This window comes from Thamnophis elegans, chromosome 6 (assembly GCF_009769535.1).
Source record: "Thamnophis elegans isolate rThaEle1 chromosome 6, rThaEle1.pri, whole genome shotgun sequence".
Classification (NCBI taxonomy): Eukaryota; Metazoa; Chordata; class Lepidosauria; order Squamata; family Colubridae; genus Thamnophis; species Thamnophis elegans.
The window spans coordinates 11,599,837-11,744,015 of record NC_045546.1 but is presented as its reverse complement, the minus strand read 5'-3'; the positions used below and the strand labels follow the sequence as shown (position 1 = coordinate 11,744,015).

The window sequence follows — 144,179 nt, the reverse complement described above, 5'->3', positions numbered from 1 at the left end:
CAAGAAGGTAACGCTCCCAAAATCTCTACACAGTGCATGACAACAAAGGACCCCTTCATTTTAGATACCATGGCTCTGATATTTCAACATTTCCAGGCAGTTAATGAGAAACTAGTTACCGTATTTTTTGGAGTATAAGACACACTGGAGTATAAGCTGCACCAAGGTTTCGAAGAGGTAAATTAAAAAACCAAAGTTTTTGCACTCTGCAGACCTCCCAAAAATGGTGTTTTTCGCAAAAACGAACTTGTTTCCCCACCCCCAAAAAAGGGCATGAATAGCTTTTAGGAGGCTTGTAGAGTGCTCCTGTGGGGTGCCCCCCCCAAACGAGCAAAAAATGGTCTGTTTTTCATGAAAATGGGCCCATTTCTAATCAAAAAAAGAGCATGCATAGCCTTTAGGAGGCTTATAGAGTGCTCCTGGCCTGTTTTTCACTCGTTTCTGCCCTCCCCAGCCCCCAGGAACACTCTGAAAGCCTCCTAAAGGCTCTGCACCAAAGCCTTTGGTGAAGGGGGCGAGGTTTCGGGAGGCAAAAAAATGCTGTATTCAGTATATAAGACGCACCCAGATTTTCAGCCTCTTTTTTGAGGGAAAAAGGTGCGCCTTATACTCCGAAAAATACAGTAAGTCACAACTGAAGAGAATGGAAGTCACAATTGTTGTACATAAATTCTGGGTGCCATTAAGGTCTGATAGATTGTTCTAAGTCAGAAGTTTTGGTTTTTCTCTTTTAATGTTTTAGTTTGTCACAAGCTCACTGTCTGGTGTCCTATGCCGAATTTTGGACTGCAACCATAATTAAAATTTCCTACATTTTCTTAAAAGTTAAAGTGAATTTTATCTTTATCCTATGGTATCTTTGATGTCTTTTTCTTTTCTTTTTCTTACTTTATATTAGTTTGTTTTTAATCTTTAAAAAAATCTTTAATAAAAATTTAGCGCGCACACACACACACACACACACACACACACACACAAAAAGAACGCAGCTGGATTCCTGCAAAATTCCATCAATTTTGGCTTACTGCGGAAATGGTCTGGAAACCAAAGCACAGCAATCTTTCTCCCTTTCCTTTTAAGTGACTTTCCTGTAATTTCTTGCTGCCTGCTGAGGTTTGGTTTGAATAGGTTTTTGTTGGAGAGGGCGAGGGGAAACCGGTTTGTCAATTCCTGGCAGGTTTTTCACATGCAGCAACGAAGCCAGAGGTATTTGGGGATCACACTTGAAATACTCGGCTAGACAAGAACCAGTGATTTCATGTCCATAGATTTTAGAACAGGGAGAGATTGGCAGATGTCAAGTCGGTCACAGAACATGCCTGCTGACTGAGTAGAGAAATTTTGGGTAAGGAAACTTCTTTTAACTCAGAGCAGTTGGAAATACCCTATGCGAGATAACAAAATCACAGAGTTGGAAGGGATCTTGGAGGTCTTCTAGTCCAACCCCTGTTCAGGCAGGAAACCCCATACCATTTCAAACAAATGGATGTCCAATCTCTTCTTAAAAACTTCCAGTGTTGGAGCATTTACAACTTATATAGAGGCAAGTCATTCCACTGATAATTGTTCTCACTGTGAAAAGTTAGTTCTAGATTGCTTCTCTCCTTGATTAGTTTCCATCCATTGATTCAGGTGCTTTAGAGAATAGGTTGATCCCTCTCAAATATTGGAACACTGGTATCATGTCACCCCAGTCCTTCTTTTAATTAAACCAGACCCATGATGGCGAACCTATGGCACGCGTGCCATAGGGGCACATGGAGCCTTCTCTGCGGGCATGCGAGCCGTCACCCAGCTTAGCTCCACTGTGCATGCGCGCAGGCCTCCCACCGGTCACCTGATTTTTGGGTCTCTGCTGCATATGTGGGAGACATGTGCGCATGTGTGGAGGCAGGGGGTCATGGGCTTCCCCCGTGCTCCATTTTTTGTTTCAGGGGGCTTCAGGGAGGCCTGCTACACCCAAAATAGGTGCAGGGGGGTGCAGTGCCCCCCCAAAGCCCGTTTTTGCTCCCAGGAGGCTTCAGAGAGGCCCGCTAGGCCCAAAATGAAGCATGGGGGTGTTGAACAAATGCACAGGGGGAGCACAGCAGGGTCGCATACATGAACAGCAGAGGTGGGTTCTGGCTTGTTACTGCCCGTTCATTCAGGGACACCCTGTGCACTTGATGCGTGGTATGCACTATGCACATATGCACAGTAGTAAAAATTGCTTCTGCGCATGCCGTCGATATAACCAGTTCGGGTGTGTGGCTGGCTGAGTTACTACCTACCGAACCAGCGAGGGCAGGGGAGTGCAGGGTGGTCAAACACAAATACAAGGGGGGGGGGCGTGGTGCATTGAATTATGGATGTGGGCATGTGTGCGCATGCTGTCGGGCATGCACACGATTTCAGCAAACGAGGATATAAAGGTTAGCCATCACTGTTCTAGAGCCTCAACATTTTTTTAAATATAATGGCAACCGAAGCAAGATCTAGATAGGAATCCTAGCTCTGAGCTTCTTCATCAAAAACATTTTGGTCAGTAAAGCTTTCTTAAACTGTGGGAATTTCCAAAAAGAGTATATTTAGAAAGCAGCATTCACTTTGCAGAAACATGCAAAAAAAAAATGTTCCATGCCTTTAGAATATTCTCATGTTATAAGATATACTACATAATTCTTTGGCCTCTTGTTCAATCCCACACTCTTTCTTAGGCCTTGTTTTCAATAGTTTGAACCTCCTTTTCATCCCACTCTTTCCAATCCCCTAAACATTGCCCATTGTCAGGCGTAAGGGATCAGGAACATACATTATTGCGGTTCAAAGATATATTGCTCAAAGCAATGAGAATCTAGTCAACTAAAGTTCAATACTTAATTGGCACTAGATAAGGACCAATGGAATTGAAGAGGGGTTGGACTGGGACTGTTTGTGGCAACGTAACAACTCTGAGCTGATAACATGCTTAACTCCACCCCTCAGCTCTGCCAGTTGTTTTCCTACTCTCATGGAGAATAAGAAACCTGACTGATTTGCCAAGGAAACCCTCACCCAAAGGACTCCCGACCTACTTCCCAGTCTATCTTACAGTCTTGGGATTTAAAGGCCATCTCTTAACTCAAGAATCAGAATGCAAAATGCAGAAAAACAGAGTTGAAAGGGCTCTTGGAGGTCTTCTAGTCCAACCCCACCCTTCTCAGCCTTTGCGTGAACCACTATGGTTGTTTAGGTGCTTCCAGTTAATTTACTCCACGAAGGAGAGAGATATTTTTAAAAATATGATGTATAAATAAAAATAAATAATTGCAGGTAAGGTAAATGTACCTGTGAACATCAACTTGGAAGGGGCTGTCTAACATGGGTTGAAACCAAGGTCCATTCTTTCTTTTTAAAATAATGTTATTAAGCTTATCATAACCTATACATATATATGAATGACTCTGTATGTGTGTATTTATGTTCTAACATAGCTCTGGAACACCTCGACCAATTTCAACCAAACTTGATACACAGATGACTTACTCTCTGGAGAAAAATACTGTGGGGGTAAAACACCCCTAAGACCCCTTGGGATGGGGTGTTCTGTTAAGATACAGCCTGTTGTGCTGTACTGCCGTACTGGCTTCTACTGTACCACACTGTGGAGTTGCCATGGTAATGGCTTCTCAGTACTCCACTAGGGGACTCCTTCTGGTAAGAGGGAAAAATCCAACATTAGAAATTACGTTTGATCCGGACATTTTCCCCTTATAAATAAATACCCAAGCAATGCCAGGTTATCGGCTAGTATGAAATACAAATGAAAATGAAATGAGAAAAAGAAGCAGGGAAAAAGAGGGGGGGAGAGAGAGAAATGTAAGGAAAAGTGGAAAACAGAAAAAAGCATTGCCTTCTAACTCTTTTTAGCGCAATAGAATAAGATAATAACATTACAGCCTTAAGTTTTTAATTTTGCATTCTTAGTCTATACTAGCCATTACTACAACAAACTTATCTAATCAGCAAAACCCAAAGCCAAAGATGAAAAGTTTTATCTTTTTTCCTCTCAAGCACAAAATCCAGAAATGCTTTCCAAGTAGAATCAAAGATGGGTGTGTGGTTTTTTTCCCCCTTTCCTTCTTTGATCAGGACAGTTAATTTAGCCATCTGTGCTATTTCCATCAGTTTTTCCAGGCTTTCATCCATTGTGAGAATAAAAGTATCTTTCCGTTCCTGTGCATAAAAGCATCCTTGCTGCTTTCAACATATACGTATATAACAGCAAAGATCCAGGTTTTTCTTTCTCCAAAATATGGGTCCTTTTTTAAAGGCTGCTATGCAGTATTCATGGTCTTGGAACTATGTGAATTAAGACTAAATGGGTCATCATTTTAAAGGGATGAAATAAATGTGGGTTAATTAGAGAAATTAATGACTTGAAATGCCAGATTTTCCTTCTTTCTTTTTTCCTTCCCCAACCTATGATTATTTCCTTCCCTTCACTTTCTCTTTTGTTCTCCTCCCCTTCGCTTTCTTTCCAGTCTACAAAATTGACTGCAGTGTATGAATCACTATCTAGTATTTCCCCACCACCACCACCACTAAAACCTCTCATCTTTAAGAAATGAGGCCAACTGAGCTTTTCACTTAGAACATTTCCAGTTTAAAACAATCTGTTTTAAACAGCTGCTGAATAATAAGAATAATAATAAGAATAATAATAATAATAATAATAATAATAATAATAATAATAATTATTATTATTATTATTATTATTATTATTGCAACAACAGAATTGTATCAGTTGTTTTGCTGGATTTGGCATTGATTACTAGTCGGACCCCACCCAGGGGCCTAGGACGTCGTAACGTATTTTTGTAATATGCATGCAGAGCCAAGCAGTGCGGCTTTTTGCATTTGACTGATGGTGATTTTGACAATTTTTAACTGTTTTAAATGTAATTCCAGTGCTTTTGGAATAGCACCCAGTGCGCCGATTACCACTGGAATTACCACTGCTGGTTTGTGCCATAATCGTTGAATTTCGATTTTTAAGTCCTGGTATTTCGTTATTTTTTCATATTCCTTCTCGTCAAATTATTATTATTATTATCATCATCATCATCATCATCATCATCATCATCATCATCATCATCGTCATTTTTGGCCTTTGGGAACACATCTTTTCCTCATCTCATCACATCTTTTCCTCAGCGTACCGGTAGTGGTAACTGAGCCTGGGTCCCCGAACCGATAGTGACGGCTGGCTGGCCACGCCCATGAACTGGCCCACTCCAACCCTCACCACATGCGTCCACAGAACTGCCTCTTCCTGCCTACACCCAGGTAAGCATTTGCGCTAGCCTTGCCTCCCCTCCCCACTGGCCAGCATCTCCCAAAGCTGCCGCCATTGCAGCCACAGCGGGGTGGAAGCAGCATGCTGGAGAGGGCAGCGGCGGCAGGAGGAGAGGGGGGGGCGTTGGGAGGAGATGGAAGAAAATAAATAAACAAACAAACAAACAAACAAACAAACAAATGCAAAGTAAGGCAGAAATGTGCAAATGTAATCTATTGCTAAATCTCATCAGATCAAAATAGGGAATCAAAGCACAACTATTTCAAGGAAAGCTCAATCTGATTATCCTTTCCTTTTTCATAAATTGCTATATTAATACAAAAAGACTCACAGGTTTGTACTTGATTTAAGGATACCAAGCCAATCACAGGAAATACATATTTTCTTGTTCTAACCTGCATGCAGTTCCATTTCCAGTTATTAATGTCCAAAAATAGATGTATCTTCAAGTTGGAGATTCAAAACCCCTAATTGAAATGTCTGTACTTTTAGTGGTGCATATTGGTGAATACCAGCTAAATAACGCAAAAGAACAAAATCAATTCCGTATAAGATGCATAACTAGTTATCTGAAAGTTAATTACTGTGATTTTGTAAACAAGTTTATGACCTAAGGTCATTTGTAAACATGCTATTGTTCAGCAAACCATCATTATAAGAAATCATTATTATTAATTTAAATGTATTGGTTACCCAACTCCAGCAGACACCGGAGTTGGGCAGCCAATAAACTGGCTTAACATGATAAATGAATGTAGAACTGTAAATTATTAAAGTAGAATTCCCAGCTTAGAACTGTGTTCAAATATGAGCATTCAGTTAAATTTCCTTTAGTGGAAATCAAAGGAATTCCCTGGAAGTTGGCAGGTAGAAATATTAAAAACCAATTTCATGGCAGAAAAAAAAAGACAATAATATTCTGGTCTTTAATTCAAAGTTAGTCTTTCAGGGGTCAAAAAAGTCAAAATACACTTTGAAGCCCCGCCCCATTTTTTTTACTTGCAAGATACATTAAAAGGGGGCAGGGCTTCAACTGTGTGGTCATGGCCACCATCTTGTTTTTGTAAAAAAAACCCTTTCAGATCAGAGGTGGTATTCAACAGGTTCTGACCATTTCTGGAGAACCAGTAGCAGAAATTTTGAGTCGTTTGAAGAACCGGTAAATACCATCTCTCTCACTGCCCCTGCCCCCATCTATTTTCTGCTTCCCGAGTCCCAGCTGATTGGAAGGGAATGGGGATTTTGCAATAACCTTCCCCTGGAGTGGGGAGGGAATGGAAATTTTGCAGTATCCTTCCCCTGCCACGCCCACCAAGCCACACCCACCAATTAATGCCATGCCCACCAAGCTACACCCACAGGACCGATAGTAAAAAAAATTGAATCCCACCACTGTTTCAGATGTTCCTGATTATCACAAAAATGACAAGGCCTCCTTTTATGCTCCTTTTTACACTATTAAGCATCAACTCACAAAGCCATTTCAAGTTTCTGTTGGGCAGCACCCAATCTGGAATGTCTGTCAAAAGAAGATCCTGATATCACTCAGACGTATCTTTATGCAGCATGTCCAAATGGTCACAAAAATCTTGAAGATCATCATCTTGTATCCCACCTTTCTCTTCTAGCTCAGACAAGCTCGGAAATTGGTATAGTTCGCAACGGCCTATATTGCGCTTGAATAGTTCACTTTGAAATAAACGTAGAGCTGACAGATTTGGCCTTAATAAGAATTGACCTCATTTCCTTGCAACTGCAAATTCACTTCATTGAACTTTGCAAATAGTTCTGATAAATAAGCAATGTCATGCCTGATCTCTTTGAGTTCACCACTGAGCAAAGCATTCTTGTCTTCAAAAAACTTCACAACAGTTTTAAAAAGATTGTAAAAGCGTCTCACACAGTTGCCTTTTGATAGCCAACGAACTTCTAGCAGCAAACGATCAAAATCTTCATCATTCTCAACACAGAGCTCTCTGAATAGTCGATCATTGAGAGCATGTACTTTAATTTTGTTAACTGCAGTAATGACAGTGTGTAATGACTTGTGCAAGCAATCACTGAGGTTTTTTGCAATCAGATGTTGGCGATGAATGACACAGTGAATGGTAAAGACATTTCGCACTGCTTTTTTCAAGTAAGCAACGCACCCACGGTAGCGACCAGTCATAGATGGTGCTCCATCAGTTGCACAAGCTAGTATGTTGGTAAGTGGAATTTCCTTGTCTTTGAAAAACTGCTCAACAAGATGAAATACTGACTCCCCTTTAGTATCTGTTTTTAGTTGCCTCGCAAATAACAACTCTTGAGTCAAACTTTCGTCTTTAATAAAGTGCACATAAGCAAGAAGCAAAGATTCATTGCCTGGCAAAATTGATTCATCCAGCTGTAATGCAAAGTCTGTTGTCTGTAGTATGCTGCACAATACATCTTCCACATTCTCAGCCATTTCATCTATGCGTCTTTGCACTGAATTGTTGCTGAGAGGAATTGTCTTAATTATATCATGTGGTGACTTATGCAAAACAGTATTCAGAACCTCACTAATGGCTGGTAGGATGAGTTCTTCACCAATAGTATGTGGCTTTCCAGACTGAGCAACCAGCAATGAAATGTTGTATGATGCACGTACGTGGCACGACAAAACCGCGAAGCCCTTATCCGCGGAGACATAAGCGTGTCGCTAAAGCTGCGACGTCATCATCGCGCACCATCACCGCCGCGACAACAGCGCGGCAACAGAAGGGCGCTTTAAAATGGCGGCGCGGCAGAAAGCCGATTTCCATTAAGGTAAGGGTTAGGATTAGGTTTAGGGGTTTGTTTTAGGGTTAGGTTTAGGGGTTTGTTTTAGGGTTTGTTTTAGGGTTAGGTTTAGGGTTAGGTTTAGGGTTAGGGTTAGGTTTAGGGTTAGGTTTAGGTTTAGGGTTAGGGTTAGGTTTAGGGTTAGGTTTAGGGTTAGGTTTAGGGTACTGAGTGCTTGGGAATGCGCGGATTTGCCCTCCACGATTATGTCATCGCGGTAGGGTCGCGTTTTTCCTTAGCGCTTTGAACGGCGCGAATTAGTCTTCACGCTTATGTCTCTGCGGATAAGGGCTTCACGGATTTGTAGTGGAACCATGCACGTAAACCATCAGTGTTTTGTTGGGAAGCAATTGTAGAACATGCGTGACAGTGTTGGGCGCTTTTGCAAGTTGTCACAAAGTGATTGAAAAAAAGTTAGGTTCTTGTCTGCCTTGTCAAGATGTGCCTTCTTCAAATGTTCATTCAGTCTGGAAGCCTTCATTGCCTCATTAGAAAATAACTTTTTCACATAGTAGGCACCGTGGCAGCTGCTGGTTTGATGGTGCTAGTATAAATCCATACTTCAGATATTCCACACTATATTGTGTGGATTTCTTCTTTGATTTTTCTGCTTCTGCCATTTCTGCTCTGAAAACCAGAATACTTACAATATGTGAGTGTTCACATCTGGTTTAAGGCTTTGCCAAGTGAATAAATAAACCCTACCAACTCCCTGCCTGCCTTCTCTGTGCAAATAAACCAGGATGTTGCTCTTTACTCTACAGCAAAGCAAGGATTCTGGATTGGGATTCTGAAGCATGATGAGATGAGCAATTAAACAAAATTTCGTTTTGCAAAGTCATTGTGGGCACATTGTTTGCATTGGTGTAATTAAGAAAGCACCAACATTTGCTTGAATTATTTGATGAGATTGTTGCATGGTACCTAGGGATTCCCAATATGGAAAGTGAGAATGGGAACATGTTAACAGATCTATATGTTCTTGAGTTATAATTTTCACTAAAGAACCATGGGGATGGGAAGGGAAATATAGACAATAGAGTCCAATCCCCTTCCTCAACAGATTGGAAGCAAAGAATAACTCTAGCAAAATGTAGCCTTTTACCTCTTTGGGGAATCATTTTCTTTTTTTAATTATTATTATTATTTTAATTTTTCCCAATACAACTCTTGCAAAGGGACATCCACACGTACATTACATTTTCCACAGCTCTGCAAGGGAGAGCCCAGATGGAGGGAAATAGTTTCAAAAAAAAAGAAAAACTTTTTTCCCTCCTCCTGGCTGCTCTCTTGCCCCCCCCTCCCCTGCCCTGGATTTTAAACTGAATGCTAGGCTCAGCTCTGCAAGGGAGAGCCCAGACGGAGGGAAATAGCTTGGGAAAAGAATAGATACCTTGGCTGGGGCGTGGGGGAGGTAGCTAGAATAGAAGCAAGAGATCTGCTGGGCTGTGTGGTTGAGATAAGCGAGGGAACCAGGGAGCAGCAGCAGCAGCACCTGTGCCTCTAGGCTAAGGTGACCAGATTTTCAGATTGGAAAAGAGGGACGCCCTTGACCGGGGGGGGGGGGGGGGGGGGGCTTGATTTAAAAAAAAATTTTTGGTCAAAAGGTCACCCCAGGACACTGAAACCAGCATAAATACGAATCTGTTGCCAAACAAAATTTTGATCACGTGACCATGAGGCTGCAACGGTCGCTAAGTGTGAAAAATGGTGGCAACGGTCGCTAAGTGTGAAAAATGGTCATCAGTCACTTTTTTCAATGCCATTGTAACTTTGGTCACTAAAGGCTAACACATACAACTGTAATGTTTTGAACATATTTTTCTCTCTACACTATACAGCCTTCTGATGCATGAAACGAAACTCTTACTCTTAACTCAGACTATAGGCACACAATCTTTCCAGTAGTTCACATACTAGTTGGTAACATCTTAATTTGAGGCTTGATTGGAACATTATACAGAAGTTATTGAAAGACAGTAAAATGGACATCAACAATCTCACACCCTGCTCAAAGTTGTGACAGCAAGTTTAAATTTTTGACCTTAACTATCAAGAAAAAAAAACAATTTTAAAACTGGCATGTCAGTGACTTCTTAAAAGTCAGGATGCCTGGTCAAGATTAAATTGCAGGTAGATTTCTTATCACTTTCTAAAAAGAGAAAAATTCAGAACATAACAAATAAAAGGTTGTGAATTTCACAGATGAGACAGAAAACCACAAATGGGCAAATATGATCTAGAAAGGCATGACTCTCCCATATTATGGGAATCCCATAAGCCCTGCAGATGTTCATAATGAAATTATATTTAACTATTTGGGACAGAAAGACAACACAGACTATTTTTTAAAAAAAATTCACCAATATCACACCATAAGATTCTTTATCTTTTCTTTGCAACAATTCCTAATGGCACAAGAAATCTCCATCAATATCTATCCCCAAGAAGAAAACTCTTCTTTCACAGCAAAATAATGTAGAAAAATTACAAACAATAACTCTTTTCAGCTTTATGCACCACCCCAGTAAACACAAATGTTTGATCAGAAAAAATATGTCCAAGATAGGAGCAATAAGCTATACACCATGATTTAGGAGTTTGATTTTTTTCAAAAATAAATACTAAAATACTAAACTGTATATATGCACATTTAGGTAAATAGTGTTCTGTATACCCTCTCGGAGGCGGCGATCGATCCCAATCAGGAATGGACGCTGCCCGCAGATAACCTCCACGCGGTTCAGGGGCTTCTGCCGGGCGGCGGGACCCCCGGAAGCGAGAGGAAGCCCCGGAAGCAAGAGGCTGCCCCGGCGATCGATCCCAATCATGAACGGACGCCGCCCGCAGATAACCTCCACGTGGTTCAGGGGCTTCTGCCGGGCGGCGGGACCCCCGGAAGCGAGAGGAAGCCCCGGAAGCGAGAGGCTGCCCCGGCGATCGATCCCAATCACGAACGGACGCCGCCCGCAGATAACCTCCACGCGGTTCAGGGGCTTCTGCCGGGCGGCGGGAGCCCCGGAAGCGAGAGGACGTTCTGTGCGGGCGGCAGCCGCTGCGCCCACGCTCTCGGAGGCGGCGATCCCATTCACGAAGAGGCAGCTCCTCGTGGGCTGCCGCCCGCACAGAGTGAATTCAATTGGGATCGCCTGCGGCCGCGAGTACTCCTGCATGAATGGTATCCTCGCGGCCGCAGGCGATCCCAATTCACTCAGCCGGGGCGGGCAATTTCTGCACGAACGGACTACTCCTCGCGGCCGCAGGAGGAGAGGGAGGAGGAGGGGGCAGCCAAGCCGCCCGCACAGAGTGAATTCAATTGGGATCGCCTGCGGCCGCGAGTACTCCTGCATGAATGGTATCCTCGCAGCCGCAGGCGATCCCAATTCACTCAGCCGGGGCGGGCAATTTCTGCACGAACGGACTACTCCTCGCGGCCGCAGGAGGAGAGGGAGGAGGAGGGGGCAGCCAAGCCGCCCGCACAGAGTGAATTCAATTGGGATCGCCTGCGGCCGCGAGGACTCCTGCACAAACAGACTCCTCCTCGTGGCCGCAGGCGATCCCAATTCACTCAGCCGGGGCGGGCAATTTCTGCACGAACGGACTACTCCTCGCGGCCGCAGGAGAGGGAGGAGGAGGGGCAGCCGCCCGCAGACAACTTCCACGCGGTTCAGGGGCTTCTGCCGGGCGGCGGGAGCCCCTGAACCGCGTGGAACTTCTCTGCCGCGGGCGGCTGCAGCTGCCCCCACCCTCTCCTCCTGCCGTGGCGAGCGGAAAATTCGATTAGAATTAGATTACTCACCAGTCAGCGCAGCTGCAACCTCTTTCGTCTTTTGTCGAAAGGAAATGGAGACTCGTGCAGGCGTGCTGAAAATTTCCCATCCCAGCCAGCTCACTGATTGGCTGGAGTCCAGGCCAATCCAATCAGTGAGCGGCAGGCTGGGCTGGCTTAAATTTGTAGGTAGTAGGTAAAAGGCTAAAAGCACGCTTTTTTTGGCGCTCGCAGCTCCCGCCCATCAGCTGCTAGCTTGCTGGGCTGGCTCATCTGGTAGGATAGAGAACAGAACGATGAGCCAGCCCAGCAAGCTAGCAGCTGATGGGCGGGAGCTGCGAGCGCCAAAAAAAGCGTGCTTTTTAAAAAAGCGTGCGGGACGCGGGAAAATGCATTGGAAAGCGGGTGTGTCCCGCCAAAAGCGGGACGTCTGGTCACCTTACTCTAGGCAAGCGAGGTACGAAAATGAGTGAGTGGGAGGGGCAGGAGGTGAGGGCAGAGCCAATCCGTGGTGCATTTTACCGGTTCTCCGAACTACCCATAATTTGTCCTACCGTTCAGGAGAACCGGTCAGAACTGGCTGAATTTCACCCCTGCCGGAAGTGCTCAGCTGACTGGCAGCCAACAGAGCCCCAGGCAGAATTACACCCTGAGAAGGTGCCACCTCCAGCACTCCTCTGCCACCTCCCTTGCCTCTTAGCGCTCCCCTGCCACCCCCTTTGCCTCTTAGCGCCCCCCTAAGTCATCCCACCGCCTCCCAGGAAGTGGTACCACCCACTTTGGGAACCACTGGCTTACATCCTCCAACTATACTTTTAACAGCATCAAACAACATTTAACTATGTCAGGTTCCTAGGAAAAACTCAACAGATGGACAAAGATGCAAAATTCAGTCTGAACATCTGACTGAACATTTGTGTGACCAACCATCACCACCACCACCACAACACTATAACCAGAGGTGGGTGTCACATAATTTAACAACTGGTTCACTCAGAATTGAAAATGTGAGCATGCGCGTGCGTGCATGCTCGCTTCCCTCCTGTGTCTTGCACACCTGCACGCTGTGTCCAAAAAAATAATGATTGTATAGGATGGGATAGCTTCACGCGTGCCTTGTGCACATGCCAGTTGCGTCAAAACCATGGCGATTATATAGGATGGGTTAGCGCCGGGGCAGCTAGGCAGAGCCAGCCGCTGGCCGTAACTACTAATTCGCCTGAACCAGTCCGAACCGGCTGGATCTCACCCCTGACCATAAACCAATGCTCTCTCTTCCTGGCAGTCCACAATAAAATCAGATACAAAGAATATTGATCTTATTAAGAGAACTAGTTTACATTATCTGCTCAGACTGACTTTCCTATTATCTATCTGTCTGTCTGTCTGTCTGTCTGTCTGTCTGTCTATCTATCTATCTATCTATCTATCTGCCTGTCTACCTACCTACCATCTCTCTCTCTCTCTCCCTCTTTCTCTCTGTCGTCTGTCTATCTATCTATCTATCTATCTATCTATCTATCTATCTATCTATCTATCATCAGATTTATATAGCTGCCTATCGCAGAAATATGATTATGGGTGGCTTACAATAAAAAGAATCAAAAGATAAAGAAGGTGTATCATACATTATACATGCTGTCTTGAGCTCCTCAAATCTTTTGCTTAATAAAATATTTCAAAAAATGCATTGAATGATTAATCTAGCTAATTGCTATAATTATAATAATGGTAATCCTGACATTAAACAGAGATGAAATGGCAGGATCCTTGCAAGTACTTTGTGTCCATATAGGGCAGCTAATTCTCTACTTCTCCCTCGTTTCTGCACCCAACCAAAATCTGCACTGGGTTCCGAAGCAAATGAAAAAAATAAAAGTTCCTAACACTTTAAAGGCCCTTTCTCTCTGCTTAGCTGAATTTGCTCTCCACCCATCGTTGTGTGGGGAGGAAACTCTATCCGCACAAAATTGATTGTTCCCATTGCCAATCCCCGGTCTGCCTTTATTGACTCCCTTCTAGTCACTGCCATTCTCCCGACTTCCCTCCAAGGTCACGGTGACAAATATTTCGAAAGCTTTTGAGGCTGCTCGATGGAAGAAGGCAGGAAATGCAACATAAATAGCAAAATAGACGGTCTATCTCACTCACGGAAATGAAAGCAATGTCAGAATACAGAATAACAGGAGAGTTGGAAGGGACCTTGGAGATCTTCTAGTTCAACCCTCTCTGACTAAGCAGCAGATCTTAACACCGTTTTGGACAAATGATCGTCCAAATCTCTTCTTAAAAACCTCCAAGCATTGAAGTACCCACAACTTTTGAAGGCAGACCGTTCCACTGATTAATGGTTCTCACAGGGGACGTCCAGATGTTGCCAGGCATACTTAGATGCCAATTGAAGACCCCGGGCCTCGGAGGAACGCAAGTATTCAAAGTCATCAAGCCGTGGGGTTTTTTTTTCCCTCCGAGAGGAATTTTCGAAAATAATGTTTTCCCTGACTTTTTTTTTCTTCCAAAAGAAACCGTTTGGAAAGCAACGCTGATCTTTTCCCAGTTTTTTCTTTTCTTCAGGAGTAACTGTGAGTTATTCTAAATCAAAGCAAAATCTTTTGTGATAAAAAGCCACAGTAGAAAGGGGGGAAATGTCTTACCTGCACACTTCAGAGCCTCAGTTCCTGGATTGTTCAAGAAGCTCCAGGTTCATCCCTTTGCAAATTCTTTGTTTCTCATCCGGTGATGACTCTCGCGAAAAAATGCGGCCGTTGCCCAGACTTGTTTAAGCTTTGCAAAGAGAAAAAGCAGGAATTTGATGTTCCTGCACTTTTAAAGAAAGTCGGAAGGCTTTTGACAAGGTTTCCAACTGGCACTGTGAATACTGGGGCAATCTTATTGTATACATTCCCTATCCAGAACCATATAATTAACTTTAGAGAACTTAACCACTGTGGAAAGACAGAGGAGACAAATGCTCCAGTGGTTTAAATCCTTAGAAGATGAGGGAACGCTGAGAGTTCAAGCACATACAAAGTTTGGTATCCATTTCCTTTCGTCTTTTATTGCTACAGCTGTGTCCTCAATTCTAGGTGTGGCAGATGACAAATTCCTAACCTATCACCTATCTAAGGTCCAGTGGTGGGATAAAAATAATTTAACAACCGGTTCTCTGCCCTATTGACCGGCTGGGTGGCTGTGGCCATGGTGGGTGTGGCCAGGGGATGTGACAGGCAGCACTCGGCCTCCTGCACCCGCCTTGGAGCAAAAATGGGTTGGGGGTGCCCCCTGTGCCCCATTTTGGGCCTCGTAAGCCTCCCTGCAACTTCCTGGGAGCAAAAATGGTTCATGGAGGGGCGCTGCCGCCCCATGAACCATTTTGGGCCTTGCAGGCCTCCCTGCAGCCTCCTGGGAGCAAAAACGGACCACGGTGGGGCACCTTACCTCCCTACACTTACCTGAGAGCCAAAACAGGGTGCGTGGGGACTCCTGGAAGAGGTGGGGCAGGCAAAGGCGTGGGCAGCCAGCAATTTAACAACCGGTTCACTGAACTGGCCTGAACTAGCTGAATCCCTGCACTGCTAAGGTCCCATCATCCACTGCAAAGCTGCATTTTCTGAAATTGAACCTTTAATAGCTACTGTAGTACAGGTAATCCTCGGCTTACAACAATTCATTTAGTGACTGTTTGAAGTTTCAATGGCACTGAAAAAAAGGAACATGACTATTTTTCACATTTATGATCATTGCAGCATCCCCATGGTTACAGGATCAAAACTGACAACTGGTTCATATATACATGACAGTGGCCATGCCATACGATGTCACCTTTTGCGACCTTTTGACGAGCAAAGTCAATGGGGAAAACAGATTCCCTTAACTAACTTCATGACAGCAGTGATTCACTTAACAACTGAAGTTGAAGTTGAAGTTTGTTTTATTTATATGCCGCCCTATTCCGGGAGGGACTCAGGGCGGCGAACAACTCAAAGGGGGAAAGGGGACACAAAGTACAATACAAGTAATTAAAACAACCAAGAATCACACAGCCACACAAGTCGAGGGGGGAAGGGAACTCATCATCCCCAGGCCTGCCGGCACAGCCAGGTTTTGACGGCTTTTCAGAAGGCCTGGAGAGAGGTGAGGGTCCGAATCTCTGTGGGAAGCTCGTTCCAAAGGGCTGGAGCTGCCACAGAGAAGGCCCTCCCCCGGGTGATAGCCAGATGGCATTGGCTAGTAGACAGAACCCGGAGGAGGCCGACCCTGTGTGATCTAATGGGTCTTTGGGAGGTAATAGGCAGCAGGCGGTCTCTCAAGTACCCACAACTGTGGTGGGAAACGTCGTAAAATGGGGCAAAACTCACTTAACAACCATCTCGCTTAGGAACAGAAATTTGGGGGCTCAATTGTAGTCATAAGTCGAGAACCACCTATATAAATTTTGCAGCCACAGAAAGTATAACGGGAGAAGATGGAAGCTGAGATCTAATTGGGTCTTGGGTAAAGGGGAAAAAACTTTAATTGTGTCAGAGATAATTAGCTTTAATTAAGAATCAATTTAGTAACATTGACCAAACATCAGATGGAAAAATACCAAGGTAGTTATCAACAACCACTAATCAACAATCATCATTAATAGTTATTACCTAGATGGTCACATCATCGTTTTCTTCTCTTTACTTCCCAAATTATAGGTAGTCCCCATTTAATCACTGCCCTGTTGGGTTAATATTTGAAGGTACAATACTGCTGAAAAAGTAACATTACAAATGGTGCTCACACTTACGACCGTTTAAGTTATCTCTGAAGTCCGAAAGATTGGTGACCCCTGACCTAGATGACTGAGACTCTCCACAGACATGGCCTTACATTGACTTTCTAAGATTGAAAGTTTCATGACTTTCTAAGATCCTTGGATAATTGGACTTTCCTGGTAAATATCTAAGTGCTTTCAAAATAGAGATGGACACATTTTCTATTATTTTAATAACAGTGAGAGAGCAAAAGCCTTTCCAAGGTTCTTTCCATCCCATCTTATACTAAAGAAAATGAAACTAAGGTTATTTTGAGTTATTTTCTCAGGCTTCTATTTCACGACTGTGTAATTTATTCTCCATCTCCTTTTAATGTTTCTTTCATACGTTTTCCAAGTCTAAGCTCTAGAGTTTTGTTTTTTTTAAACATTGGCACAAGGAAGTATTACAGTTTGATCCCAAAGCCAGGAGCCACATAAAATCTTATTTTTTAAGCAGTTGATCACATCACTAGCATTCCCTGTGATCCATTCATGGATGATTTGGATGCTGTTCACTCTTTTGTTAATTTTGAAATTTTATCACAGCATGGTGGAGAATTGTTATGGCTTAAAATAGGTGGAAATCTACAAGGATAAATCCTCTGACGTGGACTGACATTGTAAAAAGAACTCATTGATGCTGAACGATAGAAGGTATATATCTCTAGATGTTGTCCATTCTTTCTCTTTCACTTGATTGCTAATATTGCTTATTTTTTATTCACATCACACCAAATCTGCAACATTATGCTTAGCACGTTGGATGAACATCATTCTTTAACTCTGGTGCATAAGAAAGTAAAGATGCTAGATATAAATCAGTTTCCACTTTACAGTTTTCATCCTTTTATTTCCTTTGGGAGGGGATAATCCTTTTATTAACTTATCGATCTAACTTACATAAAGGATTACCGAAATATCTTGTTTGGATATGTGCTTAGAGCTTTGCAGTGGTCCAGTAAGAATAGGATCAGAAAGCCAATATCGTCTGCTTTAATATGAAATGAAATATGATGAAATTTGAAAGAATTTTTCAGAAACTTGAAGAAACAAGAGATAAAGCTAACATATAAGCTGATTATTATATTGATTTGGCTCAAGATTGATGTTCTGAATTCCCTATTTAAAAGGGTTTTTTTTGTAATAAAGTCTTCCTTTCTTTTCTGTACCAATAATATTCCTGTACATTACCTAGGGCAGTGATGGTTAACCTTTTTGGTGCTGAGTGCCCAAAAAGAGCAATCCCGAAACACAATGTGAGCCCCACCATGAATGCACCCCGCCACCCACATGCATGCCCATTTATGGCTTCCAGGTTGGCACAGGAGGTTTCCAGGCCCAAAATGGGACGCGAGGGGGCCTGCACCAACCTGGAAGACAAAATGGGGCATGGGTGCATTGCACAAGACTCCAAAATGCAATGCGAGCGCCCCACACACATGCACCATCTCCCGTGCATGCGCGCACATCCCCCATATGCACGGTAGAGACCTGAAGACCAGCATGGCCAGTGGGAGGCACGCATGCATGCACAGTGGATCTGGGTTGGGGCGGCGGCTGGCGTGCCCTCAGGGAGGACTCTGATTGCCACCTGTGGCATGCGTGCCATAGGTTGACCATCACGGACTTAGGGAAAGAAAAAACTGTTCTGCTTTTCAACTCAAATGTCAAAAAAGAAAATGTGTTGAACCATACGAATGCCTCATGTTGGGCTTGACACTTATATATACACTAGTGCCTATGACTCCCACCTAGCAGAGGGAAACTCTAATTTTGTTTATTTATGTGTTATGTGTCATTTATATCAGTCTTCCCCAATCGGGGAAGGGCTACTTTAGATATAATGCAATCATTTAAGTACAGGTAGCCCTTGATTTATGACCATGACTGAGCCCTGCATTTCCAATGCTGGAGAAAGACAGTTGTTAAGTGAGCTTTGCCCCATCTGGTAACTTTTCTTGGGAGTCATTAAGTGAATCATTGCTGTTGTTACATTAGTAACGTTTGTTAAGTGAATCGCTTTCCTGGGTGCTTTGATTTTGCTTATCAGAAGGTTAGAATAGAATAGAATAGAATAGAATAGAATAACAGAGCTGGAAAGGACTTTGGAGGTCTTCTAGTCCAACCCTCTACTTAGACAGGAAAACCTATACCATTTTAGACAAGTGGCTGTCCAATCTCTTCTTAAAAACTTCCAGTGTTGGGGCATTCACAACTTCTGGAGGCAAGTTGTTCTACTGATTAATCGTTCTCACTGTCAGGAAATTTCTCCTTAGTTCTAAGTTGCTTCTCTCCTTGATTAGTTTCCCCCCATTGCTTCTTGTTCTGCCCTCAGGTGCCTTAGAGAATAGTTTGACTCCCACTTCTTTGTGGCAGCCCCTGAGCTATTGGAACACTGCTATCATGTCACCCCTAATCCTTCTTTTCCTTAAACTACCCAGACCCAACAGCCATTCTTTGTATGTTTCAGCCTCCAGTCCCCTTAAACGATCACATCACTTGGGGACACTGTAACCATCACAATTACAGGCCAGTTGCTGAGCAGGCAACTTTTGATCACGTGACCATGGGAATGCTGCAACAGTCTTAAGCAGAGGTGGGTTGTTCCCGGTTCGGTCCAGACCAGGCAAACCAGTAGTGACAACGGCGGGAGGCTCCGTCCACCCAGCCAGACACGTCTGCGCATGTGCAGAAGCGTCGCAGGCGTACACACATGAGCAAACCGGTAATTAAAAAAATGGAAACCCACCACTGGTCGTAAGTATGAAAAAAGTCACTTTTTTCAGTACTGTTGTAACTTGGAATGGTCACTAAACAAATGGTTGTAAGTCAAGGACTACCTGTATTTTATAAAATAAAACATTTTCTTATAAAAAAAAATAAAGTTAAAGTTACAGTCATATTGTTGTCATGGTTATGTATATTTTTTGTTTTAAAACTGCTGTACTAACCGAAGCCCAAGGCATCTGGAAAGTACCTACCTCCGGAAGATTGTTCTATATGCAATGTGAGAGACCAAATAAAATGTTAACATTAATAATAAATATATGTCCAAGCACCCTTCAGCCAATAACAATCATCTAGGATTTAAGGCATGCTTTATTACAAACATTTTAGTAACACAAATAAGTAAATTACAAAATATTTCTAAAATATTTCCGTCTATGAGAGTCTTAAACATTCAGTTACAAGAATAAACAACACTGTGAAATAAGGAGAGGTCTTCCCCACTAAGAATTCTCATTAAAACATACAACAAACCAGCATGTTTTGTTTTAAATCCAAGGTTACAGGTGTGAGTGAAGGCAAGGAAATGCTGCACCTCCTCTTCCTGGAACTGAAGCAGCCGCAGAAAGGGAAGACAGTGCTTTCCTTTAGAAACCAAACTCTTTCTCCCTGCTGCTCCTTCTTGGGCATCTTCACAAATAGAAAAGCTTGTTTGCCAGTTCCAGGCTTGGCTCTCGGTGGATGCTCTGGCTGACCAAAAACGTCAGCTTGTTGGCATATTGACAAGGTGCTGGTACTCTGATTAACCCCTAGGAAGCAAGGGAAGAAAAAAAAAAAAGAATGGGGATGCCACTAGCTTGTACTGCCACCTGTGGCCAAAAGCAGTAAGATATTTCTGGAATACCTTCTATATATCGTATTTTTCAGATTATAAGACGGACCTTATTCTCTCAAAAAAGGGTTAAAATCTGGGTGCGTATTATACACTGAATACTGCATTTTTGGCCTACTGAAACCCTGCCCCCTTTGCAAAAATGGGTGTTCCTCAAAGCGATGCCTTGTGGGACCAGCTGCTTAGCTGGCTGATGGATGAATGGTGGTGCTACCATATCTGAATGGCTGTCAAGGGAAATGGCAGAATCAGGAAGGGCACAGAGGTCGTCTCTGTCTCACTCCAGAAACTTTGGGCTACAACTTTTGGCATTCTCAGTGAGCAAACTTTGTTGGCTGGGTGACTAGGAGTTGAAATCTACCACATCTGGAAGATGTTATCTAGAAGAGATCATTTCCTTCCTAACTTCATCAGGAGACAGGAAGGACTGCTGACGGAAGTGCTACTTACAGGCCAATTGTAGTAGAGGTGACACATCTTGAAAGTGAGCCGCTGCATATGGTCCGGCTTTAACTTGTTGTCATCATAAACCACATTATAGTACGTGGGATTGACAGTCCCTTGGCGTGCAAGTTGGCTAATCAAGAAAAAATCATACCTGTTGAACAAAGGTACAATTAGTCCTGGGAAAAATGTCGTGAGGGCATGAACTGATTAACAGCGATAATATAGGCAACAATTCATGGACAGAAGGGTTTCTTATGATTTCTATCCTGCCTTCCTAATCATTAAATTAACTGATGTTAATTGGAGATCAACTGCAACTAAAGTAAAAACACAAGAAATGTTTTGAAAACTTAAAAATTCATTTGTTAAGTCGTTTGTATGTATAACTCAGTGTAAAGGAACTTGGTTCTATTTATATTACGTTAGGATACAAGCAGGGGTGGGCTTCAAAAATTTCAGCAATGGGTTCTCTGCCCGGTTGCCAGGTGGGCGTAGCCATGGTGGGCATGGCCTAGTCTGCCTCCTGCACCATGGCGGGGGGGGGGGGCTTTTTTGCCTTCCCCAGGCTCCGGAGGCTTTCCTTAAGTCTCTGGGAGGGCACGTTTCCAGCCTTCCAGAACTTTTGGGAGGCCCAGTTTTCCCCCTCCCCGAGCCTGCGTGCGGGCCCTGCACTTACCTCGCATCCAAAACGGGCTGCATAGAGACTCCTGGGAGGAGGATGGGCAGGGCGGGCGGGGCCAGTCAGGGGTTGGATTTGAGGTTCTCACGAACCCGGCCAAACCCATAGCAGCCCACCCTTGGATACAAGGTAAAGGCAAAGGTGTTCCTGTCCAGTCATGTCTGACTCTCGGGCGCGTTGCTCATCTCCATTACTTGGCCGAGGGAGTTGCCATTGTCCAAAGACAATTTCCATGGTCAGGTGACCAGCATGGCTATACAAAGGTGCACTGAATGTTGTTACCTTCCCACCAAAGTGACACCTATTAATCTACTTGTCTATGGAGATTCTCAGTCATCCAGGTCAGGTTCAAAACCCAGGAAGTCTTGAAAAAGCACCTTTGGGATTATTAATCTACTTGCATTTGCATGCTTTTGAACTGCTAGGGGGCAGGAGCTGGAACAAGCACTCACACCATTGCAAGACGCTCGGGTCTCAAACCCTGGCTGTCAGCCTGCCAGCTTTCCAGTTGAAGCATCTTTAACCAATGAGCCACTGCATCCCATTATATCAGGATAAGCAAATATTAACTTAGGAGGATTGATTGTATGTTCTTGATGTATACAAAGCAGTGCTTCACACACCTATGTTCTTTCTTTAAAACCTTCCAACATCTCAAAATAACCAACTATAGCATCATATCAGCAACCACGCTCCTATATGTATGTATGTATGTATGTATGTATGTATGTATGTATGTATGTATGTATGTATTTACATACGTACATACATACATACACACATATTTATATGTTGTGGCCCAGCAGGAGCCGTTGGAGCTGCCAATGGACTCCGATAGCGAGGGACCCTATGAGTCGGCTCTGGAAGATGTGGAGGACCCTGGACAGGGTTCAGACTCCGAGCAGGGACCAGAGAGGTTGGTTGGCCACCAGGAGGTACCTGAGGCATGGAGCAGTGGTGAAAGCCAAAGGGAGTTTGTCCCTGACATCAGGCCCTGGAGCAGTGGTAAAGACATCAGACCCTGGAGCAGTGGGGAGGAGCTAAGGGAGTTAGTCCCGGACGCCAGGCAAAGACGGGCAGATAAGCGCCGGCAGCAACTACGGAGATATAGAAGATAATTGGGGCCAGGTGGTTGTGATTAGGCTCCTCCCAAGAGAGTATATAAGAAGAGACTTTGGGAGGAGGCTTTTTGCAGGACACAACCATTATACTCAAGCTGGAGAAGCTCTTGTGTGTATTTCTTATCTGTGGAAGCCTGGGTTGCTGCCAAAGTCTTGTCCGTGTGTTAATTACTGTGAATAAATTGGCTAGCAGTAATCTTGTGTGGGTGTGACTCACAGAGGGGGGTCAGAATATATATATACACAAATACAACATACATATATATGTGTGTATGTGTATGTGTATGTGTATGTGTATGTATGTATGTATGTATGTGTATAGTTGGAGAAGATATATATATATATCTTCTCCAACTATAAAGGTTTCTTTATCATTGTGATATGTAGACCTAAGAAGGTATATATTATGACAACGTATACTTGCCAGGTTGGTTGGGTGGCTTCTGTATCAATAACTGTTCCAACAGGAGGATTCCTCAGGCCCCCATGAGACTCAACGAAGAAGCGAGAGAGGCATTTCTTTTTCACAATGATCAATGTCATCTTAGGTCTTCCAGTATTAAAAGTAAAAAAGAAAAGAAATACAATGAAAAAGCAATGCATTTCTTGATTAATCACTGATCAATTAAAGTTTTTTTTTGTCTTTTAACAACCCCATAATCCCTTGCAGGGTGCAGTCTAGGCAACTGAATGGAGCGGAGTGTTTACTGGCTGGATGCCCTTCCTGTCGCCAATGCAGCAGATGCATTCTCATTGTGCCCAAAGCGAGAAATATTTGCTGCTACCTAGGATCAAACTCACAGCCTCCTGGTTGTGAAGTGAGAGTTCCACCATTAGGCCACTGCACCGCTCTGTGAAATGGAAGATGCTGCAGATAAAATCTGGCTCCCAGCAATTGTTATTATTTCATAATATTTTATTCAGGAATGATGGTTTTCATATATAAAGTTTTCATATTCCCAGAGAAGAAACAAATGCGAACGTAAGGCCCAGTCCCCTGCCTATAAGTATTGAACAGAAATGCCAGTACCCAAATTTTCCTCCTCTCTCTGCATGAATCCCTCTATTTGCAAAAAGAAACTTGTAAAATCAAGATAGTACAAATACAGTACTGACCAGGTGTGATCTAACAAAGATGGAAGGCAGAATCCATTCGAAACACGGAAGGAGAATTTGCAGGTCCTCCTGAATCAAGTAGCACCCTGAAATTCCTCCAATTCTTTTATCTTTGGAGTTTGGAGAGTGGGCCATTTGCACAGGAATGGAACAGCATGGGGAAAATTGACTATCTGGCATATTCTATTGCTAACCTGGTGCAAGATAAGCAATATTTACCGGCACCCCACACTGCTTTCATCAAGGACACTCAGTAACTGTGGGACTTCATAATCCATCACCATCTTCAACTGCCCATCTCCTACACCATCCCGATATATGATTATGCGTGCTGGTGGATGTCCATTACATTTCTGCCAATTGTTTATAGCACCTGTAGAATTGCAAGGAGGAGAAATAAAAATAGACTGGATTCAGGTAAGTGATGGAGGGAAGGAAACCAGCTGCAAGGTAGACTTTATTATTACAGGGGCAGCTTCTAGATAAATGAACACAGTACAAAATGTTTTGCACCTGTCCACATTTTTTAAAAAAACTTGCCACTTGCTTGAAGAAGGCATATTACTATGCGGAGTATAGCTGGGGGCAATATTAAATTATTTCTCTTGCTACATTTAGAATAGAATAACAGAGTTGGAAGGCACTTTGTAGGTCTTCTAGTCCAACCCCCTGCTTAGGCAGGAAACTCTATACCACTTCAGACAAATGGTTATCCAACATCATCTTAAAAACTTTCAGTGTTGGAGCATTCACAACTTCTGGAGGCAAGTTGTTCTACTGATTAATTGTTCTAATTGTCAGGAAATTTCTCCTTAGTTCTAAGCTGCTTCTCTCCTTGATTAGTTTTCACCCATTGCTTCTTGTCCTGCCTTCAAGTGCTTTGGAGAATAGATTGATTCCCTCTTCTTTGTGACAACCCCTGAGATATTGGAACTCTGCTATAATGTCACCCCTGGTCCTTCTTTTCATTAAACTAGACATACCCAGTTCCTGCAACCGTTCTTCATATGTTTTAGCCTCCAGTCCCCTAATCTTCTTTGTTGCTCTTCTCTGCACTCTTTCTAGAGTCTCCACATCTTTTTTACATCGTGGCAACCAAAACTGGATGCAGTATGTCAAGTATGGCCTTAACCAAAACATTGTATCTTGTATCATCTTTACTGAAAAAGGATCTAGTATTGCCCCCCTCCCCCCACTAGCCAGTTGATATACAGACAGTCCTCACCTTAGAACTACAAATTGAGATCAGAATTTCGGGTGCTAAGCAAAGTGGTTGTTAAGTGAGCCATGCCCAATTTTACGGCCTTTTTGCCATCTTGGTTAAATGAACATGGTGCCGTTGTTAAGTGACTCACATATTAGGTGAATCTAGTTCCCTCTCCATTGACCTTGTTTGTTGGAAGCTGGCTGGAAAAGTCGCAAATGGCAATGAGATGAGCCAATACATGCCAGTTACCAAGCGTCCGAATTTTGATCGTGTGAAGTGTTTGCAATTGGGGCAAGTTGTATGTCCCTTTTTTCTCCCTTTTTTGAACAGTCACTTAACAAATAGTTGTAAGTTGGAGATGAACTCTATGTGCAAAGGATATTTCACACCCTTTATAAGCTACTCTTTTACCTTCCATGCAGGTCCTTAAACAATCTGCCATACTGGTTCCTGCACACTGCAAAATGCAACGCGAATACCACCTGCACACAAGAGAATGTCAATTAGTTACAAAGCTCTCGGCATAGTTAAAAGAATAACGCAGGCCCAGGAATGGGGAACTTCTCTTCCAGATGTTACTGAACTTAGCAACAGAAATTTTGGTTGTAAACTGTGGCCAGTAAGTTGAGGACTATCAATATTGTTAAAAAAAACAGTTACAAATGTGGGGGCTGGTGCAGGTAATGAGACATGTTAAATAGGCAGGAAATCCTCACTAAGAGTAACGGACGATGATGTGAAAAGGATGAGCTTGCATTACCTCAGCATGGAGCTGCCATTGCAACTCCTGAAACTTGCTGGAAATAAAAAATCTTACTTAGTTATTGAGGAATTCAGGCTAGCCACAAATCCAACGACTGAATTTCCTTTGGTTAGGGTGTCTTTGTTGACATCAATGCCGACGACCATGAGGGACTTCAACTGTCAAATAAATAAAACGACTGAATTAGAGGATAAAACAAAACCTGATGTTTCTTTAACATGATCGATGTCCCAAGCCCAGACATGAGGCAAGACCTCTGGATTACGGGTAGTCTTCCATTTCCAATGGGTTAACTTAGAGGCTGCTCAGAGTGTTCCGACCGAGGCTTCCCGACAGCAGGAAACAAATTCCTTGTCCCGGCAAAAAACCCTTTTATTAATTTACAGTAAATTCTGCTCATTCACAGCCAGCAAAGTCTCCCAAAGGAGGATTTACAGTCACGAACCTTATCTGGCTTGGAGAGCTGACAGGCTGATATCTGCAGAACTTGGCAAGAGTCTTGGAGAGTCACTAACCAATTAAGCGAACTAATTGCCTCCTGCAAACTCCACTCCCCTTTTGCTCCTCTTTTATTTCCTCTGGGAGAGGCTATTCATCGTCCACTTGTGGCCTTACTCCCAAGTCGACCCCTGTTCTTTAGCTGTTCCCTTTGTCTGGCAACACTGTGCAAGCACACACTGGGAACAGGCTCCAGCTGTTTGGCTGCCTCACTGATATCAGACTCCAAAGGCAGCTGATAACTGGCATACGGCCCTGGCCCCCTCTCTGCCTCTGACACAGATCCCTCATCAGAGCCTTCTACAGACTCCAGGACTGGCCCATGTTCCTCCCCAACCTCACTGTCTGAATCTGCTGCCAGCTTCACTGGCCACTGGCAGGCCACAGCACAGAGTTATGACCGATCTGAAAAAAGGGACTTACAACCTGGATTCACAGTTCTGATGTCTGGGCACCTCCTGTGGTCATGTGACTGAACTTTGGGCACTCAGCAGCAAGGCCACCTTTACCGGCATTTGCCATGTCCTGTGGTCATGTGACTGCATTTTATGATGGACCCATGGGTGGGAAACCATTGGTTTGCTTAATAGGCAGGCTCCATTACAGTTGTATATTGAGGACTAGCTGTACACAGTTTGAATAGGAAATTCAATGTGGAATCTTTATGTGGCATGGAAGAACTTGTAGGGAAGCTGCAAGCAACAGTAGCACCTTGCCTTAATTTTCCTCCTTCAGTAGTCTGATAAGGGAAATTATCCATAAACTTCTATAGATGAGAATTTACAAAATGAAATGAATTATAGGATGGATAGTAACGCTTAATAAAGTACACTGGATTAATATTTGGTCAAATTTGGTTCAAAGTGTAGAATATATTTCTGAAAATTTCTGAAATCTAGGGTATAGTTTTGGATGTAGGGTATAGTTTTGCTTTAAAAAGATCATGAGAAAATTGCATTTTAAAAGTCCCATCAAGGACACTTACTGTACATAAAAAAGAACAGTGGAGAAAAGTATATAAAAAACTAAAATATATTAAAATAGTAAGTGTTACTAAAAGTATTTACATTACAGATTAAAGCACTGGAAAGGCCATCCAGTGTATAAAACTATAGATTTTAAATTAGTGTGAAGTCATAAAAATACAAAATTTAAGCTGAGGCTTTAAAAAGAGTCTTTTAAAGACAGTAATCTCTTTAAAAACTTGCATGATAGAATTAGAAGATTCTCCTAATAAATGAGATAACGAAATATAAGCTGCAGATATAGGTATTCCTCGACTTATGACCACAATTGAGCCCAAAATTTCTGTTGCTATGCGAGATAGGTGTAAAGTGAATCACTGCAGCTGTTAAGTTAGTAACACGGTTAAGTGAAATACGGCTTTCTTTGTCAGAAGTTTGCAAAAGATGATCACATGACCCTGGGACACTGCAGCCATCATAAACATATATTTCAGTTGCCAAGTGTCTTAATTTCGATCATGTCCGAACTTCGATCATGTGACCATGGGGATGCTGCAGGGGTTGTAAATGTGAAAAAGGGTCATAAGTCACTTTTTTTTAGTGCCATTGTAACTTTGAACAGTCATTAAAGGAACTGTTGTAAGTCAAGGACTACCTGCATTGTCATTCCATTTCCTACCCTGTTTCCCTGAAAATAAGACCTCCCCAGATATTAAGCCCAATCGGGCTTTTGAGCGCATGCGCTGAAATAAGCCTTCCCCTGAAAATAAGCCCTCCCTGAAAAAATTGCAACACAGCAGCAGCCATGAGGTGACCACGCTCGCTGCTTCCTGCACCTCAAAAATAATAAAACCTCTCTGAAAATAAGGCCAAGTGCTTATTTCGGGAATCAAAAGAAAATGAGACCCTGTCTTATTTTCGGGGAAACACGGTAGATGTACAATCAATATCACACTTCCACTTCTTGGCATTTCCTGCTTGAAAGGAATAGTCAAGACATTTTCAAGAGAACAAATGCCTGACATGCGGTGTAGAATTCTTAGGACAGATTGGATGATTACAAAACAGTTTTACATGGGAAGAGATAGATGGACAGACACACTCTCTTATTTTCAGCAGCATGTGTTAGACTAGGAAGGATTTAGTTCCTGCTGTTAGATACACCAAAATCACAAACCATGGCTTGATTGTAAATCATTTCAGGACTAACCAAAAATGTTAATCTTACTTCTGTCCAGGCATGGGCTGGTACAGGCTCGCCTGGATTCAGGAGAACCTGTAGCTAACGTTATGGCTGGTTTGGATAACCTCCAAATCCCACCCTTGGCTCGCCCCGCCCACCCACCCCCCTCCCAGGAGTCTCCACATGGCCCATTTTGGATGTGTTGTAAGTGCAGGCCCTGTGCGGAGGCTTGGAGAGGGGGTTGAAATTGGCCTCCCAGAAGGCCTACAGAGCCTGGGGGAGGCAGTTTTCACCCTCCCAGAGGCTCAAGGAAAGCCTCCGGAGCCTGGGGAAGATGAAAACGCTCCCCCACAGTGCAGTGGTGGGATTCAAATAATTTAACAATGGGTTCTCTGCCCAGCTGGGTAGGCGGGGCTCAGCGGTCATGTGACTGGGTGGGCATGGCCAACTCAAGGTCACTCATGTCAATGGGCGCTTCGCCTTAGCTGTTACAATGTAATCAGGGTTAACCGGAGAGGCAGTTTCTGTAAGCAGGGCAATAAAGATTAGACTAGAAACAACACCAGAATGTTTCCCTCCTGCCTTCCTTACAGGATTAGCCCTGTAAAGTGGGGAAAAAACAAAATGAGATTCCTTCCAACAACTGGTTCTCCCAACTGCTTAGAAAGTTAACAACCGGTTCTTCTGAATAGGTGCACACTGGCTGAATCCCACCTCTACCACAGTGGTGCGGGAGGCCAACTAGGCCATGCCCACTCAGCAACTGGGCAGAGAACCCGTTGCTGAAATTTTTGAAGCCCACCCCTGCTTTTGTCCATGACATGGTCAATATCTAGCTTACAGTATATAGAAAGTATTACTTACTGGTATCTCAACTGCCCAGAGTTCCCCTCCAAGCTTACAGATGATCTGCATAGCAATTTTTGTAGCCACACTCATCATCATTCCTTGTTTAGACAATGTACGGACAAGCACACACTGGCTAGGGATAGGCTGGTGAAGACTCAGGAACTTCTTCACAGAATCGTAACAGTCCTTCTTGTTGGAAGACAGTACACATAATACCTAGAAACAGAAACAAGATAAGCAGAACCATTCAAGGAGGGAAGACTTATCCCTTATCCCTTTGTGTGGATACCTGTTCCCTACAATGCTGTCTTTTCATCCATCATGGCTTCGTAAGCTATGATTCAGATTCTCTTGTCACAGTTGAGCTTGTGGATTGTCAACCTCAGGAATCTTTCAAGACATGATTCATCTGAGGAAGCTCATCAACCACAAGCATCCCCTGATCCTTTGGAGCAGTCAGATGATGAGGCGTGACCCCACGTCCAAGTCCCAGGTCTCGACATATGGCGTGGCAAGCATAGCATCGTCATTCAATAAGGCTCCTCACCGTGCAAACGGTGAGACCTGATTCATTGCAACCAACTGCCTGTGAGAGATGTACGTAGCTGCTCTGGGTTCAGCCTTTGTTGGAAACAGCAGCTCAGTGTTCCAGCTTGTGGCTATTGTTCCTGCATCTTGTTTGTGACTGTTTCTAAGAGATCTGAGACAGATTGCTTTTAAAACTTTCAAATCACTCTACCATTCCAAATAGAAGTGATTCACTTATAAACTCTCCCAACTCTGATTCTATTCCTTTGGACTTATTTCCAGAATATTCTGGAAATAAAAGAAGCTTCCATATCGGGATACAGGAACAGCTGTTGACATACCAAATTTAATCATAACCATGCAAAAATCTATGTTTCTACTTTGGCCAATTGTATTGCTTCTTCTCTTTGAACTATGGTGCTGGAGAAGACTCTTGTCACTGTGGATCCCTTGGACTGCAAGACAATCAAACCGGTCAGTCCTAGAGATTCACCCTGACTGCTCCATAAAAGGCCAGATCCTGAAGAGGAAACTCAAATATTTTGGCCACCTAATGAGAAGGAAGGACTCACGGGAGAAGAGCCTAATGTTGGGAAAACTTGAGGGCAAAAGAAGGGGATGACAGAGAATAAGGTGGCTGGATGGTGTCACTGAAGCAGTCAGTGTGAGCTTAAATGGACTCCAGAGGATGGTAGAGAAAGGAAGGCCTGGAGGAACATTGTCCACAGGGTCGCGATGGGTCAGACACAACTTCGCAACTAAGAAAAAAATGGCTTCTCCTGGAAAAACCAACCTTCAGGAATTTCCTTCTAGTGATCTGCTTAATCAGCAGTTATCTTTTTCTCCACTGAATACACTTCAAAAGCAATTTTTATCAATTCAGCATGCATACCAGCTGTAGCTCAGGATTCACGTGCTGTTGTAGGACTTTCACAAATGACATAGGACCCTCTTTTATTGGCACACTGCAGACCAAAATGAGAACATATTAGAAAACATTACCCTTCTGACATCTTCTGACACAGGGCAAAGCATGCTTTTCAATACACTATCTGCTTCTCAAAGATATGATGCCAAATGTAGATTAAAGTTCATCACCATCCTATTCATATAGTCAACCTTTTTGCAGGTTATTAGTGACCTATATTTACTTTCTTGTGAGGGAAACCTGATCCATAGCAACGTTTCTCAATCTTGGCAACTCTAAGACATGTGCACTTTAACTCCCAGAATTCCTCAGTGAGCATACTGGCTAGAGAATTCTGGGAGTTGAGTCCACATCTTAAGAGTTGCCAAAGTTGAGAAACAGTGGTCTATAGTGACGTAATTTATAGAAACAGATAATATGCATGGGATCAACTAAACGGTCATAAATTAAAATACTTTCTTTGTCCAAGCTTAATTAGGATTTTCCATTAAGCCTGGTTTTTAAAGCAATGTGATCTTCAGATAAGGATAATTTCACATCAACGACTATTTCATGTCTTTTTATTTTCCCAGGCTTTTTAATTGGCTTGTAATTGTATCTGTTTCTAAAAGGCTGCTGCGCTGCTGCCTAGTTTATGTCATGCTTTTATTTATTGATCCAATTTATATGGCCGCCCATCTGAACAAGTAACTCTGAGCAGCAAACAGGATTAATATAATATAAAAACAATTCTAGAGCTTATAAAAATTAAAATACACAGCAGCCAAGAAACAATGTTGTATTTTATTCGATCTCATCTATATGTTTTTAGTCAGAATGTATTTTTGGTGTGTTCTTTTGTGGACCAAACAGAAAGCTTCAGCTGTGAGGCAAAAGGGGAGGGGTTAAAAGGAAAGCGATAGATTACAAGTGAGTAAAACTGGTTGCTCATTTCTTTTTAAAGCTTAATTTACTCTTGAAATAAGATGCTTAAGGCCCCGTTAAGTATACAAATGTCAGTCTAAAGCAGGGGTGTCAAACTCAATTTCATTAAGAGCCGCATCAGAGTTGTGTTTTGACCTTAGGAGGCTGGAGGTGGGCGTGGCCAGGTTGATGTCACTCGTCGAGGCTTCGTTTTTGGCCGCGACATCCTCCTGCAGACCTCTGCCAGCAAAAATGGAGGTTGGCCACCCCGACCTCCATTTTCGCTGGCAGAGAGCTGCGAGGATGTTGTGTGCAAAAAAGGAGCACAGGCAAACTGCGTGCGGCCTCACTGAGCTTCATTTTTGCTGGCAGAGTCATCACAGGCCAATCCTTCACTATTTCAAGGGTGGCCCCACGAGCCAGATCTAAGCTCCCCATGGGCCGGATCTGGCCCGCAGGCCTTGACTTTGACACCTCTGGTCTAAAGCATCTGCCTTTGGTGATCAGTCATGAATTTCACTGATAGACGCAAATTCTAACTGGAGCCAGGACAACTGATCTCCATGTTAACTTCCCTGCCCCAACAAAGAGGAAGCATCAGCAGGAACCTAAGCACAAATGGACTCCCTCAGTTGGTGAAGCTGGTCCAAGCTATGATAGTTATGCAATATGGCCGCTGCGATGCACCAAACAGTGGGGGTTTCAATCACGTAGCTGCAACTGCCATCTTGATTTTTATGAGGGTTCTTTCTGCAGACCCCCTCACTCATGTTGTGCCAATGTAGTATGAGGGCTCTTAAGTAATGTGGCTGTGTTGTGGCCTGCGAGCCACTAGTAGAGCTGGCAGCAGATTCGGGCAGTGAGGAGGTTGGGGAGGAACATGGGCCAGTCTTGGAGTCTGGGGAAGGCTCGGACGAGGGCTCTGCCTCAGAGGCAGAGTGGGGACCAAGGCCATCTGGTAGTTATTTGCTCCATCCAGAGCCTCCAGAGTCTGACATCAGTGAGGCAGAAGAACAGCAGGAGCCTGTTCCCAATGTGCGCACGTGCAGAGCTGCCAAAAGGCAAAAACAATTTAAAAAACAGGGTCGACTTGGGAGTAAGGCTTGGAGATGACTGGCCCCTCCCATAAGACATAAAAGAGGAGCAAACAGGATGTGAGCTTTTGCAGGAAGCAATTAGTTCATCTGGTCCATTCAAGCTTTGAAAAGTTCTGTTTGACTCTGCTAAATTTGGCCTTGCTCTGCATTTGGCAATTGGGTCTCTGGTAGCATTCCAAGGAAGATAAGGTGGGTGTTTATCAACATTCCCCTGAAAGGCTGTGGCAACTCGAGCAGACATCTGTCGGAACCTTCATGGACTGTTTGTGAAGCCTTGCAGACTGTTAATGACCATAATTTATAGCCATATAAATAAAAGAGACTAAGATTGTGATTTATGCTTTCTCGGGAAGCCTAGGTCAGAACCAGCTGATTAAATGTGCTGGATGGGTTCATCCCGCCATCATGGAACAAGAAAGCCAAGCCCCTTTATCCAGTGTACAGCCAAAAGCAAGCAGCCAGCCAGCCAGTCCTGCTCCTCCTAAAATTTACCTAAATGTCTATCTTATTTAGAAACCTAGGTTTAAAATGCCTGATAAGTACATATTAAAAAGGCCAATTAAAACGCCTTGAGGAATGAAGAATTCAACACAGCTCACATTCTGGGATATTCAATATGAAAATTCATGGGACTTCCTACTCTTCTCAAGCAGTTCAAAAAATTATGGGTCAGATCCCTGTGGTTGTAATTACACAGGATGAGCCATCTCTCCAGACGAGTCTCGCTGATTATCTTCATATTGCGCAAATCCCGGAACCAGTCCCCAGAGTTCACTGGAGAAAACTGCAGGGGGGAAAGGAAGGAACAAAAAAAAGCACAAGGACTTCAGTAACTGAAAAGTAGCTCTCCGAAAAAGGGGGAGGGAAACAAATGCCATTTCAAAGGCTTTGAAGGAAGGACGTTCTGCAAATCACATTGCATGATCTGGTGTCTCCCTTGGATGACTCCTCAGATTCCTCCTCGGAGGTCAGCTCAAGGGTGGACGACAGGGATAACAAGCCTGTGTTACTTACTGACTCATTCTGCATGAGGATTTTCTCTGAGGAGATCACACGTCCAGTCAAGGAAGCCTGGCATCCCATCTGCAACCCCCAATTTTCTAATTCTAAGCGAGCGTCTTTATTTCTGAAAGAAAATGACATTCCTCCAATCAATTGGATCAAGAAGCTTTTGTATATTTTTCAATTATTGCTTAGAATTTAGAATTGCTTAGAATTTATTGCTTTGCCGAGAAGCAAAACCTGACCATTTTCATTGTTAGTGGGACTTTTTTCAGAAGAATCCAGCAAGATTTTATTTTAAGACATTCAAGCACTCTATTGGGAATTTAACTCATGGACACTATCTTCCCACCAAAATGGTACTTATTTATCTACTTGCATTTGTATGCTATCAAACTGCTAGGTTGGCAGGAGCTGGGGTGAGGACGGGAGCTCACCCCGTCACATGGAACATTGTCTCAAACCTAGGCTACCGGCTTTTCAGCCAACAAGCCCAGTATCTTAACCTCTGAGCCACCCGCTGCCCTCCATAAGCCCATAGGACATCTAAATGGAGGCAGGTTTCTTTAAGTGATAAGTAACTGTGGCCCAATCCTAGTTTATCTTAGAGAAAATGGCAGCTAGAAGAAATCCCAGTATTTACAGAAATTTAGGAACTGTTCATCATAATGTCCAGCACAGGTCTGGCTTCATTGTCAACCATGGAAGTTCTCAGAGTAACTTTGAGGTAGTCTTTCTTTCAACCCAACCAGCCATTCTGGATGAGCTGTTTAGGTAAAAATAAATAGGAAGGACCAGTGGTGGGTCCCTGGGGATTCGGGCGATCCTCTAGCTAGGATTCATCCTAATTTGGTGAACCCCAAATGCCACCCCTGGCTGGTCACGCCCACCCCTCCCCTCCCAGGAGTCTCCACATGGCCTGTTCATCATGCCAGGTAAATGCAGGGCCCACGCAGAGGATCGGGGAGGGGGAAAACGGGCCTACTGGAGGTTCCAGAAGTTCGGAAACAGGTCTCCAGCATTCCAGCCTCGATGAAAGCCTCCAGAGCCTGATGAGGGCAAAAACCGTCCTCCTCCCCTGTGGTGCAGGAGGTCAACTAGGCCACGCCCACACCCGCCCAGCAACGAGGCAGCGAACTCGTTGCTGCAATTTTTGAAGCCCACCCCCGGGCTTCATAATGCATGCTGAGCTTTAAAATTAAAAGTTGGTATATATCTAATTAATAACATTAAACAAAGAAATAATAAGCATAAGACATTTCTGGAGAGTATTTTTCAGTACTGAAGGAATTCCTCTGAAACTATTCATTTGTGTTTCAGACTAGAGCCCTTGTTTCTGAAAACTGATGATACTTTAACTCCATCTAGTGGTTAACAATGACGAAGCAAATCTGTATATATTGAGTGAACTGAATCTTGAATTCAATGAGACTTAACTTTGCAGGAGACATGAATGATGTTGCTCCATCATAATTGCAATTATTGAGTCCTGATTTTTTAAATCACCAAATCAATTGTCACGTTATGTCAATTCAAGCAGGACAAAATCATAATTCTTTCCTGAAACAAGATATGTTACCTGTTCTTATACTTATTTAAAATAGTTTTAAACCATTTTCCCATCTGGATCCCTTCCAGGACCATAAATGGGAAATGAGAGGCTGCAGTAGGCCTTGGAAAGAGAGTCCTACTGTTCTGTAAATCAATAATGGGTCAAAAGTATCACTGCCAGGGATCATTCAGATAGATATGCACATTGCAATCAGAATGGAGACACCTTGTTTGATATCTTGATGCCTCCTCTTAAATATCCAATTACTTTAATGCAGGAATATCAAACTTGATTTCATTGAGGGTTGCATCAGGGTTGTGTTTGATCCTGGGGGGCAGATGGGTGTGGCCAGGGTGGGCACGGCCAGCTCGACATCACTTGAGTCAGGGGCGCCTGTGGTGGCCCAAGTGCTCTGCCAGTGGAAACGGAGCCGGGGAGTACCACATTTTCACTAGCAGAAGCACCATGGGCCAGTCCTTCGCTGTTTCCAGGATGGCTCAGCGGGCGAGATCTAAGCACCCCTCAGGCTGGATTTCAGCCCTTGAGCCTTGAGACTGACACCCCTGACTTAATATAATGAGCAAAAGACAAAATATGGAATATGGAATATATAAACTTGGGAATTCATGGAGCCTGCTCATAATGGTCAGACGTTGTGACACCAACCGATCTTGATAGAACAATACCTCTGAATGTTGTCAGCAAGTCTAGACAGCCGTTGATGTCTCTGCTGTGGGGGCAAGTGAGTGTGTTGAGCGAGATCTCTCATCAAGCGAAAGTCTGAAGTTGCCTGTTTGCTAAGCCCTAAAGTTAAAAACAAAAAGAGGGGCGGGTTATTTTACTAATCTCTAAACCAGTATGCGGCACACAGGATCATAAGAATGGTGAAAAGCAAGAACTAGAGATATCATGTCATTACAGCCCAAACCCAGAGGCCTTCCCAGTTCAAGCATAGCTTTCACAGACTTTCAATATCTACTTTTGTCACTTCCTAGCCAGAGTATCTATGGAGAATCTCAATCATCCAGGTCTTGGTTGTCCCAAAGGTGTGTTTTTTTTTTCAAGAGGCAACTGGATTTTCTGATTTTTCTTTGAAGACGTTTTGCTTCTCATCCAGGAAGCTTCTTCCGCTCTGACTCCACTCCCCACCATCCAGTCAGAGCGGAAGAAGCTTCTTGGATGAGAAGCGAAACGTCTTCAAAGAAAAACCAGAAAGTCCAGTTGCATTTTGAAAAAAATGCAACTTTGGGATTCCCAGCCAGAGGATGTAAGAGGATAAAGGTGAAGCCAAACTCCTGATGCCGATCCAAAAAAATGCTTTGCAACAACCTTCCTTCAGTCTGGCTTGGAATTTTATGGGGGGGTTTCCTATACAAGCATGCTGTAACATAATTGAGATCTTCTCCCTTCATCTAAGAGCTCAGACCCAGATGACTCCTCCACAGCATCTTCCCAGTCAAACATGAGTCAGGCTCTTAATTCTAAAGTCACAGCAAGCACTTGTCCCTCTAGCAAAATCCTGACTCTTCAAAGCCCATTTGAGATCTCGCACGGTCACAGAGAGATGCTAGAACAACAGCTCTCTTGATCAGAGGTCTAATACGGCTTGTAAGTCACCTGCACGGAACTCTCCAAGGTCCTGATCCTGCTGGGGATAAGAAGAATATTTGTTGTTCGGGGTTAAAGTTGATGTTACCTAATTTGGGTAATTAAATGTCTGCAAGAAAATAACCAAGCTTGAAGTGATGCTGTTCAATATAATATTCTGTTAAATTGTTTAAGATAAATATTCAGCTTATTGTGGAGTAACTGTATTTAAAAACTACTTGCTCCTCCAGTATTCTGATTTGTCATAGTCCAGTGCTTTGCTTAAACAGAAGACATTTGTTATATAATTTTGCCACTACATCCATCATATTAATAGGTCTTCAGCTGCTGGATTTAAGTCTTTTCTGAAGAGGTGAAATACTGGATTAGATAGGCCTTGACCTATGACTGTAATTGAACTTGGAATTATAATAATAGGTCATTGCAATCATTAAGCAGGTCAACACATGACCAGTTCTGGTTTTACAACTACTTTTGTTAAGCAAATTGATTTTACTTTATGGGGGCTTTTGGCCAGAAACCGGAATTTAAATGCCTGAAACTGGCAAAAAAAAAACATCAAAAATCAAGATCACAAGTAAAGTTCTACATTTAGGCAAGAAAAACGAAATGCACAGTTACAGTATATGTAGTACCTTGCTCATAGTAATAACTGTGAGAGGGATTTTGGAGTCCTACTAGACAACTATTTAAACAGGAGGCAGCAGTGTGCAGCAGCTGCCAAAAAAGCCAACACAGTTTTAGGCTGCATTAACAGAGGTATAGAATCAAGATCACGTGAAGTGTTAATACTACTTTATAATGCTTTGGTAAGGCCACACTTGGAATACTGTATTCAGTTTTGGTTGCTACGATGTAAAAAAAGATGTGGAGACTCTAGAAAGAGTGCAGAGAAGAGCAACAAAGAGGATTAGGGGGCTGGAGGCTAAAACATATGAAGAACGGTTGCAGGAACTGGGTATGTCTAGTTTAATGAAAAGAAGGACAAGGGGAAACATGATGGCAGTGTTCCAATATCTCAGGGTTTGCCACAAAGAAGAGGGAGTCAAACTCTTCTCCAAGGCACCTGAGGGTAGAAGAAGAAGCAATGGGTGGAAACTAACCAAGGAGAGAAGCAACTTACAACTAAGGAGACATTTCCTGACAGAACAATTAATTAGTAGAACAACTTGCCTCTAGAAGTTGTGAATGCTTCAACACTTGAAGTTTTAAAGAAGAGATTGGATAGCCATCTGTCTGAAATGGTGTAGGGTTTCTTGCCTAGGCAGGGGGTGGACTAGAAGATCTCCAAGATCCCTTCCAACTCTGTTATTCTAATTTCTAAAAAAATTACATTGTTAGGACTCTATAAACTGCTCAGAGAGTGCTGTAAAGCTCTGTGAAGTAAAGCTCTATGAGGTCAGAGGTGGTATTCAGGCAGTTCTGACAGGTTCTGGAGTAATGAGTGGAAACTAATCAAGGAGAGAAGCAACTTAGAACTAAGGAGAAATTTCCTGATAGTGAGAACAATTAATCAGTGGAACAACTTGCCTCCAGAAGTTGTGAATGCCCCAACACTGGAAGTTTTTAAGAAAAGAACATTTGTCTGAAGTGGCGTAGGGTTTCCTGCCTAAGCAGGGGCTTGGACTAGAAGACCTCCAAGGTTCCTTCCAACTCTGCTATTCTATTCTATTCTTTTCTATTCTATTCTATTCTATGATTGGATGACTGTGAGAATGGCAATCAGCCACAAAGGTGAGCCAGTTGCCAAGCAACCAAAATGTGATCTTGTGCTCTTTTATGATCTGTCTATATTCTTATGAATGAAGGCCAATATACATGTCCCAGGATAATGTTGCAAGATCAAATCTGGGTGTGTCACTGACACAGAATTGGATCTTGTCTATATTCAATTTTTCATTTGACCAGAAACTTCATCTCTTGAAGAGCCGAGGTGGTGCAGTGGTTAGAGTGCAGTACTGCAGGCCACTTCAGCTGACTGCTAGTTGCAGTTCGGCGGTTAAAATCTCACCGGCTCAAGGTTGACTCAGCCTTCCATCCTTCCGAGGTGGGTGAAATGAGGACCCAGACTGTGGGGGCGATATGCTGACTCTGTAAACTGCTTAGAGAGGGCTGAAAGCCCTATGAAGCGGTATATAAGTCTAACTGCTATTGCTATTGCTCTTAATTTTCGAATACTGCAGAATTGGCCAAATAGAATAAAATAGAATTCTTTATTAGCCAAGGGTGATTGGAGACACAAGGAATTTGTCTCCAGTGCAGAAGCACAAGCAGTAAGGGATAAATCATGATCATAGTCATTGTTAATAAAAACAAGGTCACAATGCTAACCACTATTTGGATGAGCCTAATTATATTGGTTTACCTGTCATGTAGCAAAGTTCTGGGATGAGATGCACCACACGGGGCTCATCAGAACGGCTGCCTCTACTCTTCAGTTGGCTAACAAGCATTGGTTGATTCAGATCAGACAAGACTACATCATATTGCTGTTCACGGAAATATGAGGTCAGAAGAAAGCAAGTCAGCTCCATTCAAAATCCCTGATGCTATAGTTCACTGTTCATCAAGCTTAGCGAATTTAAAATTTCTGGATTTCAATTTCCAGAATTCGCCAGCCAGGATGCTGACTGGGGAATTCTGGGAGTTGAAGTCCAGTCATTTTCCACTGTTAACAGAACATGTTGTTTTCCTAAACACTTAATATGTTTCCTAGGTATTTAATATATTGAATTAATTTGTTTTCTCCTATATTTTACAGCTATTTTTCTAGGTTTGTGCAGTACTCAAGATCTGAATGCACAAGGTTGCTTTAAATGTGTAAGAGAACTCACAAATTACCTGCCTACTAGCTTTAAAGAAACTGTCTTTAAATTATCTTTAAATTATCCTATGATAACCTGATTGGACCATAGCACTTAAATAATTCTAACAAAACAATAATGAATCATTAAAGATTTTTAAAAAGATGCTAGGAATTCTGAATACAATTCGTCCTTGACTTACAACAGTACAAAGTTACAACGGCCCTGAAAAATGTGACGTATGAACATTTTTCACAGTTATAACCTTTGCAGTGTCCCCATGATCATGTGATCAAAATTCAGACAAGCTTGGCAACTCATTCATATTTGTGATGGTTGCAGTGTCCTGAGAACATGTGATCACCTTTTATGACTTTCTGACAAGCAAAGTCTACGGGGAACCCAGATTCACTTAACAACTCTGTTACTGGCAATAGCAGTGACTCACTTAACAACTGTGGCAAGAAAAATCGTAAAATGGGGCAAAAATCCATTAACAAAGGTTAACACTTAACAACAGAATTTTTGGGGTGTCAAACTCGATTTTATTGAGGGCCACATTAGGGTTGTCTTTGACCTGGGGGGGGCGTTGGGGGGCGTAGCCAGCTCAACATCACTCATGTCGGGGGCCTGTGGGCTGAGAAACTCTCCCAGCAAAAACGAGCTCCCAAGCTTCGTTTCTGGCTGCGACAGCCTCCTGCAACCCTCTGCCAGTGAAAATGGAGCTTGGGAGCACCGCACGCGGCCCTCCCAAACTCCATTTTTGCTGGCAGAGGATCCGTTGACTGGTCCTTCGCTGTTTCCAGGGCAGCCCCGTGAGCCAGATCTAAGCACCCCACAGGCCTTGAGTTTGACACCCCTGCTGTAAACTGTTTCCACTTATGTACAAAGCAATGCATAACCCAGTATTTTTTGGATCTGGCATGTTTATCCACCTATCAAGTCCTTCCCAAGATCCTGAAACAAGCAGATGTTTGGTGATATTAAAGGTTCACTGTTATTATTTTATTTAGGCAAGGAGAGTTTTTGTCAATCTGCCATCCTTCAGATCTGTTGGACTGTAACTCTAATGTAATCAGTTTGGGAATGCTAGAAATTATAAGTCAATACAATTAAGGGTACCATATTTACAAACATTGAAGCAGAGTCTTCATGCAGTATCCAGATTCTCGATTACCTGTTTGTAATAATCCTCATAAGTGATATGAGTGCCATCACGCTTCTGGAATGTATCTGTTGGTTTTATAGACCACTCAATATCATTAATACGATATGTTTTGTTATTGTACCTGAAATGCCAAGTAAAAAATAAATAAATCTAAGTAATCTAGATATTCTATGTATTCTCTAATATACCCTGATATAATTCTACACATCCACAAAAATCAAAATGGTAGCTCATGAAATATAATATAATATAATTTGTTGTGGGGGAAAAAAAGCATGTTTCCACTTTTCAGGAGAGACAAAGTATAATTAGGCATGATAATTATTTTGTTTTATGTTTTGTTAATTTGATGGTCCCCATTTTTATTTTTATTTATTAGACTTGTCACATACTTATGAATAAGTTTGGTAAATAAAATTTACACAGTTTCTTACTATGAACTATACTTGCAGATACTAAAACAGCATCATAAAAGTATTGTTTACATTATAAGGGATACAACAGTATTACTTAAACAAAATAACACAGCCAAGATTTATTTTTTCCTCACTGCTGGAGAAATACAGTCCTAAATATAGCAAGAAGGAAAAAATAGCATCTGCATGTGAAATTGTAGAAAAACAATTTTTTTTTCTTCCTAACATTACTTCTTAGCTTAGAGTGGTCAGTAAAATTTCTGGATCATTTGCACGCAGGGTGAAATATTTTCCAAATCCAAATTAGGATTGATGTAAACATGAGATATAATAACAATAAGTGGGCTCATGCAAGGAAAGACAATGAGAAAAACTTGATTTCAGGTCTTAGAGTGTGCATTGAAGTACCTTCGTCTAGCTAAAAGAACTTAAGATTCTAGTAAAACAAATAAAATTAATGAGATTTGACCAGATTGATATATGACTGAAAGTTGATGTAATTGTTGCATATTATATTATTTATTTGTCAGATGTCTGGAATTATTACATTTTGATTGTTGTTAGATTGGAAAGAATGCTGCTTAAGAGATAATTTTATGACTGAACCAACACATAAGCTTAAGGAAGAAATTAATCAATTAATCTCACCATCCAATCAATTGGCTTTGGGCGGGAGACAAAAAAAATTAAAAACAAAGCATACAATGGAATATTATTAATGTTAAAAAACTTAAAAATTATTAAAAGTACAAAACAAGGAATAAAAATAAATTAGGCAAAGAGGACGTATTAATTAGCCCTCTTAGTATTTCCCCGGATTCCTATGTAAGTAAATTCTAAAATTCTAAAATCTATAATGCAAAACTGCAATGGTTGATGTTAGCAACCTAAGTGAATCTGAAGATACTGATGCTTAAAAAGACGTCATGGTTTCCATAAGGTTAAATTGTACCTTGTAAGAACAATAAGCCCCACCAATTCCTTCTCACAGTTTTCTGCAAAACGTGCCCTCTCTGAATTATTATACAGATTAGTCATGAACTCCAAAACACTTTCACTCCGAAGGACTTTGTGGCTCACGTCTGCACAGAGCATTACTTTGTTCTCAAAGTGCCCAACAGAAACCGCAAATCCTGGCCAGAGAGTCAGCCTAAAAAGGGAGGAAAAAGACATTTTGAATTAGTCTATTTACACAGGCTCCAAGCAGCCTGGCAAAGAACAGAAGATACATGCATACCATACACATACAAAGCAAAAAAAAGTTAAGGATGAAACATTCTAAAGTAGAAAAGAGGCCTCTCAAAAAAATTTGAAGCAACATTTGCCTTAAGAAGAATGTCGTGAAATCTAACATCGACATCATTCTCTCCTTTGAGCACGGCAAGAATCAAACCCAGTGGCAAAAGGGGTTACTTCCTTAATGGAGTGGAGCTATAATGTAACTCTGGCTGCAGAGTTGGGAAAGAAGCCAGGCTCCTCTTTTGCAGGGGGTTTGCAGGTAAGTATGATGGCATGATTCCCAGTTGCGATGTATGGCTGTGAAAGTTGGACCATAAGAAAGGCTGAGCGCCAAAGAATTGAGGCCTTTGAACGATGGTGCTAGAGAAGACTCATGTGAGTCCCTTGGACTGCAAGGTGATCAAACCAGTCAGTCCTAAATATCAACCCTGACTGCTCTTTAGAAGGCCAGATCCTGAAGGGGAAACTCAAATACTTTGGCCATCTAATGAGAAGGAAAGAGTCACTGGAGAAGAGCCACATGCTGGGAAAGACTGAGGGCAAAAGAAGAAGGGGATGACAGAGAACGAGGTGGCTGGATGGAGTCACTGAAACAGTAGGATGAGCTTAAATGGACTCTGGGGGATAGTGGAGAACAGGAAAGCCTGGAGGAATGTTGTCCATGGGGTCGTGATGGGTTGGACACAGCTTCGCAACTAACCACAACAAACGATGGCATGGGTAGCGGTGGCTATCTTATTTTGATCTCATTGGATTGTTTTGAGTTTATGATGACTGCCTGTTCTGTTCTGTAAGCAGGGTTTTACGATGATTATACAGTAGGTTTATTATGTGCTATGACTCCATTAGACAGAGGGATCCAGGGATCGAGTAAATAAATCAATAAATAAGCGAAGGGTGGAAGATTTGTAGACTATATTATTATTATTCCGGTTGGTCACACAGTCAGCCAGTTGTTTAGACTTTAGATTGAATGTGGGATTTTTGTCCACCTATTCTGGCCCAGGCGAGCCAAAAAGTTGGGACACCCTTGCCCTAAGTAGTGAAGCATATCGTATGAACCAACTCAGTGTGATTTATGGGCCGAGAAAACTATATTCATTAATTAAACGATGGATTAAGTAACCATAGCTAATGTTCTGCAAGTACAGATAGTCCTCGACTTACAACAGTCCATTTAGTGACTGTCTAAAGTTGCAACAGCACTGAAAAAAGTGACATGGCTGGTTCTCACACTTATGATTGTTGCAGCATCCCCATGATCACATGATTTACATTTAGATGCTCAACAACTGACCACATTTATGATAGTGCAGTATCCCCGAGTTGTGTGATCCTCTTTTGCGACCTTGTGACAAGGAGATTCACTTAACAACCCTGTTACTAATTTAAGAACTGCAGGGATTTCCTTAATAAAGGTGGCAAAAAAAGCCGTAAAATGGGGCAAAACTCAGTTAACAAATTTCTCACTTAGCAACATAAAGTTTGGACTCAATTGTGGTGCTAAGTTGAGGACTACCTGCATAGCTTCAGATTCATTTTGGATTACTTCTCATCCATCAACACAGCTTATCTTACAACGTTAGGCTACAAATAATATAGGGATAAAATGGTGTCAATCAGTTTAATGGATAACTGAAAAAAATTATCTCAACAGATAATGAGTTATTCATGGATGAAAATAACTTAATTAGCCACAGAAATATTTAGGCTGCAAAGGTTTCAAGATGAGCTACCCGACTCACTTGTGTTGAGGGACTTCCACTGGATCAGAGGGACTGTAGAAGTTTCGTCCAATCTGATACATTGTCAGTTTTTGTAAAACCCTAGTATGGAATGTAAGTATATAGAAATATATATTGTATTAGTACACTGCAGCAAACATTATATCATTTCATCACTAGATAAATTAAAACATACACATTTTGCAATCTAATCAATTATTTAAAATAAAATGTTCATCAACGATTCCTCATCAAACTCGACTGCTTCAAGGTTTGGCCATTTCCTTTTCAATATTTTTATCAGTGATTTGGATGAAGTGGTGAATGAAAACAAGATTCTGTTCTGAGAGCCAACTCTCCATAAAAACTGTTTCAGCCTTCTTGTGGAGTTGATTTCTTTGTGTGGTCTATCTGGTAAGGCTGACTTAAATCCTGCAAGTTTTTTTTAATATTTTTTAATTTTTAATTAAAAACAAATACAACATCCTTCTTTACATGCTATAGATAGTGTATCAGTTGGTTACAAAAATACTTTTGTGCATCTTTTCCACAGTCAACAAACATAATTCATATTAACTTAAGTATTTTAACTCAAATATTCATACATATCACCATCATCATATCTCCATTTTCCCTATTTATAGTTTACATCCAGTTTCCTTATGTTATACCCATATCTATATATACGTTGTTGTTATCCCTCTTTTATTTGACTATATCCTATATCATAACATTCCCCCCATTAAACAAAACTTTAATTGTATCTAACGTAGTTCTTTTTTATTATTATTATTATTATTATTATTATTATTACTATTATTATTAACCTTTATGTATAATCCAAAGGGATTGCTAATATTCCTTACATGGGTACCATTCAATATTCATATCCAATTATACTCATCATAACACTACACATCGTATACATTAGTAACATTATCAATTATTTATTTAAGCTATATGTATTGTCAATAAATTTGACTAAGTTTAACTAGTTTTAAATTATTTTCTTCCATCTATCAACCTGTATCTTTCCAATAGCAAAACAGTCTCATATCTTCTGCCATTTGTGGTGCCAATCCTCTAATCATCTTCTTGGTCAGCTTTGTATAGACCTCTTAGCAACTCCTAGCTTATAAGATCTCTCATATAATCTTGATGCCCTCTTTCTGTTTCCTTATTCAGCTTATCTTTGATTGTCAGCAGTGTTATCAATGCTTTTGCTAATAGAATTTCTCTCTTTAAATCCATAGATTCTTTGGTTTTTTTCTTCTTCTGTATCTTGCCCTCTGGAATAAATTTCCTCTCCATTTAATTCCTCTTTCAGTATTCCATTCTTTCCATTTTCAGAGACAAACCAATCACTATAAATATCAGCAGGTTTATTCATTTTCCACTTTGATTTTTTGAGTTTTAACCACCCCATTTTGCATTTGATAAACATCCTCAATTTCTTCATCATATTTTGTTGTTATATACTCTAAATCTTCCAGTTTTTTCTCTATTCTTTCATATGTATCTGATAATTTCTGTATTTCTGAAAGTATCTTTTGCAAACTTGATATTTCTATTTTCTTTTGAAATTGTGCCATTCTAACAAACACAGCTGCTCTAGCTTGGAAGATTAACCAAATTAAAGCATAGATTCACAACGAATATTTGTTTTCTCTTTTCTCTGATTAAAAATATACTTCAAAGGGACATCTGTGTGCTTCCCTTCTTATCATTCTCTGTAGCCAAGCAGTGAAACCTTGTAGTGCCAAGTCAAAACAATCAGTGGAGAGAAAAAAATGTTCCATTTTCAATACACAAACCCCAATCAACAAAGCCTCCCAGCCTCCGAGCAGCGGTAATACTGTTAAAAATCTAATTTCCTTTTGTATCTCTTTTGTATTTCAAATTAGAAAAAAGAGTCCAATCTTTAAATGAATTAGAAAAATACCCACAGCAATGAAAAAGGAGAACTTCAGTCCATAGAAAAAATAGAAGAAGAAAACTTAATCCATCCGTTTCAAAAGGCTTGTATAAATTCCATCCATGAAAATAGCATTTAAAAAGTAAGATAACCACTGTCCAAAACCATTCCAAATTTAATTCTGCCGCTTGATTCTTCTGTTCTCCAATTTAGATTAGTTTTAAGTTTTTATAGGCAGTCTCTTTTTAAAAGAGTAAAAGTTCCTCACCATCTGGAAACACTTTCTCTTTCCATTTTGAAGCCGCCCTGACTTTGTCAGCCTTGGCTGGATATTTGTCGCCGGCTTGAAGAACTTCTCTTGCTTCTTTCAGGGATTTTGCAATATCCCTGAGGTCAGCAAGACGTATTCTTCCTGTTCACCATCTCTTCGGGATGGTTTACATCCAATTGGACCACCCAGCGGCAAAAGTATTGGCTGCAGTCTCAGAGCATCGAGACCACACATCCATATCGTCGCAACGTTAGCTCTTCCTCAAAATCCTTCAAGTTTGATCATGCAGTATATCGTCCCACTTCTTATACTAGTGGGGGTTTTGGGATTCCAGGTGGGTGGTAGGGATTTCGGAGGTTAAAACCTCCTTTTGAGTGAGTGGGCAAGCGCAAGCGCACACATCAATGAACCAACGTGCGCGTGCACGCAAACTAGCAAACACATGGGAAGAGGAAGGGGAGGAGTGGAAACTGATAGCAGGGACAGGCAGATAAGTTTTGTTATCTTATAAAATAAAGCGGAGCAGAGCAGTTGCAAAATAGGAGAAAAGTTATAGGCAGGAGAGAATTGTTAATAATGTGGGCTAACTAGCTCAGCCTTACTTTTGTACATTGCCCTAAGGAAGGTAAAAAAAAAAGGACATAAAAAGGAAAAGATTAAAAAAAATTAACAAAAAAGGGAAGAAAAATAGAGAAAAGGGGATAAAATAAAGGAGAAGAGTAAACAGTGTTTAGTCTGGCTCATAAATTAAGTTTTGTTATCTTATAAAATAAAAGAAAGAAATAAGTAAAGGAAGAAGAAGGAGAAAATAAAAAAGGGAAAAAGAGATCCTTGATATAGTGAAATACTATAAGAAAGGTAAAGAAGAAGAAGGCAGGAAAAGGAATTTTGTTTTGATGGTGACACAATAAAAATTGGCACCTAATACAGCATTGTTTTTGGTGTTTGTAATAAAAGGGAAAAGAGGAGGGAAAAAAGCACTGTGTGGAGTGCAGGTCAAAACGTAAGAATAAAAGTAGTTGTTAAATTGTGAAACAAATTTAGAAGCCATGTCTGAAAAAAAGAAATATGCTCATGTTCCGCACTTGCGCAAAAACTGGTGGGCGGTAAGGAAATGTTTCCATCAAGAAATATCCATTAGTGGGCGGTAGGTAGAAAAAGGTTGACTACCACTGAACTAGACCATTTCAATTAAATGATTCTCTAGACCAGTGGTTCCCAACCTTTTTTAGCCATGCCCCACCTAAGCATCTCTAAAATCCTGACCCCCCGCCTCCCGTGACAATTCTTATTTTACTCAAAAAGTGAACTCTACTCACACGGAGGAAGCCTAAAAGGCCATTAACTTGATTTAAACAAGGTTCAAATTGTCCCCATTAAAAATCAAAGTGCCCTCCTGTGGGGCATGGGCCCCATGTTGGGAACCACTGCTCTAGACTCTTCTTAAAAACATCCAGTGATGGAGCGTCCACAATTTCTGTAGGCAAGCTGTTCCATTGGTTAATTGTCCTCACTATTAGAAAATTGCTCCTTAATTCCAAGTTGCTTCTCTCTTTGATTAATTTCAATCCATTGTTCTTTGTCCTGCCCTACCGTGCTTTAGAGAATAAATTGACCCCCTCTTTTTTGTGGAAGCCCCACAAATCCTAGAATATTGTTATTATGTCACTCTGAATTCTTCTTTTCTTTATACTAGCCAAACCCAAATCCTGCAGCCATTCTTGATATCTCTTAGTCTTCAGGCCATTGATCATCTTAGTTGCTCTTCTCTTCTCTTCACCACTCTACTCAAGACAGAAAGGGTACCAGAGATCTCTCAAAAGTGGGGTTTATGATTCCAACCTTCAAATGAAAAATAATCTCTTGATCACAAGTAGAAATCACTCCAATTTCCATTGTACTGTGCCTAGTTTTAGGTATAGAATCACAGAACCAAACGGCTAGAAGGAACCTTGGAGGTCTTCTAGTCCAACCCTCTGTCCCAAAGCAGGAGTCCTTATACCAGAAGTGGGTTTCTGCTGGTTCACCCCAGATCAGGCAAACTGGTAGTGGCAGAGGCGGGAGGCTCCGCCCACCCACCCAGATGCTTCTGTGAATGCACAGAAGTGTCACAAACGAGTGCACGCGCGCACAAGCGAACCGGTAGTAAAATAAATTGAAACCCACCACTGCCTTATACCAGCTTTATACCATCCAGGAGTCCTTATACAAAATGGTTGTCCAATCTTTTCTTGAAAACCTCAAATGATGGAGACTTGAGTAAGAATTTAGCCTAAAACTGGGACTTTTTCCTTCTCTCTACCTCCCCCCCCCTCAAAAAAAAGTAAGACTCACTTTTTAAAGAGGAGGTTTAAGAACTGAATACACACAGGATTGCTGACAAAAAGCTGGTAAGTTAATTGGACTGTTATCTTTACCATATCGCCTCTTCGGGTTTCACAGGACAGTTCTGTGACCTAAGAGGAAGAGAATATGGCATTCAAATTCAATTGCCAGAAATCAAATGCAAACCGTTTTAAAGTACAGGTTCTTCCTAGTAATTGCTTTCTGATTAAAGCTTGTGGAGCTTTTTTTAAAAAAACCCTTTTATGAATAGAAGAATTTTTCCTTGCCATTAAATAAAGCAAAGGTCTGCTTATTTAACTTAGCTGTGTGCCAATATAAGTAATGGTAGATAAGCAGTGCGAGGGCTTGAAATTGAGCTGATTCAAAAGAAATCATGGGTTACGGGACCAAACAAGAACAGTCATACCTTTAGATGCTTCTCTGCCCTCTGAAAGAATGTACGACAGATATGGCAAACATAGCCAATTGTTCTGCCATTTTATAATTAATTGCAATGACAAAACAATGTAGGATATGACCTGTGTATTTGTTAAACATTAAACAAACCAACTAGCTTGATTGAATTTGTTTAATGCTGTAGAAATCAGCACTCGAACAGAAAAAGAAGGTGCGGGATGATACACAGCACATTATGAAGGGAAACGGGACAAAAGAAACATAGAATAGAACAGAAGAGAAGAGAATAACAGAGTTGGAAGGGACCTTGGAGGTCATCTAGTCCAACCCCCTGCTTAGGCAGGAAACCCTACACCACTTCAGACAAATGGTTATCCAACATCTTCTTTAAAACCTCTAGTGTTGGAGCATTCACAACTTCTGAAGGCAAGTTGTTCCATTAATTAATTGTTCTAACTGTCAGGAAATTCCTCCTTAATTCTTGGTTGCTTCTCTCCGTGATTAGTTTCGTAGATTGGTCGTACGTCAAGGACTCCATGTATATTAGTGGGTGTTCCTTGTTCTATACGCATTCTCCTACTATGGTAGCTACAAAAGTTCTTTAAATAGCATTAAGCACTGTGGTGGCGCGATGGTTAGAATGCAGTACTGCAGGCTGACTCCATTCACTGCCAGGAGTTCGATCCTGACCAGCTCAAGGTTGACTCAGCCTTCTATCCTTCCCAGGTGGGTAAAATGAGGATTCAGAGATTGTTGGGAGGAATAGGCTGACTATAAACTGCTTAGAAAGGGCTGTAAAGCACTGTGAAGTGGTATGTACAGTAAATCTATGTGATATTACTATTACTATTATCTCCCTCCTCTGATTCATACATACATAGACTGCGTACGCACCCACACACACAGAGTATTACCTTGTTCTCAAGCTTGTGTGCAAGAAACAGAATTGCTCCATCAAATACTTTGGCTTTTCCAAGAAATTCAGCATGGTTATACAGCAGAGCTATCCGTAAACGCCTCGATTCCAGCTCTGGGTTAAATGTTACGTGGTACTGGTAAAGCTGCCATTCCCTGGGCAAGCCTAAACTAAACAGATTGGTAACCACTTTCACAGGAATGCCACTGGTTCCTGAAATGGACAAGAATATTAGCTGGATAGCAAAACAAAAAAAATACGAACCTCAATGTTCCTTTAATAGGTAGACATTTTCTATTTTGCATATTTCCCTGAGACCCCAAACCCTAGTTCCCCAATTCAGACAAAATGTCAAACTACTGAATAAGTAATACAGGTAGTCCTCGACTTACGATCTTGATTGAGCCCAACTTTTCTGTTGCTAACTGAGACATTTGTAAGGGGAATTTTGCCCCATTTTACGACCTTCCATGACACAATTGTTAAATGAATCACTGTGTCAGGCCTGCATTTATATTCCTTTTAGAAATTTCCCCTGCCACGCTTTCTCTTATTTCATTATGCTGTTTCTTTAAGTATAGTCGATGGAAGGGGGGGAATAGAAGGAGTAGAATTGTGGAATGTATTATTTTCATTCTTTATTAGAAGTCAAGGTCATCTTTTGTCTCCACACTTTCACACCTGACCGGAAGCAGTTGGGCGTAGACGCCAGCGTGGAAGAAGATTGGACCATGTGATGGATTGGGGGTGTGGGGACAAGATCATGAACTTTTAACTGGGTGGGATTCTGATGTAACTTCCAGAGTTGGAAACCCACAGCACGATGCCAACATGCCTGTCTTATTAAATTGGAACTTTAAGCATAGTTTTGCCTTCGACTCTGATTTAATTCTGCATGGTATTTGGAACGCTGACATCATTCCAACTCTCCCTTCAAAATAAATCACCAGCATCCCCTCCCTCACCGGGGGGGACTGGGGGGGGCTGGTGAGGGTGGCTGTTTTCCCAGCGCTGAACCACTTGGTCAGCATAAAATATCAGCGAACAATTGGGAGACAGCCTTTTGAGATAAGAAGCTGAGATGAGACGCATCTCTGCAAATCTTCAAAGGGGAAACAGTTTCGCTTTTAAATTCATTGCCGCTGGCAAGAAGCCAAGCCTGTGGGGGGATGGAAAGAACAGGAATGAAGAGGCTTAATCTCAACGCATCTAGGAGATGGCTAGAAGGTCTGATGAATGGAGATCCCGGACTATTTCGGACAACTAAACGTGAGTGCATACTCCCCCTCCTTCCCCCCAGCCAAGGCTTGGAAAAAACCCACGGAGCCACGGAGTAGAGATTTTGACTCCTTCCAAACGGGGATATTTGAAAGGAGCCAATGCCCTGCAACTGAGCTGAAGACAGAATCCCTAGCAAGATGGGATTTTCAACCCAGCCAGCAAGAAGGGATTTGGCAAACATCCTTCACTTGCCAGCCACCACTAAATTGGGCTTTCTTCCCAGAATATGGATGGTTAAGATTCCAGTGGGTACTTCCTGGACCATCAACATGGGAAAGTCCCGCAAGCCAGCAGAGTGGCCCTTGGGCCAGAAATCCTCCAAGCCAGCAGTGTGGCCCTTGGCACATAACCCCCCCTAACCAGCCATCATTGGGTGAACTGCAACCTGTGAATCAGGCACCCTCGGGATGGGTCTTAATCCCAGGTCATGGATGGAAAGGATTCCAATTGGTAACTGCTCTTCCTCAGCAGATGGTACCATGGCAGACAACTGGGCAGTGGCCAACCGAGGGATTGACCTCCCCACCAGTTCCAGTCTCCCCTGCAATGCCCCAAAATGTTCCTGCCCAACCTTCCTACAGAGAAAGGTTCTCAACAATGGAAGAAGGGATTACCAAGGGGCAAGCTACAGAATGGATGGTGGAAAAATGTGATGAAGCGGTTCCTAAATTTAGAGATGTAACTAGGTCCCTTTCCTCGTGGGGGCAATTAAAATGCCACCTTTGCTGTCAACTTGGCCACAAAGCATCAAAGTGCTTGGCTCCAGCCTCAATGCCACAAACGTGCGCACCAACAGCCACGGCGGTAAAGAGAAGGCCCCAGATGCCACCAGAAAAGAGTCATCTGGGCCAACAACCTCTGGAAGAGGATCCCCAACTTAAGGTGATGAAGAGTCCTACCAAGGGGGAGGCCTCGGAGGAGGAAAATGCCGAAGAACAAACGTGTGTACCAATCACCATGGCGGTAAAGAGAAAGCCCCAGATGGCACCACAGAAGAGTCATCTGGGCCAACAACCTCTGGAAGAGGATCCCCAACTTAAGGTGATGAAGAGTCCTACCAACGTGGAGGTCTCGGAGGAGGAAAATGCTGAAGATGACCCAATGGTGAATGCACCCATCTGCCCCTTCGTCTTCCAAGTCAACCTCCAAGTACCTGAGACGGGGGTGGAAAGGGAAGTTGAAGCAGTTGTGGAGACCGGTTGCACTCGATGCTTAATCAACATGTCGATTGTCAAGCAACTAGACATAAGCACAAGACCTCTAGCCTGTCCCATTCAGGTTGAGCAGGTAGATGGAACGCTAAATGGAGGGGCCCAAGCCACGCTAGTAACTGAACTGGTGAAGTTACGAGTGGGCTGCCACTATGAGTTTCTCCGATTCATTGTGGCTCCAGAGATGTCGGAAAAAATAATCTTGGATCTTGCATGGCTTGACAAGTAGAAGCCTACAATAAAGTGGGAAGACGGTGGTAGGAAATTGATGATTGCGTTTGGGCCCCTACCACTGGTGGAGGAAAAGGGCCAGCCAGGGATGATTGAATCCACGAGCCCCGAACCTGCAGCACCTGCAGCAGACAAAAACCTCAGGGGTCCAACAAGTACCAAAAACCTTGTTGGGGGATATTTTGTCGAGAAAACTGCAATATGACAGTAATGGAAGCCAGGATAAGCTGATGACAGCTATGAAATTGGCGCTCCCAACAGAACAGTGGCTCAACAGCAACCAGGAAATCCTAACGATGGAAAATGGATTAGCCTGGAAGGGGTCCAAACTGTACGTCCCCACGGGGTAGAGGCTGGAAGTTCTACAGCGAAGCCATGAGGCGGAACTAGGAGGCCACTTTGGATTCCTAAAAACGCTCCACCTCGCCAGGCGTCAATTTTGGTGGCCAAAGATGGAATCGGAGGTGGAAGATTATGTAAAAAGCTGTGCTACTTATGCAACGATGAAACCACTGCTGGAGAAGTCCCCTGGACTACGACAAGTGGCCAGCCCTAACCGACCATGGGAAGAGGTTGCAATGGACTTCATCATGGAACTCCCAGACAGCAGTGGGAACAGAATAATCTGGACAGTTATTGATTTGGTTTCCAAGCAGGCGCACTTCATCACTTGCTCAGGGTTGCCGAAATTAGCGAAAATGTTTGTGAAACACATTTATCGCCTGCACGAATTGCCCAAGAGGATCATTTCAGACCGTGGAGTCCAGTTGACAGCCAAGTTCTGGAGAGAGGTCTTGAGATCCATTGCATCCACACAAGAACTGAGCTCAGAGGTTCATCCCAGCATGAACTGCGCAGCAGAGAGAGCCAATGCGGTGGTGGAAAAATATATCTGGTGTTATGTGGACTATCAACAAGACAACTGGTCAGACTTGCTACCCTTCGCCGAAGTGGCGTACAACAATGCGGTTCACAGCAGCACTGGATTTACTCCTTTCCAGATTACCAGTGGCATGGAATTTGTTCCCATACCTGAGCTGCCTAGAAAACCTCCCTCCTCCATGTCTTTGAATGAATGGATGGACACGCTAAAGAAAGGATGAGAGAATACGAAGAAGGCTCTAGCAGATGCGGCACAAGCCTACAAGAAGCAAGCTGATAAACACAGCTCGCTCCAAAACCCCTTCCATGTGGGGGACCAAGTTTTTGTGTCTACCAAATACATAAGATTAGGAATGCCTAGCAAGGAATTTGGTCCAAAATTTCTAGGTCCATTCCCAATAGTGAAGATAGTTAACCCAGTTCCAGTTCAACTTAGTCTACCCAGAATTTCATTGTAGCTTGTTGAAACCAGTAATTGGGTCTAGCATAAGACCATCCACCCAAGCTTTCCCTCCTCCTGTAGTGATAGAAGGGGAACCACAATCTGAGGTGGAAAAGATTGTATACTACAGGCTGAATAGGAGTCGCTTACAGTATTTAGTACAATGGAAGGGTTAACCTTTGTCTGAAGCCACTTGGGTGAAAAGCTGGAATTTAAAAGTGGAGAAGTTAGTAGAACAATTCCACAAGAAGTTCCCTGATAAGCCAAAGGGTCCTCTGGGCGGGGGGAGAGGTGGTTAATTGTGTTATGTTAATTTTTATGTTATTCTCTTTTCAGGAAACATTTTTCTTCTGAGGAGAGGCCGCCTGTCAGGCCTGCAGTTATATCCCTTTTAGGATCTTTGGCCTGCCACACTCTCTCTCATTTCATTATGCTGTTTTATTAGTGTAGTAGTTGGGAGTGGGGAATAGAAAGGAGTAGAAATGTGGAATGTGTTGTTGCCATTCTTTTCTAGAAGCCAAGGTCATCTTTTGTCTCCGCACCTCGGCACCTGGCCGGAAGCAGGTGGGTGGAGATGCCAGCGTGGAAAAAGAAGATTGGACCATGTGATGGATTTTGTGGGTATGGGGGCAAGATCATGAACTTTAAACTGGGTGGGAATCCGATGTAACTTCCAGAATTGGGATTCCACAGCACGATGCCAACATGTCTGTCTTATTAAATTGGAACTTTAAGGATAGCTCTGCCTTGGACTCTGATTTAATTCTGCATGATATTTGGAATGCTGAGAATAACTTTGAACGGTCACTAAACAAACTGCTGTAAGTCAAAGACCACCTGTATTATTGTAGCTGCTGAAAGACCCCCAGCATCGCACAGCGCTAAGAGCAGAAGAAAAAAGAACTGTTCCCTGAAGAAAATGGAACCATCAATTATACCTGATTTAGAATCTTTTACATGTAACATTGCTTCTCTGGTATTCACTTCCAGGTCCCGAAATCTACACTGGATTCTCCCGCCTCTCTCCATCACCGTGTAGCCAGAAGGACCAACAGAAAAGCCATCTTGAGAGGGAAACAAAAACACACATTGGCAGTCTCAGAAAAATAGATGAAAAGGAATGACAAAACTCAAGTTGTAAAATCAATGCTTTCAAAATTGGAGTACCAATCAATTCATCACGAAAGTCTATTACAGTTCATTTCATTTAGATGCTAAACTATATACAGGTAGTCCTTGACTTACAACCATTCATTTAGTGACCATTCTAAGTGACAATGGCACTGAAAAAAAAGTGACGTATGACCATTTTCCACACTTAGGATCACTGCAGCATCCCCAGGATCTCGTGATCAAAATTTGGACACTTGGTAACTGGCATGTATTTATGACAGTGGTAGTGTCCAGGGATTGTGTGATCACCATTTGCAACCTTCCCAGGTGGCTTGCAACAAGCAACGTCAATATGGGAAAGCTGGACTTACTTAATGACCCTGTGATTCACTTAACAACCCTGCAATTCACTTAATAACGGCAACAATTTGCGTAATAAACACAGCAGAAAAGGTTGTACATTTGGGCATGATTCGCTTAACAAATGCCTTATTTAGCAGTGGAAAAGGAGTTCTGTAGAAAGTTAGCACCCACCCTTCTCCTAGAAGAATATTTTGGGAAATATTTAAAAAGGCAGATTATATTATATTTCCCTAAAGGAGAAACATGCTTTTGGAAAGCAGCCCCCACTTTTCTTAATAGCCCCTGCAGGACTGGGCCAGTCTATCTACAAGGCAAAAGACCTTCAGCTCCGGGGTGATGGGATTAAGACATGACCCTTCAGGACATATTAGGATTAGCCCTCAGCAGAGCTCACCACATGGCACAACAAGCCCCTTCATTGCCTCATCTCAGTTGCACCACACCCTCCAGGCTTCAACCAAATTTGATTCAGATAAACATGACCCATGGGAGTCTGACAGCAGCCAATAGAATACATGTTCTTGCACAGGAACAGGAAGCTTGAGTTCAAAGCCCAAGGGAGGGTATAAATCTCTCTCTCTCTCAACTCCATGTGGTCAGCTGCCCAGGACCTCAAACCCATGTGGTCCTGTTCATCAATAAACCATCTTTCCAATCAGCTTCCATGTTTCCAGTGTCTTTCTCCCCACTTGGAACTTAACCAGATGGATATGGAATCTGGAGTCTGCCTGGAATCCACACTGTATATCAGACATTAATATGATTGAACAGGTCCAGAGGTATTTCATGAGAAGAGTACTCAACTCCTCTACTCACAATAGAATCCCTTATGCCAACAGGCTTGAAATTTTGGGCTTGGACAATCTGGAACTGCGCTATCTGTGGCATGATCTAAGCACAGTACACAAAATAGTCTGCTACAACATCTTACCTGTCAATGACTTCTTCAGCTTCAAGTTCAATAATACATGGGCAAACAATCGATACAAACTCAAGGTAAACCATTCCAAACTCGACCGCAGAAAATACAACCTCAGCAACAGAGTGGTCAATGCCTGGAATGCTCTACCTGACTCTGCTGTTACATCCTCTAACCCTCACAGCTTCAACCTTAAACTGTCTACCATGGACCTCACCCCATTCCTAAGAGGTCTGTAAGGGGGCATACATAAGCGCACCAGTGTGCCTACCCATCCCTGTCCTACTGTCCACATTTATTTGTATTCATTTCTTTTGTTCATGTCCATGTTTATACCATACCTGCTATCTTGTACATCTTGTACATAATAAATACAAATACAAATATATATTTCCAACAGTCACAGTATCAATTTGTAATCATAAGTCAAGGATTACCTCTACTTTAAATATTTCTATGTACCTTAGGGATTAGGCTCCTTTAAGAATAGCTATTGCAAAATTAATTTGCTTACATTTCAATGGCTCTTCTCCAGTTCTTACATGGCTGCTACTGGCCTGTGGCTCACTGTAAGAAGCAGTGTCTCCCGAACCACCCTTTAAGGTAGAAATGATAAACAGTGGCAAATTAAAAACTATCAACATATTATACTTTTCTCCAGTTTATTTCTGTTTTTTTTTTTAATTTGCTATTAAGTAACACTCCACTGTTCTAAGTTTTTGAGAATGGGAAGTTACAAAACACCACCAGTCTGACTTTAGCTACTTTCTGTTTTACTGCTACTTCTCCCTTTTTAACTAAAACATAGCATCAGGTAAAGCAGGGGTGGGTGGCTGCAGGTTGGCTGTGCGCACGTGTACAGGCTGTGCCTGTAAATTGTTCTGCGCATTCGCAGAACATGAAAAAATGGCTAAAAAACAAGCAGCAAAAGATTAAGAAAGAGATCACCGTCACTGAGTCTAACTGCACAACTACATCCATCCTTTTCAAATATCTCAAACATAAACTAACCCTATCACAAATATAAACTATATTCCCAGGACGAGCATTTTAATCAATGTATAAAACATTCCATGTAAATTAGATTGTTACATTTCTTGAGCCTGAGATCTCTATGTATTGTTTTCAATAGGTTTTTTTTTTTAAAAAAATAGTTTTCTATCACTTGTTATCGAAGAAAATCACAGTGATTTGACACCCTTCATTTTAATTTTCTTTCTGGGTTCACTAACATTATAGCATCAGTTACTGATCCCACTTTTGTAAGAAATCTTTCCTGACTTTAATTCCCCCTGTGGGATTAAACACATTTCTTTGGAGATTGTATGAATTTGATTCATTAGCAACTGTTCAAATGTGAAGCTTTTTTAATACATTGTTTTCTTAGGACAAAACATATTCAGTATTCGGAGCAAGCAGCTAATTAAAAATACAGCCATTTATAAACAGACCATAAATAGGTCTTAAACCAACTATTCTTATAATAGTTTACTATGAATCATTAAATGCAGATCTAAATATAGGATGTAGGGCATAGAAAAGGTTGGGAAACACTGTAGCCTAATGATACAGTTGCCCCATGAGAGAAGATCAACATTTTATAAAGAAGGCACAGGCATAAAAACATACTGGTTTTGAGAAGTCACTTTGTCCATATGTTTCTCTTCCGGGAAAACATTGGCCTCTGGCTTTCACATGAGCCCGTCCACTCATTATTCCAGTTTTGACTCACTGAAATAAAAATAATTAAGGAAAGAAATAAGGAGAAATTTCCTGACAGAAAAATTAGTCAGTGGAACGACTTGCCTCCAGAAGTTGTGGGTGCTCCAGTACTGGAGGTTTCTAAGACGAGATTGGACAACCATTTGTCTGAAATACCGTATTATATGGTCTCCTACTTGTGCAGGGGGTTGGACTAGTAGACCTCCAAGGTCCCTTTCAACTCTATTATTCTGTTATTCTGTTAACTCTAATCTCAGAAAGATGCAAGAGAGGCACAAGAGAGGCAGAGGCAGCAAAAACGTCAAGATTTGACTTTTCCATTTGAAACTCTCCATTCATAAGTAGGATGATTCTGAAGAGAATACAGGCTTAATTTGTCGCTTTCTCATTCTACCTTCTACATCAAGAGGGCATTATTATACTAAACCTTATAAAAAGCAGGCTTTTCTAAAAAATGACAGCAGCTGCAACTTGTGAAAAGCTGGCTATGGGTGTCCACCTATGTTTTAAGCAATTGTATAGTTCTTAAGCTTTTATTTATTAGCTTTTTATCTTGCTCTTCAGCCACGAATAGGAACCTGATTTTTTAAAAAAAATGATATTTCAACTGAAAAACTAATCCTGTTTCTCAACATTCTTTGTTGAAACGTTATGCTGAGGACCAGCGACTTAAGAGGTTGGACCAGAAGCAGGTCCACCTATTAGCAACTTTGGCCCAATTAGCCCAACCCACCTCATAAAAGTTATGATGATGCAGAAAAATAGAAGCAGCAGGACTAGATGACCTACAAGGTCCCTTCTAACTCTTGTTATTCTGTTATCTGTTATAAAACCTACCCTCATTTCCCCCCTGCCCTTTTTCTCTTTGAGCTGTCTTCAGGCTGTCCCAGTCATCCAAATTTACCAATAAAAACCAATATTTGAGGGGCTGCCACAGAGAGGAGGGGTGTGTGCCAAGCTATTCTTCAATTCAAAATAAAAATAAGGAGAAATTTTCTGAGAGCCATTAACCCATAGAACAGAAGTTGTGGGGGCTTCAACCCTGGAGGCTTTGAAGAAGAGACAGGATTGTCATTTGTCAGAAATGTGTAGGGTCTCATGCTTGGGGGGTGGGTGGGTTGGACTAGATGACCTCCAAGGTCCCTTCCAACTCAGTTAATCTGTTAAGTATTGGAACACACTTGCTGTCACGTTCTGGAAGGAAGGGGGCAGAATCAGTCTCTGAAAAAGGTATTCGCCCCCCCCCCGCTCTCTCTTCTGCGATGGGGGCTCAGAGACGTGATCCTCCCCCCTCCCACACACACTTACCTCACGAGCAACGCCTAACCAGGTGAGGTCAAGAACTAACTGAATTATGGCTTGGCTTGGGTTTTTCGCCTGAAGGAAACCTGAAGGGAATCCCCCCCCCAAAAAAAGACGGAAACGCGGGATCAAACGTGACAAGAACCTCCACTCATCCGCGACCCCGCCTCAGCTTGTGAATAGACACGCACGCAGACACGTGCCTCGAGGCGAGGGAGCCACGCCCACACGAGGACGCCACGCCTCCCTGCTGCGCGTGGAATCGCCCTCCGAATTGGGCGTTCGTCCCCCAAGAGCGTTGTTTTTTTGTTGGTCCCACTTCGTCCGAAAGGGCGCATGCGCGGAATGCCTTCCCTCCTGTGATTGTTTTGACTTTCCCGTTAAGTGCCTCTGAAAAGGACTTAGGATGCAACTAGAGTGATGGATGTGTCAGGGGTATTAATAAATAAATGTATTCTTTATAAATAATGAATATTGTATTAACAAATACAAATAGGCTCTGTTTATATGCGATACCCTAGGCGAGATGGGCAGTATACAAATCTAATAATTAAATCAAATTGTATTGAATGATTGTAAGAATCACCTTTGGCGAGATGGCAGCGTGTAAGTTTAATAAATGAATAAACATTTAAGAAACAAGGCCAAAAAAGACAGGCAAGCTTTGCATCATTTCATGGATTTTTATTGCATTTTGTCTGAAACATGACTGCAAATAACAAAAGTCTTATTTTTGACCAATGAGAATCGTACACCAATAATTATTAAACTATTATTAAATAAATGATTTGAACTGCAAATATAGGTCTCTGTTGATCTGGACAAATGAGAAGCTGTTATTTCCTATGTTATTTTTGTTACGAATTCCACACCTTAAGAAATAAATGACAGCTGTCTATCTCTTAACACAGCAACTAATGTCATACTACACAACACTGCTACCCTAAATCATGCTTAGCATTAGCATGTTTTACTGAAGAAACCACAAACATATTCTGTATTCACTGAAAATTTGCTAGAACATCACCAAAGAAACAATATTAAGCTTTAATTTAGTACATTAAGGAACCAAAACCAATGTAGTTTTGCAAACAAGAGATTGATTATCTTCAAGGAGGCGCACATTATATAGTAGGAAATAACATTTTGGGTAATAAATCATTCCAAAATTATTCCAAACCCAGTGCATGGAAGCAGGCTCTGATTAAACAGTAACCCCCAAATCCTCATGAAAATCTACCATAAATAGAATTTCACTGCAGTAAAATACAGTTTATGAGAAACAAACCAGATACTGTGTAAAAGTCAATTGTAAAAATATATTAAATATATAAAAATTATCTAAGGAGAATCATATAAGGATATTAGTTAAGTAAACCTCAAGTTTACCAATAGTACAGATAGTTCTCAATTTACAAGCATTTGCTGAAGTCAGAAGGGCACTAAAAAAAATGACTTATGTCTGTTCTTCACACACTCGTTGCAGGATTTCTATGGTCACACGATCAAAATTCAGACACTGGCAACTGGCATGTATTTATGACAGTTGTAATGTCCTGGGGTCATCAAATCAACATTTGCAACCTTCTGACCAAAAAAAATCAATGGGGAAGCCAGATTAATTTAACAACCATGTTACTAACTTCATGATTGCAGTGATTCGTTTAAAAACTGTAGCAAGAAAGGTCATAAAATAACAACTCTCTCACTTAGGAACAGAAATTTTGGGCTCAGTTGTGGTTGTAAGCTGAGGAATACCTGTATACAAGACAAGATTTCTTGCCTGTTAAGAGGTAAAGCCTGTATTATGTTTCTTTATAAATAATAGCTTCTACATTTAACCTTGTATCAGAACATTTCAACTTTCCATACATTTATCAAAACCGTTTTTCAAGCAAGAAGATTATCCAGCTATTTCCATTATTGAATCCATGGTCTTGATAAATTCTGTCCATCAATAATATTGCTGTTACCTGAATATCATTTTTTTTAAATTTTGGGTTTCTGTTTCTGATGTCTTAATGATCATTTAAAACTGGGTCTCCTTTGTCAAAAGAGTTGTCCAAAAGGAGATCATGATTTAGCTGACGACCCTCCTTTTCATGCAACTAATAAAGAAGGAATTGTACAGGTAATCCTTGACTTACAACCATTTGTTTAGTCACCATTTGAAATGATAATGGTACTGACAAAGTGATGTTGGAAGAAATATCTATCTGTTCAGTTCCAAGCCGGGGAAAGACACTGGAAACATGGAGGCTGATTGGAAAGATGGTTTAATAATGAAGCTGGGCAGCTGACCACAAGGAGTTGAGAGTGGGGGTTATACCTTCTCTTGGGCTTTGCACTTGAGCTTCCTGTTCCTGTGCAAGAACATGTATTCTATTGGCTGTTGTCAGACTCCCATGGGGCCATGTACAAATCCTAGAGTTTGTCTGAGCAAGATTTGGTTGAAGTTTGGTCTGCTGATGCAATGAAGGGGCTTGTTAGGCAATTCCTATTGTGGCTGAGGGCTAACCCTACCTTTGTTCAGACCTTGCTGCAGGGAATGTGCTTATGAATAGAACTATCTATCTCTTTATCTTTTAAGTGCTGACATCTGCTGACAGCTATTAAGAAAAGTAGGGGCTGCTTTCTGTCTCCAAGAGCAAGGAAGGGGGGGTGAGAGGAAAGAATGAAAGAAAGAAAGAAAGAAGAAAGGAAGGAAGGAAGGAAGGAAGGAAAGAAAGAAAGAAAGAAAGAAAGAAAGAAAGAAAGAAAGAAAGAAAGAAAGAAAGAAAGAAAGAAAGAAAGAGACGGTTTAATCTGTATTAAAACTTTTTGGCTCGTTTCCTTAAATTTCATTTCCTTTAAAAGATATACTGTGTGCAGTAACATCTGGCCAGCGGCAAATCAAACAGGCTTGACCCTGGTTAGTGCTTTGATGGGAAATTCCACGGATATAAATTAGATCGGAAAGTTGAAAATCTTCCTGAAAGACAGCAGTGAATTTTCACCATTAAAAAAAATAGATCACATTAAGGCTCCTTTCATTTCTTTCCAGTCTTTCCAGCAAATGATTTCAAAATGCATATTTCAGTTTGCAAGCTTGTCTACTTTGTGTCTTTCTTTTCTTCCCATCACAGCATTTTCAATTCCACACAATTTCAAAATCCTTGATGAATCATAAAGCTCTCTACTACTAATGCCAACGCAACAAAATGAACATAAATTACAAGGAGATTCTACCTGTCTCTAATCATAAGCCAGTTTACATGAAACTTATCAACGGGTGAGACTGTGGCTTTATCCTGTGTGAGCGAATCTGATTTAATTGAAATTATAACTAACTTTTCCCCAACTCAGGAAAATTCCAACATGTCCAAATATTTAAAAAAAACACTCCACCTCACGGAAACTCTTGGTAAACCAGTGAAGTTGTTTGCTTTATTTTTTTTCCCCTACCACATCTCTCCTTACTTTTCTTCTGGGTGCAAAAACATTCATTTTTAGTGAAAGAAATCTTTCATATGCTCCAAATAGAAGTCTTTTTATAGCACTTTTTTCTCCTATGTAATTCATATCTACAGGCGACCTAGCTGAAAAAAAGCAGAGATGAGGATATTTTGAGCCTGTTGCAACTTAGAAGGTGCAGACAAAAAAAAAACATCTTTGAGATTGCTGGAATCAAGACTGTGAAACACATCCAATTCAGTATCAGTTTACGTGCAGCGAATAAAAATAGTCATTGACTGGCAACTGTTGTTTAGTGGCCATTGGAAGTTGAAATGGCACTGAAAAAAGTGACTTATGACTGAGCTTCACAATTAAAATCAGTGCAGCATCCTCATAGTCATTGAGGAAAAATTGGCTACAGTGCCCTTGGGTTATTTGATTGTCATTTGCAACCTTCCCAGCTGGTTTCCAACAAGCAAAGGCACACCAGATTACCTCATGATGACTTTAGAACACCACCTGTCGGCTGTGACCAGGGGGACCTTTGCCCAGGTTCGCCTGGTGCACCAATTGCGACCCTACCTGGATCGGGAGGCCCTTCAGACAGTCACTCACACCCTTGTGACCTCAAGACTGGATTATTGTAATGCGCTCTACATGGGGCTGCCCTTGAAGAGTGTTCGAAGACCCCAGTTAGTCCAGAACGCAGCCGCGCGAGCGATTATGGGTGCACTCAGGTACACCCACGTCACACCTATCCTCCGCGAGCTGCACTGGCTACCCATTAGTCTCCGAATCCGCTTCAAGGTGCTGGTCGCTACCTATAAAGCCCTACATGGCATCGGATCTGGGTACCTGAGAGACCACCTCCTGCCGATTACCTCCCTCAGACCGATTAGATCTCACAGGTTAGGTCTCCTCCGGATTCCATCTGCCAGCCAATGTCGGCTGGTGACCCCCTGGGGGAGAGCCTTCTCTGTTGCAGCTCCAGCCCTCTGGAATGATCTCCGTCGAGATCCGGACCCTTACTACCCTCCCGGCCTTCCGCAAAGCCACCAAGTCCTGGCTGCTCCAGCTGGCCGGGGGGCCTGTGAAATATCCAGCCCCACGGAAATTGTGAATGTTGTGGTTTTGTTTTTAAAGTGTTGTCTTTGTCTAGTTTTCCCCCTTTCCCTTGTCTATTGTGAGCCGCCCGGAGTCCTTCGGGAGTGGGCGGCATACAAGACAAATCAAATCAAATCAATCAAATCAAATCAATGATTCTCTAAACAACTGCAGTGATTTCTTTAACACCATGGCAAAAGTGGTCATAAAAGCAGCCATCTCGTTTAGCAACAGAAATTCTGGTCCCGCCTGCAGTTTTAAGTCAAACACAACCTATACAGTCCATGTCTTGATAGTTCTAATAATAATAATAATAATAATAATAATAATAATAATAATAATAATAATAGATGGATTCTGGTCATCACCTGGAAAGGACCAATTACATGGTTTCTGGCTCAAATATCTGACCAGTTTACATGCAATATTGGCCAGGCAACTGAATGAAATTTTACAAAAGGGCCAAATTGATGAATGGTTGACAACTGGAAAAACATACTTGATTCAGAAAGATCCAACTAAAGGAACAACACCTGAAAACTATAGACCAATAACATGCTTGCCAACAACCTTCAAATTACTCACAGGCATTATTGCAGATAACATGATGGATTATTTGGAAACAAACAACATCTTGCCAGTAGAGCAAAAAGGCAACAAAAGAAGGAGCAGGGGCACAAAAGATCAGCTTCTAATTGATAAAATGATATTAGAAAATTGTAAGAACAGAAAAACGAACTTGAATATGGTCTGGATTGATTACAAAAAGGCATTTGACTCACTGCCACATAGTTGGATCATAAAATGCTTAGAAACAACTGGCATTAGCAAAAATATTACATCCTTTACTGAAAAGGCAATGAAACAATGGAGAACTGAGTTGGCAGTAGGGAATGAGAGCTACGGAATGGTTAATATCAAGCGAGGAATTTTCCAGGGTGATTCACTTTCACCTCTTCTCTTCATCATCGCAATGATCCCACTATCAGTAATCTTAAAAAAAATGAAATTAGGCTACCAAACAGCCAAAAAAGCTGAAAAAATTTCGCATTTACTATATATGGATGATTTGAAACTCTATGGAAAGTCAGAAATAGAAATCCAATCATTGACAAATACAGTCCGAGTATTCAGCACCGATATTTCAATGCAGTTTGGCATGGAAAAATGCGCCACTGTATCCATAAAAAGGGGCAAAATCACTGCATCTGAGGGAACTGAAATGCCCAATGGCCAACTAATTAAATGCAAAGAAAATGAAGCCTACAAATACTTAGGCATTCTGCAGTTGGATAACATCAAGCATGGAGAAGTAAAAACTATTGTCAGACGAGAGTACACCAACAGAGTTAGGAAAATTTTGAAATCTAAATTGAATGGTGGAAATACAATCAAGGCCATAAATACCTGGGCAATACCAGTTATAAGATACACAGCTGGCATAGTTAACTGGACACAAGCTGATTTGGACCTTTTGGACCGAAAAACCAGGAAACTAATGACAATGCACTACAGTTTACATCCACGTGGTGATACTGATAGACTATACCTGCCACGAAAATCAGGTGGCAGAGGATTATTACAAGTGAAGCAAACAGTTGAAGAAGAAAAACATGCACTGGCTGATTATTTAAAAGAAAGTCAAGAACATCTATTAATCGAAGTAAAGAACAAAAATCTACTGAAGGCCCAACAGACAAAACAAGAATACAGAAAAGATGTGATAAAATCAAGAATGGAGAGTTGGCAGAACAAAGCACTGCATGGTCAATTTCTGGAAAAAATAAAAGATAAAGTGGACAGGGAACAAACTTGGTTATGGTTAAAAACAGGTACATTAAGGAAAGAAACAGAGTCACTAATCCTGGCTGCGCAAGAACAAGCTATCCGCACAAATGCCATTAAGGCCAAAATCGAAAAATCCTCTGATGATGCCAAATGCAGACTTTGCAAAGAAGCTGACGAAACTGTTGATCACATACTCAGCTGCTGTAAAAAAATCGCGCAGACTGATTATAAATTGCGGCACAATTCAGTAGCACAAATGATCCATTGGAATTTGTGCAAAAATTATAATATTAAAACAGCAACAAACTGGTGGGAACATCAGCCTGAAAGAGTCACAGAAAATCAGATGGTCAAGATCTTGTGGGATTTCCGTATACAAACCGACAAAATACTGGCGCATAATACACCAGACATCACACTGGTTGAGAAAAATAGGGTCACAATCATAGACATCGCAATACCAGGTGATAGCAGGGTCGCCGAGAAGGAACATGAAAAAATCGCAAGATACCAGGACTTAAAAATCGAAATTCAACGACTATGGCACAAACCAGCAGTGGTAATTCCAGTGGTAATTGGCACACTGGGTGCTATTCCAAAAGCACTGGAATTACATTTAAAACAGTTAAAAATTGACAAAATCACCATCAGTCAAATGCAAAAAGCCGCACTGCTTGGATCTGCACGCATATTACGAAAATACGTTACGACGTCCTAGGCCCCTGGGTGGGGCCCGACTAGTAACCAATGCCAAATCCGGCGAAACAACTGGCCGCTGTGATACAATTGTATAATAATAATAATAATAATAATAATAATAGATTCTGGCTGGGAAAAAACTTAATTGGGTAAAGGTCTTCCAGTATCTGTTTGTCTGTTTAGTCAGTGGGCCAAAATCTACTAATACTGCTCTGCTAACTCTCATTGAACCAACAATACAGTAATATAAAATTTCAGTGTAAAGAATGAATGTTTCATATACTGCTTTATTTCTTAGCATATTCTGTTCCAGGACAAAAGATCCTAGGCATAAATTGTTTTTGAAAAAAAAAGATCTTTGGAAATTTTCTTTTCTAAATTAGCTGTTTTTAAAACATCTGGAAAAACTATCTATAATATACATGCCAAACCCTAAAGGATTAATTTTTTAAAAAGTGCACTGATCAAACAGCAGACCAACATTTTTTCTTAATTACTTTCCCAATGCATTTTAATCAATTAAGAGGTGGTTTTTCCCAAGTATCTAACCAATACGGTAATTCTTGTAGTTGTATAATTTGTATTAGATCACCCAATACGTGGAAAATAGGCAAGCTGTATCAATGGTCGAAGTTAGGAAGCTATTTTGCCTATGAGTCTATCAATTTTAATAAAATTGAGCTATAATTAGCATTAATAACCTGAAAATGCTAACATGGGTCCAATGAATGCAATTATTTTACTTGTAACAAAAACATTTTTTTCTTGACAGTATGTCAGTATCTTGCCAACAGGATCTGTTTTTCTGGCTCACCCTGGCAATAAAAGGTTTTAAAATATGTAAAACAAAAGGAGAACAAATCATAATTTGAAGTTGTCTGACAATGAAAGGCATAACATCAGCAAACCCCGATAACCCTCTTCAAACTATGCATATAGGGGTAAAAAAGTCTAATTTTTAATAAAATATTCTCCACTTTAAAAATTCTACGGCTATAAAAACAGGCACATTAGTGAAAGTTGAGCTCAAGTACACGTATTAATTAGAATTCAGGATACAGGACAAGGATACAGGATACAGAAATATCAAGGAGAAAGGGGAATGTCATACAATTTACAGTTCCTAAAGTCTTGTTCCCTGATAAAAGCCTTTACGGAACTTCACTTTCAAACAATAACAGCCTATATGGATGGAAAATACAGAGGATTACCAACTACACACCTTTTACACACTTGCAATAACTTATAGGTGGAAGATTTGACTCATTCGTTATTACAGTGCAAATTTTAGCAGGAACTCTGGTTTAGGTTCATGATGCCCTTGTTAATCCAATTGAAGCAATCTAGATTAAAAGAAAAAATGTTTTTTTGTTGTCTGATGAAGACAAACATGTAACAAAACATTGCATTACTTGCAATGGCTGCAAGAAAGCTACGAAAGCTTGACATCCTGACAATTGTGTTTTTAATATTAAAAGTAAAGGTACCCCTTGCACATATGTGCTAGTCGTTCACGACTCTAGGGAGCAGTGCTCATCTCCGTTTCAAAGCCAAAGAGCCAGCGCTGTCTGAAGATGTCTCTGTGATCATGTGGCCGGCATGACTAAACACCGAAGGCTCACGGTATGCTGTTACCTTCCCACCAAAGTGGTCCCTATTTTTCTACTTGCATTTTTACATGCCTTTGAACTGCTAGGTTGGCAGAAGCTGGGACAAATAACAGGAGCTCACTCCATTACACGGTACTAGGGATTCGAACCGCTGAACTGCCAACCTTTCTGACTGACAAGTTCAGAATCTTAGCCACTGAGCCACCACGTCCCTGCTTTTAATATTAGAGGGGATCTATTGTATTCAATAGATACGTTTGCTATAATTTTATATGTATTTTGTTAATGGTTTTGCTTATTTTGCTATATTTTGCTTGCTTGCTAAGTTTGCAAATAAACATTTAAATACAAATAAGTGGTAGCCTGCACATTTTTGTGCTTCAGTTTGGTGAAGAACTATATCAACCATCGAGGCCAAAAGAGGGGGGGACACAAAAGTTCATAAATACATACACCCCTCATACACACACCCCATAATGGTTAATCTCCCCATGATTATTAAACCAAGCAATCATAACTTATCAATCAAGTTAATTGATAACTTAAGAAAAATTGAAATATCCCTGATATATTTTCTTGTGCCTTGGTTGGGTAAATGCATCAACCCAACCATCCTGTGTGGAAACTCAAATCAATCTGTGGAAAGTCAGTCAATCCATGGACGTTAACTTTCAAACCACTTGGCGAGGTTCTGGATGGTCTTGGGCCGTTTCCCCACCTCTCTGACGACGTTACAAACCTTACAACAATGTTCGGTCCAAAAGGACGTCACCCTCACATCATATCGTTTCCTCCAAGCGAAATGCTTTCGGTACATGTTTTTGTTTTTATCTAGGAATTTCAGGTAAACCGCCAGCTCCAGGGGGTCGGAGAAGTCATTGGCATGAATGAAAGCTTCGGAAGGAATAAACTGTTCGTAGTTGGCCCTCGGGGGACCCAAGACGACGGGGACAGCCCAGGATTGAAAGGCGTTCCTCCAGAGTTTCTCCGTGATGTAGTCCTGATGCTGGGAGTTCTCAAAAGCCAAATAAAACTTGTATTCCGAGATGGTCTTCACCACGTTGTTGTCCATCAGCCTCAGTCCGTGAGATCCATACACATGAATGGGGAGATACCTTCTCAGCTGGTAGTAATAACCGACCCGGGCTTGACTTTCATTCCAGTTACTGATCACCCAGGCCACCAGCTTGGTCTTCTTGGGCAAGGCCAACTGGACTAGGGGCTCCGGGCGAAGCTGGAGGTACCCATAGGGTACAAAGACATCCGAATCTGCTCGGTAGGACATAGTCCAGTTGAAAAGGCCGCCCAGGTCTCGCAGGCCCCCGGTGTGGCTGGGCGACTCAAAGTTCATCCAGACCCACCGCTGGTCCCGCGGCCTCTGCCGGGGCAGCTGGGCGAGGCCATGGCTCTGCAGGTCCCGGTGATGGAAGAGGACGGCGTGCGCCTGGGGCAGGAGGCTGCGGTTGGTGGAGAGGCGGCAGGCGCTGATGTTGAATTGCATGCAGGCGCCGGCGACTCCGCCGCCGCTCCTGAAAGGCGCCCACCACACCAGCACCGTCACCGCCTCGGGGTCTTTTTCCTCCCGCCGGGGGCCTTGAAGCGCCCCGGCGTCCTTCACGCTGCTGGCCGTGTACCAGCCGATCAGAGTGCAGCAGGTCAAGCAGGCCGCCAGGACGCGCCACCGCCGCCCGCTCGGCGCTTTCCAGAAGCCTCGGCGGGCGCGGGGATCCCCAGAAGCCGGCCCGGGGGGTGCCATGAAAAGGCGGCGCCTGCGCCACGAAGGTAGTTGGGCTTCGGCCAAAGAGCCTAAGCGACTCCGGTGGCCGCCGGCGGGGACGGAGGAGAAAAGCCTGGCGGCGGCGGCTGCAGCGGCCTGAGTCCCAGCCCGAGGGGATGAATTCGGCGCCCGGAATGCATGCTGCTGCTGGCGGTGGTGGTGGTGGGAGTGTTGGTGCTGCTGTTGGCACCGTCTCCGCCCGGCGACCTGCCCCTCAAGCAGGTCCTGTTCGAACGAGCCGTCCCGCCCCGCCATCCTGCCAAGCCCGCTTGGAGCCGGAGCCGGAGCCGTCCGGGCTGGCCTAGCGGCAGCCCTGCCCACTACACTCAACCCCCCTTCCCGCGCGGATCCCCTCCTGGAAGAGCCGACGGACCTTTCCCCCATTGGCTCTCCGCCTGCCGCCCCGTCGCAGGGATTCCTCCGGCCGAGGCTTTCCTATCACCCCGCCACAGTATAGAAAGGGCTGCGAGGCAGGGCAGGAGGCTTCCCCGTTACCCCCGCCCGGGCTGCATCGCCGCCTTCCCATCTAAGAAAGGCCCCCGCCGGGGATGTGGGCGCAGGCCAGCAGTAAGCCCTATTTCTCTTGTAGCTATTCCGCTGGGGGGGAAAGCGATGCTCAGGACAGGAGCCGCCGGACTCCTGAGCAAAAGAAAGGCCTTGTTGGGGGAAGGGGATGGAAGACCGCTTGTCTATCTACTCCTCGGCTTACAACAGTTCGTTTCATTTAGTGACCGTTCCAGGTGACAAGGGCACCAGAAAAAAAAGTGGCTTACAGCCCCTTTCACTTATGACCATTGAAGAACAAAATCCAGCTGTTTGGCAACTGATTCATGAGGGATGCTGTGCCCTTCATGGGGGGGGGGGTCAATGGGCTCCCCATTTGCAAACTTCTGACAAGCAAAGGAAATGGGGAAGCCCGATTCCCTTAACAACCGTGTTACTCACTTAACAGCGGCTGTGATTCACTTAACAGCTGTGGCAAGGAGAATCGTAAAATGGGGCAAAACTCACTTAACAAATATGTCTCTTAACCACAGAAATAGCTGTCAAAAATTTAAAAAAAGTGTTTCTTTCTTATTCACAACATATTTACTCCTTCAAATATATGTCATGATCTGAATCATTGTTGGGTGTCTGCTTTAGAAAAAAGCGGGACCCTGAACAATGGGAAAGGAAATATTTTTTATAGAATTTGAAAGCTACATTGAAAGCTGATGAGCCGGTGTCAGATTGGTTAGAGTGCAGTACTGCAGCCTACTTCTGCTGACTTCTGGCTACCTGCAATTTGGCAGTTGGGATCTCACCAGGCTCAAGGTTGACTCAGCCTTCCATCCTTCCGAGGTGGGTAAAATGAGGACCCAGATTGTTGGGGGCAATAGGCTGACTCTGTAAACCGCTTACAGAGAGCTGTAAAGCACTGTAAAGTAGTATATAAGTCTAAGTGCTATTACTACAAGACAATCCTAGGTGTCTGATTTGCTGGCCAGTTTGGGGAAATGAGACAGGTCCATGTCACTATACCTGGAGGGTACATCTATTGCTAAGCAAAATGGATCTTTCAGAAGGATAGCAGAGTTGAAGAACTTCTTTGTGAAGAACAAGGAGTATAGAGGTCATCAGCTAATGGGGAGTAGAAGGTTGGGTTTTCCACTTTGCAGGCGGCTCTTGGGCTCTGCTGCGAACTGGTGAGGAGGGGTTTTTTATTTTTTGGTTTGATGGAACTGCAAGGACTTTGTCTGGGACAAGGAGGACCAAACTGGGTCTGATAGGATTAGGCAGAGATAAACTGATCAGAGATAAACAGGTCATGCCCAAAAGACAATAGGATACAACTTCAATTTCCTTTGTTAGTCTTGTTTTCTCCACTAGAAAATTCATATGATGTCTCTTTGAGTAGAACTACAGACACAATTTTATATGCCATTTTAATTGATAAATGACCAAATATTTCCTGCTTTGGATAATTAACTGTCCTAAATTTTGCAAAGTGTTTCTTATTCCCAACATATTTACTCCTTCAAATATACGTAATGATCTGAATTACTATGAAAATTTAATTCTTTCTTTAGTTGTTCATAAATTTCTCCCATCCCCCAAAGAATCTTCCAAAAATATTCTTGCATAGAAGCTGAGGGGAGGAGGGGAATCTCCTAGATTTCCACAATGTTTGCCACATGTTAACTTCCAGATGTTGTCTCAAAATCAGTCTCCCAATTTTTTTCCCCAAACCTAGGGAGGGACTTTCTGTATCTGTTTCTAATAATCACCTATATTTTACAGATCCTGTTTTTGGTTTGAGATGGGTAGTTTTGCATGAATTTATCAAAATGTATTAATATGCAATTTGTAAGCTATTACCCTCTCGCTACACTGAATCCATAAGAATCTTTCTACATCATAACTAGTGTTCTATGTCTTTTCTGTTGTTGTTATAAGGGAAGGAACCTTTGTAAAACCTCTTATTCTGTATATACCTTTCCATATTTTTACATGGTCAGCTCTACATTGATTGGAAAACAATGAATATATTATTAGGGGTGTGTCCTATATAGAAGCTATAGGGCACTGCACACCAGAACAACTAGAACAACTAGACACAAGGACAGTTTTTTCCCCAAACGCCATTACTCTGCTTAAAAACTGTAATTCCCACAACACTCAATAATTTATTAAGAATGTATTACTATTATTCTTCTCTTCCTTCCTAGTACCTATCTCTCCCCACTTATGACTATAACCATATTGCTTGTAACTTTCCATCTTTTTCCTAGTATGATTTGATTGCTATAACCTATGACTATCACTAAGTGTTGTATCTTATGATTCTTGATGAATGTATTTTATTCTCCTTTTGTACACTGAGAGCATATGCACCAAAGACAAATTCCTTGTGTGTCCAATCACACTTGGCCAATAAAGACTTCTATTCTAAATGCTGCATATGTCTTCTGTATAAGGATCAGTTATATTATTTTTCTGTACTTTGGTTAGCTCTTTCTGAAGGGCAAAAAAAGTTTACGTATTTCTTCAGTTCTGTATTTTTGTTCCCTGCCATTATCTTTCAGAATGAATGGGATTCATGAAGCATTTCTGAGCCTTCCAGAAGGCATGTGAAAATCCTTATGTTCCCTACCATTTCTTCCCCCCCCCCCCCGCCCTGTAGATATTGTAAGCTTTTTGGCTAAGATCACATAACTTTTCTTATCAGTTTAATATCTGATATGTCCTCTATTTGAGGACTACATATTAAATGGATTTTTTGGAACTTAGAAAGTAAAAATTGGGGAAATATTACTATGTATACTGCTACAAAATATAATGCATTGCAACTACAATGTATATGTAAATCTTATAGGGACACGGTGGCTCAGTGGCTAAGACACTGAGCTTGTCGAACAGAAGGTCAGCAGTTTGAATCCCTAGTACTCCGTAACGGAGTGAGTTCCCATTAAAAAGCTTTTAAAAAATTATTTTTCCCCAAAATAATTTAGTCTTTTAGTTCCTCTTGTGGCTAGTGCTGAAGTAAAGCTTACATGCTAACTAGGTCTCCCTCTGGATACAGTCTGTAATCCCTAGATGAATAAAAGAACGAAAGAAATAAAAACTCAGCTAAAAACATGAACTTTATCTTACTCCCTCTTGTGGTTAGCATTGAAATAATACTTTAAATTTAAAGTCTTAGACCCTGGTCTTATGACTAGTGCTAAAATAAGTCTTACGGTAAGTGTAAAATAGATCAGCCTCAAGATAAGGGTTTGTAATCTACATAGGAAAGACGAGAAATATAAACCTTTTGCTCCAGAACCACACAGTTGTCTCTCAAAGATTACTCTTTTCCCCATATTAATGGCTAATGCTGAAATAGTGCTTGAGTACAATGGAGCAAGGGCCAATTAGGTTTTCTTTTTAAAGTCTCAGTTCTTAAGTTCACCGTTCACATCCTCAAATATTTTCAGCCTTTGCTGTGTAGTTCAAAAATCTGCAGCCTTATTTTAGGCTTAATGTTTAATAATGAGGTAAAAAGTAAAATAAATCTGAAAGCCAGAGGATCATCAAAAGAGAACCACTATAAACAAAAGTTTGCAATTGGCATTAAACAAGAGTGGAAAAGTAAATTTGAGTTGCTGTGATGTAGTATGGTCAGTCTAGCATATGTAATTTTTATAAATGTAGTCCTTATGCTGGGAGTTCTCAAAAGCCAAATAAAACTTGTATTCCGAGATGGTCTTCACCACGTTGTTGTCCATGAGCCTCAGTCCGTGAGATCCATACACATGAATGGGGAGATACCTTCTCAGCTGGTGGTAATAACCGACCCGGGCTTGATCTTCATTCCAGTTACTGATCACCCAGGCCACCAGCTTGGTCTTCTTGGGCAAGGCCAACTGGACCAGGGGCTCCGGGCAAAGCTGGAGGTATCCATAGGGTACAAAGACATCCGAATCTGCTCGGTAGGACATAGTCCAGTGGAAAAGGCTGCCCAGGTCTCGCAGGCCCCCGGTGTGGCTGGGTGACTCAAAGTTCATCCAGACCCACCGCTGGTCCCGCGGCCTCTGCCGGGGCAGCCGGGCGAGGCCATGGCTCTGCAGGTCCCGGTGATGGAAGAGGATGGCGTGCGCCTGGGGCAGGAGGCTGCGGTTGGCGGAGAGGCGGCAGGCGCTGATGTTGAATTGCATGCAGCCGCCGGCGACTCTGCCGCCGCTCCTGAAAGGCACCCACCACACCAGCACCGTCACTGCCTCGGGGTCTTTTTCCTCCCGCCAGGGGCTTTGAAGCGCCCTGGCGTCCTTCACGCTGCTGGCCGTGTACCAGCCGATCAGAGTGCAGCAGGCAGCGGCAGCGAAAAAAGCCTCACGGCGGCAGCCCCACCTGGACTCCCCATCCAAGTCATAGAGGGTAAGGTTAGTTCATCAGCTATTGTCACAGGTGCCTGACTTTATTTGGGCGGGGATGAAAAATGCATTAGCTTTGGGCTATTTGCTTGTCCATTAAATATCAAAGGGAAATATAACCGTTGATAAGGGTGCTCAGTGATTGCCTCTTTTATCTTTCTCTTAGCTATTTCAAATGCTTTTGATAATACGTATATTGTCTGCAAAGTGAGGTGTTTGGGGGCTCTGTCCTGCAGGGCGCTCCATGACTCATTGTAAAAAATGTCCAATGAAGTATACTTTTGTTGTTTCTACCTCCTAATTATTTAGTTTTTAGAACATAGAATAACAGAGGCGGAAGGGATCTTGGAGATCTTCTGTACCAACCCCTTGTTCCAGCAGGAGATAATATTTTAGGTCTTATTTTATTTTAACAGATCTTTCTTTGAAATCCACATGTTTTTCTCACAACACCCATTAAATATTTTAAGGATTTCCTTAAATAAAGAACTTGTGTGCTAAAAGTACTCCTAGGATATTAGATAATTTTTGTTGTAGTTTGAACAGATAAAAATGTACAGATCTCTTTTTTAAAATTAACTCTGAAACCTCATAATTCTGTAAAATCTTGCAGCTCTTTTTTATTTTAAAGAGAATGCATTGCCTTTGAAAGAGTTTATATTGTATCTCCTCTAAATAAATATATTTCCCCCTTATTATTTAGCCATGTAGCTTTATCATTCATTCATTCATTCATTCATGACTAGACAGTCACATCTGAAAAAGTATAAGTTCTCCTGCTTGAGCAAGGGGCTGGACTAGAAGACCTCCATGGTCCCTTCCAGCTCTGTTCTATTCTATTCTATTCTATTCTAAAGTCTGCAGTTGATATAAAAAGAGTAGACAAAGTAAATTCTAACTGTTGTGGTATCGTAATGCCAGTTCGCAGATTATAGTTCTCAATTTTGCACTTAGTGTTTTAAAAAAACTTGCTGTTTTTTTTTGGGGGGGGGAAGAGACAGAGAGAGAGAGAGAAATTGTAGACATGGATTGAAGGCAAATATACAGGTCCCAGAATAATGTCGCAAGATCTAATCTAGGTTGGTCACCAGCACCAGAGGTTTCGTCTTCTGAGCTTTTGGACTCGTGCTGGAGCCCATCCTGAAGGAACTTCTCTCCCACCAAAGCTTGTGTTTTCAGTATGAAGAAAATGTAAAGACTTAAGTTTAGAGTAGAAAGCAGGGATCCACAATCCGGGGTCTGTGTACCCACCCTAGTTCATGGCATGCCAGAAACCGGGCCACACAAACAAGTGAAGCCCCATCGACGGGATGCAGGCAGCACACAAAACCACGCCCCCTCTGGTCCACGGAAAAACCTCTCTCCAAAAAACTGGTCCCTGGTACCAGGGGTGGGTCCTGCCAGTTCCAACCTCTTCTATAGAAGAGGTTCCACAAATCTACATTGCCGTTTAGAACTGGTTCCAGCTCCCTCCCCCCACCCATCCGCGCCTCATCAAGATGAAGAGCGAGAGGAGGAATTCTGGGAGTTGAAGTCCACAAGTCTTAAAGCTGTCAAGTTTGAACACCCCTGGGGTTTTTTTCCCTAAAGGGTTAGGGGTGCAAGGGTGTTGTAACTTGACAGCTTTAAAATTTGCACACTTCAATGCCAGAGTTCCTGAGCCAACATTTTGGTTGCTAAGCAAGAGCATTGTTAAGTGAGTTTCACCACATTTTACAAGTTGGCCATGCCCACCCAGTCACATGGCTGGCAAGCCACTCCCACAAAGCAGGCCACACCTACAGAAGAGGTTCTAAAAGAATTTGAAACCCACCACTGCCTGGTACCCAAAGGATTGGGGGCCACTGATAGAAAACATAATAAAAGCTAATCCTCCAGGGAAAAATGGAAGGCAAACAAGGCCTAGGCAGAAAAAGAACCTCATGGCTTCAAAATCTAAGGAACTGGTTTGGCTTCCGCACAGGCCCTGCGCTTACCTCGCATCCAAAACAGGCCGTGTGGAGACTCCTGAGAGGGGAGGAGAGGGGTGGGCAGGGCCAGCCAGGGGTGGGATTTGGAAGTTCTCCAAACCGCCCATAGCGTTAGCTATGGCTTCTCATGAACCCGGGCGAACCCATAGCAGCCCACGCGCGGATATGGCACAAAAAGAAGATAGAAAACATAGAGAATATAAATGCCATGTTGCTGCGGTGTTGTGAAGTTTGTCTCCTTTCTCTTCGGCATGACAAAGGGAAGTCCTTCTGTCTTTCATGCAAACGAAGAGAGAACACTTCTCAGCTGAACTCATTGGAGTAAAACTTTGCATCCAAATAGAACTTTGTTTCCCACAAAGCTTTCCCTCCTCTCCAAGTCTGGGCTTTTCTCCATACATGGAATTGCACTTCTCAGGGTTTTTATGAGTTTGGACAGACTTACCATATTTTTTGGAGTATAAGATGCATTTCCCTCCCCCTAAAAGAGGGCGAAAATTTAAGTGTTTCTTATACACTGAATGTAGCTCTGCCCACCCTAACCCTCCCCTTTGGCCATTTTTTGCCTCTGCGCACCCTGCTTTTGACCTCTATGCGTTACGTTTTTGGGTGGTTCCAGGCAGTGGGGATTGGTGGCGGTGGCAGCAGCACCTGGAATCACCCAAAAACACAACACAGAGGCCAAAAACAGGGCTTGTGGAAGCTGAAAATGCGAAGCGCAGAGACGGTGATCGGCAGTAATGTGCTGTGGTGAGCATTCGGAGGCTAAAAATGTGAGAGACAGAGGCCAAAAACAGGAGGCAGAGAGGCCAAAAATGGAGGCACAGAGGCAGCAATGGTCTGTGGCAATCCCTGCAGCCTGGAACAGCCGATTGTGGTATTCCTGGAGGCCAGTCCACTTGCCAATCAGCTGCTCATGCTGAATCAGGCTGCGATAATGTGCTGAAGCTGACCAGACTGTTTGCTATTTGCTGCCAGGACTCTAGCCAGATGAATACTGCTGGATGCTGGTAGGAAGAAGCAGGATTTTTTTTCTTGTTTTCCTCCCAAAAAATTAAGGCGAGTCTTATACTCCAGAGCATCTTATATTCTGAAAAATGCAGGTAATTCTGCTCATCGGTAAGGAGGGAGAATGTCACACCCCTGGTCGCTTCAGTTTCCTTCTGCTTGAACTTTTCAGTGGGGCCAGATTGATGAAGAATGACAGGTAGATTACAGAAGAAATTACAGGTAAGTCAAGTTGTTTAGCAACTGTTCAAAGTTGCACCAGACCTTCCTGAAGGAACTTGTGACCCCCCACCCCACCCGCAGTCACATGTCTACACTTAGAGCATTTAGCAGCCAGACTGCATCTATGTTGTGGCCTACCAGTGGCCAGCGGAGCTGGTGGCAGACTCAGACAGTGGGGAGGAACATGGGCCAGTCCTGGAGGCTGGGGAAGGCTCTTATGAGTGCTCTGCATCGGAGGCAGAGATGGGGCCAGGGCTGCTCGACAGTTATCAGCTGCCTTTGGAATCAGAGATGAGTGGGGCAGAAGAACAGCTGGAGCCTGTTCCCGATGTGCACATATGCAGAGCTGCCAGGAGAAGGGAACAGTTAAGGAACAAGAGCTGACTTGGGAGTAAAGGCAGAAGTGGATGGTGAATGGCCTCTCCCATAGGGAACGAAGGGGAGTGGAGTTTGCAGGAGACAATTAGTTCGCTTAATTGGTTTGTGACTCTCAGAGCCTCCTTACCAAGTACTTTCTTGTGCGTTTTGAAGATATCGGCCTGGCAGCTCTCCAAGCTAGATAAGATCTGTGATTGCAAATTCACCCTTGAAAGACTTTGCTGGATGTGAATGAGAGGAATTCACAGTAACTTAATCAAAAGGGGTTTTGTCGAGCCAAGGGGTCTACTTCGTGGTTTGGGGAAGTCTAGGTCAGAACACTCTATGGCTGTTTGTAACCACCTGCAATCACATCACTATGTTTTGTGATGGTTTTGCCAAAACATGACGTTTACTTCAGGAGAATCATTGCTTCACTTAAGGACTGTGGCAGTTACTTTATAACAGTGGCCATCACATAATTATCACCACCACAAAAAAATGTAGAATTGGGTCAGTGACATGGATTTACGACCAAAATGAGTTATATCCACGGTGGGCAGGCTCCAATACAGCCATAATTTGAAACTACATATATATCTTACTAGCACAGATAGCTGGTGATCCCTGGTGATCACATCTCACTAATACAAAATCCTGTAAACACAAAGCATTCTAGGATCTTTAGATCAGGTTGAATGTGCCGTTTTAATATTGTTTTAATCTATTGGTTTTTTTTAACATCCGCATTAGATTCTCCCATAATAGGCAGCATATGGGGCAGCAAAACAATTATTTATTTACAATCCATTATTTACATTCACTTATTGTACCCTGCTTCAATATTTCTAATAATAGAAAGGGGTGTAGCATACAATCATATGAAAGAAATAACAAAAGTTTGTATTTTGACATATTTCAGTACTTGTCACAGAATTTGAGTTTCAGTGGAATGTTTTGTTGGTGTTTTAGCAATTGTTGCTGCCAATTCCTTCCATTTATAAGCATGAATTGTTGGCAAGTCCTGTATCACACTATAAGATGGAAACAAAATCTCTTTTGTTGTAATATGAGGACCAAAGAATGTGTGGTGAAGCAAACATGAAGAAATAAAAGATTGTTTACTACTTGTTTTGTTTTGTGTGTGTGTCTGTCTGTCTGCTTGCCCTTTTAGGATAATTGTTTCTCCGCCTACAAAACAGTTTCTAAGTTATTATATTTCAAGACACATCAAAATACATACAAAATTATAAACTTAATTTACAAAGATAACAATAAATACAACATGCATGCCTACTCTGGGACTGTTAAAAACAACACAGTTGTGAGACAAATGTTATGAATAAATGAAATAAAAGTGAATTGAAGCTATAAAGCTAGTAGTAACAGATGTAAGATATATTCAAATGAACAAAATTAACTCATACTTAAAACAGGGATAGACTCAGGAGAGATTCTGGTTTTTTTCTACAGACAGGAAACAGACATGGGAAATATATTTTTAAAAATCACAGTTGATTTTGCTGCTGTGTTTACCCAAAAAGACAAATTAGTTCCATTCTCCCAAATGAATTTATTTGAAGTGGGACAGCCATCACAAATTTGTAAATACAATAATAAAAGTGATATGTTTTTCCATCTGTCTTTTGTAAGGTGCTTTCAATTGAAGGACATCACCCTTTGATGGATGGGATTGTGATAGGGCACAAAAAATATGGGACATGGTATTTAGTGAAATTTAGAGCACTGTTGAATGTAAATTTAGATATGTCATAGGATTGCATTACTGTTACTGGTAGAAAAATGGGATATAAATAAAACAAAAAAGGAATTGATTGTAAATTTGATAATGGCAGGTAGATTAGTTAGTGATGGCTAAATATTGGTAATGAATTATATAATTGAAGAAATGAGTTTGGCAACAAATGATAAATTAACAACAGACATTAAATTAAAAAAGGGATGATTAAAGCAAATAATTATAGTGAAATATGGGGGGCTTTTATAAAATCAGTGTTGGTGGAAGGCAAAGGGAATAAACCTACTCAAGAATATATATTATTTTGGAGGGGATAAGGGCACAATTGGAATATATCGTATATCTTTTAGTTGTTACAGATGAAGAAATATAAGGGTTAAAAAAAAAGTCTCCGGGGGTGGGGGTGGGGATACACTACAATATTTGGGTTTTTTTCTTTTTTTTTCTTTTTGTATTTACTAAATTTGTATTATTTGTATTTTTAAAAAAAATAAAAAAGTAATAAAAATCCCTTTTTCTAGGGATTGAACGTCCTCTTCTGCAAGGTTATTGGTCTAAGCCTGAGATTTTATCCTTCCTCATCTTAGCCCCAAGTCTGCCACTTCAGATGCACCATCTCAGATTGATGGGGCAACCAGAAATATTTTCATTTTTGGGAGGGATTGAAACAAGAGGAAATTTGAGGGAATTGGTTTGAAAGGCTTATCTCCGTGATGGCGAACCTATGGCACATGTGCCACAGGGGGCAAACGAAGCCATATTTGCCAGCGCGGCAGCTCTCAACTTCAAGGCACATGCGCGCACTGGCCAGCTGATTTTCAGCCTTCCGGAGGGCCTCACCCTCCCCAGGCTTCAGGAAAGCCTCACGAGCCTGGGAAGGGGGGGGGGAAAAAAACCAGGCCCAACAAGCCAACCGGAAGTTTATTACCGAGTCTCCCAATGTAATTAATTTTACTTCAAAACATCCAACATTCTTTTTTTAACTGATTTTTAGTAGGATGTCCTCTCCCTTCCCAGTGGAGGAAGCAAGAACCGTGAAGTTTCTGTCTCTCTCAGCTTACCCTGGAAATGCAGTGCACCAAAATAGTAAGCCTCTTTTCAGGAGTCAGTAATCTTTGGAAGGCAGTGGGCATTGTGAAACCCAACATAAAAATAAACCATGTAAAAACGTGTGTTTTTAAAATAATATATGCTAAAAGAAGTTAATAGTACTCCAAATGGAATATGTTCATATAAGAAAGAACACCTTGCAAAAGAGAAATGTATCTTGGGCATCATATAGACAGTGAACAAGGAAAAAATATAACCAAAAAATATAATGTTTCTCAACAAAACAATTAAATGGCAATTGGAACTTTATCTTCTCCAGCTTGTCAATTGTACTCATCTTGGTCCTTAATAGTGTCCACATGCTCACCATTTCCCCTTGCCAAGATAATTGGACAAGGACATCCTTTCAGAATAACAGAATATCAAAGTTGGGAGGGACCCTGGAGGTCTTCTAGTCTAACCCCCTGCTCAGGCAGGAAACTCTATGCCATTTTCCTCCTTAGCAGATTTTTCTCTACAAGCAGATCAAAAAAGAGGATTCAAAGAACTTTCATTTCTATATTTTTTAAAAAAAGTGATGGTGAAAAAAAAGCCCCACTCTTTTAATGGAATGCTTGAAACATTTTTGGAATATTACTGATGTTTCTCACCAGCAAGGGGAAACCTGTGACTGGGAAAGTCCACTATCCATTCTCAGACCGGAGTGGAATTAAATATTCCTCTAACATGGAACCAAAAGTCGAGATCTAGTAAAAGGGGTAATTTTCATTCTGTTATAATGATGGATAAGGCAGAAGTAAACCAATTCTAGAATTTCAGCCAGATAGTCTTGGGAGATGGGCCTACAAATGCAATGGGGACCATGCTTTTCGAGGAATAGATGCTGACTTATCCCTTATAGGCTTACAAGCACAATTGGAGAGCAGAATCTCCATGAATAAGCCAGGCAGTTGTTAAGCGAAACACGCACTTTCCTTCACAGTTGTTAAGTGAACGACACGGTCATTAAGCCAATCTGGCTTCCCCCATTGATTTTGCTTGTTAAAAGTCAGCTGGGAACGTTGCAAATGTCAATCAAATGACTTGGAACACTGCAGTTTGATCAGGCCTGAAATTTGATCACATGACTATGGGGAACCTGCAATGGTCATAAGTGGAAGGACCAGTCGTAAGTCACTTTTTCCTGTGCTGTTGTTAACTTCAAACAGTTGCTAAATACATGATTGTAGGTCAAAACACTACCAGTACTATTGATTATTGCTACCTCAGAAACCTTTTGCCTCAAATAAAAAGGATGGAAAAAACCATTGAATTTACCTATCTCCATAGCATTAAGCAATTCTTCTTTATCATCACTGCACAGTTTAATCAATCAATAGTGTTTGGAAAAGCACCACAGTTGTTCTCAGATCAAAAACCACACAAAAGAAACAGAACCATGAGAATTGAGCTCAAAGTTACTGATAGACTTGTCTGTTTTCCATTTGCTCAAGCTGCCAGCGTGGTTTAACAACTTTTGAGGACCTTACACATATAAAATACCAACTTCAAATTTACTCCGAACTATCTGGAGAGATGGGACTTTTTGTTGTTGTTATAAATTAGTGAATTATTTAGTAGTGAGCTAAGTCATAGATGATCATCTTAGATACACTGGTTGGCAGGTGCGTAGCTTCAAATTTTATTTTATAAGCAACTTTATAAATACTAAAATATAGTTGTCTATGTTCAGATAAATATGACAGCCATAGATTTGCTTTTCTTCTGTGATTTCCATCAAAGGAGATTCAATTTTTCAGAATGACTATCCTAGAAAGGAGAAAGTATCAAAATGGAGATTCATAAGTATTATATTTCTGGAGCAGTTCTGTGTCTTGTTTTAAACAAATAAATTTCACCATGAGTGAAATGAAATCAAGTAATTTTTCCTAAATGGAAGGTGGAAATCTACCTAAGTTGTCATAGACATTCCTACTCAAGCAGAATCTTTTCCAATAAGGACATAAATGTAAGTTATTAGGGCCCCAACAACATGGATTTTTGGTAAATAAAAAAAAATGAAGTTACTGCCTTCACAAATCTGAGAAATCTGAATGTGACTGTGCAATGTAGAATCCTCGAAATTGAAAACTCATTTTAAAACCTGATGCAATGAAGAACTAAGCAATTCTAAGCATAAATATTTCCAAGTAAGTTGCAGGGAGTTTTCCCCCCAGATATGTCAGTTAAATTTTTCAATGAAAAGTGGGAAGAGTATAGTCCCAAAGGTGTTTTCTTTCAAAGGGCAACTGGACTTCCTTGTTTTGCTTGAAGATGCTTCGCTTCTTATCCGAGAAGCTTCTTCAGTTCTGACTGAATGGTGGAGAATGGAAAGATTTATATTCCGTGCAACATGTGGCCATTAGCCCTGTTTCTGAGAGGCTGTTTTGAGATTAATTTATGCCTTCAGGGTCACCTGAATCCTGCAGTTTGTAATTTTGTTTCTGGAAATCCTTTCATAAAAAGGTAGATTCCCCTCACACATATGTGCTAGTCATTCATGACACTAGGGGGCAGTGCTCATCTCCGTTTCAAAGCCGAAGAGCCAGTGCTGTCCGAAGACGTCTCTGTGGTCATGTGATTGGCATGACTAAACACCAAAGGCGCACAGAATGCTGTTACCTTCCCACCAAAGGTGGTCCCTATTTTTCTACTTGCATTTTTACGTGTTTTCAAACTGCTAAGTTGGCAGAAGCTGGGACAAGTAATGAGAGCTCACTCCGTTATGCGGCGCTAGGGATTCGAACTGCCAAACTGCCAACCTTTCTGATCGACAAGCTCAGAGTCTTAGCCACTGAGCCCCTGCATCCCTTTCATACTCATGCACAATTTGAAGGGTATTCATCCCAAAGAGCATAGTTAATTTTTACAGAGATTCCCAAGTCATCCAGGTCATGGTGTCCGAAAGGTGTTTTCTTTCAAAAGGTAACCGGACTTTCTTCAAGTGAAACAAGAAAATTGGGTTGTCTTTTGAAAGGAAACACCTTTGGGACACCAAGACTTGGACAACCGAGAAAGTCAATAGACATTGGAAAGAGTAGTGTTCATATCTCAGCTCAACCTTGAAGGTCAGTGAATGAATAGATCAGCCGGATCAGCTACTGTACATCAACCCTGAATATCAATGGGGAGATAGATGATACAATCAGGATTGGTCCAGTGGTGGGTTTCCAATTTTTTTTTACTACCGGTTTGCTCATGTGCGCATGTGCAGAAGCTTCCAGGTGGGTGGGTGGAGCCTCCCTCCACCACTACTACCGGTTTGCCTGATCTGGGGCGAAGCAGGAGCAGCCCACCTCTGGATTGACCTAACATCTTCGTGATGGCGAACCTATGCCAGAGGTGGCACACAGAGCCTTCTCTGCTGGCATGCACGCCATTGCTCCAGGTCAGATCTCTGTGGCATTTCTTTTGTGAGCTTCTGTTTCCCTGGAAACGATGAAATAGAAGCTCACGAAAGAAAAAGATCCTACCTCTTGCCATGCTGTCAGTGTGGGATGCCCTGCCTTCTGCCAGCCAGCAGGTCTTTGGGTCTCTACTGCACATGTCCACGCGCATGTCTGCACATGTGCGCACATGCACCTTGCAATTTGGGCATGCACGGGCATTACACGCGCGGTTTGGGCACTTGATGTCTAAAAGGTTTGTCATCACTGTTATAGGATAATATTTCTGTGGGCTCTAATAATCTTTCATTAGCAGAGTTCACACATGAACTGGCTTCTAGTAATCAGGAACTAAAACTTCTAAAGATCTCCATCAAAAGGAAATGTATTCCCAGACCACAGAAGACAATCTAAAACTAGCCATGGATCCAAGGGCTGCTTTACGTCCTCTGTTTAGAAGGCATTCCAAAGAATCTTTGTGATATAACTGGGAAATGTGGATTAAACAGCCTTTCTGTTCCAGGTAATCCATCTTCAAAAATTATTCAGAATTATTCAATTTTTTAAAACAGCTGTATTGGGTTGGTAATATAAGGTAAAACCCAATTGTGAATATTGCAGGTCTAACTTAAAAAAAACCCATTGTGAATATACTCTAAGTTGGAAAACTTATTTTTGGTATCTGGAATTTCTGAATGCTGCTTTTGTGATTCAAAATTGCAGGTAACTATTCGAAGTAGACATTGCAGGGGGAAAAGATGTATTAAGCCAAAAACCGGAAGTAATGTAATAACCATTTTTAATTATAGAGAAATAGGGTTTCCCCCCCACCCCCTATCTCTTGGCTATTTAAATGTATGTAGTTTAGAGAGGGTAGCTCTCTTCTGTTTCTTTATTTAGCGTATGGAATAGAATGGATGGATAACAGTAGTAAAATAGTAAAAATATATAAAAGGAGAGCATGATACTGTGGTACACATATAATGGAAATATGTAGTCGATTTTGTAGGTATGAGGAATTCAAGAAGTGAGCCAACATATTTCAAAACGTAACTTGTAACTTATATATAAGTTATAGGTTACATTTTGAAATACATAAATTTTGAAATATGTTTGTTCATGAGAATAGAATATTCTATATATTAATAACTAGGCCATTTATCCAATTAGGCACAATATTTGTTAGTTGGAGAAAATCTGCTTTTTCTCCTGCATAAGCTCTCAAATAGCAGCTAGTCACTATATGATCAAGTGTCTGGCAATCTCTTTTCTATGTATAGTAAATGAATGTTGGCAATCACTATGTCTTTCTGTTGTTTTAAATGCACACTTTTGATTTTGGGGAGCAGGAAAGAAAGGAGGTTATTACATTCTTACTTCTTATGACTGCATGCCTGGAGTAATAAGGTTGAGAAAGGAAGCAGCTTTGATTCTGTGATGCTGGGTTGAAGCCTCCCACGGGAAAATTTCTTTTCAAGCTCCAAATTCTTTCCAGAGCCACTGTCCATAACATAGAGAAGAGCATTAGTATAATTGCACTGTACTGTAGCCACAATCGAGACTTGGGATCTAATTGAAGCAATCGCTTAGTGGAACATCACAATTGTATTATCTTACTTCAGCCTTTTTTTGGTGGGGGGGGGGTGTTTACAGAGCCATAAACAAATGGATTGCTTTGAAGCTTATTCGAACACTGTTGATGTGGCCTGCCAGCAGCCAGCAAATTCGGACAGTGAGGAGGTTGGGGAGGAACATGGGGAAGGCTCTGATAAGGGCTCTGTGTCGGAGGCAGAGAGGGGGCCAGGGCCGTATGCCAATTATCAGCTGCCTTCAGAGTCAGACATCAGTGAGGCAGACGAACAGCTGGAGCCTGTTCCCAGTGTGCGCATGCGCACAGTTGCCAGACGAAGGGAACAGCTAAAGAACAGGGGTCGACTTGGGAGTAAGGCCACAGGTGGATGATGAATGGCCCCTCCCAGAGGAAATAAAAGAGGAGTGAAAGGGGAGTGGAGTTTGCAGGAGACAATTAATTTGATTAATTGGTTCGTGACTTTCCGAGACTCCTTGCCATGTTTTGCAGATATCAGCCTGTCAGCTCTCTAAGCCAGATAAGATCTGTGACTGTAAATCCTCTCGGGAAAGACTTTGCTGGATGTGAATGAGCAGAATTCACAATGAATTAATAAAAAGGGTTTTTTGTCAGGACCAGGAGTTTGCTTCATGATCTTGGGTCAGAACAACTGTAGGCAAAAAGGAAAAGCTGAAAGGCACCATTTAGGATCTATAAATATTTCATTTGCTCAGGAAGTGGTTCATGGCAGTATACATGTAGTCCTTAATTTGTGACCACAGGAAATCCAGTTATAAGTTGTCATGGTAGTAAGCTGAGGCTCATACATGACCAGAAATGATTTTATGAACTTTTTTGCAATGGTCATTAAGCAAATGTGATAGTGATTAAGCGAACGTGGTGGTTATAATAAATGCAAATCCATTCATTTGAATAGTTTTTTGCTAGAAACTGGCAGTCACAAATGGCAGTCACATGATCACGGAACACCACGACTGGTTGCCAAGCGCCCAGCATGCAATCATGTGACCCTGAGGTCATGTGCACGACTATTTAAGAGACACTTATGGGTCTCGAATTCACCGTAACTTGCTTTGGATTAATTATTACCACACAGACCAGCTCCAACCCCAAGAGAACAGATTACACAAATACAATAACAAATCTACTGTCCATGTGATTAGATCACTACTAGGCTTTCAGAAATGAATTAAAACTGAATTATTCCAAAGGGTTTTGAAGAGCTAACTAAAATACCTCTGGTTTTGCTTGTAGCTGTTTTTTTTGCTGTCACTATTTAATAATCATAATAACAGCAGCAACAAAGCAACAACAGCAAGAGTTGGAAGGGACCTTGGAGGTCTTCTAGTCCAACCCCCTGCTCAGGCAGGAAACCCTGTGCCATTTTAGAAAAAGGTTTTCCTTAAAAATTTCCAATTTCTGGAGGCAAGCTGTTGATCAATTGCCTTCAATTTTTTTTGGGTAGCAATGTTCGGAATAAAAACATTGGGGTGTCACCAACGTTTCGGACCTCAGGGACCACTCCATTCATAATTTTAAATCCCGCAGACCACTAATATGATCTGCCTAATGACTGGCTGGGTGGGCGTGGCTAGGTGGTCATGTGACTGGGTAGGCGTGGCCAACTCAATGTCACTCATGTCAAGGGGCGCCTCTCCAGCCTCTACTCGCCCCTCCCCTCCCAGTCACTCCCAGCCCAGGCGCCTTAGGGACTCCACAGGAAGCAGTTGCTGGAGCTAAGAAGCCACCATGAGAAAGAATTGGCAGAAGAGCTGGCTCCGTTCAAATTGGACCTGACTGAGGAGGAGGCTCAGAAGCAGAAGCACCTCACTGAGGACTATGAGCATAGGCTTTCCAAGCAGAGGAAAGACCTACGGGTGTGCAAGGCCAGGTACTTGGAGGCTCAGTGGGCTGAGATGGTCAGCCAGTTCCAGGCCATGAGGCAGTCCCACTGGAACAAGGCCCTCCAAATCTTTGCCACCAGTGGCGCTTCCCTTTTGGCCTTCGCCCAAACCCCCACACCGGGAGGCTGAAGCAGACTCCAAGTCGGAATTTCTGCCCCCCTCCGACCCACACAAAAATACCCCGAAGGGGGAAACTCTCAGCAGCAACACAAACGTTGACTGCATGTATCTGACCCAGGGGCCATAGTTTGTGGACTCCTGATTTAGTGCAATATAAAAAATGCAAATAATTTTTCTATGGATCACCAAACTTTTCTTGTGGACCACCAGCGGATGACCACTGCTCCGAAGTACAGAAGTACGAAATCTTCCCATTGAAAGCATTTCCGAATTTGAATCCTGCCTCCCCCTCCAGTTATCTGGTTATCTAGCTGAGGTGGCTAGATCTAGCCGAGGTGGCGCAGTGGTTAGAGTGCAGCACTGCAGGCTACTTCAGCTGACTGCAGTTCTGCAGTTCGGCTGTTCAAATCTCACCGGCTCAGGGTTGACTCAGCCTTCCATCCTTCCGAGGTGGGTAAAATGAGGACCCGGATTGTTGTTGGGGGCAATATGCTGACTCTGTAAACCACTTAGAGAGGGCTGAAAGCCCTATGAAGCGGTATATGTCCAACTGCTATTATTGCTATTGCTATCTTGTTTTTGCAAATCTTACCTTCTGAAGGGTGTCTGATTCTGCACTCATCCCTCTGGAAATACAGCTCTTCCTCAAGGACTTCCCTGACTCTCCTTGGTGGTTCAACATACACAAACTTCTTCCCTGTTTTAGAAAAGACCATTTCAATGGATGAGCCGAGGAATTTGCAAATGATATGGTGAAAAAAAATTAAGGTTCTACATTTAGGCAAAAAAAAAACCAAACAAAATGTATAGGTACAGTATAGGTTCTCCTGCTTGACCAGGGGGCTGGGCTGGAAGACCTCCAAAGTCCCTTCCAGCTCTATTCTATTCTGTTTTATTTTACCATGCCGCCCACTTGCCCAACAAGGTGACTCTGGACAGCATGTGCATCTTCACCACCTTGAGTTATTTATAAAAAAATAAGAGGTGATTCATGATATAATCTTAACCTAACATCATGTATAGTTCTTTGGTAACCTTGGCTGATCTCAAAGAATAGATCTTAATATTGTGAAATCTGAGGGCTATGGATTTGGTTGGGAAGTTGGGAAAAAAAACCCACATCCAGGTATAAGTGAATGGGCAAACTGCTTCTGTGCTGTTGCCAAGACAACGACGGGGGCATGCCCATGATGTCACCAGCAGTTCCCTTTGAAATGAAGCAGGAGGGGATTCTCCAATCACTGGCCTCAGCCCTGTTGGGTCCAAGGGTGCAACTGATCCATAGCAAGATGGGATGTAGGTTCCCCCCCCCCCCAATACCACCACCATCGCAGACTGCAGAATTTATCCCTTAATTGTGCAAACCGATCTGGGAGTTATCTCCTCCCAACAGGGGTTTTTCCAGAGCCCATCATCCTCAGCGCACAGAGAAGCCTTCCCCCAATAGGGGCGTGCATAAGGGCCCCAGCATGCCTAGCGTCCCTGTCCTACTCTCCCCATTAATTTGTCCCCATTCCATGTTTTCTTATTCATGTTTATTCTTATTCTTGTACACGGGTGTACAAACTAACTAACTAAATAAATACATTTGGTTTCCACCCAGCCTGGATTACCTATTAACTTCCAACTGCTGAAGCTGAAGCCCTACCTCCCACCCCCTCCCACCCCCCCAAAAAAACCTGGAGAATTTCTCCACTCCATGTATCAAAGCAGTGAGAAAAGCAAGAGAAAGTCTCGGTTGACCATTAATTCCCAAATGCTGCCTCTGAAACCCACCCACCCACCTCTCGCAACCCATCCCCCCAAACCCCTGATCTTCTCCACTCCATTAATTTCCATTTTTGACGCTAAAACCCTCCCCCCCACCCCCAAAATCTGAAGATCTTCTCCACTCCATTAACTTCCAATTTGGGGGCTTCACCCCTCACCCACCCCAACTCTCACTCCTCAAAAAACCCTGAAGATCTTCTCCATTCCATTAACTTTCAATTGCTGGGGCTGAAACCCTCACCCCCCCCCCAACCCTCACCGCCCAAAAACCCCTGAAGATCTTCTCCATTCCATTAATTTCCAATTGCAGGGGCTGAAGCCCTCACCCCCTCCAACCCTCACCACCCCAATCTCCCCCCCCCAAAAAAACCCTGAAGATCTTCCCCACTCCATTAACTTCCAATTTGGGAAGCTTCACCCCTCACCCCCCCCAACCCTCACCCCTCAAAAAACACAGAAGATCTTTTCCCTTCCATTAACTTCCAATTGCAGGGGCTGAAACCCTCACACACACCCCAACTCTCACCGCCCAAAACCCCCTGAAGATCTTCTCCACTCCATTAACTTCCAATTTCTGGGGCTGAAGTCCTCCCCCACCCCAATCTCCCCACCCCAAAAAAACCCCTGAAGATCTCCACTCCATTAACTTCCAATTTGGGGGCCTTCATCCCTCACCCCCCCAACTCTCACCCCCCAAAAACCCCTGAAGATCTTCTCCATTCCATTAACTTTCAATTGCAGGGGCTGAAGTCCTCACCACCCCCAACCCTCACCACCCCAATCTTCCCCCCCCCCAAAAAAAACCCTGAAGATCTTCTCCACTCCACTAACTTTCAATTTCTGGGGCTGAAGTCCTCCCCCACCCCAATCTCCCCCCCCCCCAAAAAAACCCTGAAGATCTTCTCCACTCCATTAACTTCCAATTTCTGGGGCTGGTCCTCCCCACCCTAATCTCCCCCCCAAAAAACCCTGAAGATCTCCACTCCATTAACTTCCAATTTGGGGGCCTTCACCCCTCACCCCCCCAACTCTCACCCCCAAAAAACCCCTGAAGATCTTCTCCATTCCATTAACTTTCAATTGCAGGGGCTGAAGTCCTCACCACCCCCAACCCTCACCACCCCAATCTTCCCCCCCCCAAAAAAAACCCTGAAGATCTTCTCCACTCCATTAACTTCCAATTTCTGGGGCTGAGGTCCTCCCCCCCCCATCTCCCCCCCCCCAAAAAAACCCCTGAAGATCTCCACTTCATTAACTTCCAATTTTGGTGGCTGAAGTCCTCACCCCCCCAACCCCCCCCCGAAAATCTCCACTCCCTTAACTTCCAATTTGGGGGGGCTGAATCCCCCCCCCAAAAAAACCCCAAGAACCCTGGAAATCATCTCATTCCGTGGATAAAACCAGCCTGGAAGAGAGAAAGCCTCGCTCCTCCAGGCGTGGAGGGGAGGCTCCTTGGCTGCAAACGGACCGACCCTTCCGCAAGCCGGGCAGGGGGGAAACCTTCCACCCGGGTCGCGCGCGCGCCAGCCGCCCCCCGCCCCCCACTCACAGGGTTGCCCCCCGTCATTGCTCTCGCCGTAGATCCGGCTCCCGGAGTCCCCCGCCTTGGTCTCCGGCGCTTCCCCGGCCGACGCTCGCATGTCTCGTCCTCGGCGGCTGCTCCGGCTTGCTCCTGCCAGCCGCGCCCAGGCGAGCGGCACGCGCAGGCTGGTTGCCATAGGAGCCCAAAGTTGCTGCTGCTGCTGCTGCTGAAAGGGGAGTGGCGGAGGAGGAGGAAGACGATGGTGGTTTTTTTGGCCGCACACCCGACAGAGCGGTGGGCCAAGTTGGGCGGAGCGGAGAGGGACGCGCCCTTGTCCCGGGTCACAGGATAACTGAGCCCAGCCGCCTCGAGCGAGCGGGGGCGATCACAGGTTGCCTCGGCAACGCCCGAAGCCCACCTGGTTGGCTGACCCAAGGTCTTCCCCAAGCTGGCGCCCTCTAATCCTCGTGGTTACCACCATCCTCTACCTCCATCCAGTAGCTCCTAGCAGGCCAGAGTGGCCAAAAACAGCTAGCTGAAAGATTATAGATAGAGATAGAAGGGAGGGAGGGAGGGAGATATATGATAGATGAGAGATAGATATAGATAGATGAATGGATGGATGGATGGATGGATGGATGGATGGATGGATGGATGGATCAATGAGAAGTAGGTAGGTAGGTAGGTAGACGGATGATAGGTAGATGATAGATACATAGATGGATGGATGAATGGATGGATGATAGGTGGGTAGGTAAGTAGATGAATGATAGGTAGGTGATAAGATAGATATAGAGATGGATGGATGGATGGATCGATGATAGGTAGGTAGGTAGGTAGGTAGGTAGACGGATGATAGGTAGATGATAGATACATAGATAGATGGATGTATGAATGGATGGATGTATGATAGGTGGGTAGGTAAGTAGATGAATGATAGGTAGGTGATAAGATAGATATAGAGATGGATGGATGGATGGATGGATGGATGGATGGATGGATGGATGGATCGATGATAGGTAGGTAGGTAGGTAGGTAGGTAGACGGATGATAGGTAGATGATAGATACATAGATAGATGGATGGATGAATGGATGGATGATAGGTGGGTAGGTAAGTAGATGAATGATAGGTAGGTGATAGATAGATTATAGAGATAGATGGATCGATGGATGGATCGATGGATCGATGATAGGTAGGTAGGTAGGTAGACGGATGATAGGTAGATGATAGATACATAGATAGATGGATGGATGGATGATAGGTGGGTAGGTAAGTAGATGAATGATAGGTAGGTGATAGATAGATATAGAGATAGATAGATGGATCAATGGATGGATCGATGATAGGTAGGTAGGTAGGTAGACGGATGATAGGTAGATGATAGATACATAGATAGATGGATGGATGAATGGATGGATGATAGGTGGGTAGGTAAGTAGATGAATGATAGATAGGTGATAGATATATATAGAGATAGATAGATGGATCGATGGATCGATGGATCGATGATAGGTAGGTAGGTAGACGGATGATAGGTAGATGATAGATACATAGATAGATGGATGGATGAATGGATGGATGATAGGTAGGTGATAGATACATATAGAGATGATAGATAGATAGATAGATAGATAGATAGATAGATAGATAGATAGATAGATAGATGATAGATAGATAGATAGATAGATAGATAGATAGATAGATAGATAGATAGATATTATAGGTAGTGATAAGTGTCCAGAATTGATTTGTTGTACAGTCAACTACCAAACTCCCTTGATAATTTTCTGGGCAAATTAGAAATAATGTAAATAAATACATAGTTCTGCTCATTATCTGGGATAAATTCAACAATCCTTATCTATGCAATAATAAAACAAAGCACTGTTCATTTTACATTCCTATACAATTCTATGCAAGTTTATCCAAAATTTCTGTTGCTAAATGAGTCTGTGATTAAGTGAATTTTGCAGCCTTTCTTGCCACGGTGGTTAAGCTAATCGCTGCAGTTAATTTATGCATACGTAAAATCAGTCTGGCTTACCCGTTGACTTCGCTTGTCAAAAGGTTGCAAAAAGTGATAACATGACCTCGGGACCCTGCAAAGTCATAAATATGAGTTGAATACCAGTTGCCAAGCATCTGAAGTTGGGACAGGGTCATCTTTGGCCTGCAGGTGGTTTTAAAGTTAATGGTTGGAGGAGCACAATTGTCAGGTTGTGGGTTCATCACTAAGGTCTCTTCATCAAGCAAGCTGGTTGAATACCCAGAAAGTGTGTTTGGAGGTCTTGAACCCACATCTGCCTGAAGTTTACTTTAGACGATATTAGAATAGTGTGCAGACATAAACATTTTGTTCTGCCAGGCAGTGACAAAGGGAGTATCACCTGCAGAATATGGATGAGAATATTAGGGAGCTAACTGTGCTTGAAGGATAAGCATTTGGTCACAGGCCAATGAAGTAAAAAAGTATTTTGGGAAGAATGAGCCAATGAGATAGAAAACAAGCTATATTTCCTGTGGAGACAATGTGCGCTGGAAGCTAGCCAGGAAGTGCTATCAAAAGAAGGATCATATTATATTTTTACTTGATTCTTCTTAGATAGGGAGATTTCTATAAATAATAATAAATGGATTATATTTACAATATATAAGATCTAGTTTACTGCTTTGCTGTGTTCCTTAGAGCGCCACTCTCTGACTGTCCTGATTTAAATCTGAATGAAATCCTGAAATCACAAATTTGGCTGTTCTCGCAGAGATTGGGTCAAAGTGTTGAGTGAATCAGAAAAGATATTTTTAAGAGGTATTTCATGGAGCTGAATGGTTGCCAGAGCTACTAGCAGTTTTGTTTTTGAGATCTGATGCATTGATTTGATTTTAAATTTGATGTAAGCTCAGAATAATTATGAATTGGGTATATATATATCAATAGGAGAAATAAATCAATAAAGAAAAATGTAAGAGTTACATAAATGTTGAATGATGTAATTGATGTCAATTTGCATAATGAGATCATTATACAAATAACATACAAATAACATTGCTCATCCACCTTCTTCCACTCTTTCTCCCAGTTCCCAACCTGCTTCATCTCCATTAATTACCCCATCAACTTTGAAAGTGAGTTGTAATTCAAAAAGTTACCAATAAAGGAGAATATTTGTAGCTCGGGATTAAAATAAGAGGTCCTGGGTCCTCTCTGAGCTTGCTTGTTTTCTTGAAGATGTTTCATTAACCAAACTAGGTAACATCATCAATGCTCGGGCTGCCCCAGGAGCTGCTGATAACAGTTCTACAAGATAGATTTGAGTCTGTCATCTGCACTTCCGTAGCAGTCTGGTTTGGCACTGCACCCAATCAAGACAAACACAGACTTCAGAGGATAATTAGAACTGCTGAAAAAAAATAATTGCTATCAATGTGCCTTCCATTGAGGGCCTGTATATTATGTGAGCCAGAAAGAGGGCTGTGAAAATATCTATAGACCCCTCGCATCCTGGACATAAACAGTTTCAACTTCTACCCTCAAAACAATGCTATAGGGCACTGCACATCAGAACTAGACACAAGGAGTTTTTCCCCCATGCCATCACTCTGCTAAACAACTAATTCCCACAACACTGCCAAACTGTATAGAAGGGCAGTATTACCATCATTATTCTCATCTTCCCTATTACCTATCTCCTTACGACTATAACTTTGTCGCTTGTATCTTACGATTTATTGTTTTCTTAGTATCCTAGTATGGTTTATGCTGATTTCTTAGTTAGAATCCATGACTATCACTAAGTGTTGTATCTAATGTTTCATGATGAATGTATTTTTACAATGACTATGATAATGATCTATCACTATTGTTGTATGAAACACTCGAGAGCTTATGCACCGGAATCAAATCCCTTGTGTGTCTAATCACATTTGGCCAATAAAGAATTATAATTCTAGTGATGTTCATCATTTAGCATGGATGATGTTACCTCGTTTAAATCATTAGCACTGGTGATGTTTCTCAGTTTGATTAATGAAACATCTTCAAGAAAACAAGCAAGCTCAGAGAGAACCAAGGGCCTCTCAATTCAAAAAGGTCTATGGCTTTTAATGAAAGTTTTTAGTTGGAAGTCACTGTCTGACTGCTGACCAAATCATAATAAAATGTTCTAGTTTTGTCAAATTACAGTGAGAAAAGTTTAACAGCTTTTGGCTACGGCAAATCTCTGCTAGTTTAAATATATTACAGAGCATTTTGAATCTATATTATAGACTTACAATTATTTTAAACTTCATGTATTCATCACTTGCAATCACAGAATTCTGGGAGTCATTTTATAACTAGTAGATTTTTAAATGTAGAAATAGCATTCTGACAGAACAAGTAACAATATTCTTTTGCAAGAGTTAAGGTACCCCAATGGGTTTTGTACTGGTTTAAATTTGTACTGTAATCTTAACTAGTGGTCTGATGACCCTCTTAATTTGATACACAGATATACAATGTGGCAAGAATGTCCAAGTTGGAAATGCATATTTACAACTTAAAATATTAAGTTGAAGTGCTTTAAGGTAAGTGATTGCTTCATAATTTAAGCTGCAACTATTAGCATTATTTTCTAATTTTTAACAAATGATATTTTACCGATTCTGGCATACAGTACTTGGAAATCCAAGGAATTAAATCAGGGTGATGTATTGGCATTCAGTTCTAATAAGCTATGGATTATGTTACAATATCTTATATCTAATCACAGTTAAGAGTTCCTTTAATAACACTGTTGTGGCACGCCAGCACAGCTGGCAGCAGATTCGGACAATGAGGAGGTTGGGGAGGAACATGGGCCAGTCCTGGAATCTCTGGAAGGTTCTGATGAGGACTCTGTGTCGGAGGCAGAGAGGGGGCCAGAGCCATATGCCAGTTATCAGCTGCCTTCGGTGAAGGCATCAGACATCGGTGAAGCAGACCACCAGTTGGGAGCCTGTTCCAAGTATGCACATGGGCAGAGTTGCCAGATGAAGGGAACTGTTAAAGAACAGGGGTCGACTTTGAAGTAAGGTGGACAATGAATTTTTATTTCCAGAGGAAATAAAAGGAGCGAAAGGGGAGTAGAATTTGCAGGAGACAATTAGTTCTCTTAATTGGTTCCTGACTCTCCGAGATTCCTTGCCAACTTTTGCAAATATCGATCTCTCACTCTCAGCTCTTCAAGCCAGATAAGGTCTGTGACTGTAAATCCTCCTTTGAAAGACTTTGCTCGATGTGAATGAGCAGAATTCACAGTAAATTAATAAAAGGTTTTTGGTTTTTTTTGGTTGGGACAAGGAGTTTGCTTCATGCTTTTGGGAAGCCTCGCTCAGAACAAATGCCAGTAAAACTTGTAACAGAACTGGGACTCCATACTGCAATATGAACATTAACATGTTTGGCATGAAGAGTTTGGATTTGTTGCATCCATCAAATCACTTATTCAGAAATAACTTTAATGAATCAAAACAACTAATTTTACAGAGAAAGTACATCATGCTACAGCAAGCCACACAAACCCCACATTTACAGGGATTTTATTTTTTTTTGTTTAGATCAAGGCTGCTTCACACAAGGCATTCAAAGTAGCAGACGGCGTGCACAGGAGAAATTTGAACTGCAGCAAAAGATACTTGCATTCTTGCAAACTCAGAAAGCTCAATTGTAATTCCCACACTCAGCACATTTTCCACGCTTCATTGCACGAACACAAAATGATGCTTCACATTCTGTACATAACCATGAACATGCACATCAAATCTCATGAAAGAGCTATGTCATTTTTTTTAAATCAGGTACAATGCAGGTAATTTTTTTCCCAACCTCAAGTATATCAAAGAATTATGGGAACCAGCCCTAAGAACTTTCAGAGCTAGTGAACTGAACGCATGATGATTTTTTCATGCATCTGTGAATAAATTTCAGAGATTATTTCTGAATGGCAACCCAAAGTTTCCCAAAAATTCAAAACATCATTTCAGAAGGCAAGCAGATGTACAACAAGGTACTTCAAAGCAATCTTTGGACCAATCAGCTGTAGGGTTTTAGGCTGCTGAAAATAACTTTGAAATATTACTACTAAGTGAAGTTTGTGAATTACAGCGATACTCGAAGGAACACAAAACCATTTTAAAAACTGAACAATTAAATGTGATTTATCGAAGACCTACAACAATTTTCATCAAATTGTTGACTTCTGAATTGCAATATCCTGCATTGCCAATCAACGTGACCACTGGATAAATTAATTGGCAATTCTGATAATGAAGTTCTAAAATAACTAAAAACTCAGGCAACTTGACTCAGAAACCTGATCAATAAAAATGTAAACAAAACACTTCTACGCATAGACAACCATACTGTCACTTTCAAAAGCAAAACCTGAGAACATAAAATGTAATGTTTGGCAACTAAGAAATTAGATATAGGTATATCTTATACAGATTCTGGAGTAGATTTTTTTGGCAGCTGCTATCTTTGATATGTGTGCGAATACTCCAGGTTTTGGCAATAGTTTAAATTCTATGCTCTTCTCTGTTGAAAATTATCAATCACTGGGGATGTCTCATTAAAACTTCACATACCTTAAAAAGGAGGTGCAAATGATTTGAACACCATTGCTCCTCCAAACTGAATATTTATTTACATGTTACTCTGTGGTTCTGTGAATGATTTCCATTTACAATGGATGGAGAAAGCAGCAAAATAACGTTTCTTCAAGTTAAAGTGAAAACATTCCACAAGGGTAGCATAGCTTATCTTATCCCAAATGGCACTTTATTCCAAAAGGGCAAATGGACTTTCTTGGCTTTTATTTTTCTTTTGAAAATGTTGCCCTTCTCATTCAAAAGTTCAGAACTGAAGAACCTTGTTGGATGAGAAGCAAAACATTTTCAAAAGGGAGGGGAAAAAGATCAAGGAAGCCCAGTTGTCTTTTGAAGGAAAAAAAAACACCTTTGGGACAATCATGACCTGGATGATTGAGAATCTCAATAGACCAGGGGTCTGCAACCTTAAACACTCAAAAGAGCCATTTGGACCCGTTTCCCACAGAAAAGAATACACCGGGAGCCACAAAACCTGAGTAGGCATGGCCAACTCGACATCACTCACTCCCACCCAGTCACATGACCCCCCCACCCACGCTTACCTAGCCTGTCATTAGGGCAGAGAACCAGTTGTTAAAAAACATCGCTAACCACAAAACCCTTTTGACATCTCTCTCTCTTTCTCCCTCCCTCCCTCTCCCCAAGCAACCGAGGCACAATGGAAGAAGCGCTAGCAAGAGTGAGGCGCCGGAGAATCAGCCCGGGTTGCTTTTCCATCCCCCGCCATTGCCCTTACTTTCTCAGGCCAGGCAGAGCCAGCCAGTGGTGGGATCACCCAACAGGGAGCCACAGCAGAGGGCCCAAAGAGCCGCATGCGGCTCTGGAGCCACAGGTTGCAGACACCCGCCATAGACATATAACTTATCTTATAAAAATAATGTCAGTGTTACTCAACAGAGCCTCATTTTAGCGCCTGCTAAGTTATGATGCAAAGAACTGGGAATGCAATGGCAAAATAGATTCCTTTAAAGCGCACTGGCTGTCTGGGCTAGGTATACAATTCCTAAGAATCTGTGACCGAGTTTGTGCAGTGTTCGACGATCTCAAACAAGTAGTGGTATTTATCAGTCCTTCGAGCGATATCGTAAGCCGTCTCTTCCAAGTTGTTTCGGAGATTTGGCTTTAAGTATCGATTCATGAGTAACAGTTCCAGGGTTTCTTTGCTCTCCCGGTTTCCGGCTGCCAAGTGAAGAGGTGTCAGCAACCCATTGGTCTGAGCGTTGATATTTGCCCCATGCTGGAGCAAGAAGGAGGCAATTTTGGTGTTGTTCCATTTGCAGGCGCTGTGCAGAGGTGTCCAACTATCCACAGTCAACGCGTGGACATCTGCCCCATGAGCAATCAGCTCACGCACCACTTCCATGTGTCCATTGTAGGCGGCGCGGTGAAGAGGAGTGTACTGATCTTCATCCTGGACATTTATAGACACAAGGTTTTGAGACAAGAGCCTCTGCACTGTGCTAAGCTGTGGGAAGGGAGACAAAGACAAAGAGTTTAAGTGTAATTCCACTAACCAGACAAGTTTCCTGTTAGGAATATAATCTAACGGTTGGGTTGGCAATATATAAATCATGTAACAATGCTATACCTGTTTCTTTAAATCATACTGTAAAATGTGATTGGTTGCTGTTTTCCTCAATCGGCCATAAGAGGAAGCCAGAATGACTGTTAGCTCTCTGTTTGCTAGATGCTGGGCTGATCTGATCTGAGTGTTTTGGAAGCTGGCTATTAGAAAGTGCCGTGAGCTATTGTAAGTTTTGAAAATGGATTATGTTACAATATCTTATATCTAATCACAGTTAAGAATTCCTTTAATAATGCTGTTGTGGCACGCCAGTTGTTAGCTCTGTTTGCTAGATGCTGGGCTGATCTGATCTGAGTGTTTTGGAAGCTGGCTGTTAGAAAGTGCCGTGAGCTATTGTAAGTTTTGCAAATGCTAGCAAACTTTTGAGTATTGAACTGATGTTACTGGATTATGTTATTTGGATTATCCCGTAACTGAAAGACATTGATGACTGACTGTCTTATCCGTGTATGACTTGGACTGTTTGATGGACTCTGATACCTCTATTTCCACGAAAGTAAAAGCCTATTTAAACTGCAGTGTCTCTGTATACTGGTTTGTGTTATCCAACACAACTCTCACAACGCTTCTCTGAACGTACTCGCTCTCACAACGGGGAGCTTACCTATCATTTCCTATAAGGTTAAGTGACTTCCCCACTGTGAATGAAGGCCACACTTTCACTAAAATGTATTGACTCCAAAGAACAAGCAATAACTGGTGATATAGTATCTCCAGAGTTGAAGAGGACAACATTTCTAGCTCTTTCACCCAGGGTACATTTTTTTTTGTAAAAAGTTTATTATTTTTCCTTTCAACTTCATTCTTAATATACTATACATTCTTATAATTGGAGACTGGATTATTGTAATGCGCTCTACATGAGGCTGCCCTTGAAGAGTGTTCGAAGACTCCAATTAGTCCAGAATGCAGCCGCGCAAGCGATTGTGGGTGCACCAAGGTACACCCACGTTACACCTATCCTCCGCGAGCTGCACTGGCTATCTATTAGTCTCCGAATCCGCTTCAAGGTGCTGGTCGCTACCTATAAAGCCCTACATGGCATCGGACCTGGGTACCTGAGAGACCGCCTCCTGCCGATTATCTCTCTCAGACCAATTAGATCGCACAGGTTGGGTCTCCTCCGGATTCCATCTGCCAGCCAATGTCGGCTGGCGACTCTCCGGGGGAGAGCCTTCTCTGTTGCAGCTCCGGCCCTCTGGAACGAGCTCTCTGTTGAGATCCGGACCCTTACTACCCTCCCGGCCTTCCGCAAAGCCACCAAGTCCTGGCTGTTCCAGCAGGCTGGGGGGAGCTGAGAAGCATTTACCTCCACGGAAATTGTGAATGTTGGTTTTGTTTTTAATATGTTGTATTTGTCTCGTTTCCCACTTTCCCTTGTCTTTTGTGAGCCGCCCGTAGTCCTCCGGGAGTGGGCGGCATACAAGACAAATAAATAAATAAATAAATAAATAAATAAATAAATAAATAAATATTATTTAACATATGTCAATTCATATCATTTCCCCACCTGTATATTTACATTTTGATATTTTCTTATTTCCCCTCCCGCTATATTAATCATCTGAGATACTTATTTCTTGCTTTGTTCTTTTTTCTTTCTATTTATTTCTATTTCAAGCCACTCATAAAATTGCCCCCATGTCCTGTAGCCCACGGATTCCTCTTTGTCCTTTATTCTCAATGTCAACCTATTGAATAGGTTGACACCCAAGGTGGATTTGATTTAAATCAAGTCGATTTAAACCGTAATTTTTAAAGGGCAACTGTTGTCTCTGTCGCGTCACTTTAATGGGACGGCTGGAGATGAGGCAGTGAACACAACAAGGTAAGGGACATGGCAGGCAGCAGTTGAATCGATGCCTGCTAACGGGCACTGCCATGATGGATGTGAAATGACAGGTGCTCTTTAAATGTAAGGACTGGTAGTTAGAATCTGTAATATTATTATTTGCAGACAAAAGGAAGGTTTCCCATTTAGCTTGCAGAGCTGGGATTCATTGAGTGGGTTTACCAAAAAGGTAAATATTGCAGAATACACAGCCTCGTGCTACACAACTAAGCTCCCTTTCAGTCTGAATGCTGAAATTATCAATGGGTCCTAGATAGAAAACTATCTTTAGATAGATTTTTACTCCAAAAGCACTTCATTAAAATAAGTTTGATTTTAAAAAAACTGATTTAAAATTGTTTTGATTTTTTTTTAAAAAAAATGATTTTTATCCACCCCTTATTTTAGAGAAACACGTGCCATTAAAAACCCACCATTTTTGCAAAGATGATATGGGGCACCCATCACTCGCCTCTTCAGTGCCGTTGTAACTAAATGAACTGTTGTAAAGGGAGGACTACCTGTAAACCATGGATAGATGGTTTGCACTCACCTTTCTCAAATGAAGGAGACCTCAGCATCTCTGTGGCTATAGCATAAACCAACCTTATTTGAAAGCCCCATTATGTCAAACTAGAGTCTCTCTCTACGAAATAATAGGCAAAATGAATTTATCATGTAGAGTTTTCTTTCTGTACTAGTCAGTTGGATACTTGGGCTTCACTACAGAAGTATGTGATCGGGCTTGATAAATTGACAGTTAAAGCTTGAACATTAATAAGTAGTTACAATCGGCCTTTCCTCTCCCCTTGTCTCCCTCAGGCTTGCCCCACAGAAGCCTCTTCTCTCCCATCCCCCCCCTTATAACCTCAGGCTAGCCCCATTAATCCTATCCCCTTCTCTTCCTCCAGCCTGCCACACAGAGGCCTCTCCTATCTTATCCCCTTCTCTCCCCCAGGCTGGCCCCATTGATCCTCTCCTATCCCCTTCTCTCCCTCAGTCTAACTCCTTAGCATCAGAGCATCAGGTGGGGAGTGGGGAATAGGATGTGTAAACTCCCAGCCTGCAGGCAGGGTGAGTTACACACTGGCCACACCCATATCCAAGTGGCAGTTGGAACAGACTTCTTTTCAGGCGGGGAGGGGGAGTAGAATGTCTAACTTCTTAGCATCAGAGTGTGTTAATAATGATATAATAAATACTAATGATCTGATGGTCATTTCAAAAAATACTTTTTTTAGCAAGGACCTAGAAACCAAGAGGAACATATGTGCCAAATTTCACGTTTGTAGGCTTTACAGTTCTGGAGATTTCGTGATAATGCGTGAATGGTATTTCACTTTTATATCTATAGATTACATTTGGCTTACCCTATTTTTTTCAGCTGCCCAAAGCAGAAGCTTATCTGGGCTGTCTGCCAACTTTTTCTCTTGAGCCTGGTACCATTCCTCCGTTTTTTCTTCCTGGTCTTCCTCATCAGAGTCTCCAGACCAGAGACTCTGTGTTCCTCTAGGAATGAGATGCCGGTGGGTTTCCAGTAGCTCAAGCTGGTTAAAGCTGTCAGCAAAGTCTTTTCCCTCCTCATCTGTGTTATTGTTGTCTGTTGACGTGGTGCCTTCATTCATTTTGCAGGCTTTGATTGGCCCGTCCCTAAACAGCAGAAGACTTCCACTTCTATTTTCCTAACTCATATCCCGAATGCCTTGCCAATCAAATTTGGTAATGAAAGCTACTGGCAGCAACATCACCACCATCTTTAAAAAAAAAGAAAAGAAAACGAAAGAAATGGAATATTATTATTGGGAGAAAGAGGATGACTTTTGCTGCATCGTCAACAGCATCTCAAAAGTGTCAATTGAAAAAAGCTATCTTATTGCTTCCTTGGCACTATCAGACAAGAAACATGAAGGCCCTTCTTACAGTCTCTTTTGTAACCCTCCAAAATCATTTTGGAATTCAATAAAAACCCAAATTCTTGTTTCTTTCGATTTCTAGAAAGAATGAGCAGAGCCAGCATTCAAAAGATTGCATTACTTTAATCCTCTCAGTTCCACATCCAAAAATGAAATTGTTCATAATGCCCTAGATCAGGTGTATCCATAACCTGGACAGATAGTTTGCAGCCCCACAAGATTGTAAAATTTTAACATTATTATGTGACAAGTGGCTGTCTAATCTCTTCTTAAAAACTTCCAAGTGTTGGAGCATTCACAACTTCTGGAGGCAAGCTGTTCCACTGATTAATTCTTCTAACTGTCAGAAAATTTCTTAGTTCTAAGTTGCTTCTCTCCTTTATTAGTTTCCACTCATTGCTTCTTGTCCTGCTTTTAAGGTCCTTTGGAGAATAGCCTGACTCCCTCTTCTTTGTGGCAACCCCTGAGATATTGGAACACTGCTATCATGTCTCCCCTTGTCTTTTTCTTTTCTTTCATCAGACTAGACATACCAATTCCAGCAACCATTGTTTATATATATTTAGCTTCCAGTCTGCTAATCATCTTTGTTGCTCTTCTCTGCACTCTTTCCAGAATCTCCACATCTTTTTTTTACTTTGTGGCAGCCTCTATCCCAGCCCCCTCCTCGAGCCCCCTAATGCCATTCCAGACAAACAGTGGTCCATAAATCTCTTCTTTAAAAACCCAACCTCAGTCCCAACCCTCGTGGGGCAGGATTCAAACCACTCGATAAATAACCCAAGTAAACAGCCCTACCTTATAGAATAGGAATAGAATAGAATTAGAGTAGAATAGAATAGAAATAATAGAGAGTAGGACAGAATACAGAACAGAACAGAATACAGAATAGAATAGAATACAGAACAGAACAGGACAGAATAGAATAGAATACAGAATAGAAGAGAATAGAAGAGAAAATAATAGAATACAGAATAGAATAGAATAGAATAGGATTCAAACCACCCCATAATAAACAGCCCAAGTAAACAGCCCTACCTTATAGAATAGGAATAGAATAGAATTAGAGTAGAATAGAATACAGAACAGAATAGAGTAGAATAGAATAGAATAAATAACAGAATGGAATAGAATACAGAATAGAGCCAAGGTGGTGCAGTGGTTAAATGCAGCACTGCAGGCTACTGCTAGATCAGCAGGTCAGCGGTTCAAATCTCACCGGCTCAGGGTTGACTCAGCCTTCCATCCTTCCGAGGTGGGTAAAATGAGGACCCAGATTGTTGGGGGCAATATGCTGACTCTCTGTAAACCGCTTAGAGAGGCCTGAAAGGCCTATGAAGCGGTATATAAGTCTACTGCTATTGCTAAAAAAAAAAAATAGAGGAGAATAGAATAGAGAATAGAAGAACAGAATGGAATAGAAAACAGAATAGAATAGAATAGAACAGAACAGAATATAGGATAGGATAGGATAGGATGCAGAATAGAATAGAGAATAGAATAGAGAATAGGATAGGATAGGATAGAACAGAATTCTTTATTGGCCAAGTGTGATTGGACACACAAGGAATTTGTCTTTGGTGCAAATGCTCGCAGTGTACATAAGGAAAATAAAATACATTCATCAAGAACAAAAAAATACAAGAAGAAGGCGGCTCAATTAAACCTTACGGGGTATCCAAAAGGCTTAGGCTACCTATAGAGGTGGGGTGAATATAATCCTCGGCGCGTCCACGCTTCGATACCTCCCGAACTCAGGACAAGACGCGCGTTGAGAGCGAGCAAGAGATCCAAAGCCGTCCTCCGCTTTGCAGGGAGCCGAAGCCAAGACTCCTCCAACGCCCCGACAGGCCTCGCGTCCCCCTCCCGTCTAGGACATTTCCGCCCTTGCTTGGGCAGGGGGGTGGGTGGGAGGAGTCGCCTCTCACCGGAAACGGCTACCGCCGAGGCTGCGCAATGACAATCAATTACCGGGAGGGGGGGCTGTAAGGGAATGTGGTGTTAGGCACATGGGCGGGAAAAGGGAACGGGAGTTGGTAAGTAAGTTCTCGCGAGAATTGCTGCCGGCGCTGCTGTCGAGAATTGAGGGCCGGGAAGTATGGAAAAGAGAAAGTTGGGTGAGCTGGGGGGGGGGGCGTTGGGGGGGTAGTGGGGGAGGGGAGGAGTGAGGGCGGCCTCCTTGTTTTGCCTTGCCGGTAGGCGAGATGAAACGAGCCCGGTGACCAAGAACAGCCGGAATCCCACGAGGAGGCTGCCTGCAGTGTCTCTGCAGGAGTTGCCGCTGTGCTTTAATTCGCAGGGTCCGGGGGGGGGATGGATAAAGGCGTTATTCCAACCCAGGATGCCAGAAAAGGTTTCCCTAGAGGGGGTGATTTCATCATGTCTCTTGGCTGGGTTGCTTCGGTTGCACCCCAATCCCTTGGGTGGGGTTGCCCAGCATGAGAAAGCCGAGTAGGGTTAACTCAGCCCAGAATAGAATAGGAATTGGGATGGGATGGGACGGGATGGGGAAGAATAGCATGGGAATGGAATAGGAAATAATAGGATAGGAATTGGGATGAGATGGGGTGGGGAAGAATAGCATGGGAATGGAATAGGAAATATTAGAATATGAATGGAAAGAATAGAGTTTTTTTTTTAGAGTTTTATTGGGATTTATATGCCGCCCTTTTCCCTGAGGGGACTCAGGGCGGCTTACAACCACAAGGGAGGGGGGTGCAGTGTCAAAAACAGAACAGTATGTGAACAAAGAAAACATAGTAAAAACACAACTTTCATTCAGCAATCAAACACTCGGGCGGGTAAATTGGGAACCTATCCCCAGGCCTGCTGGGAGAGCCAGATCTTGAGGGCTGCGCGGAAGGTCTGGATAGTGGTGAGGGTACGGATCTCAACGGGGAGGTCGTTCCACAGGGTCGGAGCTGCAACAGAAAAGGCTCTCCTCCGTGTGGTTGCCAGTCGGCATTGACTGGCAGATGGAATTCGGAGGAGGCCCAGTCTGTGCGATCTAATTGGTCGATTTAGGGAGGTAATCGGCAGAAGGCGGTCTCTCAAGTACCCAGATCCACTACCATGGAGTGCTTTAAAGATGGTCATCAGTACCCTGAAGCGCACCCGGAGACCAACAGGTAGCCAGGATAGGATTGGAATGGGAATGGAATAGGAAAGAATAGAATAGGAATTGGGATGGGATGGGGAAGAATAGCATGGGAATGGAATAGGAAATAATAGAATAGGAATGGAAAGAATAGGATGGGAATGGGAATGGGAATGGAATAGGAAAGAATAGAATAGGAATTGGGATGGGATGGGACGGGATGGGGAAGAATAGCATGGGAATGGAATAGGAAATAATAGGATAGGAATTGGGATGAGATGGGGTGGGGAAGAATAGCATGGGAATGGAATAGGAAATATTAGAATATGAATGGAAAGAATAGGATGGGAATGGGAATGGGAATGGAATAGGAAAGAATAGAATAGGAATTGGGATGGGATGGGGAAGAATAGCATGGGAATGGAATAGGAAATATTAGAATATGAATGGAAAGAATAGGATGGGAATGGGAATGGGAATGGAATAGGAAAGAATAGAATAGGAATTGGGATGGGATGGGGAAGAATAGCATGGGAATGGAATAGGAAATATTAGAATATGAATGGAAAGAATAGGATGGGAATGGGAATGGGAATGGAATAGGAAAGAATAGAATAGGAATTGGGATGGGATGGGGAAGAATAGCATGGGAATGGAATAGGAAATAATAGAATAGGAATGGAAAGAATAGGATTGGAATGGGAATAGGAAAGAATAGAATAGGAATGGAATAGGAAAGAATAGAATAGGAATTGGGATGGGGAAGAATAGCATGGGAATGGAATAGGAAAGAATAGAATAGGAATGGAAAGAATAGGAATGGAATGGGAATGAAATAGAAATAGGAAAGAATAGGAATGGAATGGGAATGGAATAGGAAAGAATAGAATAGGAATGGAATGGGAACTTGTACTTGACGCCTCTTCACCCATCGTGGGTATAGGCGACTTCTATGGAAATTTGGCGCCACTGTTTTCGGTCCTGGGCTAGGGTTGTCAGGTGGTGCAGCCAGTCGCTATTATATGATTTTCGGCTAAGATTGAATGGGCGCATGACTATATCTTCGGCTTTCCGTTTGAAGTGACGCAGAGTGGTTAGACGAACACCTCCTTTTGGCCGTTTCCAGGTCGGACCAGGCTCTGCAAGCAGGGAAATTTTTGGGAATAGGAAAGAACAAAATAGAATAGGAGTGGAAAGAATATGAATGAAATGGGAATGGAATAGGAAAGAATAGAATAGGAATGGAATGGGAATGGAATAGGAAAGAATAGAATAGAATAGGGATGGAATGGGAATGGAATAGCAAAGAATAAAATAGGAATGGAATGGGAATGGGAATAGGAAAGAATAGGAATAGGAATGGAAAGAATAGTAATGGAATAGGAAGGAATAGGAATGGAAAGGAAAGAATAGGCATAGGAAAGAATAGAATAAGAATAAGAAAGAATAGAAATAAAATAGAACTGGAAGGGACCTTGGAGGTCTTCTAGTCCAGCCCCCTGCTCAAGCAGGAGATCCTGCACCATTTCAGACAATGGCTGTAGCACATTGTAGCATTTTTTAGAGATGCTGGGTTTTCCACCAAGCCCGGTTTGAAGCCAGCCTCTCTATTCTCCTTCCCACAAAAAACATTGTGAAAGATTGTGCTGGCTGGTCACTGTATGGGATATGCAGAACCTTTTAAATCCAGGGGCTCGTGCTAGTCTCATTTTACAGGGTTAATGATTTTGGCTCATTTAATCCTATAATTTTAATTTACAGTTTAATCCTATATTCCTGCTTTGGAATTCTGTATTATACCTTTAGGGGGTGAAAAACATTGGTTTGTTGTTTCTCACTTAATTTCTGTAGAAAAAAAATGTACCTTATTATTCCACCCACAAATATTAAGATGTCTTCAAACTCTGCTATAAAACCCCCCAAATCCTTTGGAATTTTCTCTAAAGGCGCAGGAGCCATTAAAAGGCTCTAATGCTTTTTGCAAAAAAACTAAAGGGGTGATAATGATAAAAGCTAAAAATCACAGTTGCCTTGGAGTTTTCCTGTTTACAGATTCTTGGTTTTTCATTTGTTTTTCTGTGCATCAGGCTTGAGTTTTTGGTTCAATGGAAAAGTACATTTTTAACAATAAATTATGATAGCTTAGCTTCAAGTTTATTACTTAAGATTCTTCTCTTTATTTGGTTGTTCCTAGGTCTTGACTGAAAGTCTATTTTTTTAGTCTTTGGCTTTGTGAGACCATTTTTAAATTGGAGCCAGATTGATTGTGAAGATGAGTTCTACCACTTCCAGGTAAATTTTCCACAATATTCACATCAATGGGGAAGAGATTTAGTTATCTGTCTTGCTATCTGTGGTTTTCCTATAATTTACTGTTACCTTATCAATGCTGAAAATGAAAACTATAAATGGGTGGGTGTTTGTATGTCCCAGCATAACTCTGGAACGCTTCAAGCAATTTCAACCAAACTTGATACACAGATGACTTGCTCTCTAAAGACAAATACTGTGGGGGTAAGACACCCCTAAACATCCCTCGGGTGTGTGTTCTATTACGATGCAGCCTGTTGTGCCTTTAAATGGCTTCTACTGTACTGTAAATGGCTTATATTGTACAGCACAGTGGGGTTGCCATGGTAACGGCTTTACAGTACTCCACAAGGGGGCTCCCTCGGGTAAGGGGAAAAATCCAACATCAGAAATTACGTTTGGTCTGGACATTTTCCCCTTCTAAATAAATACCCAGGCAATGCTGGGTGAACGGTTAGTACTTTTATAATTTAAACCAATAATAAATTAAAAAAAAACCTGGGCTCTTATGGAATTGCAGATACGTTATAAGAAATAATTCAAATAATTGAATGTTCTAAGTGTCATAGAGATTGAGTTAACTCTAGAAATACAGCAGGAAGAGTTTCTGGAGGCCCAATTGTTCCCTATAATTCTATCATTCCATGAAATGAAATCTGAATACTGTGGCGTTTGAAGAAGGTAATCTATAACTTTACAAAATACTCCATTGTATTAGATGCCGAAAAAGTAAATGATGCAGCCATATTACTTTGCTTCTTTTTTGTCTCCCTTAACTTTAGAGATGAAGAAGAAAAAGACACGTTTAAAATTTTAATTGCTACAGACATTCACCTAGGGTATATGGAGAAGGATGCTTGTCGTGGAAATGATACTTTTGTAACCTTTGATGAAATATTGAAACTTGCTCAGGATAATGAGGTAACCCATTATGAAATCACGTTACCAAACTACCACTGAAAAGTCACATATAGGTAGTCCTCGAAAATTTGGGTGGTCCCCAAAATTTCCATTGCTAAGCAGGACAGTTGTTAAGTGACTTGCGCTTCATTTTACGATATTTTTTTTGCCATAGTTGTTAATGGCAAATCATTGCGGTTGTTAAGTGGATCATGCGGTCATTAAACGAATCTGAATTCCCCCATTGACTTTGCTTGTCGGACGCTAGCTGGAAAGGTTACAAAGGGTGATTGCATGACCCATAGGATAGTGCAAGTGTCATACATACATTTGCCAAGTGCTCAATTTTTGATCATGTGACTATGGGAATGCTGCAATGGTCATAAGTGTGAAAAATGACCATAATTCATTTTTTCCAGTGCCATTGTAACTTAGAATAACCACTAAATGAATGGTTGTAAGTTGAGAACCATCTGTATTTCCTAGAAATTATTCTTATTGTTAGGACATTAATTGCAAATTACACAAATGACATCGTGAAGCCAAGACCAATTTGAGCCAATTGTTCTGTCAATAAGATTAATTTTTCAGTAATGAAAAATTAACCAGGGCATGTGTAGTTCATATTTGTATACTGCACAGAATCTTCTGAGCTAAGTTAACAATCAACAATCAAAAGATAAATACAATTGATTTTAAGTCAAGTAGGAATGTTAACTGTTCTGACCTCCACCCGGTACGGTGAGTCACGCCGACACAAGGTTACTGTTAGCCAATTTATTCACAGTAATTACTCACAGACAAGACTTTGGCAGCAACCCAGACTTCCACAGATAAGAAATACACACAAGAGCTTCTCCAGCTTTAGTAAAATGGTTGTCCTGCAAAAGGTCTCCTCCCAAAGTCTCTTCTTATATACTCTCTTGTGAGGAGCCCAAATCACAACTACCTGGGCCTGATTATCTTCTATGTCTCCGTAATTGCTGCTGGCGCTTATCTGCCAGTCTCTGCCTGGCGTCCGGGACCAACTCCCTTTGCTCCTCCCCACTGCTCCAGGGCCTGACGTCAGGGACAAACTCCCTTTGGCTTTTACTGCTGCTCCATGCCTCAGCCGCCTCCTGGTGGCTAACCAGCCTCTCTGGTCCCTGCTCAGAGTCTGAACCCTGCCCAGGGTCCTCCACATCATCCAGAGCCGACTCATAGGACCCCTCGCTATCGGAGTCTGTTGGCTGCTCCAACGGCTCCTGCTGGGCCACAACAGTTAACCATCCATAAGTCAGTTGCAAGTAGTGGGACAATTAAATTCACTTGTAAATGAAGTTTTATAACAAAACATATCTGGATGTACTTTTTCATCTTCACTTCTTTCTATTTTCTGCATAAGAGGTATTATACTTCTTTAATTAACATAGCTTATTTTATACATTGGGCATTTCAGTCAGGATTAAACATAAAACCTTCCAAATTCTAGAAAGGACTCTCATCTCTTTTGTTTTCTACATATTTTTGAGCCTTAAAAGGACTTCAGATGCATTTGGGGTTTACTGGCATGCAAGTTCCACTATTTAGGATTTATAGATCAAAAGGCACTTTTGAAGAGGCTGCAAACTTAGTTTTTGTTGTTAGTTGCGAAGTCGTGTCCAGCCCATCGCGACCCCATGGACAAGATTCCTCCAGGCCTTCCTGTCCTCTACCATCCTTTGGAGTCCATTTAAGTTCACGCCTACTGCTTCAGTGACTCCATTCAGCTACCTCCTTCTCTGTCGTCCCCTCCTTCTTTTGCCCTCAATCATTCCCAGCATTAGGCTCTTCTCCAGTGAGTCCTTCTCATTAGATGGCCAAAGTATTTGAGTTTCATCTTCAGGATCTGGCCTTCTCAAGAGCAGTCAGGGTTGATCTCCTCTAGGACTGACCGGTTGGATCACCTTATGGTCCATCTTTCACAGCCATCCATTGCAACTGGGAAAACCATAGCCTTGACTATACTCTGTTGGCAGGGTGATGTCTCTGCTTTTTAATTCACTGTCTAGATTTGCCATAGCTTTCCTCCCCAGGAGCAAGCGTCTTTTAATTTCTTGGCTGCAATCCCCATCTGGGTTGATCTTGGAGCCCAGGAAAATAAAATCTGTCACTACCTCCATTTCTTCCCCATTTATTTGCCAGGAATTGAGAGGACCTGATGCCATGATCTTAGTTTTCTTAATGTTAAGTTTCATGCTAGCTTTTGCACGCTTAGTACCTGCCTACAACTTCTTAAAGTAGCCACATCTGTTCTCAAAACAACAAAATACTCAACCCCAAAATATTGTCTGATTGAACCATTTTTAGAAATCTATCATTTTGAGGAATAGGTGCATATATAATAACATATCACTGAAAATTTCTTTTCAGGTGGACTTCATTTTATTAGGTGGAGATCTCTTTCATGAAAACAAGCCTTCCCGGAAAACAATATACACATGTTTAGAATTACTAAGAAAATATTGCATGGGTGACCGTCCTGTACAATTTGAAATTCTGAGTGACCAGTCAGTTAATTTTGGCTTTAGCAAGTAAGTATTCTTATAGTACATTAAATTAAGGTGTTTTTTTTGTAAATAACTGGTTGTAACTGAATCACATCTGTAACTGAACTGTAAATAACTAAAGAAAGTTTGATCCAGTTTGTTCTTTAGTGGTGCTAATTCCGGGCAATGCTGTACGTACATTTTTATTGTTGTTTACATTATTATTATACTGGGAGTTTTCCTGCTGGTCTGCTTAATGGAGCTCTTGTTTTTTCCCTCCTGAAATTCTGCTGCATTAGCCTTGTGGCCTGCAAATAAAAATTCCATGCATTCATGAAAAGTGCTAAGATGGGAGAAATGCGCATATATATGGCTAAGACATCTGCCTAATATGTAATATAGCCCAGGTTCAAATCCCAGTAAGGATATGGCTAGCTGATGAGAGCTAAATAGCTTGAAATAGATCTATACTAGTCTCCCTTTATTTATTTATCAGCACAAATACAACAAATGTAACAAAAAGGCAACAATAAAAATATTGGATTTCTGCCTGGATGGTCTCTTGTGACGAGCCGAAGGACAGAGAATGGAAGTAGTGATCTTCCTCCCATATTTGGGCATACCGGGGGTTGAAAAATCTAATAGGTGTGTGTGTGTGTGTGTGTGTGTGTGTGTGTGTGTGTGTGTGTGTTTGTGTGTGTATACACACACACCTATTAGATTTTTCAACCCCCAGTATGCCCAAATATGGGAGGAAGATCACTACTTCCATTTATATATATATATATATATATATATATAGACGAAGTCACATTCGTCATCTTCAGGCTGCTGCTGACTACTTCAGGTTTGGTGAACCTGAAGAACCTGAACCAACTCCTGGAAACACCAAACCTGAAGTAGTCAGCAGCAGCCTGAAGATGACGAATGTGACTTCGTCGAAACGTCACCAAGACATCTCCAATTCTACGCGGGAGAAAACCCGAACAACTAGAGACCTACATGTATGTATGTATGTATGTATGTATGTATGTATGTATGTATGTATGTATATATATCTCCAACTTCCTGAGCAGCTTTTCAGATCAAGGAGCAATGTATAAAAACTGTCCCATCCCTTTTCTCAAAACACATTACATACAATCACATTAATTCTATTCACTCTTCCATTGAGTTTAATAGAAGGGAATAAATGTAGCTCAGGATTGAACTGTGGAGTTCCTGGTGATCTTTTGAGTTTGATTGTTTCCTTGTAGACTTTTCATTACCCATTAGCTAACATCACCAGTATATGAATGTATATGGAGTTTGGTGCCTAATATGGCGACCGGACAAATCATCATTACATTGATTATGTTACCTAGTTTGGGTAGTGAATTGTAACCAAATGGCCAAACTCACAGAAGAACATCAAGAATTTCACAATTCTGAATTCAGCCCATAAGGTTTAGTTCTATTAAAAAAATACATTCCTGTAGGGTTTAGTTGCATGTTGGAAATGATGCAGTAATATTTTTTTGCTTGCTTTAAACTTGTCCTGTCTAGGTTTCCATGGGTTAACTACCAAGATGAAAATCTCAACATTTCTATTCCAGTTTTTAGTATTCATGGCAATCACGATGATCCCACAGGGGTAAGAATGTTAAAAGACTGAAAGAAGAGCACTAGCTTCATTACTTATGCTAGTAATCCTTTAGAAAGACAGCCAAGAATATGAAAGTTACAATCTAGCAATTCTGTACTAGAATCTGCTAGTGAAATTAAGCATGAGTTATATTGTATCCTATACCAATTTTTTGGTAGGCTGCAGTTTTATTTCTTAAACTTGCTGTCAAGTTTATCATACTCATGATTAGGAAGGCATACAAGATAAAAATAGCATTTAATGTAGTACATGGTTTGTGTTTTAGCATAGGATAAAATGTAACTTCCATAGAGTAAAAGCATACATAGAATTGTTATAGAATTGATTTGGTTCATAGTCTTCAACAAAAAAATCACCAAGTTTTAAAAATTAAATTCTTCCCATACTGTTTTTGTATGTTTTATTTGTGAAATGATGTTCACTTTGTGGGAAATTGGTTACATTCTGGTTTATGTCTAATTGTTCAGAGGTTATTCTTAACCTGGAGGAAGTAAAGCAGGTTAGAAGCTAAAGTATTTGCAACTCCACTTTATGTAGCTTGCAATCACTCTTACGTTTTCCCCACTTTTGAGACGTCAAAAGCTTTAGAGGCTATTTAATACAGGAAAAAACATTAATTTGTCATTTAATGTTTGTCTGAGAAATGTAAGCAATCATAAATGCAAAGTATATGGGTTTTTCACTTATGTGCACACACACATAAGTAAAACCACATTCTGGTTTTTTTTAAAGCTATATGTGTTGGGAATTTAACAAAATTAATGTGTCACAAATTCCCTTTTTGTTATTATTTTCCATATCTATAGGCAGATGGTCTTTGTGCTTTGGACATATTAACTTGTGCAGGATTTATTAATCATTTTGGACGATCACCATCTGTAGAGAAAATAGAAATTAGTCCCATTTTACTTCAGAAAGGAAATTCAAAGATCGCTCTTTATGGATTAGGTAAGGCTTTTGCAGATCGGGGCATGATATTTTGTATATACAAGTGGTTCTTGAAAAATGGAGAACACACTAAAGATATTGAATTGAATTTTTATGCTGTAATTAGAATTAAGAGGAGGAGTAGCACGATTTGATCCACAAAAGATTGATTAGGCGGCATATGAAAATACTTCCAACTATTTCAAGGGCAAAATTTTGTGAGACAACCCATTTCTGAGCGCAAAGCCACTGCTTTGTGAAACATGCTGATCTAAGCACTCAGAAGTGTTTCACGCTCAAAATTACCACTCCAAACATGGACAGTTTCGTTTGTGAAAGGATTCAAAATAATACGTTCTGCAGGCCTCTAAATTTTATATATATTTTCATGCAATGAGTAAAGGAGTCCCTGCGGATTTTACTCTGCTAGTCCAGGGGTTTCCAATTTGGCAATTTTAAGACTTGTGGACTTCAACTCCCAGAATTCTGGGAGTTGAAGCCCACAAGTCTTAAAGTTGCCAAGGTTGGAGACTCCTGCACTAGTCGTTGCCAAATATAGAAGGCGTTGCTCATCTCCGGTTCAAGGCCATTGAGCCAGCACTGTCCCAAAAATTTTTCATGGTCATAGCCAGCATGACATCCAGAGGTGGTATTCAGCCGGTTCGGACTGGTTCATCCAAACCGGTAGCGGAAATCGCAGGGGGGCCCGCCCTGTCCTATTTAGCCACGTTTTTGAGGTTGTGCATGTGCGTGGAAGGACACACGCGAGCAAAGCATATGTGCAGAACGCCAGGCGCATTTGTGGAAGGGGTGCGTATGCTTGCGCAAGCGCGAGGTAAACCAGTGGTAACAAAATGTGAAAGCCACGGCTGATGACATCACAAAGTGCTGTTGCCCTCCCACCAAAGTGGTACCTATTTACCTACTTGCACTTACATGATTTTGAACTGCTAGGTTAGCAGGAGCTGAGGTGAGGACGGGAGCCCACCCCATCATGTGGAACTCAGGTCTCAAACCTAGGCTTTCGGCTTTCCAGCCGACAAGCCCAGCATCTTAACCTCTGAGCCACCGCATCGTCCCTCGTGCGGTGAGTGCCATGTGGAAAAAGTTAAGGCTGCAAAGTCTTCCCAAACCCAGTTTGTCTTTAAGGTGTTGCAATGGACTGACAAGGTTAGGGCCCACCTAATCTCTGGGGAATGATTTTCTTTAGTTGGCAAGCTGGCTGTGCAGCAAGCAAAATATTAAACTTGCTTCAATCTTTTGCAAGTAAAGGTAAAGGTTCCCCTTGCATATATGTCCTAGTTGTTCCTGACACTAGGGGGTCGGTGCTCATCTCTGTTTCAAAGCTGAAGAGCCAGCGCTGTCTGAAGACGTCTCCGTAGTCATGTGGCTGGCATGACTAAACGCCAAAGACGCACAGAACGCTGTTACCTTCCCACCAAAGGTGGTTCCTGTTTTTCTACTTGCATTTTTACATGCTTTCGAAGTGCTACTTGGCAGAAACTGGGACAAGAAGCGCGAGATCACTCCATTACATGGTGCTAGGGATTCGAACCGCCAAACTGCTGACCTTTCTGATTGACAAGCTCAGTGTCTTAGCCACTGAGCCACCATGTCCCTCTTTTGCCAGTAGTAAAAACTGCAAAATAAGCTCATATGTTGTCTAAATACTAGCTGGAATCTCACTGATGAGCTGTGTAATTTTCTGCTTGGTGGGTCTCTAAGAGCCCCATTGCATGTAATTTTTCTCTTCTAGGATCTGTTCCCGATGAAAGACTATATCGGATGTTTGTCAATAAACAAGTAACCATGTTGAGGCCGAAAGAAGATGAAGATAGATGGTTTAATCTGTTTGTAATTCATCAGAACAGGTACAGCTGCTGTTTAGTAAGCCAACCAAGGAGCATGATTTTTTCCCTTCCAGAGCACTTTAGGAAGGAATGGTCTACTTGGAGATGGCAATTCTGTAGTTACCTAGGCCCTGAGTCCAAGCTATGAGGGACTTTTGCTGTTTGCAGATTACTAGCTTTAAATAGTATTGGGAAAGAAATTGGTGTTTCTAGGGGATCAGAATTAGACCAGGTGATTTAAGAAGCTTCATGAAGGCCTGCCTCAGTAGAATTTAATCTAGACACGGCCCTTCATTCTGAGGAATATGATGGGTGTCTCTTGGTTCCCCCCCTCCCCCCGAGCCTACCTCAGTGGTGGTGAGCCTATGGCACATGTCTCAGAGATGGCATTTCAAACCCTCTCTGTGGGCATGTATGCCTTCGCCCCAGCCCACCTCCATTGCGTTTCTCCTACGGGGGGGGGAGAGGGAGGGAGGGGAAGAGAGAAAGAGAGGGAGGAAGAGAGAAAGGGAGGGAGGGAAAAAGAGAAAAGGAGAGGAAGAGAGAGGAAGGGGAAGGGAGAAAGAGGGAGTGAGAGAAAGAGGGAGGAAGAGAGGGCGGGATGGGAAAAGAGGAAGAGAGGGATGGAGCAGAAGAGAGAAAGGGGGGAGGGGAAGAGAAAGAGGGAGGAGAAGAGAGAGGGAGGGGGGGAAGAAAGAAAGGGAGGGAGGGAAAGAGAGGGGGAGAAAAAGAGGGAGGAAGAGAAAGAAGGAGGGGAAGAAAGAAAGACAGGGGAAGAGATAGGGAGGGGAACAGAGAAAAGGAGTGAGAAAGAGGGAGGGAAAGAGAGAAAGAGAGGGAGGGGAGGAGAGGGAGGGAAGGGAAGAGTAAGAGAGGGAGGGGAAGCGAGAGGGAGAGAGAGAGAGAAAGGGAGAGAGGGAAAGGAGGGTGGAAGAAATGATATTACAAAAGTTTTTCTTTTTTATTGTTGCTAAACATAATATTTCAAAGGCAGTGACATCTCATGCCTTTGGTCTATGTTCCACCTCATCTGGATCCTGAATTGATAACCTGTTCTTAGTTGTATCATCCATCCTTGGATGTTGAGATTGTTGTTTATTTGCACCTGTGGGATGATCCGACTCTCGTATTGATCAAGTCATTGAATTTGACAATGTTACAGTTTTCAATGTAGCAAAATAATTTTAGAACTAGAGCAGCAAAACCTAATTACAAACGTTTCGAAATTTAGATGGGATTGTATCTGTAGGTATCAGAATCTAATGTTTTCTTTTGCTTTCCTTTAATTACTAGCATAATTACTGTATTTTTTGGAGACGCACCTTTCTCCCTCAAAAAAGAGGCTGAAAGTCTGGGTGCGTCTTATACACTGAATACAACATTTTTTGCCTCCCGAAACCCCACCCCCTTCACCAAAATGGCTGTGTATAGCCTTTAGGAGGCTTCCAGGGTGCTCCTGGGGGCTGGGGATGGTAGAAATGGGTGAAAAACGGCCATTTTTTGCTCAATTTTGCCCCCGCAGCCTGCTAAAAACGGGCCATTTTTAGGAGGTCTGCAGAGTGCAAAAACGTTTTTTTTTAAATTTGCCTCTTCAAAATCTTGCCATGTCTGATAGTCTGAAAAATACGGTAATAAAGCTCTCCATTTTGATCTCTGATAATCAAATTTTTGGACAGTAAGAATGGACCATATTTAAAAGTTGGATATTTTGGTTTATTGTATGCAAAATGCTGTTTAATTTTTTTTTTCCTGTCATGTTTGTTTTCTTTGGCACAGGAGTAAACACGGCGCCACAAATTATATTCCAGAACAGTTTCTAGATGACTTCATTGACCTTGTAATCTGGGGTCATGAACATGAATGTAAAATATCTCCAACCAGAAACGAGCAACAACTTTTCTATGTTTCTCAGCCAGGAAGTTCGGTGGTTACGTCTTTGTCGCCAGGAGAAACTGCCAGAAAGTATGTTTTGATGTGTTTCACTAATTTGCATTGTATATTCGGTAAAAATGTGTGGGAGCCTTTCCTCTAAATTCTATATCCCACTTATATAATCTTAGGGCTGACTTTTTGATGATACTACCATTGTAAGGTTTCCTAAAAATGCCCTAATTGATTCATGAGTATCAAGCCAAGTTTCAATACAAAATTAGTCATTTATTAGGAGCACCATAGGCAAGATATTTTCATAGTCAGGTCTAAGCTTTGTTTGAGTTATGTCTGAACTTTAACCCTGTTCCTTCCCTCCCCTCAGTCTGTGTCATAAATCACATTCCCCAATGAGGTGCACCCCTCCCAAGCCTGCTGCAGTAATCTGAGATCCAACTTCAGCCAACAGTATGCGTGGAATGCACTCCCCCCCCTCCCTTCTCTCACTATGACAACATTGGGAGTTGACAACTATTATATCGGGACCATGGAAGTGCTTCTGGGTTGAAAGGATTGAATGGTGATATCCAAAGGATGCCCAGTTGGAAGCTCCTTTCATGTCCTCATTAAGGTAGCCCTCTACTTGCAGTCACCTGCTTTCAAACTACTGGGCTGGCAGGAGATGGAGCGTGTGACGGGAGCTCATCTGTCCTGAGACAGCAACCGGGTCTCGAACGTGAGCCTGCCGATTGTCAGCCCCGCATCCTAATGTTATGAGCCACCACCACCACGCTCCTTACTTTTCCACATTTCTAGATGGGCGTTCTTTGCCATGGATCTTGACCTGCTCCATCTCTGAGGGTTCCATTTTTATTGCTATTGCTTCCTGCCAAATTCTGCCATGTGGCCAAGATGTAAACAGCTTTTGTTTCCATGCCTTCCAGACATGTTGGCTTGTTACACGTGAAAGACAAAAAAATGAAGATGCAGAAAATTCCTCTTCAGACCGTACGGCCTTTCTACCTCGAAGACCTTGTTCTGGCCGACCACGGGAACATTTTTCTCCCAGACAACCCAAAAGTCACACAAGTAATACAAGATTTCTGCATGGAGAAGGTAATGAGTCCTTCGGGATTGGGTGGCATATAAATTTTATTAATAAATAAATAAATAAAATAAATGATTTTTTGAAAAATGCATACAGGTATTATTCGTATTATAGGACTCGATGTGGTACTAGATCAGGGATTGGCAACCTTAGAGAGCCACAAAGGTCCTAACCGGAAGCTCCCTATTCAATTCTGGAGCCGACCAGAAGTCCGGTTCCCCCACCATAGAGTCTCCTCCTAGCACGGCATCCTTTTTCCTCTGCCGACTGGAAGTCCGGTTCCTCCACCATAGAGTCTCCTCCTAGCACAACATCCTTTTTCCTCTGCCGACTGGACGTCCAGTTCCCCCACCATAGAGTCTCCTCCTAGCATGGCATCCTTTTTCCTCTGCCGACTGTAAGTACGGTTCCTCCACCATAGAGTCTCCTCCTAGCATGGCATCCTTCTTCCTCTGCCGACTGGAAGTTCGGTTCTTCCACCATAGAGTCTCCTCCTAGCACAACATCCTTCCTCTGCTCACTGGAGGTCCGGTTCCCCCACCATAGAGTCTCTTCCTAGCACGCCATCCTTTTTCCTCTACCTGTCCTAACTGAAAGCCCTATCAATTGTCGAGCCGACCGGTGATAGGGAGCCGCAGCAGCGGGATGAAAGAGCCACTGTGCCAGTGCCTCGAGGCTGTTAGGGACTGGATGGGGCTTAACAAGCTTGTACTCAATCCAGATAAGACCGAGTGGCTGGTGTGTTTCCCTCCTACTAATTGGCCAAGTGTTCCATCTCTCAGGCTGGGGGGTCAAACAGTACGCCCCTCAGACAGGGTTCGCAATTTGGGAGTCCTCCTGGACCCACAGCTGACTTTTGAACACCACTTGTCGGCTGTGACCAGGGGGGCATTTGCCCAGGTTCGCCTGGTGCACCAGTTGCGTCCCTACCTGAACCGGGAGGCCCTCACAACAGTCACTCGCACCCTTGTGACCTCTAGACTGGACTACTGCAACGTGCTCTACATGGGGCAACCCTTGAAGAGTATTCAGAGACTTCAGCTTGTCCAGAATGCAGCCGCGCGAGTGATCGTGGGTGTACCTTGGTTCACCCACGTAACACCTATCCTCCGCGAGCTGCACTGGCTGCCTATTGGTCTCCGGATACGCTTCAAGGCGCTAGTCGTCACTTATAAAGCCCTTCATGGTATTGGACCTGGGTACTTGAGAGACCGCCTGCTGCCAATTACCTCCACTAGACCGATTAGATCCCACAGATTAGGCCTCCTCCGAATTCCATCCGCCGGCCAGTGTCAACTGGCGACTACCAGGAGGAGAGCCTTCTCTGTGGCTGCTCCGACCCTCTGGAACGAACTCCCCGTGGAGATTCGAACCCTCACCACCCTCCAGGCCTTCCGCAAAGCCCTCAAAACCTGGCTGTTCCGACAGGCCTGGGGCTAAAGAGCTGTTGCCCCTGTCTCAAATGGTATGACTGTTGTGAGTTTTAAATTATATATTGTTATGCTTGCTGTTTTTTTTAAAATTTTCTGTCTGTGTCCCCCTTCCCCGGTTCGAGTTGTGAGCTGCCCTGAGTCCCCTTCGGGGAAAAGGGCGGCATATAAATATAATAAACTGAACTGAAACTGAACACATGCGGCTCCAGAGCCATGGGTTGCCGACCCCTGTGCTAGACAGAAGCCAATGTCAGGTAAGGGGAGTTCTTTTTAAACAAAAGGGCTTTTCTGAATTGTCTCTCAAATCTCATTGTTCTGCAAATATATACGCATACGCACCATCTATGATCATAGATACAAGTGCAGGACAACGTTTTCAGCTGAGAGCTTATGAGGCAGTACAATCACCTTTTTAAATAAGCTAAGCTTATTTTTACGTGTTAGTGTTTTATGCTTCCAAAATGGCAGAAATGCTACTGCCAATTTTTGGCCATTGCTGCTGTCAAGGTCCCCTATGACTCCCCAAAGAGTTTTTGAGAGCCTGTTTAGACTTGGGGTTCAGTGGTGAGTTTCCATTTTTTTCTACCACCGGTTTGCTTGCATGCGTGCGCTGCTTCTCTGCATGCGCAGAAGCATCCAGGTGGTTGGGTGGAGCCTCCCGCCGCCGCTACTTCCAGTTTGCCTGAACCGGGAGCAACCCACCTCTGCTGGGTTATAGATTGCATACTCTTGGTAATATTTCCTATCATGTTGTTATTAGTTGTGAAGTTGTGTCCAACCCATTGCAACCCCATGGACAATGTTCCTCCAGGCCTTCCTGTCCTCCACCATCCCCTGGAGTCTATTTAAGCTCAGGCTTGCTGCTTTGGTGACTCTATCCAGCCACCTCATTCTCTGCTGTCCAGTTCTTTTGCCCTCAATCTTTCCCAGCATTAGGCTCTTCTCCCGTGAGTCCTTCCTTCTCATCAGGTGGCCAAAGTACTTGAGTTTCATCTTCTGGATCTGGCCTTCTAAAGAGCAGTCAGGGTTGATCTCCTCTAGGACTGATCGGTTTGATTGCCTTGCAGTCCAAGGGACTCCCAGGAGTCTTCTCCAGCACCATCATTCAAAGGCCTCAATTCCTTGGCGCTCAGCCTTCCTTATGGTCCAACCTTCACAGCCATCCATTGCAACTGGGAAGACCATCGCCTTGACTATACCCATTTTGTTGGCAGGGTGATGTCTCTGCTTTTTAGTATGCTGTCTAGATTTGCCATAGCTTTCCTTCCCAGGAGTAAGCGTCTTTTAATTTCTTGGCTGTAGCCCCCATCTGTGGTGATCTTGCTGCCCAGGAAAATAAAATATCTCACTACCTCTATTTCTTCCACATCTGTTTGCCAGGAATCAATGTTGAGTTTCAAGCCAACTTTTTCACTTTCCTTTTTCACCCTCATCAAGAAGCTCTTGAGTTCCTCTTCAGTTTCCTATCATAGGCCTTCTCAAATGTTTTGGCAATACTTCTTTGCATTGCTCTTGAGTATAACTAGCTTGCTTGGGGTACTGTTTTTTCCTACTAAGTGAGAAGAAGAGATTCCAATGAAATACTAGCAGGCTACGTTGCCTAAATTAATTTTGCTGTGGCTTGTAGAGTGCTACAAGCACAATAATTCCAATACTATTATGTTGCGGGATAGATTATCTTCATTGGAAATCAGCCTTGTGGCTGCACATTTAGGTAGTTTTGACTGAAATCCAATATATATGCAGCAGAGGAAGGAGAAATTCAAAAATGACCCCTTAAAGATTGTTTGCTTTAATCTATATCATGCATATATTAATACCCGATGCAGCAAATTGTGCCTTTGTCAAATTATGTCCCTCTCTTAAAGGTGGAATTGATGCTGGAAAACGCAGAAAGACAGTCTTTCGGAAACCCTAAGCAACCAGAGAAGCCCCTAATAAGATTACGAGTAAGAATGTGGTCTTTAAATCAGATTTCTTCCTTGTGTTTCATTTAGCCTCAGAATCAACCTTTAATAGGCAGTAACTTTTAAAGTATGGGTTGATTTTTAAACAATTCTACCTATCTAATAGATCTCTTGAGGCTTTAGTTTTGCTTAATTGCAGCAGTAAAATATGCCTTAGAGATGGAGGTTGAGGATCTTACAGGAGCTAATTTTATAAACTCCTGGACTGTTTGAAGATGCATGAATATTAACATTAAATATAGCAATAGCAGTTAGACTTATATACCGCTTCATAGGGCTTTTAGCCCTCTCTAAGCGGTTTACAGAGTCAGCATATTGCCCCCAACAACAATCCGAGTCCTCATTTTACCCACCTCGGAAGGATGGAAGGCTGAGTCAACCCTGAGCCGGTGAGATTTGAACAGCCGAACTGCAGAACTGCAGTCAGCTGAAGTAGCCTGCAGTGCTGCATTTAACCACTGCGCCACCTCGGCTTATTATCAGGTATGCCAGCTGTTAGCACATGCCAGCTGTTAGCACATGATGTTCCTGTGAATTACTAACAGTAGCTAGAATGCTATAATACTAATTACTTCACTAAATAATTTGCTATACTAACAAAGTGTTTGCTAATATTTTAGTAAAATCATAATAAGTGCATCAAAGTCAACCGATGAATTTTTAATTATTTTCAGATGCCTAATTGCAAATTCTCTCATCTTTTATGTTTTATCTTATTTGATTGGAAGGTGGATTACAGTGGAGGCTTCGAACCCTTCAGCATGGTCCGTTTCAGCCAGAAGTACATGGATAGAGTAGCTAATCCAAAAGACATCATACATTTTTTCAGGCATCGGGAACAAAAAGAGAAAAATGGTAAATGTTAAAAAAAAAAAGTATATACCATGTTTCCCCCAAAATAAGACAGGGTCTTCTTTTCTTTTGATCCCCCAAAATAAGTGCTTGGTCTTATTTTCGGAGAGGTTTTAGTATTTTTTGAGGTGCAGGAAGTGGCGAGTGTCGTCACCTCATGGCTGCTGCTGCGTTGCAATATTTTCAGGGAGGGCTTATTTTAGCTCATGCGCTCAAAAGCCCAATTGGTCTTATTATCTCAGGAGGTCTTATTTTCAGGGAAACGGGGTAATTTCTAAATTTGTTGTAGTAAATATTGTCACTAGGAAAAATAATATTACCCATAGAGGCTTTTCTTATTTGTGTGGGAAATTATGTGTGCCAGGATGGGTGAGTGAATTGAAAAATAAGTATAATTACAAGTAGTCCTCAACTTACAACCGCAATTGAACCCCAAACTTCAAACAGGAACAGTTATTAAGTGAGTTTTGCCCCCATTTTACGACTTTTCTGGCCATGGTTGTTAAGTGAATCAATGCAGTTAAGTTCGTAACATGGTTGTTAAGTCTGGCTTCCCTTTGACTTTCCATATCAGAAGGTCGCAAAAGGTGATCACATGACCTCGGGACACTAACAACCATCATAAATTCATGCCAGTTGCCAATCATCTAAATTTTGATCACATGACCATGGCAATAATCATATGAGAAATATATCTATCTATCTATCTATCTATCTATCTATCTATCTATCTATCTATCTATCTATCATCTATCTATCATCTATCTATCATCTATCTATCATCTATCTTATCTATCTATCTATCTATCTATCATCTATCTATCATCTATCTATCATCTTATCTATCTATCATCTATCTAATCTATCTATCTATCTATCTATCTATCTATCTATCTATCTATCTATCTATTTATCGTGAATTGTCCTAAAAATGTGAGTTCCAGGTGTAGTTATAAAAGAAAGAGACATTATGATCTCCAGAACTTTAAAATATATTGCTCACTGAGCTTTGGTTAGCCACTGCTAACATTGTCAGAGTGTAAAAGCCATTAAAGAGATATCTGCCTTTATATAGTGTTAATCAATTTGGCCATTGGGTGATAGGCCCATCCACCCGCCTCCCACCTGTGATTAGCTTTGTTGTTTTTACATCAGGCATGTTAATCGATGCTCCTATTCCTTCCTCCCTTATCGAACACAGCTTGGGCTGTTCCACCCCAGGAAATAACGCTGAGCTGTCTGATGTTGATTTAACAGCATTCTCTCTGGCTTCCTCCCACACCTCCTCCAGAGATCACTTTCGTGTGTGTGTGTGTGTGTGTGTGTGTGTGTGTGTGTGTGTGTTGCAATTGTGCTGATAAATAAATAAAGGGAGACTAATATAGACTTATTTCAAGCTATTTAGCTCTCATCAGCTAGCCATACCCTTACTGGGAATCGAACCTGGGCTGTATTACATATTAGGCAGTTATATTAGCCACTAAGCCACAGGCTCTCCCCCTTTATCAGCTAAGCCAGGGAAATAGGTATGTATTGTGTCACAACCCCTGGTATGCCCAAATATCGGAGGGAGCATACGGCTTCCCTTTTCAGTCTATCAGCTCACTCTGGGAGCCATCCAGGCAGAAAGCCAATTTTTTTTTAATGTATCAGCACAATTGCAACACAAATGTAACAAGGCAACATAAAAAAATGGCAAGTATTTTTTAAAAATGTATTAAAATGTATTTTGTATTTATTTATTTCTGTTTTTAGAAGATGACGTTAACTTCAGAAAACTGGTCCCCAAGCCTGCAGCTGAGGGAACAACGCTGCGGGTAGAGGATTTAGTAAAGCAATATTTCCAAACAGCAGAGAAGGTAAATATATTTATCAGTATTTTATGATTAGATTTAAAAATATTCATCAGACTAGGTCAGAGTTTCTCAACCTTGGCAATTTGAAGATTTGTGGAGCTGGCTGAGGAATTCTGGGAGTTGAAGTCCACACATCTTCAAACTATCGAGGTTCAGAAACACTAGACTGGATTTTAATTGTACGATTGTAATTCCATTATTGGACTTCTACATTTAAATTTTTGGCAATTTGTGGTTTGAGGTTGCATCCGGATAAGCAGTCTGGATGTGAAACTTTTTTGAAAATTATTTGGAGAGCTGAGGTGGCGCAGTGGTTAAATGCAGCACTGCAGGCTACTTCAGCTGACTGCAGTTCTGCAGTTCGGCGGTTCAAATCTCACCGGCTTAGGGTTGACTCAGCCTTCCATCCTTCCGAGGTGGGTAAAATGAGAACCCGGATTGTTGTTGGAGACAATATGCTGACTCTAAACCGCTTAGAGAGGGCTGAAAGCCCTATGAAGCGGTATATAAGTCTAACTGCTATTGCTATTGCTATTGGCTAACGCAAATACGGCTTGCTTGCACATCTAGAATACAATCAGAGTTTGGAGCTAGCTATGCTACAGGAATTTGAAACTATGCCTTGACGTCAAACGCCAACCGACTGGTAGCAGGTGCTCTTTTGTAGTTACCATATTTTTTGGAGTATAAGACGCACCAAGGTTTTGAAGAGGCAAATTTTTTAAAAAAGGTTTTGCATTCTGCAAACCTCCCAAAAATGGCCCGTTTTTTGCGAAAATGGGCCTGTTTTTGTCAAAAAAGGGGCATGAATAGCCTTTAGTAGGCTTGTAAAATGCTCCTGGGGGATGGGGGGGGGGCAAAGCCGAGGAAAAACAGCCCGTTTTTTGCTCATTTCTGCCCTCCCCAGCCCCCAGGAGCTCTCTGAAAGCCTCCTAAAAGCTATGCACAGCCATTTTGGTGAAGGGGGCAGGGTTTCGGGAGGCAAAAAATGCTGTATTCAGTGTATAAGATGCATCCAGATTTTCAGCATCTTTTTTGAGGGAAAAAAGATGCCTCTTCTATTCCAAAAAATATGGTAAGTTACAACAACATTTGTACCTTTTTGTAGCGAAGTTACAAGTTGAGCTCTTTGTAGCTAAATTGCAACAAAAGTTAATAGCAATAGCATTTAGACCAGGGGTTTCAAACTCACGCAAGGGAACCAGATCTGGCCTGCGGGATTCTTAGATCTGTCCTGCAGGGGAGCCCTGGAAACAGCGAAGGACCAGCCCGCAGTGCCTCTGCCAGTGAAAACGCAGCCCTCCCAAACTCCGTTTTTTGCAGGAAGGCTATCCCAGCCAAAAATGGATCTTGGAGCCCATTTTCACTGGCAGAGTATTCTCGCCACAGGCGCCACCGACACGAGTGATGTCAAGCTGGCCATCTCCACCCTGGCCATGCTCACCTTGGCCCCAAGGTCAACCCAACCCTGATGCATCCCTCAATGAAATATAGTTTGACACCCCTGATGTAGACTTATATATTGCTCCGTAGTGCTATACAGCCTTCTCTGAGCAGTTTACAGAGTTGATAAATTGCCCCCAATAATTTGGGCCCTCGTTTTACTGACCTCGGAAGGACAGAAGGTTGAGTCAACCAGGATTGAACTAGCTGTGGGCAGAGTTAGCCTGCGATGCCGCCCTTTAACTACAGCACCACCATGGCTCTTAAAACAAATAAATAATTAAATCTTAGGTAAAACTAACCCTGTCTTCATTTCAGCCATACATTCTTTTTGTTTGATTAGTATATAAAAGCAACCGGAACTGGCTGTTTGTTTGTGTCTCCCAGAAAGTGCAGCTTTCTCTTTTGACCGAGAGGGGAATGGGGGAAGCCGTGCAAGAATTTGTGGACAAGGAAGAGAAGGACGCTATTGAAGAATTGGTGAAATTCCAGTTAGAAAAGACCCAGCGATTTCTGAAGGAGCGGCATACAGATGCAGAAGAAGCCAAAATCGATGAGGAGGTTTGTAATGGAATGGTTTAGTCTCCCTGGACACAATCAGGAATTGAATATTACGAATGTCACCTCATGGCAAGGGGGGTATTTGGACCACCTGCTTCCATTTTTTAATCTGAGTTGCTTTTGGCCACATTCAGATTGTCAAATCCTTGTATAATGTACCAGAATAGCAATAGCCCTTAGACTTATATACCGCTTCACACAGGGGTGGGATTCAGCCGGTTCAGACTGGTTCAGGCAAACCGGTAGCTCCGACGATCATTTGGGTAGCGAACCAGTTTGCTCCGACAATCAGGTGGGCCCACCCGCCAACTACTGCACTTTACTTATCTATATCCTCTCAGCTGATTCATGCTGCGCCTCAGCTATGTTATTCCCCAGAAGTAATATGGAAGGTATGTTTCAGTAAAACTGTGCATGCACACAGAGCGTGTGTTAGGTGCTGGTGCGTGCACACAAAGCACACAATCACCGGACTGGTTGTTACACTGGCAGGATCCCACCGCTGGCTTCACAGTGCTTTTACATCCCTCTCTAAGCAGTTTACACAGTATATTGACCCCAACTATCTGGGTCCTCATTTCACCCACCTCGGAAGGATGGAAGGCTGAGTCAATCTTGAGGCTGGTGAGATATGATCTGTCAAATTGCAGTCAGCAGTCAGTCAGCAGAGATATCCTGCAGTACTGCACTCTAACCACTGCGCCACCATGGCTCCTATGTAGAATATATAGGTAGTCCTGGACTTAGGACCACAAGTAAGCCCAAAATTTCCATTGCTAAGCAAGTGAGCTTTGCGCCATCTTACCACATTTCTTGCCAGAGTTGTTATGGGAATCACTTCAGTTGTTAAGTTGTTAATGTGTTTCCCCGAACATAAGACCGGGTCTTATTTTCTTTTGACCCCCCAAATAAGCACTTGGCCTTATTTTCGGGGAGGTCTTATTATTTTTGAGGTGCAGGAGGCGGCGAACGTGGTCACCTCATGGCTGCTGCTGTGTTGCCATATTTTCGGGGAGGGCTTCTTTTCAGGGGAGGGCTTATTTTAGCGCATGCGCTCAAAAGCCCGATTGGGCGTATTATCCAGAGGGGTCTTATTTTCGGGGAAACAGCATGGTTGTCAAATGAATCTTGCTTCCCTGTTGACTTCGCTCGTCAGAAGGTTTCCAAAGGTGATCCCATGACCCCGGGACACTGCCACCGTCATAGATACATGCCAGTTGCCAAGTGTTCGGCTTTTGATCACATGACTATGGAAATGCTTCAGCAGTCATTTAAGTTTGAAAAATGGCCATAAGTCACTTTCTTCACTGTTATTGTGACTTCGAACAGTCCCTAAACCAATGGTTGTTAGTTGAGGACTGTCTATACTTGTATTTCAGCTACACTTCTCCCCCTCCTTCTATTTCAGCAAGAAAATAAGCTGTATTAAGCATGTGCTCTTATTTCATCTGAATATATTCAGTGACTCTTCCATTTCAATACAGGTGCAGCGCTTCAGAGAATCAAAGAAAAAGAACACAGTGGAAGAGGATGAGGAAGTTCGTGAGGTAGGCCGAAAATTGAGAAGGAATCAGATGAGACTCCTATTAATCTAACGATAGCAATAGCAATAGCAGTTAGACTTATATACTGCTTCATAGGGCTTTCAGCCCTCTCTAAGTGGTTTACAGAGTCAGCATATATTGCCCCCACAGTCTGGGTCCTCATTTCACCTACCTCGGAAGGATGGAAGGCTGAGTCAACCTTGAGCCGGTGAGATTTGAACCGCTGAACTGCAGATAACAGTCAGCTGAAGTGGCCTGCAGTACTGCACCCTAACCACTGCGCCACCTCGCCACGATGTGCTTCTCTTCTCTCTCTAAAGCAGGGGTGCCAAACTCGATTTCATTGAGGGCCGCACCAGGGTTGTGTTTGATGTGTGGGCGTGGCCTGGGTGGGCATGGCCAGCTCAACCTCCTGCAACCCTCTGCCAGTAAAAACGGAGCTTGGGAGCATGCAGCCCTCCCGAGCTCAGTTTTCACTGGCAGAGGCACTACGGGCTGGTCCTTTGTTGTTTCCAAGGCAGTCCTGTAGGCCAGATCTAAGCACCCTGCAAGCCGAATCCGGCCCGCGGGCCTTGAGTTTGACACCCCTGCTCTAAAGAAATGTAGACAACACAGTTCGCTTGGTTTCAAACCAAACTTTAAATGCTGTTTTGCTGTCTTGTTTTCCTCCTTTCAGATTTAAGACCACTCATGTGTTAAAACAGTAAACATCATCTTCCACCCCTTTCGTAATTTCCAGTCCATTCATGGAGATAGAGTTTGTGCTGCCCCACTCTCTTTCTTTCACACACACGTAACTGTGGTTTAGTGAGGTTATTAATGTTCCCCAGCAATTCCCTTTACCAAGACTCAGAACTGTCCCAAATAAACCCAGCCACAAGCAGGCCAAGATTAGTCGACAAGGAAGGCAATGGGACAGTAGTCCATAAGCAGTTAAAAGTTGCTCAAACACGAGAGCTCACTTGGCAAGAAAAGTTCAGAGTCTCCAAACACAGTTAAGCACAACAATCAAACAAACAGCTAGAAAACCAACATGTTGTTCCCAGCAACGCCTCCTTCTGCTTGCTGTAATAAATAGCCAGCTTTTCAGTGCAGCCCATTGAGGACCAGGAGGGGGGGTGGGATGTTCTGAGTAATCTGGCTGATCTCCATTGCTCCTGCCTTTTCTCTGCCATGTGTGCTCTCGGATCAGGTGCCTAAAGGCAGCTTCTCCTCTTCACTGGCCATCTGCCCCTGCAAGCTTTCCCCAGCTGAAGCCTCCTCCAATTCTCTTGGAGGAAGTATCTGCGGAGTCATCCAAGAGAGACATCACAGGCTTTCGAATTTGAGTGAAAATGCTCCTTTGTTTCTTTCCCTTGTCAGGTCTTCAGCTATCTTTTCTTTTGAGTCTTTGGCCTGCCATCCTGCCTATTCTTCTATGCATTTTCTATTGTGGGGAAATGGGAGGGGGAATTATAGGGAGTTAGATGATATGTAGCCATAACAACATTCTTTCTAGAAAGCCAAGGTCATCCTTTGTCTCTGCACCTTTGGACCTGACTGGAACTGGATGGGTGGAACTGCCAGCATGGCAGTGGGAGATTGGGCTTGTGGGTATAGGGGCAAGATCTTGAACTTTCATGGGAAAACTAGGAAGCTTTCAGATTCGGGTTTCCCCAGATGTGCCAACATGGCTCTCTTAATAAATTGGAACTTTGAGGAATACTTTGCCTTGGACTCTGATTTAATTTTGGATGCTATTTGGAACCCTGTCACCCTGCTTCTCTTTCCCTCAGGCTATCAACAGGGCCAAGGCCAGGTCTCAGGCGACCGGTCATACTTCGACGATGAGTGACGATGACCTCATGGATGAGGCCCCCTTGGACCAAAGAGTCAATGATGAGTCGGACGATTCTTTACCTCCCAGCTGGGGTAAAAAGAGAGGTCGGGCGAGAGGCAGAGGACAGAACCCCTCCACCAGGGGAGCATCTCAGCGAGGAAGAAGAGGCTAGTTTCTGTCCATCTTGTTGCCGTTTCTGTAAAGCTGCTGTGGTTGATGGTTGGCTTACAGATAGTCCTCATCTTAACAACAGTTCATTTAGCGACCGTTCGAAGTTACAACGGCGCTAAAAAAAGTGATTCAGGCTGAATTAAAATTCCGACGCTTGGCAACTGATGCACATTTACGTCGGTTTGCAGTGTCCCAGGGTCATGTGATCTCCTTATCCCCCTTCTGACAGACAGGCGCACAACTTTTTTGTCAATTTCATGCAACATCGGGTGCTTGCTTCTCAAAATTAAAACTTCTTTTCATAAAACGAAAGAAGTAATTTTGGAGCTCAGTAATATCGTCTAAGCAGGAACATTAACGCTCGGTGTCTGCAGCCCTCCCCCCCCCCAATTGCCCATCCTGTGTGTTGGTCCTTAAAAGACGTTGCAGCCCACACAAACCATTTTGGGGATGCCGCCCTAAAGGCTTTTAATAATTGATGAAGAATTATTAAATATTATAGATGTCTAGCTAGAATAGGACATAAGGATTCAGTGCTATTGGAGGATTTTAGAAATATTAAATGAAATGCAAGTATGTGGTTATGTATTAAATTTGGGTATATTTTATGATGAAGGACTTTCAAACAATTATAGTCAAATAAAAATTGGAGGTTTAAGGGCAACATGTATAAATATCTGAGTTAAAATACTATGGCAGAAGATACAAGATTGTTTTGTTATTGGAAAGATACAGGTTGATAGATGGAAGGATATAACTTAAGTTAAACTTAGTGAGATTTAGTAATAATAGATATAATTAAACAAATAATTGATAATGATAATAATGTATACAATGTATAGTGTTATGATAAGTAATAATTGGATATGAATATTGAATGGTACCCATGAAAGGAAGATTAGAAATTCTTTTGGATTATATATAAAAGTTAATAAAAAGAGAATTAAATTAGATACAGTTAAGCTTTGATTATTAGGGGTAATATGTTATGATACAGGATATAGTCAAATAAAGGAGGGATAATGATGACAACCTATATACATATATATGAGTATAATATAAGGAAACTAGATGAAAATTGCTAACAGCGATTTGGAAAGGAGGATTAGAAAAGTCTGTTATTAAATATTATGGATGTTTAGCTGGAATAGGACATAAGGATTCAGTGTTATTGGAGGATTTAGAAATATTAAATGAAATGCCAGTATGTGGTTATGTATTAAATTTTGGTATATTTTATGATGAAGGACGTTTAAATAATTATAGTCAAATATAAATAAAGGTACAAGGGTAACATGTATAAATATTTGAATTAAAATACTTGAGTTAATATGAATTATGTTTGATGACTGTGGAAGAGATGCACGAAAACCTTTTGTAACCAACTGATACACTTTCTACAGTATGTAAGGAAGGAGGATTTTATGTGCTGTGTTTGTTTTGGAAATTTTTTTTAAAAAAAAATAATTGATGAAGAAGTGATGTAAATGTAAACGTTTACTCTCTGTTGTATTTTTTACAGGAAGTGCCGGCCGTGATCAGGCTGGCAGCTGCAGAACGTATAAGCCTGCATCTACGCCTACAAAAACGATGTCGATTTTGGATGGTAGGTTATTTTACGGGCTTTTATTTCACCTGGCCAGTGGCTTCTTTGGTTCATACAACACACCAGTCCACATAGTACAGTAGGTAGACTTTATATTTGTATAGCTTGATAGGTCCACCCAAGAGATTTTGATATATTCAGTAAATTGTTCTGAAATGAAACACGACCAAATACAGTAAGCAAATCAACCATTGTTGTTTATGCACATCTTTAAATCTCTCTCTCTATAAAAGCGAAATATCACTTATGCATCATCACGAAATCTCCAGAACCGTAAAGCCTACAAACTTGAAATTTGGCACGTGTGTTCCTCTTGGCTTCTGGGTGCTCGCTAAGAAAGGATTTTTCGAAATGACCATCAGATCATCAGTATTTCTTATATTATTATTAACACGCTCTGTTGCTAAGGAGTTAGACGAAATCTGTTTTAACTGCCACATAGGCATGGGCAGCGCATGGCTCATCCAGCTTGCGGTTGGGGGTTCAGGCATTTTCAACCCCCTCCTCACCCGAAAAACACTCTGATGCGAAGGAGTTAGACTGAGCGAGAGAAAGGGATAAGATAGGAGAGGCCTCTGGGGGAAGTTTGAGAGAGAGAAGAGGATAGGAGAGCATCAGTGGGACCAGTTTGAGGGAGAGAAGGGGGAGAGGAGAGGAGAGGCTTCTGCATGGAAAGCCTGAGGGAGAGAAGGGGATAAGATAGAGGTCTCTGTGGGGCAATCCTAAGGGAGAGAAGCAGAGAGGGGAGGCCGATCTTAGCTACTCTTTAATTTTCAAGCTGTAAGTGTCTATTTATTAAGCCCAATCACATAGTTTTGTAGCAGAGCACGGGTATTTAGCTAGTTGGATATAAATGTCATAACGTACAGTACTGTGCAAAAGTTGTAGGCAGGTGTGAAAAAATGCTGTAAACAAAGAATGCTTTCAGAAATATAAATGATGATTGTTTATTTTTGTCAATTTTCAAACTGCAAAGTGAGCAAACAAAAGAAAAATCTACATCAAATCAATATTTGGAGTGACCACCTTTTGCCTTCAAACCAGCATCAATTTTAATAGATACACTTGCACAAAGTCAGGGATTTTGCAGGATTATAGGCAGGTGCACGATCAACCAATTATACCAAACAGGTGCTAATGATCATCAATGTCACACAGTAGGCTGAAACCCAGTCATGAACTGAAACAGAAACAGCTGTGTAGGAGGCTTAAAACTGGGTGAGGAACGAACAGCCAAACTCTGCTACCAAGGTGAGGTTGTGAAAGACAGTTTCATGTCATGGCAAGATCGAGCACAGCAACAAGACACAAGGTAGTTAATACTGCATCAACAAGGTCTCTCCCAGACAAAGATTTCAAAGCAGACTGGGGTTTCAAGATGTGCTGTTCAAGCTCTTTTGAAGAAGCACAAAGAAACGGGCAACGTTGAGGATCGTAGACGCAGTGGTGGGCCAAGAAGGTTCCACCACAAAACCGCGTTCGACTAAAGCGCGCTCGACAAAACCGTGTAGCTGATGTCATCACAGCGTGACGAAAAAAGCACGCTGTGAACGATAAAGCTAAAATTAACACCTAAACCTAAACCTAACCCCCCTAAACTTAACCCTAAACCTAACCCTAAACCCAACCCTAAACCTAACCCTTAACCTAACCCTAAACCTAACCCTTAACCTAACGCTAACCCTAAACCTAACCCTTAACCTAACCCTAAACCTAACCCTAACCCTTAACTTAACCCTAAACCTAACCCTTAACCTAACCCTAACCCTAAACCTAACCCTTACCTTAACTTGAATCGGCTTGCTTTCAAAGCACTTTTTAAAGCGCCCTTTTTTCTCCGCGGTCGCTGTTGTCGCCCTGCTGATGACGTCAGCGACGCGGTTTAATCGGGCGCGCTTTAGTGGAGCGCAGTTTTGTCGTGCCACGGGCCAAGGAAACTTAGCGCAGCAGATGAAAGACACATCAAGCTTATTACCCTTCGAAATCGGAAGATATCCAGCAATGCCATCAGCTCAGAACTGGCAGAAACCAGTGGGACCCAGGTACACTCATCCACTGTCCGGAGAAGTCTGGCCAGAAGTGTTCTTCATGGAAGAGTTGCAGCCAAAAAGCCATACCTCCGACGTGAGAACAAGGCCAAGCGACTAAAGTATTCACGAAAACATAGGAACTGGGGTGCAGAAAAATGGCAGCAGGTACTCTGGACTGATGAGTCAAAATTTGAAATATTTGGCTGTAGCAGAAGGCAGTTTGTTCATCGAAGGGCTGGAGAACGGTACAATAATGAGTGTCTGCAGGCAACAATGAAGCATGGTGGAGGTTCCTTGAACGTTTGGGGCTGCATTTCTGCAAATGGAGTAGGAGATTTGGTCAGGATTAATGGTGTTCTCAATGCTGAGGAATACAGGCAGATACTTATCCATCATGCAATACCATCAGGGAGGCGTATGATTGGCCCCAAATTTATTCTGCAGCAGGACAATGACCCCAAGCATACAACCAAAGTCATTAAGAACTATCTTTAGCATAAAGAAGAACAAGAAGTACTGGAAGGGATGGCATGGCCCCCACAGAGCCCTGATCTCAATCGAGTGTGTCTGGGATTACATGAAGAGACAGAAGGATGTGAGAAAGCCAACATCCACAGAAGATCTGTGGTTAGTTCTCCAAGATGTTTGGAACAACCTACCAGCCGAGTTCCTTCAAAAACTCTGTGCAAGAATTGCTGCTGTTTTGAAGGCAAAGGATGGTTACACCAAATATTGATTTGATTTAGATTTTTCTTTTGTTCACTCACTTTGCATTTTGAAAATTGACAAAAATAAACAATCATTATTTATATTTCTGAAAGCGTTCTTCGTTTACAGCATTTTTTTCACGCCTGCCTACAACTTTTGCACAGTACTATAGGTCTGGCAGACAGTTTTTAACTCTCTTGTGCTCTGTGCTAGCAGTAGTTTATTCCGAAGTCTCATCAATTTGTCATAATTGCTATGCATTCTTACCCTGATGTTTTCTAGCTTTTAAGTCATCCAGACAGCAGCCCTCCCGAAAGACGTCTGTCAAGAATTATTCAGAGGTTGGTAATTATTTCATGATAAAATTCAGCCGTTCCCCTTTTTTCTATGGGTGTCATGCAGCCTTTTCCAGGCAGGCTGGGGAATACTACACATTGCCATCTCAGTGCAACTGAAGGACATCCATTGAGTAAAGCTGATTTGCTATGTAGCAGACAGGGAGGATCTTCTGTGAAGCCTCGAGGTGTGGCATTTGTTTAGTCCATCTGCTTAGCTTCCCCTTTCCCTGGAAAGACCTGGGATAGATGAGGTCCCTGAGATATCAAAAGCATCTTTAGGTGACTTTGTTGAAGGTGCACCCTTTTGTTGTGGCCTGTCGGCCGTTATCCCTTCCACCAGCTGAATCAGAACAGGAGGAGGCATGGGAGTCAGGGTCAGCATCAAGGCAACCTGAGAGCTCCGAGGGGGAAGAGGGAATGGAGCTGGCAGAAAGAGAGAGAGAGAGAGAGAGAGAGGCGGAGTCTAGGCCATCTCTCAGCTCTCAGATGGAGAGTCAACAGCCCCCAGGTCTGGAGGTGGCTGATGAGGAGGAGGAACAACCACTGGTCCAGTGCCTGACGCTCTGATGCACAGAAGGCAGAGGAGAGGAGAGCAGTGGAAATCTATGGGCCGATCCTTGGGACAGAAGAGCCACCGCTGCTAACGAAGCCCCTCCCTAGCTCTGGGGATGAAAGACAGCGGGTGGAGATGAATAGATGTGGCAGACAAATTTATCTCCTTGCTGGACAGACTTGCTAGCCTGCAGTGAGAGAGAAAGTTTTTGCCGGGGCTGCCGGCGCTCTTAATCAAGGAAACTTTGAGTTAACTTCAGAGGGTTTTTCGTGTTTGGGGAGCTGGGTCAGAAGACCTTTCTTTGCAAAGAAGGCAGGTGTTTTATTACAGAAAAGTCTTGAGACTCACAATATTGATTTTTGGATTGGGCAACCAGGGTTACAGTTGGGATACAATAGAGGGCCAATGTGTTTGAAATCATGGTGCCGTCTTATTTATTTTATTCAAATAATTTACATGGCTGCCCAACTCACAAATACGAGAAATAGAAAAGCACAAGTGCAGGAAACCTGAGACGAAGATTCTCAAAATCCACAAGCTATTACAGGAGAGGCTCATCCAACTTCCTGGCCCAGCGTTGAAGTGCAGCGGGGTGAATGGGAGGGTCAGATTTTCAAAGGCTTATAGATAATCAATTGGTCAGAGTCCTAAGCTCAGAATCCCAACAGAGAGGTATCAGGCCTGCAGCCATCTTTTCTTTTGAATCTTTGGCCTGCCACACTTTCTATTATTCTGCTATGCATTTTCTATTGTGGGAAAACGGGAGTGGGGGATTGTATGGAATTAGATGCTATGTAGCCATAACAACATTCTTTCTAGAAAACCAAGGTCATCCTTTGACTCGGCACCTCTGCACCTGACCGGAACGGGATGGGTGGAACTGCTAGCATGGCAGTGGGAGATTGGATCATGTGATGGACTGGTGGGCATGGGGGCAAGATCTTGAACTTTCAACTAGGTGGGGAAAATCGGGAAGCTTTCAGATTCGGGTTTTCCCAGATGTGCCAACATGGCTCTCTTAATAAATTGGAACTTTGAGCAATACTTTGCCTTGGACTCTGATTTAATTTTGGAACGCTGACAGGGTTTCCCCCCCCCCCAAAAAAAAATCAAGTGCCACTTTCCCAACAGAAGGCAACTCAAATTATAAGCTCACCATAAACCAGTAAAAAAAGAGAACACAAGGAATGTTTTCTTGTGCATATACAGATAGTCCTCGGCTTACAATGGTTCATTTAGTGACCATTTGAAGTTACAACAGCACTTTTCAAACTTATGACCATTGCAGCAGCCCCATGGTCAGGTGGTTCAAAATTTAAGACGCTGGACAACTGACTCATATTTATGACAATTTCAGTGTCCCGGGGTCATGTGATCACTTCTTTAGACCACCTGTCAAGCAAAGTCAATGGGGAAGCCAGATTCACTTAACAGCCGTGTTCCTAATTTAATCACTGCGGCGATTCACTTAACAAACGCGGCAAGAGAAGTTGTAGAAGAGGCAAATCTCACTTAACAAATGTCTCGCTCGGCAACAGAAATGTTGAACTAGGCTGTGGGTCGTACATCGAGGACTAGCTGTATTAAAAGTGCTGCTTTCTAGGCCTTTTTGCTCTGTCTCTTCCAGGTGATTGAAGATGACGATTCTGATGTGGAGATGTCTTTCTCCTCTTCCTCTACAAATCAAAGGTGAGTAGTACCATTTCCCCTTGACCTGTAGCTGGTTATTTATGAGAGGGTTGTCCCTTTAGAGAAGCAGGGGGTGAAATGGCTCCTTCCCACAAGGTCAGGCACGCAGTGGGAATGCTTTTCCTTGAACAGAAGCGTTTCATGTCCACAGATGTTTGTGGGGTTGTCCAGGGGAAGTATTCACTTACCTTCCGTACCGGTTCGCAAATGTGAGTGCGTGCTCACAGCCCTCCGTGCATGCGCTTTTGGCGGGAAAAGGCGTGACCCGACAAATGCGTGCATGACAAAACCGCGCCGACAAAAATGCAGTGCTAAAACCGCGACGTCATCAACGCGGCAACAACAGCGTGCCAACAGAAGCACGATTTAAGTTAAGGTAAGGGTTAGGTTTACAGTGCGCTTCTGTCGCCGCGCTGTTGTCGCCCGCTTCAGCGCTCATTCGTCGGCATGCTTTAGAACTCGCGGTTTTGTCACCGCGGTTTAGTCGGGCACGCTTTTGTCATTCGCCCTTTTGTCGGTGAACCAGGAAAAGGGCCTAAATGGGATGCCGTATGAGCCTGGGTGGGCGGGGCCACCCACGATTTCTGCTACCAGTTTGGGTGAAGCAGTCCGAACCGGCAGAATACCGTACAGATCACACTGTGACCCTATCACAAGCTGTTTTGGAAACTTTTCTTACGTTGCAAAAGTAATCTCTCTTATTCAATGAAAGTTCTGATTCAAAAACACAGCCCAAAGCCCTCGAAGTAAAAGTTATTTAAAGAACCATAATCATTTTACAAAGGGACACGGTGGCTCAGTGGCTAAGACGCTGAGCTTGTCAATCAGAAAGGTCGGCCGTTCGAATCCCTAGCGCCGCGTAACGGAGTGAGTTCCCGTTACCTGTCCCAGCTTCTGCCAACCTAGCATGTTTGAAAGCACGTAGAAAATGCACGTAGAAAAATAGGGACCACTTTGGTGGGAAGGTAACAGCGTTCCGTGTACCTGCGCCGTTTAGTCATGCCAGCCACATGACCATGGAGACATCTTCGGACAGTGCTGGCTCTTCGGCTTTGAAACAGAGATGAGCACCACCTCCTAGAGTCGGGAACGACTAGCACATATGTGCAAGAGGAACATATACCTTTTACCTTAATTTCTCTTTCACTGTAGAATGTGGAACAAGCCCATAACGCCTCATAAATTGGAATTGCCACTTCTTTGGGACACTACAATATTTCTGATTGTGTGGCCCTGATCTGTGGGGAGTTTAGAGATAAGAGTCAACATTTGAAAACTGGGCTAGCAACAATTCAGAAACCTGTGCAGCCAACAGCTGAATTCTAGTAACACAATTTCATTAAGAGTGATAACGTCTCTTTCTTATAATACTTAGATTACCAACCACATCAACGCAAAGCCAGAGGAACTCTCAGAGCCAAGCATCAAAAGGTGTTTCCTTTGAATCAGACGAGGTATAAAATCTTTCTTCCATCATGCTTCCTTTAATCATTCATCATTTTCATTTAACGACCCCATCATCGCTTGCGGGGTGGAGTCTGGGAAACTGAATGGAGCTATCAGAGTATTTTAATGGCCAGATGCCCTTCCTGTCACCAGTGTGGAGTTTTGATCAGCAGATATATTCTCAGTGTGCCGAGAGAGAGAAATATCTGCCTCAACCTAGGATCAAACTCACCCTCCTGACTAATGCGAGAGCGCCACCTCTAGGCCACCTCACCAGTCCATCATGCTTCCTTTATGCAAAATGTTTGCCCAATATTTAGTGTTTCTTACATCTCTTCCCAATTCCTTTCTCCTAACGAGGAGCTTAACAAGAAACTCTGTAATAAAAGGTAGGGTCAACCCCATCACCAGCCTCATTAAACCTCGGAGCTGTGTAAATTCTTTTTTTGTCTCTTAGAGTTTCCAACCTTGGTATGTTCTTTCCTCTGTCCATGAAGGCACAGAATCTTTGAAGCAGCAACATCCATGGATAACTAGATTTATAGAGAAGCAGTCAGTTATTTTTTGGAGGGACATCATTGCCCATATTTTAAATGATCCCCCTCACCCCATTCCATGTGAGATTGAGTCATATGTTGGTACATGATGTATTTCCATGTGCTTTGCTATCAGCACTGAATTCAGTTATTTTACTGAAATTTTAAATCTGAGCCAGCCGTGTGCAGCAGCTGCCCAAAAAGGCCAACACAATTCTAGGCTGCATCAACAGAGGGATAGAATCAAGATCAGGTGAAGTGTTAATACCACTTTATAATACCTTGGTGAGGCCACACTTGGAATACTGCATTCAGTTTTGGTTGCCACAATGTAGAAAAGATGTGGAGACTCTAGAAAGAGTGCAGAGAAGAGCAACAAAGATGATTAGGGGACTGGAGGCTAAAACATATGTGGAACAGTTGCAGGAACTGGGTATGTCTAGTTTAATGAAAAGAAGGACTAGGGGAGACATGATAACAGGGTTGTAATATATCAGGGGGCTGCCACAAAGAAGAGAGAGTCAAACTATTCTCCAAGGCATCTGAGGGCAGGAAAAGAAGCAATGGGTGGAAACTAATGAAGGAGAGACGCAACTTAGAACAAAGGAGAAATTTCCTGACAGTTAGAACAATTAATCATTGGAGCGGCTTGCTTCCAGAAGTTCTGAATGCTCCAACATTGGAAGTCTTTAAGAAGATGTTGGATAGCTGTTTGTCTGAAACAGTATAGGGTTTCCTGCCTAGGCAGGGGGTTAGACTAGAAGACCTCTAAGGTCCCTTCCAACTCTGCTATTGTATTCTAAGTTCTCTGTGAAAAACCATGTCTGCATTAACTTCAAAGACTAGAAATTCCTAAATCTGTGTTTTTCAACTTAGGCAACTTTAAGTTGTCTGGACTTCAGTTCCCAGAATTCCCCAGCCGGCATGCCCTAGGAAGGCAGCAATGGCAAAGCACTTCTGAAGAACCCGTCAAGAAAACTGCAGGGACTGTCCAGGCAATTTGTTAGAATTGGACATAATTAACTAGGGAGAAAGGAGGAGAACCATAATAGGCGATTGGTTTTGGCAGAAAAATTAGAAAGTTAGCAATCTCTAAAAGCAGGAGGGAACATTGAATGTTGACTGTTGTTGCCAAGAGTTATTTCTGGTAGCTGTGGGATAGTGGTGACCCAGTGGTTAGAATCAGCGGTGGGATTCACATAAGTTTTCCACTGGTTCACAAATGTGAGCATGCGTGTGCACCTTCCCACATGTGTTTTGCTTGTGCGTGCAGCATGCACGCGACATCGAAAATGAGGCTACATAGGTCGTTTTGGAGACGGGCCCACCCACAGGTCACCGCTACCGGTTCGGGCAAACTGGTCCGAACTGGCTGAATACCACCTCTGGTTAGAATGCAGTATTGCAGGCTGACTCTGCTCACTGCCAGGAGTTTGATCCTCACCTGCTCAAGGGTGACTCAGCCTTCCATCCTTCTGAGGTCGGTAAAATGAGGATGCAGATTGCTGGGAGCAATATGCTGACTCTGTAAATCGCTTAGAGAGAGGGTTATAAAGCACTGTGAAGCGGTATATAAGTCTAAGTCTATTGGTATGTTTCATAGAGAGAGAAGAAGATAGACTGGGAAGAATCCAAATTCAAAACAATTTTTAAAACGGTTAGATCCCACTCTGAACTGTCATACACTGGTACAGATGACACATCCAAAGGGGATGAATCTCTTTAACCATATAACATCTCAGTGAAATGCTGTCATTTAATTTACAGGATGAATTATTTGTTTCCACTTCGAGAAGAAAAAGATGATAACTTCCGAAGCCAAAGCAGGGAAGGAAAGTGCAAAAATTACTTCTCCAAATTCTGCAAAGGAGATCCGAGATATTTTTCACCTGCTTCTCCATAATTTTACGCTATTGTCCGGAAAGTGGTGGCTTCCTTGAAAAAGACTGCTTCTTACTCTTTATCTGCAACGCAACCACAATGTCCAGCTAAATGGTACCACCCAGAGTTCACTTGAGTGGAAATGTGTGAAAAGGAATATTCCTTCTTAGGGATGGCAGTTTTTCACAGAGGTCTTCTTGCTACTTAACCTTGTGATTCTTAGCCCAGGAGTATGAAGTTAGGGACATTCTGGAGCTGTGTGACAGAAAAGAGAATTCAGGAAAAATGGTCCCTCATTTCTCCCAACAAGGAGTCACCAATCTTCAGTCACTTCCTTGCTCAAGAACAACCATAAATATACCTGAATGGAGATGGCCGTTTCTGCATCCCAACACTTAAAAGGCAAAGGAAATGTGTCATAGCATTCCTTTTAAAGGGCTCCCGTGTCTTTTTTTCATTTTACAGAGGAATCAATTAGAACTGGTTGGGTAAGAGAACAAACTCCATTCCTGCATTCCATGTTTTACAAGTCTCCCAACTTCCATCAAAGGGGCCGTTGCCCTGAGTCAAAACTGAGGATGGCAGTCAGTGAAATTAAATGCTCGGTTATAAAACATGATTCCTTTTGACAAGAAGCTACAATCGGGAGGGTTTCAAAAAATATATATTTAACTTTTAAAGTAACGCCTCATAATGGGGTGCATATAAAATCCTTTCTGGGATTTTTCAGAGGGATCTAGTTATAGTTTAATAAGTTGAAACTGAGCTGGTGTTGATTCCAGGCCCAGAATAGTAAACTTGGCAATAATTTCATTGATATGCTCAGAAAGTAAAAATGGTGAGAAACTTTCAAGCGGCCTTCGTTTGTTTTTTCCCTCCCTGCTTATCTCAGTCGTTTCAAAAACAAAAATCAGTTTGAAAATATATCTCCAACCTTAGCAACTTTAAGACTTGTGGACTTCAATTCCCAGAATTGCTTTAAGGTTAAGCTAACTCTGAATTTGCGTATGGGGCTTTAGTAGGAGATGCAGCTTTAAAACCATGTTGGCCTTGGAAATATTGTGCAATGCAATGTATTTTACCACGGAAAGCCCATTCGCTGTTGATCAGTACATTTTAAATGTATTCTACAAACTCTAGAAAAATTGGACAAAGGATGGGAAATGTGTGATACGGAATAAAGTTTTCTGACAAGTTTGTTGTGATTTGTTTCAAACATTTAGAAATGTTGAGTTGTACTGTATTTACCACAGACACACCAATAGAGGCCATTTATGCTACATTAGGAAAAAAGACAGGATAGTGAGAGTGTTGGCATGAATAGATTGATAAAAGGAGATTATTTGTAGCTCAAGGCTGAAATGAGGAGTCCTTGGTGCTTTCTGAGTTTAGTTTTTTTTTTCTTGCAGATGTTTTATTACTAAAGTAGGTAATGATGTTACCTAGTTTGGTAATGAAACTCTGCAAAAAACCACCTTAGCTCTGAGCACCAAGGGCCTCTCATAAATAGGTTGCTTTGTGGTCCCCTTTATGAATTCCCATCCCACATTTCCTTAAAGGTTAATGTTCATGTTCTGATCTAAAGTTTCCCGGGGTTTCCCCAAACTGTTTTTCTCTCGTTGCCCTTGATTCTGAGAATTTAATTAGGTAATATTAGTTTTATGTAAAGTACAGCCACAGTACTGTATAAATGAATTTTTTAAAAAACTATTTTTTCTAAACAATTCCACACCAGTGTCTCTGGTTGTAGAAGCAAGATATGTATAGTGGTACTTAAGTGAATGTGAACCCTTCTGAATTTTCAATATTTTTGCAGAAATAAAATATGGCCTGTTCTCCAGACAAATCCAAACAAGATAGAGAGAACCTAAATCAACAAATGAACGAAAAACGTCTTAGTTGTTGATTTATATTGAAGAAAAAAATTGTGGGAGCAGTTGTGTGTCGAGGCAGTCAGAATGAAGCATTGGAAACATCTTGGTATTAAATAACAATTTTATTACAGCCGTATTACCTACACAGTTACATTATGATTACCACAGTATTTACTCCCAAGTAATTACTCACATCTTGCCTATCATCCTGCAGGTAATTCCATGCAAAGCTACTCTGCCAAAACGAACATAACCCCATCATGCAGGAATAAATAAAATGACATAACTGAACTTT

General features: G+C 42.3%; 5 protein-coding genes and 1 pseudogene across 5 annotated transcripts; 2 read left to right on the top strand and 4 right to left on the bottom strand.

Annotated features, from left to right (window-relative positions):
• Positions 1 to 20,096: 20,096 nt before the first annotated feature.
• Positions 20,097 to 55,567, bottom strand: PIWIL4 (piwi like RNA-mediated gene silencing 4). The gene is made up of 19 exons (XM_032219721.1): positions 55,558 to 55,567; positions 54,923 to 55,048; positions 49,936 to 50,150; positions 48,614 to 48,735; positions 44,115 to 44,195; positions 42,083 to 42,280; positions 40,724 to 40,835; positions 39,108 to 39,231; positions 35,821 to 35,938; positions 33,595 to 33,706; positions 33,180 to 33,364; positions 30,545 to 30,617; positions 29,140 to 29,340; positions 25,684 to 25,787; positions 25,278 to 25,348; positions 23,879 to 24,032; positions 22,968 to 23,093; positions 20,747 to 20,894; positions 20,097 to 20,213 (listed from the first exon to the last, which is right to left on the bottom strand). Exons 1-19 carry the CDS (start codon positions 55,565 to 55,567, stop codon positions 20,097 to 20,099), a joined length of 2,397 nt encoding a protein of 798 aa, XP_032075612.1.
• A 13,136-nt stretch (positions 55,568 to 68,703) lies between these two features.
• On the bottom strand, positions 68,704 to 70,071 carry LOC116510250 (alpha-(1,3)-fucosyltransferase 9-like). The gene has a single exon (XM_032219719.1). The coding sequence runs from the start codon at positions 70,069 to 70,071 to the stop codon at positions 68,704 to 68,706; it is 1,368 nt and encodes a 455-aa protein (XP_032075610.1).
• A 2,906-nt stretch (positions 70,072 to 72,977) lies between these two features.
• Positions 72,978 to 73,086, top strand: LOC116510847 (annotated as a pseudogene).
• Positions 73,087 to 73,961: 875 nt separating this feature from the next.
• Positions 73,962 to 91,524, bottom strand: LOC116510246 (alpha-(1,3)-fucosyltransferase 4-like). The gene is made up of 4 exons (XM_032219716.1): positions 91,434 to 91,524; positions 88,707 to 88,811; positions 77,245 to 77,329; positions 73,962 to 74,685 (listed from the first exon to the last, which is right to left on the bottom strand). The coding sequence occupies exons 1-4, from the start codon at positions 91,522 to 91,524 to the stop codon at positions 73,962 to 73,964; spliced, it is 1,005 nt and encodes a 334-aa protein (XP_032075607.1).
• A 7,086-nt stretch (positions 91,525 to 98,610) lies between these two features.
• Positions 98,611 to 105,259, bottom strand: ANKRD49 (ankyrin repeat domain 49). Its single transcript, XM_032219948.1, has 3 exons — positions 105,061 to 105,259; positions 102,822 to 103,205; positions 98,611 to 99,500 (listed from the first exon to the last, which is right to left on the bottom strand). The coding sequence occupies exons 2-3, from the start codon at positions 103,074 to 103,076 to the stop codon at positions 99,039 to 99,041; spliced, it is 717 nt and encodes a 238-aa protein (XP_032075839.1). The 5' UTR covers positions 103,077 to 103,205; positions 105,061 to 105,259; the 3' UTR covers positions 98,611 to 99,038.
• A 139-nt stretch (positions 105,260 to 105,398) lies between these two features.
• On the top strand, positions 105,399 to 143,204 carry MRE11 (MRE11 homolog, double strand break repair nuclease). The gene is made up of 20 exons (XM_032219925.1): positions 105,399 to 105,481; positions 108,656 to 108,753; positions 109,554 to 109,692; positions 112,063 to 112,223; positions 113,724 to 113,811; positions 114,630 to 114,771; positions 116,507 to 116,621; positions 118,377 to 118,562; positions 119,414 to 119,585; positions 122,879 to 122,959; positions 123,706 to 123,832; positions 125,585 to 125,688; positions 127,516 to 127,689; positions 129,174 to 129,236; positions 131,009 to 131,219; positions 132,746 to 132,829; positions 135,850 to 135,908; positions 138,086 to 138,147; positions 139,523 to 139,601; positions 141,897 to 143,204. The coding sequence occupies exons 2-20, from the start codon at positions 108,734 to 108,736 to the stop codon at positions 141,933 to 141,935; spliced, it is 2,106 nt and encodes a 701-aa protein (XP_032075816.1). The 5' UTR covers positions 105,399 to 105,481; positions 108,656 to 108,733; the 3' UTR covers positions 141,936 to 143,204.
• Positions 143,205 to 144,179: the final 975 nt, after the last annotated feature.

Coding starts and splice junctions, on each gene's coding strand:
- PIWIL4 (XM_032219721.1), bottom strand. Junction 23,094..23,878: donor GAAAGCAGTGTGGGGTGCCG/GTAAATATTGCT, acceptor TAATACTGGAAG/ACCTAAGATGACATTGATCA. Junction 20,895..22,967: donor GAAGCCACCCAACCAACCTG/GCAAGTATACGT, acceptor TTTGTTCAACAG/GTATGATTTTTTCTTGATTA.
- LOC116510250 (XM_032219719.1), bottom strand. CDS start 70,071: ATGGCGGGGCGGGACGGCTCGTTCGAACAGGACCTGCTTGAGGGGCAG.
- LOC116510246 (XM_032219716.1), bottom strand. CDS start 91,524: ATGCGAGCGTCGGCCGGGGAAGCGCCGGAGACCAAGGCGGGGGACTCC. Junction 77,330..88,706: donor AATCAGACACCCTTCAGAAG/GTAAGATTTGCA, acceptor GGGTGATTCCAG/GTGCTGCTGCCACCGCCACC. Junction 74,686..77,244: donor CAAAAGCAGGGTGCGCAGAG/GCAAAAAATGGC, acceptor TGGGGAGTCCAG/GTGGGGCTGCCGCCGTGAGG.
- ANKRD49 (XM_032219948.1), bottom strand. CDS start 103,076: ATGAATGAAGGCACCACGTCAACAGACAACAATAACACAGATGAGGAG. Junction 99,501..102,821: donor GGGCAGCTGAAAAAAATAGG/GTAAGCCAAATG, acceptor CCCTTCCCACAG/CTTAGCACAGTGCAGAGGCT.
- MRE11 (XM_032219925.1), top strand. CDS start 108,734: ATGAGTTCTACCACTTCCAG. Junction 122,960..123,705: donor AGCCCCTAATAAGATTACGA/GTAAGAATGTGG, acceptor TTTGATTGGAAG/GTGGATTACAGTGGAGGCTT. Junction 139,602..141,896: donor TTTCCTTTGAATCAGACGAG/GTATAAAATCTT, acceptor TTTAATTTACAG/GATGAATTATTTGTTTCCAC.